The sequence below is a fragment of the Crocodylus siamensis genome, chromosome 8, assembly GCF_052110815.1.
Source record: "Crocodylus siamensis isolate JL-2025a chromosome 8, ASM5211081v1, whole genome shotgun sequence".
In the NCBI taxonomy this organism is placed as follows: domain Eukaryota; kingdom Metazoa; phylum Chordata; order Crocodylia; family Crocodylidae; genus Crocodylus; species Crocodylus siamensis.
Genome location: NC_143402.1, coordinates 54,021,703 through 54,163,005, shown reverse-complemented (window position 1 = coordinate 54,163,005; position 141,303 = coordinate 54,021,703). Strand labels below are relative to the sequence as shown.

The 141,303-nt window shown below is 51.2% G+C and overlaps 3 protein-coding genes across 7 annotated transcripts; 2 read left to right on the top strand and 1 right to left on the bottom strand.

The window, feature by feature from the left end:
* The first annotated feature begins 39,289 nt into the window (after positions 1-39,289).
* LOC149858597 (uncharacterized) lies at positions 39,290-60,413 on the top strand. The gene is made up of 12 exons (XM_090061559.1): positions 39,290-39,347; positions 49,000-49,095; positions 49,749-49,810; positions 50,882-50,972; positions 51,325-51,442; positions 52,770-52,951; positions 54,144-54,225; positions 54,327-54,472; positions 55,444-58,959; positions 59,386-59,514; positions 59,919-60,046; positions 60,282-60,413. The coding sequence occupies exons 1-12, from the start codon at positions 39,290-39,292 to the stop codon at positions 60,411-60,413; spliced, it is 4,740 nt and encodes a 1,579-aa protein (XP_089917685.1).
* Positions 60,414-71,594: 11,181 nt separating this feature from the next.
* On the top strand, positions 71,595-102,189 carry LOC149858596 (NACHT, LRR and PYD domains-containing protein 12-like). 3 transcript variants are annotated; one of them, XM_090060035.1, is made up of 9 exons: positions 71,595-71,727; positions 77,362-77,626; positions 80,178-81,933; positions 85,666-85,740; positions 92,258-92,428; positions 98,050-98,223; positions 99,640-99,810; positions 100,491-100,661; positions 101,984-102,189. In XM_090060035.1, the coding sequence occupies exons 2-9, from the start codon at positions 77,548-77,550 to the stop codon at positions 102,075-102,077; spliced, it is 2,691 nt and encodes an 896-aa protein (XP_089916161.1). In that variant the 5' UTR covers positions 71,595-71,727; positions 77,362-77,547; the 3' UTR covers positions 102,078-102,189. The 3 variants fall into 3 exon arrangements, with proteins under 3 accessions (XP_089916161.1, XP_089916162.1, XP_089916163.1); XM_090060036.1 differs by lacking the exon at positions 71,595-71,727 and adding an exon at positions 71,791-71,983; XM_090060037.1 differs by lacking the exon at positions 71,595-71,727 and adding an exon at positions 74,299-74,480.
* A 26,445-nt stretch (positions 102,190-128,634) lies between these two features.
* LOC149858595 (ras-related protein Rab-35-like) lies at positions 128,635-132,856 on the bottom strand. 3 transcript variants are annotated; one of them, XM_090061138.1, is made up of 6 exons: positions 132,551-132,856; positions 131,610-131,660; positions 131,209-131,332; positions 130,956-131,073; positions 130,720-130,844; positions 128,635-130,521 (listed from the first exon to the last, which is right to left on the bottom strand). In XM_090061138.1, the coding sequence occupies exons 1-6, from the start codon at positions 132,603-132,605 to the stop codon at positions 130,491-130,493; spliced, it is 504 nt and encodes a 167-aa protein (XP_089917264.1). In that variant the 5' UTR covers positions 132,606-132,856; the 3' UTR covers positions 128,635-130,490. The 3 variants fall into 3 exon arrangements, with proteins under 3 accessions (XP_089917264.1, XP_089917263.1, XP_089917262.1); XM_090061137.1 differs by having other exon boundaries at positions 130,949-131,007; XM_090061136.1 differs by having other exon boundaries at positions 130,949-131,073; positions 132,551-132,853.
* Between the last annotated feature and the right edge of the window lie 8,447 nt (positions 132,857-141,303).

Sequence of the window (141,303 nt, the reverse complement as noted above, 5' to 3'; positions counted from 1 at the left end):
TGCAATTCCTTCACTTGCACGCCACTGGAGGGAAGCTTCATGTGCTGGAGCTGGCTGCCTTCCAAGCTCCCTGCCATGCAGGTCCCAGAACTCCATCAGAAGTGCTGATGAGGCCACATCTAGAGTACTGTGTTCAGTTTTGGGGCCCCCACTACAGCAAGTATGTGGACAAATTGGAGAGAGTCCAGCAGAAAGCAACAAAAATGCTGAGAGGGCTGGGGGACATGACTTATGAGGGAGGAAAGACCGGGGAAACTGGGCTTAATTAGTCTAGAGAAGAGGAGACAGAGAGGGGACTTAATAGCAGTCATCAACTACCTGAAGGTGGGTTTGAAAGAGGATGGAGCTAGACTGTTTTCAGTGGTGACAGGTTAGATATTAGGAAGAATTTTCTCAAGAGGACAGTAGTAAAGCACTGGAACAGGTTACCCAGAAAGGTGGTGGAAGCTCCATCCTTGGAGTTTTAAAGACTTGGCTAGACAAAACTTTGGCTGAGATGATATAGTTGGGAAAGGTTCTGCTCTGAGCAGGGGGTTGGACTAGATTCTGTCTCAACTCTGGAAGAGGGGAGGCTTAGAGCTGGTGAGGGGGCAGCAATAACCAAGATGCCTTTCAGCATATGAGAGGGGAGATGGGTCCAATGGATGAGAGTGTGCATAGCAGGGTGGGGGGGAAGGAGTTGGAAAGCACAGACACTCAGGTTTTCTTCAAGCTCTCAGAGGCATGTAGGGTCTGGCAGGTTAGAGTAGAGGGTCTTAGAGCCAGACTACCTGGGTACCTCCAAAGCTTTTGGAGGGGAATGGAGTCTAGGGGCTCAGAGCCATGATGACCAAAGGCAGTCACCTCACTACAGCCAGGGCCCTGCCAGAGCTGGAAGGGACTGAGATCTGTTCTCTCTCCCTTCTACAACACTACTCCCTTCGACCAGCACCTTGACCCCCTGGTTCCCAGGGCTCCAGCACCTCACCAGTATCAGCTGCACTGCAGCTAGCATGTACCCAGCTCAGATGTGGGAGAAGGGGGAAGTACGTGGTGAGTGTTAGTTGGGGTGGGGGGTGAAATGCAAAGGAGAAAGAGTCAGATAAGTCTCCTAATGGGTTCTTAGATGGGCATCAGAGGGACACACCAGCCCACCAACTGTCGACGCTGACTTGGTGTAGAGTCACTTGGATGGACTGGATGTGTTTAAGTCCGCAGGCCCGGATGAGCTTCATCTGAAAGTACTGAAGGAATTGGCCGGTGTCACAGCAGAACCACTGGCATGGCTGTTTCAGCACTTGTGGCGCTCGGGTCAGGTCCTGGAGGGCTGGAAATGGGCCAGTGTGGTCCCTATTTTCAAGAAGGGGGAGGAAAGAGGATCCAAGTAATTATAGACCAGTTAGTCTTACCTCCATCCTTGGAAAGATCTTTGAAAAGATTATGAAGGATCATGTTTGTGGGAGTCCAGTGGGAAAAATAATGCAGCAGGGAAACCAGCATGGATTTGTAGCAGGTAGATCATGCCTGACCAACCTGGTTTCATTTTATGACAAGGTCACAAAATGCTTAGATGCAGGAGTAGAGGTGGATGTCATTTTCTTGGACTTCAGCAAGTCCTTCAAGATAGTATCTCATCCTATTCTCATAAATAATTTAAGAGGCTGTGACATAGATGTTTACACAGTCTGGTGGGTGGCGAATTGACTTAGTGGTCACACCCAGACAGTGGTAGTAGACAGGTCAGTATCAATGTAGATAAATGCAGGGTGCTGCACCTGGGAGAAGGAATCCACAGCATACATACAGGCTGGGGAGCTCCCCCCTTGTGAGCACAGAGGCAGAACGGGATCTTGGAGTCACTATTGACTCCAAGATGAACATGAGCCGCCAATGCCAGACCACAGCCAGCAAAGCCAACCGCACCTTATTGTGCATCCAAAGATGCATCTCAAGCCGGTCCAGAGAGGTGATACTCCCCCTCTACACGACATTGGTCCGGCCTCAATTGGAGTACTGTGTCCAGTTCTGGGCACCGCACTTCAAAAGGGATGTGGCCTGCCTTGAGAGGGTTCAGAGGAGAGCCACCCACCTGGCTGGAGGGCAACAGGGCAGGGCCTATGCGGAGAGGCTGAGGGACCTGAACCTGTTCAGCCTCAGCAAGCAGAGGTTGAGAGGGATTTGGTGGCTGCCTACAAATTCGTTAGGGGAGATCAGCAAATAGGAAGGGTCCTATTCCCCCCAGCAGCACCTGGGGTGACAAGGAACAATGGAGAATAGTTCAGGTTAGAGATTAGGAGGCACTATGTCACTGTCAGGGTAGCTAGGATCTGGAACCAACTTCCTAGGGAAGTGGTCCTCGCTCCTAACTTGGGTAAATTCAAAAAGAGGTTGGATGAACACCTGTCTGGGGTCATGTGATCCCCGCATGTGCTCCAACCAGTGGTGGGGAGTTAGACTAGATGATCTATTCAGGTCCCTTCTGACCCCTAACTACTATGAAACCATGAAACTTTCCAATACGTTGAGATCCTCCTGAATTGTGCCCGTGTTCCAGCATGTTCACAAACCTTCCCCATTTTGTGTCTTCTGCCAACTTGCTTAAGAAACTTTCTATGCCAGCATCCAAGTTGTTAATAAACATGTTGAACAGCATGAGGCCAAGGACAGACCCCTGTGGGACTCTACTCCAAACCTCCTGCCATTCTGACATGTTCCAGTTAATAATTACCCATTGCTTGTGGCTATTGAGCCAGCTATCCATCCCCCTTCTGGCAGTTTTACTCAGCCCACATTCCTCTAGTTTGTTTAGGAGAAAGTGATGCTGGACCTGGTCAAAAGGCTTGCCAATACATTAGATCTACAGCATTCCTTTCATCCACTCAAGTAGTTACTTTGTCAAAGAAGGAGATCAGATTTGTCTGAAATTACTTATTTTTCATAAATCCATGCTGGCTGCCTGTGATCGGCCTTTTCTCCTCCAGAGGCTTGCAGATGGCCTTCCTTCAGACAGTGTTTCCCAACCAGTGTGCTGTGGCACAATGGTGTGCCGTCAGAAATGAACAGTTGTGCAGCAGAATTTTGCCACAACAATGAGCTACAATGAGCTCATAAGTATGAGGATGGGGAATACTACCTTAACAGGTGTGCCATGGAAAAATTTTATTAATGTAAGTGTGCCTTGGGCTGGGAAAGGTTAGGAAGCACTGCCTTAGGATATGCTCCAGTAACTTCCCAGGTACTGAGGTGAGGGTAACCAGTCTGTAGTTCCCTGAGTTCTCCTCCTTGCCTTTTTTAAAGAAGGGCACTACATTGGCCTTTTTGCAGTCCTTGGTACTCAGCCTGTCTCCCATGACTTCATGTAGATCATTGACAAGGGGTCCAAGATTTTCACTGCCAGTTTCTTCAGGACCCTGGGATGAAGCTCACCCAGCCTGGCTGACTTGAATTCATCCAGAACCATCAAAATGTCTCTGACCATCTCTTTTGTTATCTCCTCCCTCAGCTTGCCCCATTACTTATCCAGATACTCTCTAGTAGGTGTCTGGAAGCTTAGTTTTTTGTGAAGACTGAGGCAAAGTAGCTATTGAATAGCTCCACCTTCTTTGCATCTTTGGTTAAGAGTTCCCCCAGCCGGTTAACAGAGAATCTGCAGCTTCCCCGGTTCTTCTTTTCCAGCCAATATACTTATAGACCCTGTTCTTGTTGTCTTCGATCTCCTTTACCAGGTACAGCTCATTCTTTATCTTTGCCTTCCTGATTCTGTCCCCGCAGATTCTTGCTGTTTCCTGGTACACATCCTTGGTGACCTGTCCATTCTTCTGTATGCTTGTTTCTGTATGTTTCCCTTTTGCATTTGAGGCATTTTAGAAGCTCCTTGTGCAGCCACATTGGTCTTTTGCCATTCTTCTTGTGCTTCCATTGTGGCGGGACAGTTTCTTCCTGGGCTTCCAATGCTGTGCCCCTTAGAAGCTCTCAGCCCGCCTGAGCACCTTTATCCTGCAATCCAGGGGTTGGCAACCCTTGGCATGTGTGCCAAAGCATGGCACATAAAGATACTTTGCTTGGCACAACAGCCCTTTTCAGAAAGGTTGTTTCAGACTTGAGGTTTTACTGAAGTGAAACTATGTGGTTAACAAAGGGATAACGGTCTCAGGTCTATAGAGCAAAAGAAAGAAAGTATCACTTAATCACTTGTTAAATTGTGGAGAGGAAATCTTACCCTTTTCACCTAAATAATTCTAATATAATAAAGGGCTTAATCTCTCTGCATGTCTGCCTGTCTGTCTGTAACGCTTTTGCTCAAGTGAGCATGCGTGGCCAAGATAGAGTTACCATACTTCTGGGTTTTCCCGGACATGTCCTCGCTCTTTTTAAGCCATCTTGTCTCCGTCTGGACAGGTTTTCATAAATCTACCCAAATATTCGGGATTTCCCTTTGCTCGGCTCGTGGGAGCAGGGGGAGGGTGATTGGAGGCAGCAGGAGCACACACGGACCTGCCTGGAGGCGGCAGACCCGTGTGGTGCTCCTGCTGGTTCCGTCTCCCACCCCCAGAGCACAGCAAAACCCCAGACATTTGGTCAGGGCAGGGGGAGCAGGGAATGCAGCTGGAACTGGGCAGGGGAGAGGGGAGGGATGCCTGCCCCTCCAGCAAGGGAAGAGAGCAGTGGGGTGCTCCATGGCTGGGTGACAGCATGGGCCTGTACTTGGAGGGGCTGAGCAGCCACAAGACACTGGCTGGGTGGGGGGTGGGGAGGAGGTGGAGGGGGAAGGGGCCCTGGCCAGGCTGTGCGCAGGGCACTGTAGCCCTATCTCAGGGTGGGGGGTACCACAAACCTCCCCTCCTCTTCCTTCCAGCCCATGCTGGGGCTGGACATGCTCCGCTGTTGCCTGCGTGAATCAGAGCCACCGTGCTCTGGGCAGGACAGAGACAGCTGGGGACACTCCAGCAGGACTGGGGGGCAGGGGGCTGCAGGTTGGGAGTGAGGGGCACTGGGGTGTGAGCAGGGGACTGTGCCTTGGGAACGCAGGGGGCACTGGCAGAGCTGGGGTCAGTGGGTCGGGAGCGAGGGGCAACAGAATGGGCAGGGGCAGGGCCACCCTTCAGGGCCGGCCATGTAAACCCTCCTTTGAAATCCGTCATTCATGACCGGCAATTGGCTAGTATTGTATAAATGTCATGGAACTCCATTTAATGTGTGCTATGTTTTATTAACAAATGGGGGCGGGGGGTGGTGCAGGGGTTCACCACAGGCTGAAATGTTTTCAAATAGGATTCCAGCAAAAAAAGCTTGAGAGTCCTGCACTACACAATCTGTGCATCTCCTGCATAAAAAACTCTGAATGTCTGTTACATACAATATTGTTGAAGCATCTTGCAGTGCTTGCACATGAACTTCAGGAAATTTTACACTTAGGAGGTCTACATGTAATTAACTATGCACTGGTGACACATAGGGGTTACACGTGCACCCCCTGAGATTAGCAGTGCACCCCCTGACAGAAGTGCTATTGACGCTGCCAGTGGCGCCTCTGGACAGTCGCTGCTCACCACCTCATACCCCCTCCACCGCCACTGCCACTGACAGTGGCATCTACGAGTCATCATCCCCCCACCCCAGGTGCTGACACCACTGCAGCTACCCGTGGGAGCTCCCTGCTCACTGCCCACCGCCACCACAGCCCCACTGCTGCTTGCGAGCAGTTGCTGTGCCCCCACCCCCAGCCTCCAGGGGCACGCATCATTCATGTAACTATGGATAGTAAAAAAACCAATTCAGGTATTTGAAAGCTTCACCTGGTGTGTATGGTTTTGTCCAGAAAGGGGATCATGTTGTTTGTAGCCTGTGCAGTGAAAGTGTGGTATCTTGTACTTTCAGTGTCCAGTGCTATTTCGTAGCCAAGCAAAAAGCCAAATTTTCTGGAATCGATGAACCACACAAATGTGAGTACATTAGAAAAGACATTGATTCTGTTTTGAAAAAACAGATGGCCAGCTTTTCTAAGTTTGTAATTAGAAATGCTTTCTTAAACTGTGCTGCGATACTTTTTCACAATTTTGTAAACAAGGAGGACATCATTGCTTGTATTGAAGAAATGCCATTGTCAGCCAGGACTGTTCAAAGGCAAATAGATGAAAGGGCAACTGGTATTAGACAACAAATGACTCAAGACCACCAACCCTGTGCTATGATGAGCCTTGCACTGGATGAAAGCACAGACATAAATGATATCCCCTGTCTTGCTATAACTGTTCACTACTTTATCTCTGGGGAAGTTCAGGAGGACATGGGTTTTTTTAGTGCTATGCAAAGGCCACCAACATCCTTAATGCTGTCAAAGCCTTTTTGCACAACAACAGATCAACCTGCACAGTGCATTTTCTGTTACCACTGATGGTGCACCTACTATGACAGGTAAAACAGCTGGATCTGTAAAACTTCTGGAAACTGAGATTGGACGTTCTCTTATGAATTTCCATTGTATTATTAATCAGGAAAGCCTGTATGCTAGCTAAGATCTTGTCTTTTGATTTAAATGAAGTCATGACAACTGTTGTGCAAATTGTCAACTTTTTGACTCCCTGCTTCTCTTTGACATACAGGAGATTCTGTGAATTTTGAATGATATGGATTCTGCATACAGAGATTTAGTAATACATAGTGTGCCGCTGGTTGAGTCAAGGTAATGTGCTCAAGCTATTTGTTGCTTGTCTTGAACCCTTCAAGATCTTTCTTGGAGAAGAAAGTGGTCAAACATATACAGATGTTACTGATGACAAATGGCTAACAAAACTGATGTTTTGATAGGTATCACATCATACTTAATCTGAATACTAAGTTACAAGGGACACAGAAAATCATACTTCAGCTGTATGAAGAATGAAGAGGTTTCTGTGCTAAGTTGTCTCTTTTCAGACAAGATATCAAAACTTCTACCTTTTGTTATTTCCCCACTCTGAAAACCCATTCTGAGCATCAATTGAACACTGGGCATATATGCAAATATATGAGACAGCTGAAAGATGAGTTCACAAAATGATTCCAAGACTGTCATGACAAAGGACCCATGTTTTCATTCCTTGTGAACCCTGATAATACTATGGAAAGTGACATAGAAGTGCAGTAGTTTCAATGGAGGAATATTGAAGGATTTGAACTGGAACTGATTGACTTGCAAAACTTAGGCATCTGGGTATCAAAGTTCAAATTACTGTGAGGTGAGCTTGAAAATGAAAATGACTGACAACTCAAGATCATGACACGTTGGTATTCCCTTCCTGACAAGTATGCCTGCATGAAAAAAGTAGCTTTTGTCTTGCTGTCTGCTTTCGGGTCTACCTAACTGTGAACACAGGTCTTCACAAATGAAAACCATGGTCATTCCTGTGAGAAGCCATCTAACTACTGACAATTTTGATTTGTGTTTGTGTCTGATGACAACCAAACTCAGCAGTTAGAAGCAGTGCCAAGATAGCCACTGAGAGGACACAAGTAAGGATTTTTTATTTATTTTAAAATACTTGTTTATTTAGGTACTGTACAAAGTTTGCAGTTCAGTATTCATCAGTGTTTATTGTTTGTATTTATAGAGCACAATTCACATCAAAGTGACATCCTAATGTACTTAACAAAGTTAAAAGAAAATAGAACAGCAAACAAAAAAAAGCGCGCAATTAAAACAATACATTTTAGCTAAAACAATTCAGTGGTAAAATGCAAGACACATAATACAGAAATACATTATATAAATCCATTCAAAACCTTGTTTAAAATATTTTTAATTTAGCTATAAAAGTTATAAGGGAGGTAGCATGTCTGATATTGTAGGAAAGAGGGTTCGAGTTTGGGGGCATAGACTCTAGAAGTTCAACCTTCATTCAGAGTTATGGATGTTAATCATTTTGGTTCATGTAGCTTTATCACTGTGAATATATAGCATCTGTGTTGATTAGCATCTTTAGTTCAGACATTGCACCTGCACTTCTCTTTGTTTTGCAGTACATGAAGTTTTATTACTTGTCACCAGATGTTTTTTATATTTTTGAAAATGTGGGTATTTACTGTAAAAAAACAACATGTATGATTTTTAACTTGAATCATATGCAGTGCATCCAGTCAAGTACCCCCTCCCCCCAACACACACACACACACACACACACACACTTCTGTTTTGTTTGCCTGGCATGCCAACATCTTACAAGCAGACCTTGCAGTTTTCTTGGCACTGTGCCCAAGAACATTGCCCACCGCTGATCTGCAGCATTCCAGCCGCCTGGACAAGCCCACGGTTTCTAAGACACAACCCAAGATGCCATGAGTACCCTTGGCCTCAGGTCCTTCACTAGGCCCTCTGCCCATTGCAATGATTCTGCCTAGGTGGAAAAAGACGCCATTCAAAGGAAAACAGTCAATGCCTCTCTACCCCGGTTGTAATCCCTAGGGCAGGACATGCTACCAGACATCCGTCTGCCTCAATCATGCCAACACAGCCTCTAACCTAACTGCCCCCCCACCCCAGGACATGTACACACACCCCAGCAGTGAAACTGTGCCATGTTAGTGACATTGGTTTAGTGCATTCACCTTTTGTTGTTCCTGCCCCTGTTCATCATTATGGAGCTGTGAGAGCCAGCCCCACACACCTGACTAAAAGTATGCATGCAGCCTAGCTAGTGTACTGCACCTTGCCCATGATGCCCCCATATTTTTAGAGGGTAGCTATGTCATTGCACACACAATGGGAAGTGCCATTAGAGAGCCTGCTCATAAAAGCAATAGCATGCCAGGCATTATTCCACATGATGCCCCCAGAAATCTAACTACTGCATGGCCTGGTGTGCACGGTGAGGTTCCAGCTGCACCCGTGGTTAAAACAGCCCTCTGAATAGGGCCCAAAGACAGCTCTACAACTTGTTTCTAGGGTTGCTGACAGTATGAGAGGGGAGGCTAGTTTAAGTGCCTTCATCGATGTTCACAGGCTTCTGACTTCTGGCTAACCAAGTGCTAATGCAGACCTTTAAAGCTCTGTACCAATGACAGCTGAGCTTCAGATTTCACCACTCAAATAATTAGAGGGAGGGCAACCAACAGCAAGTAAGAAGAATGAAGACTAATGGACAATGAGTCCAGACTTGTCTAGGTTCTGCTCCCAACATCAGCAGCCCCAGTGCGAAATCCATGGTTTAATAGTTTCATAGTTTCTAGGGTCGGAAGGGACCTGAGCAGATCATCTAGTCCGACCCCCTGCCATGGCAGGAAAGAGTACTGGGGTCAAACGACCCCAGCAAGATGTGCATCTAACCTCCTCTTAAACACCCCCAGGGTAGGAGCCAGCACCACTTCTCTTGGAAGTTGGTTCCAGATCCTAGCCGCCCTGATGGTGAAGTAGCGCCTCCTGATATCTAACCTAAACCTACCCTCTGCCAGCTTGTGACCGTTATTCCTGGTCACTCCTGGCAGTGCTCGGGGGAACAGGGACTCCCCCAGTGCCTGCTGATCCCCCCTGACTAGTTTATAACAGGCCACAAGATCCCCCCTCAGCCTTCTCTTTTGGAGGCTGAACAGGTTCAGGTCCCGCAGCCTGTCCTCATAGGGCCTGCCCTGTTGTCCCCTGATCATACGAGTGGCCTCCTCTGGACCCTCTCCATGCTGTCCACATCCCTCTTGAAGTGTGGCGCCCAGAACTGGATGCAGTACTCCAGCTGCGGCCTGACCAGTGCTGCATAGAGGGGGAGGATCACCTCTTTGGACCTGCTCGAGATGCATCTGTGGATGCAGGCCAAGGTGCGGTTGGCCTTCCTGACTGCCTCTCCACACTGCCGGCCCATGTTCATCTTGGAGTCAATGATGACCCCCAGATCCTTTTCCGCCTCCGTGCTGACAAGAGGGGAGTTCCCCAACCTGTAGGTATGGTGCCGGTTGTTCCTCCTGAGGTGCATCACCTTGCACTTGTCTGTGTTGAAACCCATCCTATTCTCATCTGCCCACCCTTGTAACCTGTCTAGGTCTGATTGTAGCCTGTTGCTTCCTTCTAGTGTGCCCACATCCCCCCACATCTTGGTGTCATCAGCAAATTTGAACAGGGTGCTTTTTACCCCCTTATCCAAATCGCTGATGAAGATGTTGAACAGTGCGGGCCCGAGGACCGAGCCCTGGGGGACCCCACTGCCCACGTCCTTCCAGGTTGAGAAAGACCCATCCACTACCACCCTCTGGGTGCGGCCCTCCAGCCAGTTGGCGACCCATTTGACTGTGTGGGTGTCTACGCCACAGCCCTCCAGTTTTTTAATGAGAACAGGGAGAGAGACAGTGTCGAAAGCCTTCCGGAAGTCCAGGAAGATTATATCCACTGCTACCCCTGCGTCTAATGATCTGGTGATCTGATTGTAAAAGGCCACCAGGTTGGTCTGACAGGACCTGCCACTGATGAACTCGTGCTGGTTGCCCCTAAGCTGGTTGCCCCTAAGCATGCAGTCCCCTGCTGGCCCCTCCTGGATGTGTGCCAGCATAATTTTCTCAAACAGCTTGCCTAGGATCGAGGTGAGACTAACCGGCCTATAGTTTCCTGGGTCCTCCTTCCTCCCTTTTTTGAAGATGGGGACCACGTTGGCCCTCTTCCAGTCCTCCGGTACCTCTCCAGAGCACCACAAGTGCTCGTAAAGCCGTGCCAGGGGACTTGCAATGACCTCGGCCAGTTCCTTTAGAACTCTAGGGTGGAGATCATCCGGACCGGCTGACTTGAATACGTCCAACCCCTCCAGAAGCTCCCTAACTAAATCCTCGCTAACCAACCCGTGGCCCAGGTGTGCCTCCCCCGGGGCCCGAGGGGGGCCCAGCAGGGAGGTGGCTGTTCTGGTCCCTACTTAGGAAGACGGACGCAAAGAAATCGTTAAACTTGTTAGCTTTGCCGTCTGGTGTGACGACCAAGTTTCCCATCGCGTCTTGCAAGGGCCCCACATTACCCGGGACCTTCTTTTTACCTCCTACGTATTTAAAAAAGGACTTCTTATTGTCCTTAATCTGGGAAGATAGTCCCAGTTCCATCTCTGCCTTGGCCTTCCTAACTACCCCCCTGCATCCCCGAGCAACTACAGAATAGTCCTCCCTGGTGATGACCCCTTCTTTCCATTGGGTGTAAGCCTCCTTTTTAGCAAGAAGACATTCCCGGAGGCTTTTGGTGAGCCACGGAGGCTTGTGTGCTCTCCTGCTCCCTTTGATCCTTGTCGGGATTACCTTCCTTTGGGCTTGGAGGATCGTCTCCTTAAGGAGCGACCACTTTCCTTGGACACCTGGCTCCCCTCCCTTCCGGGACCTCAGCGCTTCTCCAACTATCTTCCTTAGCTCGTTGAAGTCTGCCCTCCTAAAAGCTAGGGCCGCTGCCTTACTGCATGCCTTTGCCACCTTGCGCTGGATGGTGAATTCCAGCAGGCGATAATCGCTGTCGCCCAGGTGGTCGAGCACCCGCAGCCCTCTCACCAGGTCATCACCCGTGGCCAGCACTAGGTCCAACAAGGCATCCCCCCTGGTGGGGCTGTGCACCTCCTGGGTTAGATGGAGGTCCTGCACTCTGGCCAAGAACCTACGTGAGCGTTCAGACCTGGCTGCATGCTCTTCCCAGCAGATGTCCGGGAAATTCAGGTCCCCCATGACTACCACATCCTTAGACTTCACTACCTCCATGAGCTGACGCAAGAATTCCTGGTCAAGCTCCCACCTCTCTTTCCTATCCTGTCCCTCCTGTACAGCCTATAGCCCTTGACATTCACTGACCAATCATGCGTTGCATCCTCACCTGGTCTGGAGGTGACGAGGGGAGGGGTTCTGCTGTTTCTGAGCATCATCTTGTGCTTGAATTCCACATGCATGACGGGTACCAGGCTAATAATCCAGGATGCCTTTATACATGCTCGGGGTGGGGGGTGGTGCTTTAATTACAGCAGCTCCAAGAGCTTCCCTAATTAAAGAGTCTGCAGCATCTTGTGCATCCAGTGTCCCACACTTTTAAATAGTGGTGGGCAAGCTTTTACTAAAGCTTGATCAACGAGCTTTAGTTAAAGCACCTCCACAGCTATTTTTTGAAGTGTAGGGACACTGAATACACAAGACACGGCTGTAGCACAAGAATTATCATGCCCCAGCAGACTCAACTAGTGTCTCCTCCGATGTGCTGTAACTACAGCATGTCGGAGTAGCATCCCCACATATCTACAGACACCCCCAGAGCCTGAAGGCAGGGGCAAGGCTGATTACTTGGTCCACCCTTGCTTGTTCACCTCACCTCCAGCCCAGCTCTCCAGCCTCATAGATTCATAGATGTTAGGGTCGGAAGGGACCTATTAGATCATCGAGTCCAACCCCTGCCCTGGGCAGGAAAGAGTGCTGGGGTCAGATGACCCCAGCCAGGTGTTTGTCCAATTTCCTCTTAAATACCTCCAAGGAAGGGAACAGCACCACCTCCCTTGGAAGTGTATTCCATATTTTGGCAACCCTCACTGTAAAGAATTTTTTCCTGATGTCTAGTCTGAATTTGCTCTCCTTCATTTTGTGGCCATTCCCTCTAGTTATCCCAATGGGTGCCCTGGTAAACATTGTATCCCCTATTTCCTGCTGTCCCCCCCATGATGAGTTCATTGACGGCCACAAGATCACCTCTCAGCCTTCTCTTGCAGAGGCTGAAGAGATTCAGATCCCTTAATCCATCCTCATAGGGTGGACTTTTAACTAGCCAAGTGGTCCTCCTCTGAACCCTTTCCAGATTATCTACATCCCTCTTCAAGTGCAGCACCCTAAACTGGATGCGGTACTGTGGCCTGACCAATGCTGCATAGAGGGGAAGTATCGCCTCCCTAGACCTGTTTGTGATGCACCAACTTATGCAAGAAAGAGTACGGTTAGCCTTACTTATTACCTCATCACACTGGTGACTCAGGTTCATTTTGGAGTCAACTATGACTCCGAGATCCTTTTCCGTAGTTGTGCTACTTAAAATGGTCCTTTCCAGGCTATAGGAGTATTGATGATTCTTCCTCCCCAGATACAACACATGACACTTGTCCTTGTTAAACTGCATCCTATGCTGTTCGGCCCATTTCCCCAGCCTGTCCAAATCATCCTGGATTTGCTCCCTGTCCTCTAGTTTGTTTACCTCACCCCATAGTTTGGTGTCATCGTCCAAGTCACTAATGAAGATATTGAATAGTACCAGTCCCAGGACAGAGCCTTGGGGGACTCCACTGCCCATATTTCTCCAGGTGGAAACCGACCCGTCCACTACCACTCTTTGGGTGTGTCCCATAAGCCAATTTTCCATCCTGGACTGTGTAATCATCTACATTGCAGCTGTTTAGTTTATTTATAAGAATGGGGTGCAACACTGTGTCAAAGGCCTTTTTAAAATCTAAGTAAATAACATCTAACTCTATTCCTTCATCCAAGCATTTTGTGACCTGGTCACAAAAAGAAACTAGGTAAGTCAGGCAGGATCTGCCTGCTGTGAACCCATGCTAGTTGCCCCTTTGCATTATTTTACTTACTGGTCCCCCACAAATGTGATCCTTAACAATTTTCTCAAAGGTCTTGCCAAGGACAGAGGTAAGGCTTACTAGCCTATAGTTACCTGGTTCCTCTTTCCTCCCCTTCTTGAAAATAGAGACCACATTGGCCCTTTTTCAGTCCTCTGGGACCTGACCCGATCACTGTGAGCACTCAAACAGTCACGCCAGTGGTTCCACTATGACTCCAGCCAATTCCCTAAGTACCCTTGGATGAAGACAATCAGGGCCTGTTGACTTAAATACATCCAACCCCTCCAAGTGCCCCGTAAGTAGGTCAGCACTAATAGTTGGTGGGTTGATATCTGTCTCATGCTTACCTAAAGTCCCATTGGGATGCATGCTTGTATGTGTGTCCAGGAACACAGATGCAAAGAAACCATTTAGGAGCTCTGCTTTGGGCATCCTATCTGTTACCAGATGCCCTAGTCCATCTTGAAGGGGCCCTATGTTACCCTGTGCTTTCTTGTTGCTTCCTATGCATTTAAAGAATGATTTTTTGTTATCCGTAACTTTTGCTGCCAGCCTAGCTGCATTTCCACTGCAGGGAAGAGTTTGGCCTTTGTGGGTGGTTTCGGTTTCTGCTTCTATACTGAGCCAACCAAGAAGACCTAGGCAAATCCAGGGGTGGGTTTGGCAATGATCACAATCCAAGAACTGGACTTGGAGGACTAGATCGTATCACACAGGGCCCCAACCAACCATTCCACAGTAATAACCATCCTGCTAGACTAGAAACCTCATTTTGGAAGATTCCATGTCCAGTTGGCAAAGCATGTAGTCCCTCCCTGCTGCAGACCTTTATGAGGACTGTGCAGGCCCATTCTTGAAGCAGAATGTCTTTGGTACAGTTCGCTACACATATCCCAATGCATATGTCACCATGAAGTGGAGATGTGCTCTGGAAACCCTACTTGCAAGGGACCAGGCGTCTGTTCTCTCCTGACAGCAGATCAATATGTGCTCAATTTAATAGGAAAAATATATTAATCTGAGCACAGGCTTAGCTAACCCTCCAGATTATGGGGGAGCCAGAAGAAAGCAGATAGGCCTGTGGCATACACAGGGAATGATTAATACAATTTTCCTGAACATAATGCAAGTGGGATTCTGGACACCAAAGATATCATAGCTATGAAACCCCCATGCTACTGCATGGGTTTTTAAATACTTCATTCTTCCACTGGGCAGGCCAGGCTCCACAGACTGGTCATCTCCAGTGAAATCACTTCCCAGGATGTGAGTGGTCAGCCCCTGACTATAGTGAGGCCCCAGTGAGTGGAGGCTGGTAACACTGAATTACAGCCACATGCATACCTTGTTCAGATGCACTTCACAAATTCCTCCTCACTATGGCCAACTAAACTAAGAGGTTCATGTTTTCCCATTTCACAGCTGGGGAAGTGAGGTGTAGAACAGAGATGCTGCCTGCCCATGGTTATGTGGCAATTTGACAGCATCAGCAGAAACCCAGAGTTTCTGTTGGTCATGCTCTATCCCCAGAGTCGCGCTGCCATTCTGAAAGGGATAATCACCCGGTATATGCCATTGCTCCCATGAACCATGGCTTTCTCCTTTCTTTTCAACCTGGGTCTACAGAATGTGGAGGATGTTTACTAACGGATTATGAGCTCAAGCACCACATCTCAGACTGTCAAAAGCACCCTCTTAAGGCAATTTGCTGCCCCCATTCCCACCCTTACCTGACTGGTGATGTCAGAAGGCATCGGAGAAGGCAGCTTAGAGTACATGGCACTCTGGGAGATGAAGCTGGAGTGATCGGAGGTGATGCTAGACAAGCAGGTGTTGGCACTTACCAACTGTGCCAGACTGCGGAAGCAACAGATGGAACTTGGTGAGCATGTTTGAGACCTGCTGGGCCAAAAGGTGCCATCTTTTTTACTGTTAACACAGCTGAGGGGTGGCAGTGCAGGAAGATAGTTGGGAGAGGGAATGATCCAGAGACCTATGCAGGACTGATTTTAAATGCCCACTTCCGACCCAATACCAGTATTATACAACTGAACCCGAACTCACAACCTGCATTAACAACAACTTCTTACCCACAAACTGACCTGACCTGTTTTAGGCAAACCATGACCCAACCTGAATTCAGTTCAAGTTAAACGCTGCTGATAGATGTGAAAAAAAATTCTGCTCTATAGCTTCTCATAGGGGCATTTATCCTGTACTCTCCAGTGGTGTTGGTGGGTCAGGTACACACTCCACAAAGAGAAGCAGGAACCAGAAGGGATACAGGGAGGGTCAATTAACTTTTTAACCATATTAGTTGATCCCAGTGCATTTCAGAAAACCCTCTCTGAAGGGTCTTACGATTTCTACAGTGTGTATCTATTGGAGTGACCTACAATGCATCTCCTTTGGGATGTGCATGAAAGGCATTGATTATTGATGGAAGATTAAGCCCCATGCCATAAAGATGGATCTGTTGTTAATCCTCAGCACAATGCTCTAATGATTAATTAGCATCTGCTCCCATATATTCTTGGGCACATTTAGAAATGGGCCTTTTTCTTCCTGTGTCTGGAGATCTACAAGAAGGCCAGTTCTTCTATGCTGCTGAGGTCCCAGCTGAGAATTCAAACACTTTAAGGTTTATAGTCATTCAGCACTTGTAGACTGCTCAGCTCAAAACATCATGATCCTCATTTACCAGAGGAGTTAACTGAGGCACAGAGAAATTCAGTGATTTGCCTAAGGTTACTCAGGCTGGTGCTAGGAATAGCAGCTGCATCTCCACAACCTGTGCCCTGCATGCTGTGCGCAGCCCTTCTAGACAAGTGGCAACGAATGTCTCTTCAGCTACAACCTTGAGAACTAGAATACATAGCCTTTTGCTAAAAGCAGGGTCCCCTTTGCCCAGATCCTCAGCGTGCTCACTCAGAACCAGCCCTGCTATGTCCTGGCTAGAGTCTGGCTTGTCCATTGTGCCAAGCTCCCTAGCAGCCACACTGTATGTACCTGCATGTGCTTGACCTGCAAGAGCCAGTGCTGTTGGGGGAAGATGGTGGAGTTCGGTAGGAGCTGCCCTCAGAGCCTTTCAGATCTTTGATTACCTGCAGGACGAAGAAGCCAGGGCTAGGTTAAGTGCTGGTTTACTAAGTGTATCTGTTCCCCTCTGGTGAGATCTGCCATGAGTGCGAGTCCAAGTCACCAGCTGATGGAAACTGAGCCAAGTTCTCTTAAGTCAATGGTCAGCAAAGCTATGCTGATTTACACTAGCAAGGGATCTGGCCCTATAAATGTAACTTTGACCATTACAACATCCCTTGAGTAAAGAGGATACCAAGGCCCCCGTGGGAAAGAGCAGGGACATTCATGCCTCTGCAGATTCCCAGCCATGCTACTAACCTCCTGGGTGGAGGAGACTGAGCCCTGGCTACGCACACGCTATGGCTGCATACAGCAACCTTCTCCACCGGAAGGCTCCACACCAGATGGGGAGCTCAAGTTAACCCAGCTGGTACTCTCCTCCCTGAGTTATGGCCAGGGAGCCTTCCAGAAGGAGTTCAACCAATCAAAAATATCTGCAACCCAGAAACCACATGGGGAGAATGTGTTGCATATTGCAGCAACTTCAATGTTAAAATAAAACCAAGCCAGTGCCAGTCACTGCACCAAATGCTGCATGCTGAGAAACGTCACTGAATTTTAAATATATCATGGAAAAGACTTGTGTCACCCACCATGAAAATGCTTCCAGCTGGGAAGGAAGGGGAATGATAACTCCAGCCATTTTAATGACATTACCAAGACAAGAACATTCCCATCCTAGATCACAGTCCCAGGGGAATTTCAGATGACAGAGAGTAATCTATACTGGAATATGGTCACATCACAGGGGTGAGAGCCCCAGGCCTTGTGAAAACAGCCCCAACATCTTTTAATGGCCACAGCAATTACATCTCAAGAATCAGCAGGCTTTGTAAAGGTGCGTAAAACTCACTGCCCCCATTCCATAGACAGGAGAACTGACTGAAGCATCAAACAGGGCAGCAACTCACCCAGCTCACAGCAGACCAGGGGCAGAGCTGGAGGTAGGACACAGCCAGAATCTCAGCATAACCCTTGGGTGAAAGACAGTGACTTTCCTACTAATTCTAATATATTGTTGGCAGTACCAGCCCCCTGCCAGCTGTGGCCACTCTACCCCGGCTCAACATCACGTGATCCCAGGTGCATGTGCAAACTGCACACCCAGGAACAATAATTATTCAGTCAGATTAATTGCACATGTGGACAGGTCCTGTGACAGGGCTTAGGAGGTCTTGGTTTAATCCTGACACTGTCACAGTTTCCTTGGCCAAGTTATTTAATCCCCCTCTCTTTCCTGTTGGTGACTTGAGAATGCTCATCTCTCCTTCACCTGTTCAGACCGTAAGGTGTATTGGGCAGGGATGAGTTTGTGCTGAGCCCAGCCAAGCACTGATCTTGTCCAGAGCCTCCAAGGGCTACTGTGACCCCAGTGACAATACTCACTGCTGCAGATGCTGTGGTCTCCTTTGTGAGCTCTTGTACATCAGGAGCCATCACGCCAGGTGGTGAAGCAGGGTCTTCCAAATCTCTCCACAGGGCCTGGAAAGTTGAGCATGGTGTTAGCTGCCCAGGTCTGGAATCCCTGTGCCCTCCAGACACCCTGGCTGTTTCAAGAGAGGGGAGGAAAGTGCCAGGAAATAAGCAATTTCCTGAACAAGCACAATGCTGGGGCCAAGAAAGGGACCATCACTGTCTGAAGGCAAGAGCTTAGCAACTGGGGAGAGTCAGAGCTTCCTTTAGCCTCTCAGCTCCATAACAGTCTGTGCTGCTTGATAAATATTCTGTGGGACTATTTTCTTATTCATCTTATAGAAAACCAGGGATTAGAGGACCCTACTCACCAGCTCCTTCTGCTAACCTATGTGCAGTGCTAGGGCTTGCTGCTAGCTGACCTACAGGCAGGAGTCAGAGATTGAGAGCACCAGGCTGGCATACAGGAGACATGGCCATTCCCAGCTCTGCAGCAGACTCCCTGTGCGAAACAGAGCTTGCACAGTCACTGCATCTCCTTGTGCTGCTCTTCTCCACCTGCAGCAGTGGAGACCTGGACACTTCCCTTCTACCTAGTGTGACCGTCCTGTCACCTCTCTGGAACAGCAGATGTCTCTCACAAGGGCTTTGTGCAGCACCAAGCATATCAGGGCCCTGCTCTCCATCATGGCCTTGAGGTGCCTGTGTCGTGTTAGTGAAAGCACTGAAATAGCCATGGGTCTCTTGCAAACAAGCTCTGAGAGCACCCTCATCTGGGCTGTATTTGTGCCCAGAAGCAGCACAACCAGCAGTTGCCATATTTGTTTTCTCTCTCTCTTTTTCTCTCTCATGTCCCAAGAAAAAATCACATGTTTTTAAAAGATCCTGGTTTCATTTATGTTCTTCCTGCTTTGCCAAGAGGCCTCATCTGCACACCCAGCATAACAACCCAGCTCCCAATATTATTCCAATACACGAAGAGCCCCAACTGGTCAGAGGCTTGATGGAAGTCTTGAGGCTTGAGAGAAGCACCATGGACTGTGTATTTCCAGTGGTACATGTGGTGCTAATGAAGAAGCTTACTTACCCTTTTCATTTTCTCCACAAAGGCGGAGAGGTGGAACTCAATCTCGGAAATCTGGAAAAGAAGAGGAGGTCAAAAGAAAGGTATCTTCATCCTACAGTTTCCAGGCAAAACCAAGGTGTGTTCAGAAGTAGTCTGTGTTGCCTTTTCCTGTTCCAGTCTTCAGTCAGAGGTACCTTCCCCCCAGAGACACCTGAGAGCTGAGTGAGCTCCACATGAAAGGCTGTGGAATATCCAACCCCAAAGAAGTAAGCGCAGTAGCAGATGGCAAAGATCCTGGAGATGTAACCCTCTGAGCATCCCACATGTCTGTTGCTGTTGCAGTAACAATGAAATGCTCACACTGGGTAAGACGGTTTCCCACAATCGAAGCCAGTTTAGAATTTTATTCCCTTCCCCTAGTGAACTGTAAGACGGAAGCAGCCATTTACCAGTGGAGGGCTGTAATTCTCCAGCAAGTGGAGGATCTCTCGAGCTCTCACACTCTGGCATCCCTGGAAGCTGGGTGCAGTTTTCTTGACTTTCACTGTTGCCTGAAAAATCAAACACGGCCTGACTTTTACTAATTGGCACTCCTGGGAGTCCCCAGGCAGCCCAATCATGTGCCACCACCTGGCTGTTTCAAGAGAGGAAACAGGAAAGGACATAAAACGGTGTACTGGAACCGGTCCTTGTTCTTCTCTTTAAGGCTTGGCTTTGAAAAAGTATTTATGGCTATGGCCAAGTCTACCTGGTAATTGCTTTAAAGTAGGTGCTGGGGCAGGGGAAGGGAACCAGTGTGAGGGAGCATTCATCATGTCTTGTTCTAAGAAGCATATTTGCATCCCTGCCCTATAGTGCAGGTGTAGCTGGAAATGGCCCAGCCCTAGCACACGTCCCCATCAGCTGGAAGCTGCACCTATGCAGCAGCCAGGCAGAAGAAACTGGTGGTGGCACAGGCAAAGCCCTCTGGCTCCATAAGCTGGATCAAGTGACTCCCAGGCTGCACCTAGCCCACAGGCAGGATGTTGCTGCTCCCTGCAATAGGTTAGTGGTGATTCTGTGAGGGGTGTTGGGCTCCAGGGCTCCAAGGCTCTCTTACCCGCAGAGGAAAGGATGGCTTTTGGGTAGGAAAACCCATAGCTGTGCCTCCAAGGCCTGGGTACCAGACTCTTTTAAGGGGTCTTCTGTCAGGGAAGGTGTCAAAAATGGTCTGCAATGAGACACATGGACAGAGCTTTAGCAAAAGTACACAAAGCAATAGGGAAGTTGCAACCCAGGTGTCAGGGCTGAGTGAGTATCCTTGTTCTACTCAGGAAATGAGAGGCCCAAGCACCATAAACTTGCATGTGGCTTGGTCTTGCTCCCCAGCTGCCATTCTTCCCACAGCAAGGCACTATTCCATGTTATTACTCATGCTGGAGGTTTGAACCTGAAGCCTTGTGTGTAGCTACCAAGAGAAATACAGATGGTAAAGAGCTGTGCTACCCTACATCTCTGCTCTGAGCACACAGGCCATGCCCACAGCCAACAGCCATGAGCCCAGGCCCTAGAGGCCAGTGTGGGATGCCCACTCTCAGCTGATCCCAAACCCCCAAATCTCCCTTGTACAAGTGGTAATAGTGTGGGGTGGCAAGGCAGCTGTGGGAGTGGAGGCCTCTTGAGGAAGAGGAGATGGCCTGTTAGAGGATGGGGATGTTGGGGCCTTTGGCAGCTGGAAGGAGTTCAAGGCTGTCAAAACAAAGAGGGAGGTGGCAAATGAGGCTGATGGGAAGAGGCTGTGGGGGGCAGGTTTCCGTGCTCATCAGCATGTGTGCACAGGAGGCTGAGGGACAAGTCTTCCTTACTTTCCCCAAAGCTGGCATCTGGACAAAGCAGAAGCTTGGGGACTTAGTCCCAGGGCTGAAAGGTTGGGTTGAGTTGAGGCTAATGCTGCACCTGGTTGTCAGAGATACTGAGCACCTGCAAGTCGCAGCTGGAGCCCTTTTACACCTGCAGTGACTGGCCTGTTGCCTGCTGTTTTGTCCTCTCTTACCTGGCAGGGCGGAGGCTGCAGCTTCCCTGGGCGTGCCCAGGGGAGCCCAAAAGCAGGTGGCGACTTGGGAAGCTGACGATTTTCACATCTGGAGACTTTATCTGTCATCTGCAATACAATGCAGGGACCAGGCAATAGTCATAGGCAGAGTTAGCAGTCCCAGTGCCCTGGACAGGGATGCTGTCAAGTGCAGGAAGGGGTCCTGTGTTAAGGAGTACCAGAGTGGCGGGAGGGAGGAAGAGTTTGCTGTGTGTTGAAGAGCAGGCTCAGGGCTGTCAAATATCAGAGAATGGGGCTGGAAATGTAGGTTTTGGGGGTGAAGTGGTGAAGCTCTGTCGGAGGCTTCTGACATCCCCTCTAAGTCAACACCTGGGGATGGTGCCCAGCTCACCCTACTGTAGTTACACAACTGGTAATAGTGAGTGGGGCCCCACCTGAAGATCCAATGAAAGCCCAGGGTAAGCCTGTACTCACATAGGAGAATGGGCTGGGGGCAAGCTGAGTGGTCCGTGGGGGCTTCTGATGCACAGCACGGCGGTTTTTGGAGCAGAGACAGGGAGACCGACAGGTGCGTGATGCACCTCCTGGAAGGAAAGAGATGGGTGCATTAGGAAGTCATTTCCTCATCAAAGTCCTGCTTCTTACTGAGGATGGATTTGTATACATTGCCTTTCTCATGCGCTTGCTTACACATTCAAAAGCTGACCCAAAGCAACACTGAGTCACTGCAACAGAGGGCAGGAAATACTTGATTAGGGCTGCTAATCAACTCCCTCCAGCAGTGGTTTGCAATGGTTTTAGACATGTAGCACCCCTCATTGGACTCAGGGTACCAGCTAGGAAAATGCTAATTCTTAGCTTTCACTTGTTTTTTGGCTGTGGAGGAATATAGAGCCACTCTCATGTTGCAAAGAACTCAGACAGCCTGGGTTTATCATGTCAGTTATGATTGCACATCTCACAGTGCTAATAGTGCATGCAGCACCTTTGAAAGCATCTCAAGGCACCCCAAGGTGCCATGGGATCCTGGCTGAGCATGGCTGCCTTAAAGTGACCTGCTGTACAACAGCTTAGTTTCTGCCACAGGCCATCTACAAAAGCAGTATCAAGGCAACATGAAGACAGGACTGGCCTGGGAAACTGCTCCCAGGGCTGGAGGGGTGAGTAGGGAGGGATGGGCTAGTGTGGAGGAAGTCCAAAGTGCACACACCATAGTCTTGCTTCACTGATACATGCCTGCCAACACCACTAGGGCTCCTGTAGCACAAAACACAAAGCACAGCCATGTTCTGCCCCTCATGCCTCAGCTCCACCCCTACAGCACCTGGCTTTCTGGCCCTGAAACCAGCCATGGATTTCCTTGAGCTTTCTTTTAGGGTTGGTGATGCTCCTGAAGTTCTCTAATCTCAAACCTCCACAGCAATAGATGTACTGCAGCGAGGAGGGGGATACCCATGCGTGCCATGCTGGAGAGGGAAAACACCTGGAACCAGCCCCAAGGTTGTCAGGAGAATTCAACTTTCTGAGCACTGGAGCCGGACAAACAGTTAGGGAGAGAAGTCTTTGACCCCCTATGTCTCAGCAGCTTCAGAATTGCCCTGGCTCCCAGCTCACCCAGCCCAGCCACGGGCAGTGCTCAAGTCTGGCTGTGGTGAAAGGCAAAGCCCCTGGGGCTGAGGGTTAAGCAGAGGCCAGTGACTAGCTGGTGTGCTGAGTTGGAGGACCCATCCGTGCTCAGAGTATAGGCCCTGCATGAGATTATCAGCAGTGTGTGTGTCTATCCCATTGCCCATTCCACTGTCACTGTAAAGCCTTCCCACTGCCTTTATCCACTGGATTGGGATGAAATACCAAAGTATTGGCATAGGACTAACAGTAACAGATTCCTGAGTAAAATGTAGTACAGGGAAATGTCATCGCACCAGACTACACGCACACTCCTAGTGTCAGTTGATGGTGGGGAGGGGTCTCTGTGCCAGCAGTCAGCTGGGGACAATGTGTGAACACCTGCTAGAGGCTGATGTGGAGTCACCTGCCAGGGAGACTAGTGCATGGTAAAAGGGCAGCTAAGTCATCTGGTTCCCTTGTTTTTGCCCAGCCCCCCTATACCTCTGGAAGAGTTTAATGAGAGTTGACTCTTAACTCTTCTGGCTGTGGTGAGGTTCTGGGAAGTGGGGCATTGAAGCTCCTCTGTGGTAATGTCTGAGGAATCAGGATTGGACAACGCGGACCCAGAGCTGGAATGTGGACTTCAGGTGTCAGGGGGGTGCTGGCAGCAGGGTCTGTACCTGTGACTGAGTCTAGACATGCCAAGAAATCCACAGTACCTCTAGTGAAGCACCACAGGAACCATAGGAAACATTTCAGCACGAGGGCTTTCACGTAGCTGAGCATGGTTAAACCATTTGATATCTAGGGTAGAAACATGTGAAAAGATCAACCACAAGAACCAAGTGTGCCAGTCACATCTTCCCAGAATGCTTCAAAGTAACTTCTCTGCTAGATTTGGAAACTCATCAACAGGGCTAATAGAGACACATTTTAAATGAATGCAGGCAGCAGGTCCTAAGCACTAGAGCCCAGCAACTGGACATTGTCTCAACCTGCATGTTTCTTTGGCCAGTTCCCTCTCAGCCCTGAAGAGGGAAGCTTCACAGCCCTGATCTCAGCGTTGTTCAGTGCAGCACCACCGGGGCGCTGATGTCCAGAGATGTTAGCTCCCCCTTACTGATGTATTTCACAAGCTTTATTGCTGCTGGAACGGTGCTGTGTTTTAGTCCGTTCCACCGCTGCTCTCCGTAGCGCGCGCTCAGCCAACGGGCATTTGATAAGATAAGAGTCTGCGATCACACCCGTTCCACTGAAGCCACAACAGGGGCTGAGCTTGACTTCAGTGGGAGTAAGTCAGCCCTGCTGTCCATGTAAGAACTACAGATGTACCTTTGCCATCATGATCAAACCAGCCAGCCCATTGCTAAGGAGATGCCAAACACTTCACCCAGGCTGGAGCCTTTCATGAATCAGGGATTGTGTTTTCACTTTCAAACACTAAGTCCAGTTTCTGGCATGACTGGAAATCTTTGCCATCCACTGACTTCTACGGAGTGATGCATGAGAGGGGGCCCTTGTCCCAGGTCTACAGGACAGAAACCAGCAGACTGCCTCAGCTGGGGGAGTACTGGGCTGGCCTGGGGAGCCCTGCTGCAGCTCTCCTTCAGGGCTTGTTTTGGTCTCCACAGGTCAGGGTTAGCAGGATGCAGGCCTGCAGGTGCCCCCAGGCTGAATGCCAGGGGGCTTTGGCCTCTGAGATCCAGCCGTGTTACAAGCATGGAGCAAATGGGGACAAGTACCAAAACTCCCCAGATGGAAAGAATTGGAAAGCCAAGCAGGACCTGAGCTGATCCAGGGCCTGACCTGGAAGGGATGGGAGCGGGCGCCCTGGGGTGCCAGGGGCCTTTGGAATGCTGCATCCATGGCAACAGCATCATATGAAGAGCTCCTGCCCCTTCTCCCCTAACAGTCTGCTCTCGTCATTTCCAAAACAGAAATGAGACCTCCTTTCCTACTTCGCTATGACAGCCATCACCAATTGGTAGGGTGCCCCCTCCTTGGCTGACTCTCTGAACTTAGAGGAAGAGAAATGTGCCAAGCCCTGAGTTAGCCTCATGACTGCAGCTCTCTAACGTTCCCCCACTTCAGCACAATCTCTTTCTCACTTGCCATGACATCCCACCTCTTGCTACTTCTTTGGTGTCCTTTCTCAGACCCACCCACACTCACCGAACCTCCCCCATCCCTCTTCTTGGCCATCCCTCAGGCTTCCCCCAGTGTTCCCTATACAAGCCCAAGTTCCCCTCTCCCTCTGTAATGCAAGTCTCACCCCTACCACCACCACCACCACCCCCCTAGGAGAATTAAAGGAGAATTTGTGGATCTCGCCCTCTTCCACCATGGCTGAGAAACCCCCAGGCCCCCAGAAGTCCCTCCCACCAGATCTCAGAGACACCCTTTGTGGACTTTCCACACTGAATTGACCCCACCAAGGCCTATGAGCCAAGTGCTCCACACCACTGCCCCAGACACAGCCACAGCCACAGCCACAGCCACAGCCTCCTCTCACCTCCATCACTGCTCCTGAACAGAGTCTGGAATGGTCTGTGTGTGTACACGCATGTCCATGGAGACCACAGCCCCATTGTGACCTCATGGAAGGGTAGTCCAGTGGATGATGATGTGGGGGGAGCAGTGCTTGCAGTGGAGGGGGCTGAGCACCATCTGGTGGGATTAGATATTCTATGGGAAGCCAGGACAGGGAAGGAAGAGTTGGAGGCAAGTGGGGCCTGGCTGGAGTCTGGGCTGCCTCTTTGGGAGCCCTGCTCTGAGAGGCACAGGGCTTGCAGCTTCTGGCCATGGAAAGCCAGATGCTGGCTGGAGAGCCCTCAAAATCTCATTGAAAATGAGGTGGCAGAGCAAAGTTCACAGTCCTGGCTCTGAGCACTGCACACACTAAAATCACTGCAGAAGGCACAGCAGGGCAGCACCCTGTACACTAAATTGCTCAGAGGCATGAGCTTGCATCAAGCCTGACCAAGGAGGCAGTACCTTAGGCAAACTCCTGCTAAGTTGCCTCAGTGGCACATAAGCAGCTTTATGATGTGTCTCATTCGTGAAACGGCATTCTACTTTGTCCTGTGTTGTAGCCTAGATCCCACTAAGATGTCAGCTCTTTGTGTCCAATGGAGACTAACAAAAAATATTAAAGGTTTAAAAAACATGACTTACAAGGAAAGGATTGAACTACTTAGGTCATTTAGTCTGGAATAGAAAAGACTGGACAGGGATTTGAAGACTTTTCAAATAAAGAGAATTGTAATACATAGCTCTGTGTCTACAGGGGACAGACCAAGAATGAATGTTCTTAAATTGCAGCAAGGGATGTTCTAGTTAAGATATTAGGAAGATTTTTATAACTTGAGAGAGGTCAAGTACTGCAACAGATAACCTGGAGAGGCTGTGGAGTCTCTGTCACTACAATTTCTTAACTGCAAGTTAGGCAAACCTTACTCTGGGGTGGTTAAAACAGGGATGGTCCTGTAGGTTGTTGGACTAGCTGACCTCCGGTGGTTCCGTCCAGACCCATTTTCCTACAGTTCTGCATTTTGCCCTGCACAAATAAGTCTGTCCTACAGCGGGTACCTGGAAGCAATTCAACATGACCATGGGGGTCCAATGCCATTTAAATTCCTGTGCAAGTCAGGATCACTGCAGATGCAGATAAATACTGAGCAAAATCCCAAGACTGTAGATGACCAAACACCAAGACTAGGGACTGGTTTTGGAGCTCATGGTGATGATAGTGCCACCCATGCCTATCTAACGGCTTGATGTTTAGGGCATGCTAATACATGAGAGATGGGCTCAAAGCCTTCAGGTGAAGACGTTCTGAGACTCAGGTCTCCCGTGCCCTGGACAAGCATCTAGGGTATTTGAAGAGAAGGGGCTTTGTCTGCGCAGTTGTCTGTGGAGAGGTCTCCCGGCTCAGTCATGAGTCCCGCTACGATGGCTATGTCTCGTGGTCAGCATGAAGGAGAATTCCACCACCCATCCCAGTTCCCCACTGAGCTGAATGGAGAGCTGGGTATCTCCTGGTCAATGGAAGGTCCAGCTCTGGAAATGTTTAAGTGTTTCCTAATAAAGTACATAGCAGAGCTGTGTGATTTTGCAGGGGGAACTAAAATGTGCCTCTGGAAGGCCTTAACTCCCCAGTGAGACTATAGGAGAACTGCCCATCTATGCAGGAGAAGTAGAAGGCCCCTGACTGGCACCTGGCTGGCAGGGTGGCAGAACTGTTCGTTTTTTCAGTTAGTTCCTCTCTCATCTTGTAAACAATCTCTAGCTCATTGTGTCACAGGGACTTGCTAACACTTGTGTCTCTTTCGCAGAGTGGCCAAAGGATGCCTGCATGAGCATGATGCAAGCAAGAGCCATGGAAATGGGACTGTGGGGTGCATTGTCTATAAGCACCACTGCACTGACCTCGGGGGAAACAGTAGGCAAAGGCTAAGGACAAGGTGAGCTAGCTCCTTTCATCAGTCCCATGGGACGCCCATGCCTGCTATGGGACAGGGAGATCCGGGTGATGGGGATCCCCTACCCTCCATAAATGCTGACCTCGTGAAGGAACATCTTGAGAAGCTGGATACCTTCAAGTCAGCCGGCCCTGCCAATCTGCGCCCCAGGGTACTCAAGGAGCTGGCGAGCGTCATAGCCCAGCCCCTGGCACAGATCTTTGAAAACTCCTGGCGCTCTGGTGTAGTGCCCGAAGACTGGAAGAAGGCCAATGTGGTGCCGATCTTCAAGAAAGGGAGGAGAGTGGATCCAGCTAACTACAGGCCCATTAGCCTGACTTCTATCCTGGGGAAGATCTTAGAAAAGTTTATTAAGGAGGCCATCCTTGAGGGACTGGCCCAGGCTAACATCCTAAGGGATAGCCAGCACGGGTTTGTTGCGGGTAGGTCTTGTTTGACCAATCTCATTTCCTTCTATGACCAGGTGACCTATCACCTGGACAAGGGAGAAGAGATTGATGTCATATATCTTGACTTCAAAAAAGCTTTTGATCTGGTATCCCATGATCACCTCTTGGCCAAACTGCCCAGTTGTGGCCTTGGCTCCACCACGATCCGCTGGCTGGGAAATTGGCTCCATGGTCGGACCCAGAGGGTTGTGATTGATGGCAGTCAATCATCATGGTGCCCAGTGACCAGTGGGGTCCCTCAAGACTCTGTCCTTGGACCCATACTGTTCAACATCTTCATTAATGATGTGGACATTGAAGTCAGGAGTGGACTGGCCAAGTTCGCCAATGACACCAAACTTTGGGGCAAAGCATCCACGCCAGAAGATACGCGGGTGATCCAGGCTGACCTGGACAAGCTCAGCAAATGGGCAGACGAGAACCTCATGGTGTTTAACACCGAAAAATGCAAGGTTCTCCACCTTGGGAGGAAAAACCTGCAGCACCCTTATAGGCTCAGCAGTGCTACGTTGGATAGCACTACAGAAGAAAGAGACTTGGGGGTCAACATTGACCACAAGATGAACATGAGCCTGCAATGCGATTCTGTGGCTAGTAAAGCGACCAAAACGCTGGCTTGCATCCATAGATGCTTCTCGAGCAAATCCTGGGACGTCATTCTCCCCTTGTACTCGGCCTTGGTGAGGCTGCAGCTGGAGTACTGCGTCCAGTTTTGGGCTCCACAATTCAAAAAGGATGTGGAGAAGCTTGAGAGAGTCCAGAGGAGAGCCATGCGCATGATCAGAGGTCAGGAAAACAGATCTTACAATGATAGGCTGAGAGACATGGGACTCTTTAGCCTGGAAAAGCGCAGGCTCAGGGGTGATCTGATGGCCACTTATAAGTTTATCAGGGGTGACCATCAGGATCTGGGGGAACGTTTGTTCACCAGAGCACCCCAAGGGATGACGGGGTCGAATGGTCACAAACTCCTGCAAGACCGTTTCAGGCTGGACATAAGGAAGAATTTCTTTACTGTCCGAGCCCCCAAGGTCTGGAACAGTCTGCCAGCGGAGGTGGTTCAAGCACCTACATTGAACACCTTCAAGAGTAAATTGGATGCTTATCTTGCTGGGATCCTATGACCCCAGCTGACTTTCTGCCCTTTGGGCAGGGGGCTGGACTCGATGATCTCCCGAGGTCCCTTCCAGCCCTGATCTCTATGAAATCTATGAAATCAGGCAACACAGATGAATTTGGGAAGAGAAGGTACAAGCCTCATAAGCTTGGAGTCAGCTGAGACTGCCCCAGTTCATTATTGGCATATTCCACCCCATACAACCTTTCACAAATAGTGACCACCCTTTTCATAGCTGAATAAGCATATGACTCAGGGCAACCCCAGTGCACTGGGAGCTGTAGGGCCTGTTGTCCTAGCCATTGCTCCAGCCTGGTCAGTCTGTGGTGGTTCGATCCCAATGAACTTTGGAAGAGAAAGATGGTCCCAGTTCTGCAAGGTGACGTTAGTATCTCTTTAAATGCATGGAGGTGAGTAGACAACCCATGCAAGTCAGTGGGAGCCTTCATGAGTATTTCTGCTGAACTGGAGCCCAGCTTGTCACTAGCTGGAGAAATGGAGAGGTTCTCAGTGGTATTTCTATAAGTCCTTAGTTTCCTACTGAACTTATGGTCTTTCACCAAATGCCTTGGAAGGGACTGTAGGCCCAACCTTACTGCTGATCTAACATTTGTGTCCCTCTGTGTGCTTTGCTACTTCTGCACACAACTGTCTTAAGCCAGTTTTTCTTTAGCTAATTTAAACATGCATCAGAAATGTTCAGTTATTTTCCTTCTGTTGTAAGCACCCTGCTGGCACTATGCCTTCTGCCTGCCCGCTTCCCCCCTCTCTTCCCCACCCACTCTTTGGTTTCAGTATTAGGTGCACTTGTATTGTATTTGGGTTTCTGGGTTTTGCCTTTCACATATTACAATGGAAAATGGAATCTTCTCCAGTAATGATCAGTGGCTGGTGGTTGCCCTATCCTGCAGAAGGCGATAATCTTATTGACCAAAAAGCTGTTGTTCCTCTAACCACTGTGCTTGTTATGGGCCAAGGACCACTGACTGGATTTACTCTGTGCTAAGTGCTAAACTAATTGCTTCTGGTTCTAGTTACCAGTAATACCAACTTGCCAAGTCTGCTCAGACACACCTAAATCATCCTGTAACATATGTCATAATCCCAGCTTGATCCATCACATAGATTCTTAAAATTAAATCAATCTATATTCACAGCATCATAATACTATGGGGTGATAAGTTAGTACGTTCATGTACTTGAGGGTTACATTCCTTTTAAAATGTTGGTTATGTTAGAAATGCGCAGCTTGCATCTTGCTCCTGATAAGAAAGAAATACTGCCCAAGGCTCCTCTCCCCCATCCTCCTTAAACTTTCTCCTACTGATTACAGAGACTAGAATTTAGTTGCATGGCCTTGGGGTATAAACTTTGAACTCTTGTAGCACTGAGCATGCTTAATGAGCTGTTGCATATTTACCTCTCCGCCCCATATACTTAAATAGCTAATTATACTATACATGCGATGTATGTGATGATGTAGTTACATGTATGTTTGTATGAAACGGAAGTAAGCTGCAAGAATTCCTGTGTCTGCACATGTGCCCAGAAGAGAGAAGATAAATTCCTCTTGCAAACGCATTTAGTTGGCCAGAGAGGTGATCTGAGCTTCAAAGCTCCACTCTCTGACCTTTGTTTGCAAACAAATACATCCTTTTGTGCCGACTGATGGCTGTGTGTCTGTGATCTCTGCGTCGCCTCCAGGGAAACAAACCGCCTTTGTGCAACAGTTACACAACTGTTCATTAAGTGTGTTCAATAGCACAGTTCCTGCATAGAACACAAGGTGACGATGAAACAGGAGGAGGCAAATCCAACTCACAGGCTATATCTGGCCTGTCATTTGATTGTATCCAGCCCATGGCTGCACTCATAGCACTCCACATGGGGCCACCCACCTCACATGGCAGGGCAGCAGGGAGCTGGGAGCAGGCAGCTTTCTGTGCCCCTCGCTGTGCCCTGCCCTGCTGTGGTTGTGCTGGCCAAGGCAGGCCACCTCTGTGCAGCAGACAAGCCCCTTCACTGATCCTTGGCACAGACTACCCAGAGGAGCTCTCCCTTGGGACCACCAGCATCAACACAGTATCCTGAAGAACTCTGAAGTCAGCCAGACTTGACTTCTAGAGGGGGTGAGTCCCTGGCTCCGTGGACTCTGAAGCCTGCCCTTTCATCCCTCACCTCCCTATGGCCATCTCAGAGACCTACCTTCTGGACTAGCTCCTCCTCAAGGAGACAGGGTCCACCCAAAATCCCACAGAAAGCATGCAACTCTTTTTAAAACAGTATGTATTGGTCAACAGCAGTACAGCAGGTGGAGCGCTCAGGCCATGATGCCAGGCCAGCAACCAAGCTAATCCCCAGTCAGGAAAGCAGCTGTGGCTGTTGTCTCTCTAGACTCTCAGTCTCTTCTCATCCTGCATTTCTCTCCATTTGTTTCTGGGCACCACCTTTTCAGACAGTTTCTTTGCACTGGTCTTCTTTGAAGTCCCCCCAGGCATCAGAAGTAGCAGGGAGTCTCCAAGTGCCTGGGCCTGAACTCAATAGGGCTCTGCTGTGTTTTCTGGCAAAGTGGTTCATGGTGTTCCTGATGCCCCGTTCCTCAGTAGCAGACACCCTTAGCGCAGAGACTCCCAAGTCTGCTTCAATAGAAATTTTGGCACCTGTGCATGCTCAAATCCCATCCAAGGCAGCCACCTGTCCACTGAACCATGCTCATAGTCTCCTCCCAGCCTACTGCACCTGGGAAAATGCAAACATGCAGCCCTGAGTGGTGCTTGTGTCTCCCCCAGCAGCCTAGTGCTTACAGAACTCACCCAGGAAATGGGAGGCCTGGGCTTCAGGCCCATCTCACCCTGGAAAGACTGACTATTTTCCAGGTTAGAGCTATACCCCTCAGACCCCACAAGCTGGGGCTATGCCTGTCCTGATCCCTCCAGCTGGCACTAGGCAGGACAGGGAGCACCCTCCAGTCCTGCTGGAGCTGGGCAGCCGGGGGGAGAGGGTCAGGAGCCAGGAAGACAGCAAGAAGCAGGAGTGACTCAGTGGCCCACTGAGCAGGGTGCTGCCCTGGGAAGGGGAAGACTTAGTTCTGGCCCCTTCTCCCAGTGCTGTTGACTCATTTTATTCAAAGAGAAGGTGATGCAAAAGGCATAAATAGTCCAGGGAGCAAGAGGGAGGCAGCATGACTGTGAAGCCAAGGGGTTTGGGCATGCAGCTGTGGGGAGGAGGCCAGGACTCTGCAGTAAATAGTCATTGTATATCATGGACACCTGGCATCAAGAGCAGGGCCTGGCCCTTGGGACTGGCAGACCTGGCAGCCATGGAGGTGTGATAGGACTAGATCTCCTGAAACAACTGGTGAACAAAGTGTGAGGTATTGCAGAAGTCTATTAGGATCTGGGTCTTGTGCTTAAAGCCTGGCACTTTCCACAGCCAAGGAAAAGGATACGCAGGATTGATGGAGGGGAAATATTTGGGAAGAAATGTGTTAACAACCATCTGGGGAGGATTACAAAGGTCAGCAAGCTGCGGTATATGGCAGAGAAAGCAGCCAGCTGTGTTTAAAAGCTCCTTGCAGCTCAGAGGCAAGGTAAAGGCAGCACCTAACCTAGAGTACAAAGCCATGGGCTCAGGGGTGTTGGTCGGAGACATGTTGGTCTAAGGACATTGGCAGACAAGGTTCTTTGGATAAATGTAGTATCTGACAGCACAGTTTGGAGAGGAGGTGAGCAGCCCTCAGTTGTGAAAGACCAGGTTAGGGACTACTTAGAAATGAGTTTTCAAAGATCCGTGCCAGGGGCTGGGCTATGACGCTTGCCAGCTCCTTGAGTACCCTGGGGTGCAGATTGTCAGGGCCACAGCTGCCAAGCAGGTCAGCATCAGGTTCAGATCCTTCTTCCACTGCACTCACTGCAGGTACAGATGAGGTACCCTGTCAGTCCCAACTGTAGGCAGGCCCCTCACCCCCTTGGCCCTGGAGGTGGCCAGGGGACCTCACACCACAGGTTTATCCAGCTGTGCTAACACTGACAGGTGGCCTGCCCCAGGGACCCCCTCACTCTGGTCAGGAGCAATACGGCTGTCTGTTCCCTCTGGCAGAGAGAAGTAATAAGCTGTGTTACTCTGAAGTCAAGCAGAAGGCAGGGGAGATTTGCACCTTAGAGTTTACATAGATAGATAGATAGATAGATCTTCCCTGGAGATCTTCAAGAGGAGACTGGATAGGAACCTGGCTGGAGTCTTATGACCCCTGCCAGCCCCAGTGCTCCTTCCTCCCCATGGCAGGGAGTCAGACTAGATGATCTGTCTAGGTCCCTTCCGACTCAGTGATTCTGTGATTCTATGATAGATGGATAGATAGATAGTAGGTCTGAGTGAAACAGAAGTGTTCCGTTTTGACCAGCATTTCTATGTTTCGACAGAACAGTGTTTTGTTTCGACTTTTGTTTCAAGTTGACATGGCTGTTCCGTTTCATTCCATTGAAACGCTTTGCCTTCTCGACCCTGTTTCGACGTTTCGCCCATGGGCTATAATGGGGAAGGTCAAAACAGGCTATAACTTTGTCATTTCTGGCCAGATTTGGGTGAAACTTGTCAGAATGGTAGCCCCTTCTGAGGGCATGATGTCTGCCAAGTTTCAAGAAGATAAGTGCAGGAGGGTTGGAGAAACTGCACCCCAAATTCTTGAAAGCAAAACTCATGTCGTATGTATGTGTTAAGCTACACTGGGGTCAAAACTGCAGGGGTGGTGGACCTTGCTGAGGCCACAGACTGCCAAGTTTCAAGGTGATAAGTGCAGGGGTTTCTGGGAAACTGCACCTCAAGCTGCTGACAAGCAAAACTCATGACATAGGTGACACTGTGTGTTAAGGTGCAGCAGGGGTGAAAACTGCTGGCCTGCAAGGGCCTGCTGTGGCCACAAAGGCTGCCAGCTGTCAAGGAGATAGGTGCAGGGGGAGTCTGGGTTCTGGGGCCCTGCACCTCTGGCCACAGGCAGGCCTAACTTGTGACATGGGTGCTTGTGCAACTGTGTGTGTTCAGATGCGCCCTTCCTGGTGCTGGGGCCTCTGTACAATATGGCAGCGTGCCCCCATGAGGTCTCCTCTTCCCCTACAACCTTGGTCCGGTCCACCACTGTAAACAACGGCAGGTCAAAATAACTTAGCTAGCTCAACACGAATAACATCAGCAGCATCAAAGGTACCCACACAGAACTGTTACAGAGCCTGTCGTTTTATAAAGGAATTGACAGCAAGAAGTAAAGATGTTGTGTTGGATATATGTTACTCATGGTGTGTGATGGCTTATCTTGTGTTTTTATGTGTGGCAGAATGGGGCCTAGGGGTGCCGTGAACTCCCCTAGTGCCCCCTACCATGTCAAGTTGGTGTCAACGCACCCTCACCAATCTCGCCCGCCACGTCTTTGATGTCTTAAATGTTTAGGGGAGGCTGCCTTTTCCATCTACTTTGACATGGTGCCCTGATGTATCTTGGCCAATGCTCTGCCTAGTTGCCCCAGCGCACTCCAGCCTCAGGGGCTACGCATGGGCCCTACAGTCACCGGGGCCCTCACGGGCTCTCCGCCTTGTGTCTGTTGCCCATGCCCTCACGGACACTCCCTGGCCTGTCTCAACTGTCTGCCTGTGCCCTCACAGGCACCCCCTAGCTTCCCTCGTGGCTCTCGCCCGCACTGGGACCTTGCCTCGCGATCCCTGCCCGCACTGGGGCCTTGCCTCGCGATCCCACAATCGAGGCTCAGGTGGCCATAGCTGTGCCTGGCCCCCCCCCCCGACCCCCTTCTCGGGTCTTGCGCCCCACTGGGGCTTCACCTGCACCCACACTGGGGCTTTTCCCTCACAATACTACCCACACTGGGGCCGGGGTCAGCACACCCCAAAACGTGGGGCCCGCTCTGGCGCTGGGTCTCCACGCTAGTGTGGAGCCCCTATGAGGCCTCCTCCAACCCCTATAGCCTCACCTGGTCCTCTGGTCTTATACAACAACAAAACAGAAAACTCCCACTCCTGGGCTACAACATAAAATCCCAAGCCAACTGGCTATCCACCATTCATCTCCCTGCCAGGGTTTCCTCCACCCTGTATCATCCCACAGAACATTCACAGGCCATCAGGCTTCGCTACTCAGCTTGCTCCAACCAAGCTCCACCTTCCTCTACTGCCAGAGGGGAACTGAGCTCTAGCCTCAGCCTGGCTTGTTTATATAGGCCAGGTCCTGCCCCCTTCCAGTCAGCTGACCAAACTGGTTGTCTCAGCAACCCACACCTGTGCTGCCCTGGTGACTGGCAGCTGAGCCTCCCCCTCCTCACCACTAGGGGTCTCTCATGGGTCACTTCCATTTTAGGCACAGGGCGCTTAAGTGCCCTGCAACATTATGTTTATATGTTTATTATAAAAAAAATAAAATGGTTAGAAAAATATATCTTAGGAAGCTTTTGAGTTGAAAAACCCTTTGTCAGGCTGAGGAAGCACCTGCAGTTGGCGTGCCTCCTGGTCCTGGATGGAAGGAATAGTAAAGAAGCCAGAGGCTGGCCTGGCACGCAATGCAGGCAAGAAAGCCAGTTAGTGAAAACAGAAATGGAGGCATCAGGGGGTGAGGGACAAGCTGGGGAGTGGGGCAGGGTGGGGGGAAGGAGGATGTGGAAGCACAGGTAAAAGTGCAGAGGTACCTGAGGAGTCAGATCTATCAAAGCCAACAATATCCAACTGCTTGTGGGGGTGGGGGCACTTTCCTCACCAAAAAAACACTGCCTCCAGTCTCTCAGGCCTGATCCTGAGAGGGAACAAATTATAAAACACTTTTCACAGCAGGGCCTATGAACTTCACTTCAACAGCCTCCTAGGTACAGAAACTCATGGACTGAATATAGACTAGACAGTGGAATTCTGACACACTGCAACCTGCTGGACATCTCACTCCCTTCAGTTTTCACCCCACTGGGGCTTAACACATACATGTGACATGAGTTTTGCTTTCAGGACTTTGAGGTGCAGTTTCCCAGAAGCCCCTGCACCTATCATCTTGAAACTTGGCAGACTTCATACCCTCAGCAGAGGCTACCACCCCGGCAAGTTGCATCTGAATCAGCCAAAAAACAACAACGTTATAGATTTTTCATTGATTCCTCATTATACCTTATGGCCGAATTTCCGAATCGGCTCCAAATCTTTTCCTAATCTATTCAGCCGAATCAAATGGGAAAAGTGATTTGAATCTCTGAATCAAATCAGCCGAATCCAAATCAAATAGTTACCTATTTGCACAGGCCTATCGGGCAGGCTCCACAGGAAAAATGGATTGGGCCCCTCACTGCTTCTACCTTTAAGCAGGCTTCTGTGCCTGGCAGGATGCCTTGGGACTGCCTGGGAATGGGCTGGCTTGTCCCTGGAGCAGCACAGGAAGGTGGCAGAAGCATAGCTGGGTTTGCTGGCAGCTGGAGAAGGCAGCGGGAGGATGCATGGGGCAATGGAAGCCGGGCAGGCTGCTAGCTGGCCAGGTGCTGCCCTAGCTTGGAGGCACCCGATCCAACACTTCCCTGAGCCTTCCCAGGCTTCCAGCACCCGGTGCACCATTCCTGGCACCTTCTCTGGCTGCCAGCACACCCAGCCACCCTCCTTCTACCTCCCCGCGGTGCCCTGGGGCAAGCTGGGTGTGCTGTCAGCCAGAGAAGGTGGCAGGGACAGTGCACAGGGTGCTGAAAGGTCAGGTGGGCTTGGGGAAGCCTGGGATCAGGCACCTCCGAGCTGAGGCAGCACTTAGCCAGCTAACAGCCCAGCTGGGCAGCCCCATGCACCGTCCCCACCACCATCTCTGGCTGCCAGCAAACCCAGCCTCCCTCCTGCTGCCTTCCTGCACTGCTCCAAGGGCAAGCCAAGCCATTCCCGGGCAGCCCTAGGCATTCAGCTGGCTGCAAGAGCCCTCTGAAGACAGAAATGGTGAGGGGCCCGATCCTTTTTCTTCCCTGTGGAGCCTGCCCACCTCTTCTGCAGCTGGGGGGTGAGTCATTCAAGTGGCCCCTGACCTGCAGGGGGGCCCAGTCTGTCCCTCCATGGTGGCAGTGCCGCCCAGGGCTGCCTGGGTGGGCTGGTAGTGGGCTTGGTGCTGCTCCAACTTGGGATTGGGAAAGAGTTGGATTGGGCCAGGTGCTGCCTCCAAGCTGGGGCAGTACCTGGCTCACTAACAGTGTGCCTGGGCAAGCCCAGAGGGTACCACTGCAGAGGGAAGGATCAGACCCTCCCACAACTCGACCCATTGGCAGCTTGCCCCCTGCCCTCCCCCCAGCTGTGGGCATGCTCCAGCTCCAGCAAAAATAAAAGAATAAGGCCCCTTGCTGTAACATGACAGAAAAAATGGAACCCAGTTTCAATTTAGGGGGCATAGAATAAAACCCTGAGCACTAAACCCCCATCACACCATGTGTACAAGTGCTCTCACAGCAGTGCGCTCCTGGGAGCATAGGGGAGCCAGCGCAGGGGCTGCCTGGGGATGGGAAAGGGTGGGGGAAGGCAGCAGCAGTGGCAGTCCCTAGAAGAACAGCTGGAGGCACCACTGCTGGAGAAGATGGGGCAGGGCAGGGTGTGGGATAGGGGAGCAGAGCATTAACATTGTCACACGGGGGATCTTGTAGCACACTTCTGTTGCTCTCATGACACATCAGTGCACCCTGGCATGTACCCCCTTTGGCAATCCCTGTGCTGAGCTGGCTGAAGAGGAGAAGCAGTGGTGATGGTGACTCCTGGCAGTGAGGAGCAGTGGCAGTTCCTGGCAGTGGTGAGAAGCTGCAGTGGTCACAACCTACAAGGCGGGGTTGACCCCTGGTGCGTTTCTCTACCCAGCACTGTCAATTTGGCTGGCGTAGCTGGTAGAGTCCCTGGACAGCAGCCCCAGATGAGTCTCCCTTGCCAGCAGCTGTGCTAGGTAGCAGAGCTCCCCTGGGGTTGCATCTAAACCATCCCTGGTTGCAGCACTTGTCTCCTTCTCTAAGGAGGTAACTGCCATTCCAAGAGGGCATGGAAGAGGATGGTACCAGCAGCTACCCTAGCCTCACTAGCCACTAAGATACCACAATGAGGAAGTGAGCAAGGACAGAAAACCTTGACTGTGATAAGCTGTTAATAGTTTGTGGGGGTAAACTACTGCAACACATGTAACCGCAGGACTGGGAAAATAATCCTTCCTGGCCCCATGTGATAACCAGCAAAGCTCAGAAGCATGGGAAAAGCCATAATAGAGCATAGATATATATCTACACACCCCCTCCCCACACCCCACCATACACACACACACCCACCACCCACATGCTCCAACACACAATATACAAGCGTAAGACTTTATTTTTGAGCTATTACAAAATCACCTCTATATACACTATGCAAACACAAATACATCAGGACTAATTCTATTTTTAAAATATTTTTAAATATGTTATAATAGATGTTTGACTTTTAGTAGGCAATTTGTTTTGTTCTGGTTCCAAGATGGCAACCTCCCCTCCCACAAGGAGTACTTCTGGGGGCAAGGGGAGGGACACCCTGTGGCAAAGGCCAGGGGTTAGGGGCAGGACTTCTGATATTGAAATGGCGACTGGGGGCAGGGCTACGCTTGCCACCCTTGACAGGTCACCAGAACTCATTAAGTGGTCCTCCAGCTGAAATAATTGCCCACCCCTGCATTAAAGGCACAGGCCAAGACAGGAGCCTGTTATATTATCCACAGTGTGTGCACCCCACAGCACTATATGTGAGTGTGTGTCCAGAGCATCTCTGTGCCCTACAGCAGTGCTTCTCAAACCATCTGATGTGATGGACCAGCAATTTTTTTCCAGCAGGCCAGGGACCGGTGCCCAGTTCAGCCAGTGGCAGCATCTGTGTGTAACAGCGCTACACAAATGTGTGACCAGCTGTTTCTTTCTCTTTCCTCACCTCGCACAACGCGACGTCACCTGGAGCGTTGGAACATACAAACTGCGGCGCAACGTATGAACTCTTTCTTTCCTGGCAACTCGCTGCAGACTGGTGACCGGTGGCTTGGTCTGTGAACCACCACTTTGAGAAGCACTGCCCTACAGTACGTACACCCAGTTTGTGCCCCACAGCACTGTGTGTATCCAACACCTGTGCACCCACCACAACGTGTCTGTGCATCCTACAACACTGCATGGTGTCTGTACAGGACTCTGGGTTTATTCATGCTGGTCACCCTGGTACCTGTACTAGCTGATATGCAGTGAGCTTGTATCCGCAGAAAGGCCCCCAGCCCTGCAGCACACACCTGTGGCAGTCTCTTAGCTGCCCTGTGGGCTCTGTGGCTAATTACCTTAATCAGGAGACTGGGATCAGGTGCAGCTCCAGCCTGCCCCTTTATCAGGGCTGGGAGGGGGTGGGGGCTGTGAACAGACTGGCTTTTGTTGTTTGTGGTTGTGTTGTCAGGGTGGCTGCTAGGGCTCTGTATTGTTCCCTGTGCCATGGGTCTGCCTTGTGGTATCTGGCCTGTGATCTTAGGCCTCATCTGGCTTGCAAAAGGTAAGGCTGTGCTCTCTTCCCCTTCAATGTGGGGGAGGAGGGGAGTGTTTTTTCCTGTAGTAATGTCTCCTTTCTGTATGGTCTGAAAACATGAGGTGCTCCAGAGAGGGCTCAGTTAAGTAGCTCCTGAGCTGCCAAACCCTAACTAAGGGGGTGGGGGTGCTAGGGAAACTGTCCCAACTCTGGTAAAATATGTGTTTGGAGTCTCCTGGCTTCTGAGCAAAGAGGGCTCAGGCTGCAGGCTGTGGCTAGGGCAAAGCAGGGTCTGGCCTTGAGCTGCTCTTGAAGCCACCTTAAGCTTGTGACAACTCCATCCTGGGGGTGCAAGAAGAGCCCTACTGAGCAGAGGGGACAAGGGTGCCCTACTTGGTGCTCCTGCTGAATCCTCCTTGCCTAGAGTTTGAACTGTGCCTCAGTTTACCCAGTGGCAGCTATGTCTCTTTCTCTATTGTTAGGGTGAGAATAAAAAAACTGCTTAATACTGGAGGCTGATGGAGTTGGCAGGCTTGTTACTTTCTCTACTTCCTGTCTCTTTCTCTCTGCCCTTAAAAGGCAAGAGGGTACAGTGGGGTGTGTCTACCTAGTCTCTATCCTGTCTGGCTGCAGTGGGTGCTGGAGTTGGCCTCACAGCTAGTGGCCATCATAGAGGACAATCTGGCTGTCCTCTATTGATATGAAACTGGATGCCTTTATGTTCTCTGTCTTTTCATAGTTTGTAGGATCAGAAGGGACCTGAGCAGATCGAGTCCAACCCCCTGCCATGGCAGAAAAGAGTATTGGGGTCAAACGACTCAGCAAGGTGTTCATCTAGCCTCCTTTTTAAAAGACCCCCAGGGTAGGAGCCAACACCACCTCTTGGAAGTTGGTTCCAGATCCTAGCCGCCCTGACTGAAGTAGCGCCTCCTGATGTCTAACCTAAACCTACCCTCTGCCAGCTTGTGACCGTTATTTCTAGTCACTCCTGGCGGTGCTCGGGGGAACAGGGACTCCCCCAGTGCCTGCTGGTCCCCTCTGACTAGTTTGTAACAGGCCACTAGATCCCCCTCAGCCTTCTCTTGTGGAGGCTGAACAGGTTCAGGTCCCATAGCCTCTCCTCATAGGGTCTGCCCCACTGCCCCTTGACCATGCGAGTGGCTTCCTCTGGACCCTGTCCAAGTTGTCCACATCCCTCCTGAAGTGCAGCGCCCAGAACTGGATGCAGGACTCCAGCTGCGGCCTGACCAGTGCTGCATAGAGGGGGAGGATCACCTCCTTGGACCTGCTCAAGATGCATCTGCGGATGCATGACAAGGTGCGGTTGGCCTCCTTGACTGCATCCTCACACTGCTGGTCCATGTTCATCTTGGAGTCAATGATGACCCCCAGATCCTTTTCCGTCTCCATGCTGACAAGAAGGGAGTTCCCCAGCCTGTAGGTATGGTGCTGGTTCTTCCTCCCCAGGTGCAGCACCCTGCACTTGTGTTGAATCCCATCCTGTTCTCATCTGCCCACCCCTGTAGCCTGTCTAGGTCCAATTGCAGCCTATTCCTTCTAGTGTGCCCACATCCCCCCACATCTTAGTGTCATCTGCGAATTTGAACAGGGTGCTATTTACCCCCTCGTCCAAGTCGCTGATGAACATGTTGACAGTGCGGACCTGAGGACTGAGCCCTGGGGGACCCCACTGCCCACGTCTCTCCAAGTTGAAAATGACCCATCTACCACCACTCTCTGGGTGCAGCCCTCCAGCCAGTTAGCAACCCATCTGACTGCTGACACCACAGTCCCCTAGTTTTTTTAATGAGAACGGGGTGAGAGACAGTGTTGAAGGCCTTTTGAAAGTCCAGAAAGACTATATCCACTGCTACCCTTGCATCCAGGGATGTGGTAACCTGGTCATAGACAGCCACCAGGTTGGTCTGACAGGACCTGCCTCTAACGAACCCGTGTTGGTTGCCCCTAAGCATAACTGCCCCCGCTGGCCCCTCATTGACATGTGCCAGGATAATTCTCTCAAAAAGCTTCCCCAGGATCGAGGTAAGTCTAACCGGCCTATAGTTCCCCGGGTCCTCCTTCCTCCCTTTTTTGAAGATGAGAACCACATAGACCCTCTTCCAGTCCTCTGGCACCACACCAGAGCACCATGAGTGCTCGTACAGCCGTGCCAGGGGTCCCGCAATGACCTCAGGTAATTCCCTCAGCACTCTGGGGTGGAGATCGTCCAGACCAGCTGGGGGTTTGTTTGTTTTTTTTTTTTTAAATGCATCCAGTCCCCGCAGAAGTTCCCTGACTAGGTTCTCATTGCCCCTTGGCCTAGTTGCACCTCCCCTGGGGCCAGAGGGGGGTGGCTATTCCAGTCTCTGCTTAGCAAAATGGAGGCAAAGAAATTGTTAAATTTATTGGCTTTGTCATCTGGTGTGATGACCATATTTCCTAGCGTGTCTTGCAGGGGCCCCACGTTACCTGGTATCTTCTTTTTGCCCCCTATTTAAAAAAGGACTACTTGTCTTTTGATCTGGGAAGCTAGTCCCAGTTCCATCTCTGCCTTGGCCTCCCTGACTGCCCCCCTGCAGCCCTGAGCAACTGCAGTATAATCCTCCCTGGTGATGACCCCTCCCTGCCATTGGGTGTGCACCTCCCTTTTGTCCAGGAGACACTCCCGGATGCTTTTGGTGAGCCATGGGGGCTTTTATGCCCTCCTCCCCCCTTTGATTCATGTTGGGATTACCTCCCTTTGGGTTTGGAGGATTGTCTCCTTAAGGAGTGACCACTCTCCTTGGACACCTGGCTCCCCTCCCCTCCGGGACCTCAGTGCTTCCCTGACTCTTCTCCTTGGCTCATTGAAGTCCGCCCTCCTGAAGTCCAGGGCTGCTGCCTTGCTACAGGCCTTTGCCACCTTGCGCTGGATGGTGAATCCCAGCAGGCGATGATCACTGTCGCCCAGATGGTTGAGCACTCGCAGCCCCCTCACCAGGTCGTCTCCCATGGCCAGCACCAGGTCCAACAAGGCGTCTCCCCTGGTGGGGCTGTGCACCTCCTGGATTAGATGGAGGTCCTGCATTTTGGCTAGGAACCTATGTAAGAGGTCAGACCTGGCTGCACGCTCTTCCCAGCAGATGTCTAGAAAGTTCAGGTCACCCATGATGACCACATCCTTTGACCTAACTGCCTCTGTGACCTGACTTGGGAATTCCTGGTCGAGCTCTTCCCCTTGGTCGGGTGGTCTGTAGTAGACCCCCACTGTTGCATCTCTTTCCCCTTGACTGCCTTGTCTTCTAACCCAGAGCATTTCAGAGTGCCCCTCCTCTGATTCTTTGCTAATTGATGAGGATGTGTATTCCTCCTTAATGTAGACCACCACTCCCCACCTTTCTTCCCTGTCCTATCCCTTCTGTACAGCCTATAGCCCTTGATATTCACTGCCCAGTCATGTGTTGGGTCCCATCACGTTTCAGTGAGCCCCACTATGTCTGGGTTGGTGTCAGCTAGCAGGAGGATAAGTTCCTCTTGCTTGTTTCCCATACTACGAGTGTCTGTGTAGAGGCATTTCAGGCCTCCTGAGGATGTGTGGACTGGCCCCCTAATCTCAGCATTGCCCTGGCCCTGTCACTTACCTGTGTATATGTTACACTCATTGGTCTAAGTTGGGCTGTACTTGTAGGTATTGCTTGGTTTGACAGTCCAAGGCTTCCTCTGCCCTTGTCTTTTCCCCTTCCCCCGACGAGCCTAGTTTATAGCCTGCCAGAGGAGATCTGCCAACCTAGAAGAAAACTCATGCTTACCTTTAGGGGAAAAGTGGAGTCCATCCCATCCGAGCATGTCTCTTATCATGATGTGCGGGTCGTTGTCAAGGAAGCCAAAGCCTGCCTTGAGACACCATTCCCAAATGACTCTTCAAGGGGGTGGGGAGGGAATGGAGGACATAAAGGTGCCAGGTTTCAAATCAATAGAGGACAGAGTAGCAGAAAACTGGAATGTCCTCTGTGATGGCCACCCTACCCACAGTCCTCCTCCTGTCTATCCTGGCAGGCCCTATTCTCTTGCCTTAGTGCTGGTCTTGCCAGGGTTTCTTGAAAGAAGCCACTGGGGCCTGCATCTCAAGCCACAGAAAGCGAAGCTGAGGGATGCTTGCCTGGCCTCGAGATGTGGTAGCTGCCCCTTGAGGCTGCCTACCAACTACTTGAGATGTTGGGGTAGGTTGGGGAATGGGAGCCCTCCTCCTTTATTGGGGCCTGGGTCACTGTATGGCCTGGTCAGGCTGTCTGGGATGGTGGGGGTGCAGCCTGGTGATCTGCCTCTAGGGCTGGGCAGGTCTTGTCAGTGGGTCTCAATGGTGGGTTCAGTAGCTGTTCCCCTGTGGCCAGGGGTACAGGACTCCTGGTGTAGAACATGTGGGGATGGCCTGAGGATTGACCAATATCCAGGGTTCATGTCTAAGCAGGTCTGAGATTTGTCTGCATTGGAGGCGTCGAAGGTCTGAATGCACAGCTAGGGAGGCTACTGTACTTGTACATTATAGGCCCACAAATACAATCTATATGCCTTTCTTAAAAGCAGGAATGGAGGGAAAGACTCTTCCAGAGCCATGGCAGGCTGTCACAGAGTAAGTCCTCCTGGAAAGTGTACCCAAGGAGCATGGATGGCATCCTAGGAGAAAATCTGGGTGAGGTAGCAAGAACTCTCTGGTGTTGCAGAACAAGTATAGGCCCCAGAGGCTTGAGAAAGCAGTAGCAAGGCTTGCTACTGCTAACTTGCTGTTTACCCAAGTTCCTGTGAAAACTAGTTTCCTCACCACAAGCTTAGTGATACTACATAATGCAGGCAGCAGCTTGCTCACCTTCAGCTACCTTGGTGGATTTTCAGCCAAAAGCTACTTCATCGCCAGTAGCTGCACAGTGGTTAAGGTTAGACTCTGCCTGTGCTGCTTGATGCCTGCCACTTCTCCCTGAGGCTTCTTAGCACAGTGTCTCCATGCTTCTATTCCGGCAAAAGAAAACCAGCTTGCTTGCTGAAAATACTCCCTCCAATCTTGGAGGTATGTTTGTTGTGTGGGGAGTTTTTTTTTTTTTTTTTTTTTGTGGAGGGTGTGCATGTGGTATATGAGTAAGTAAGGTAATTTGTCAAGGGTTTTGTGGAAGAAATCAAACTTTGCGTTGTGTTTTGAATCAGAACTGACAGAGCCAGCTTTTCTTTATTTAGGGCTATACTGTGATCACAGAGAGGATTTCATGCAGCAAGGGGTATCGCCCACTTGTCTGTTTCAAAGGATTTCTTGAACTCTAAGTTTACAAGCATATTTTATATTTAAGACAGAAAGAGGGGGGAAAAAAATGGAAGTAAATCTCATACAGGCAGTTTACATAAAGAAAACATCTGTGCACAGGGTAATGTATCAAGACAAAACAAGGCATGCAGGATTCCTTATCTCGGAAGAAGCAACTGAAATAAGCAGTATCAGCACTTCTGGCCTCTGTCTGTTTTCTTAGTCGAGTAGTTAGGAGCCCGATTTAAACTTATTACCACAGTTTAAACCTTCCATGCTATCATGATTCGGGACCCCCTGGGCTCTGGAAATGCCTAGCTGTGGCCTGCTGAAGGGATGTAGCATCACTCAGTCTGGCAGAGCTGACCCCAGTCTGACTTGTCTGGGTAATGAGTATGTGCCACATGGACTCTGAGTCCCTGGCTAGAATGCTGTTTTCTCAATTTGTTAAAATAGCTGGTTTGGTGGATGGAGGGGATGCAGCACACACTGTATTTGTACTTCAGCAAGGCTTTGGACAGCCCCACATGAAACTGGTGATGTTGGCTAGATGTCTTCAGAAACAGAGAACTGCCTCCATAACTGCAAACAAAGAACCATTATAAATGGATTTATGTTGGACTGGAAGGAGCTTGTAAATGAAATTGCAGTAGTATTGAATCCACAACAGCAATTCAATGAGTGTTTTGTTAATGATTTGGATTTTAGCACAGAGCTTCCTGTACAAGTTGCTAGATGATGCAAGACTGGGAAAGACTGCAGAAGCACTGGAGGCTGGGAGTAGAATGAAGATGGATCTTGATGAACTAGAAAGCTGGGTTGGGGTCGGCAGGATGAAGCTCAGTGCAGACATATGAAGTGCTGCACTTTAGGAGGGAAAATCAAAAGTCCAAATACAGCTGGGGAGATAACTGGCTGAGTGGCAGCACTGCTGGGAAGAACCTTGGGATTGCAGTGGATCAGGGGGCATCATGCTGTAAGCGTTGGCCTGTTGTGCTCTAAAAGGAGGTGGGACAACTGGAGTTCTGGGATGCATCAATGAGGAGCATTATATGCAAGACACAAGGGATGATGGTGCCTCCACTTAGTCCTGGTTAATCTCATCTAGAGTTTTTTGTGCTGTTCTGGGCTCTGCATTTTAAGCAGAACATGGAGAAGCTAGAGGTGGGTGACAAATGATGAAGGCCTCAAGGCAGCTGCAGAAGGACAGGTTGAGAGAACTGGGTATGTCGAGCTTGGAGAAACGCTGGATAGTGGTCTCCTAATTGCTGAAGGGCTCCCATAAAGAAGAGGGAGAACACCCATTTTTCCATGGCTGGACAGCAAGGTGCTTGAAGTTTTGCAGTAAAGTAGGTTTGGACTGGAAATGCTTCTTTATACTTAGAGCTGTAAAGCAGTAGACCGGCTGCCCAGGGGAGTGGTGGAATTGCCATTACTGGAGGCTTTTAAGAGGTAACTGGATATACCTTGGACAAGGATGATCTAGGATTGGTGTCTTGCATCCATGCAAGGGTTAGATCTAATGCCCACTGAGGTCCCCTCCAGCCCTGGGATTCTGGTTGACAGCAGCTGCTACAGACTGGGAAGGCCTGGCCTGCTGTGACCAGGCATATGGAGAAGACTTCTCGGGGCAGATGGGTGGGGAGGTTGGTATTTCCTAGTACTGGCCCTGCTGTGAGCAAGCAGATTGCCCGGCACCTATTCAGGGCTGTTTTCACTTGCACAGGGTGCAGGCCTGACCTGCTCCTTCCCTGAGCTGAGCTGCAGGTGGGTACAGTGCAAGTCATAGCTGATAATGCTGCTTGACACTTATTCTTCACCCTGAATGAAGGCAACTCTGTGTCTGACCCCTGGGGCAAGGCGTTCTGAACTCAGAAAGACTGGGGAAGGGCCATCAGGCCCCGCTGTCAACATAGACCGTAGTTCTTGGATACAACACATCCTTTTTCCCTGAAGTCATGGGTTGGAAGGGATCTCAGGAGGTCACATCTAGTCCAACCCCCTGCTCGGAGCAGGACCCCACCCCAACTACATCATCCCAGGCAAAGTTTTGTCTACCCAGGTCTTAAACCTCCAATGATAGAGCTTCCACCACCGCTCTGGGTAACCTGTTCCAGTGTTTTACTACCCTCCTAGTGAGAGAATTCTTCCTAATATCTAACCTAAACTTCCCTTGCTGCAACAAAGAGCGATGGTCTCAAGTTCTGTCATCTGCCACCCCTGGGAACAGTGCAGTTCCATCCTCTCTTGCACCCCACTTCACTTCAGGTAGTTGAAGGCTGCTATTAAGTCCCCTCTCTCTTCTCTTCTCCGAACTAAATAAGCCCAGTTACCTCGGTCTCTCCTCAGAAGTTGTGTGTCCCAGCCTCCAAACCACTTTTGTTCCCCTCTACTGGACTCTCTCTCTCTCTCTCCAATTTGTCCATGTCCTTTCTATAGTGGGGGGGGTCCAAAACTGAACGGACAAACTAGGAAGCTCTCTTTACTTTTTTTCTCCTCTGCCTTGGATAAAAGTACACTACCTTGATACTTGCTCCACAGTGCAGCAGCCATTGCACTTGTACTTGGGCAGCTGAAGGAGTCTGGCTTAATAGCTCCTTACTCTTTACTCCAAAAGCATTAATGATTACCTCCCTTGTCCCTTATGTTCCACTAACACTTTTATGAGGGCAGTATTGCTGTGCTAGCTGTTTCTGGTCTGGCCTCTTTACTCCACAGCCCTGAAGACATTTTAAAGCTCTCTTCAAAAATCCTACATCTACCTTCAGCAGAATGTAGGGATTTGGAGGGGGAGTGAGATGAAGACCAAGCTGAAAAAAATCCTTTATTCATTCCGCTCTTCAGAAAATGTGGTGTTCCTTGTATGCAGAGGTGTTGCGTGTGAGAGAATACTGCATGTGCCTGCAGAGCACGCTGCAGTGGAGATGCAGGAAGGACTTTCTCCTCATCTTTGTGCTGGGAAAGATGCACTCTTCCTAGCATACTGGTGTTCAGGGGGCTTCTGCAGAACAAAACTAGATGCAGGTGGGGGACAGGATAATATTAGCTCTTTCCTCCAGCAGCTTCTCTAGAGCATTTTTGGGGGGGCACTGGAACAGGTTACCCAGAGGTTGTGGACTCTGGAGGTTTAAGACCTGGGTTGACAAAGCCTTGGCTGGGATGATCTAGTTGAGGCTGGCCCTGCTTTGAGCAGGGGGTTGAACTAGATGACCACCTGAGGTCCCTTCCAATCCATGACTTCAGGGAAAAGATGCATTGTTGTATCCCAAGAAGCATGATTTAAGGCAATGGGGCCTGATTTGCATTCCCCCCCAGCTTTCTGAGCTGGGAACTCCTTGCTCCAGGGGTCAGAGACAGCAATGGCTTCATCTGGGGTGAGGAATAAGTGTGAAGAAGTATTATCAGCTATGATCTGCAGTGTCTGTCCCCTACATAGAGTAGTAAAAACACTAACTCCTCATGGCCTGCTTGACAGTGAGCTGTTGTGGACCCTGCTGTTACCATGTTTGACCAGTTCCAGAGGTTTTCCAGGACTCTGCAAGGGGAGCTGCTCTCCTCTGCAGCCTGCCCCTTCCAGCATGGGAATTCTCAGTGCTCAAGCCTGCCCACACCCTGCAGCCCCAGCCCATTCTCGCTCTGCAAGCAGCTGTCCTCTCCTGCCACGACAGCTGTCTGGATCTGGCCAGCATTTCAGTTTTCCCCCAAGAGCCGGAGCTTGGGAGTGTGAGCCAGACTGGGGAGGGTGCTCCTTGCTGGGTTTGTCTCCCTCTGCAAAGCAGGGTTTATGCCCAGGAAGGGCCTAGGGTATGTCCCACTGGCTAGCTTGGGCAGCCCTGTCTGGTCTGTGGTGCCACTGCTAGGTCTCAAACCCAAATGCCCACTTTGGGCTTAGTCACCATCACTTGGGGAATGCCACAGAGCATCTCAAGCCCTGCCCCCCCTCCCCCATGTACCCACAGGCAGTTCTGGATTTATCCCATCTGATGTGCTGAACATGGGGGAGCGGGGGGTGCAGGGAACTGTGACCCTGTGTTGTGTGTGTTTATATATTCTTTTGGTGGGGTGCTTGATAGATCTGATTTTCTTGCAGGAGAGGTTCTTGGCACTTCAGCCTTTTTGAGGGGTGTCTCCTTTGACACCCACCTCCCATGATCTGCCTCCCAACAGCACAGGGGCTTGGCTATGGGAGGTGGCTACAATGAGATGGACCTCAGCTTAGCCACCAGGGCTGCAGGGTGTTCCAGTGACCAGAGTACCATATTTATCCACATGCACCTTTCTTCTAACAACTAACCATCAGAAATGAGGGCTTCATTCTGCCTTGTCAAAACAAGCCTATTTATTTGCACCCATGCCTTATGGGGGTGCAAATAGATAGGTATCCCTCTTTCTTCTGTCCCCGTGCCCCAGGAGGACAGGGAGACACTTTCTACAACCCTCTGGGAAATGCTGCTGGTGTGACAAGGAGCCATGGTGGTGGTGATGACATCCTCAACATTAACAAAGGTGGGCAACCCCTTGTTTGCAAGTCTGCAAGTGTTAGGAGCTAGGCTGAGCCATACCCTGCTCTGCTTTGTGGCTGATACTGCTGTCGGTGGCAGGGCCACTTACCTGGCTGCCATGGAACCTGGTACTCCTGTGGCTAGGCTCCCAGCCTTGGCTAGCACCCTAGCAGTAGTGGCCCATTCCCCAGCAGCAGTTGCAGGGTCAGGTTGTGGTGGGGGTGGGCCCACTACAGAGCCAGATGTGCCTAGAAGGTGCCTGCTGTGGTGGCTGACACTGGTCCCTGGGCCTCATGCCATGGGATCACTTGAGGAACATGAAGCTTGGCTGCAGCTGTGAGGTGGCTTGAGCTCATCCTGCCAATGCTAGACTGACACTTCTCTTCCATCTGAAGGGGACTGGATAAGATCCTCTTTCCCTCAGTCCTGAAGGCTTGTTGGGGATGAGTAGTGGCCCCAAGACCTGTCAGGGAGGGATGGGAGTAGTGCCCAGGCATGGGCAACAGGCAGTGGCTGATGGGCTGCTCTGAGCTGCTCGGAGGCCTGTTGGGTGGCTTCTGGGTGCCCAGTGTACAGCCCCTTCTGTCTCTTGCCTGGGAAGGGAAGTGGGTGAGGTGCCCAGGTTACCCTGAATGACATTGGCTCTTGTGTTCCCAGACCTCATCCCCCAAGAGGCTCCAGAGAGCAGCTTTCTGATGGAGGGTGACATTGTCAAGACGGTGAGTGCCAGGGTAGGAACAAACCGGCCATGCCCCACACTCGGAGAGCCCAGGGCTTGTACCAGTGAGGCACTTCTATAGGACACCTGCCTGTATCCAGTGCTGTGCCACAAAGGGCCTGGAGGAGGGCAGGGGCAGGGGCTCAGGCCCTCCTGATTCTACTGGCTCAAGGCAGTCCTGGCCACCCCTGTCTGAGGGCTGTGCCATGGGCAGGCACAAAGCAGACTGACGGGCTACTCCCGGCATTCTGGCTTCCACACTGACCATCACAACAGCTAGGGCTATTGTGCCTGTCCAGCTGATGCAGAGTGTGGGACTGCAAAAGTGCAATCTGCCATGTTAAAGTTGTGGATGCAATTGTGTTCTTCGCTGAGTCCCAGAACACAAGAGCCAGGGGACACCCACTGAACTTAGCAGGAGAGACTTAAAAAAGCACTTTGTCACGTTGGGTTCTTAAGCATGCAGTTAACTTGTGGAATTCATTCCCACAGGAGGCTTGTAAAGGCAGGTTATAGCCAGATTCAAAAAAGAAACTAAATTCATAGGCAATAGAACTATTGACAGAAGAGATGGAAATTTTTCCTCTGGCATATCTAAATGGATTGGGGGGGGGGGGGGGAGGTGTTCTGATCCCTCTAGATGGACTCTCTCAATGCTCTCCCTCCAAAGCATCCACTTCTGCATCCATTGGTGACAGGATGCTGGGCCATCTAGACAGTTGGTATGTCTCAGCATGGCATTGGTTTGTTTGGGTTTTTTTGTTTTCTGTTGCCAGCAGCAATCAGCAATGTAAATTTTTGCAGCAAAGGTAGGCACTGTAGTAGGGGATTGCACTTCTTTAAATGGTTTCCTGTGGAAGTGGAAAAGGCCTGGGAGGGCAGGGGCGGTATTCTGGCCTTGGGCTAAATGCAGTCTCTTTGTCGGCTGGATCTTGCCCTTGGGTCATAGGTGGCTGAGCGCTCCTAGAAGACCTCTTCTGTGAGGGTCTGGCACTAGCAGACACCTTTCGAGCAGGGAAATCCGACAGGATTCCAATAGCAACCACCTGACATGCTTGCTGTCTCTTTTCAGAGCCATTCCAGGGCACTGTCAGTGGTGAGCCCGAGGTGGGTAAAGAGGAAAGGAGTCGTCCGGATTCCCTACATCCTGTCCCACGTGTATGGTAGGTGCTGACTCTGGGTCAGTGGCCTTCTTTCTTGGGTGCCCAGACCCATGTATGAGTGAGCAGAGATGTCTGAAGACCGCCCCCCTGGCTCAAAGCCTCAGGTTCAGAGGGACTCCTGGTTCCCTGGAGAAGGGTAGAGAGGATGCCACACTGAACTGGCAAGAAGATGGCTTTGTCACTTGATGGGCTGTGAAGCAATGTGGTGATAGGGCAGGAGGTGACTTAAATGCCAGCCAGCCACTCCCTGGGGGATAAGGTCAGTGGCACCTCATGGGCCAAGGTCCTGGAATCTGTGTCGGGAAGAGGCTGTGAAGTGACTGGTGCTGAGGGATCCCACTTCTTGCCGCAGATGCAGCCAGCATGGCAGTCATCCAGGAGGCCTTTGCAGACTTTGCCCATTTCACCTGTGTCAAGTTTGTGCCACGGTCATACCAGAAGGACTTCATCTCTATCATGCCTGTGGCTGGGTGAGTCCTGGGCAGGGGCAGCCAGTGCATCCCTACCCTCCAGGGCTGGAGGTGGAAGCAAGGTCCCCCAGTTGGCTTCCCACTGATTTGGATGTGTTCTCATCCTTGTAAGCTCCCAGGGCTCAAAGCTGCTACCTAAGCAGGCCCTGTTATAGCTTCCCCCATGCTGACTTTCCCCTTGGGGGAAACCTCTGTGCTTTCATAGTTAGTAGGGTTGGAAGGGACCTGAGCAGATCATCAAGCCTGACCCCCTGCCATGGGCAGGAAAGAGTACTGGGGTCAAATGACCGCAGCAAGGTGATTTTTGTCAATCCTTGTCTTAAAGACCCCCCAGGGTAGGAGCCAGCACCACTTTGCTTGGAAGTCGGTTCTAGATCCTACCCACCCTGACAGTGCAGTAGCACCTCCTGATGTCTAGTCCGAATTTATCCTCTGCTAGCTTGTGACTGTGTTATTTCTTGTCACTTCTGATAGTGCTCAGGAGAACAGGGACTCCCTCAGTTCTTTACTTCATAGTGCAGAACTGAGCCTGCCAGACTCCCATCCCAGGCAGCAGAGATCAAACCATACTGCCCAAACACCCCCTTCCATAGCTGCAAGGGCTGGAACCAGTGCAGGCCTCCTGCTGAGCAGTGCTGGGCTCTGCACCAGTGACTGAAGGAGCACAGGATGCTCCTAGCCCAGTTTTGACACCTTTCCTTCCCCCCCCCCCCCCCCCCCCCCCCCCCCCCTTACTTGTGGTCTCTGACTGATGTGGCCAAGTTCTAGATGCAGGTCCAGAGTAAAGTCATGCAGTACCCACCTCTGAATAAGCTATGTCCAGCACCAGTCTTGACCTCAGCTGCCCTATGAGGTCCCATCTGTTCCCTGACAGATGTACCTTTTGGGCCATGATGGGGGTCACAATCCAGCAGCATCTTGGAGGAGCATGAGGTTGGCTTCTGGCACTCAGTACGCCTAACAACTTCTACTGATGGTGAAAGGGGAGATGGCAACATGTTCTGCATTGGAGATGCTTGGCACCTGCCCTAGTAGCTTTGAAGGGGGTAGTTGCCACCAATTTTAAGCTGGGCATGTTCTGGCCATTGGTCCAACATCTGGCCATTGGTCCAACATCTGACCAGAGATGGGGCTTGGTACCTATGGCACAGTCCCTGTTGGAATGCAACTTAGGGTAGAGCCAAGCGCTACCTCAACTTGGCTGAAGATAAATGTGTTCCTGTAGTGACCTCCTAGGCCATCCCTGACGTGAAGATGGCTGCCCAGCCTGAAGCTGTGCCCCCTCTTCCCCCTCCTCCAAATGAGTGCTGCCTCCTGGCTTGTCCAGGTGTTTCTCCAGTGTGGGCCGTGCTGGTGGGATGCAGGTGGTTTCACTGGACCCTGCTTGCCTCCAGAGAGGGAAGGGAGTAGCACTACATGAGCTCATGCATGTGGTGGGTTTCTGGCACGAGCACTCCCGAGCTGACCGGGACAAGTACATCAAGATCTCCTGGAACGACATCTTGACTGGTGAGTCCTTGCCGCTTGCTCTGCTGTTCTGGGCTGGCTCTACGGAGATCACAAACTGCGGGAGGGGTGGGGGGAGTGTGTTGGGTGTTTTTTTTTTTTTGTTTTTTTGTTTTTTTTTTCTGAAGTCCCTGTTCTGCTGACCAACTTCCCTAATGGGGTTAGGTGTTACTGGTCACCTTGGGCTCCCTCAGTTTGGATGGTCTGTGTGCATAGTGTCGGGATACAGCCTGATGCTGTGACTCCTTTCTCAAGGAAACAGCAGACTTGGTTTCTCAGTACCAAGCTTGCCCAGGGTTGTTGTCCATACAACAAACTTGGATACTAGCATCCATGGCCAACTGGTGCATGGTACTAACTGGGTCAATTTTCAGGCATGGAAACTAACCCCAAAGCCTGGTACAAAGTACTGAGGGTTCCCAGACCTGTCTTTATACACTGATCAAAAACAACTTCATGTTTGCAGCAGACATGTCCTAGTTCTCCTCAATTACTAAAACACTGAGGCAATGTCTTCCACATCCTACTTGTTGCCAGTTAATGCAATCTTCCCATCAGGTAGGGACACCTGTGGCCAGGTTACTCTGACCTCTGTTTTCATGTCTTGTGCTAATCTTGCCAACTAACTGTAGCTGGCTTTGGAATCTCCTCTAAAACTGAGCTACTTTCCCAGCACTTCTGTGCAAGCCATATGTATACATGCAGCTACATATGGCTTGCACAGAAATGCTGGGAAAGTAGCTCAGTTTTTACAGGAGATTCCAAAGCCAGCTACAGTTAGTGCAAACAGAACTAGGCACCAGTGAATACAGAACTAGGTATAAACACATCTTCCCAACTATTAGTGAGGCCTCTTAAAGTGCATGGGTCAGTGGCTGTATTTTGATACTGTTTTTTTTCTAGCAAGGCCTACAGCTTCTGTCTCAAGCCTTTTTGGAAGCGGCACAACCCAACCCACCCCCACCACTTCCAAGTCAGTGGGCTGCTCAGTGCCAAAACCCCATTCAAAGCAAAAAGGCAGGTCTCCCACTGCTATCCCACTTGTCTGGCCATAGCTTCATGACATCCTGACATGTTCTTTTAGTACTGAAGGGTAGGACCTGCTTCTTCCAGCTACTGCACTAAATGTGTTGCCCCAACAAAGGGCAAGTGACATCAGAGGCAGGAGTGAGCAGTTCTTCCTCTTGACTTGCAGGATTTGAAGTCAATTTCATGAAGTCATGGACTACCAACATGCTGGTGGGCTATGACTACTCCTCCATCCTGCACTATGGCAGGTGAGTGCAGCCCTTGGCTAGGAACTGTCACAGACTGGTGACCTGGTGCTTGCGGTTCTCTGCTGCACATGCCAGCCAGTCTCTTGTTGACTATCTTCTAGGTATGCCTTCAGCAGGACGGGCTGGCCCACCATCACACCGCTTGCTGATCCCCACATGGCACTGGGCCAGAGGCACTATCTGAGCCATTCGGACATAGCCAGGGTTAATAGGCTGTACAAGTGTCATCAGATGGGGGTGGAACTGGGTAAGAAGAACGTGAATGCCTCCTGCCTGGTGCTTGTCCTGCTCTTTGATTTGATACTAGAGACCTGGAGATCAGCCTGCTTCTAGGAAGGGAGAAGGGTCTGCCCATGGGAACCACTAACCCTGGGGCAAGGGAGGTAGACCCTCAAAACAGTGACTTGTGGAAGGGCAGTGCATGCTGGAACTTGAAATCTGAATGCAGGTAACTGTCTCTCTCTTTTTTTCTTGCATACCACATGCCCCCCAAATAACACACACTCCTCCTTTTCCTACAACGTACACTCAGGCTCTCTTTGCAGTCATAGCTGACTGTCTTCTGGGATGCCACATTCCCTGGACACTCTTCAGGACTACTTATTTCTATAGTACAGTCTGAATGAGGCAGCAGGACCTTTTTGGTGGTGTAGGATGGCAACAAAGCTAGGCCCCAAACCCTTGCGAAGGCAGTCACAAGACTGTTACTACTTGGCATGAAGAAGAAAAGAAAGAAGGGGGTGGCGGGATTACTTATTCTAGATTCTTTCTTCCACACCATAAGCATCATCAAGATATTACAGACTGTAGGAGGTAACTCCCTTACCCTGAGCCAGTTCAATCTTGCACCCTCTGTAGTGCTTGGCTAGTAGCTACTGTGGCTGTGAGGGGGTTATGCTTGTTGGAACTAGAGAGGAGCAGCAGCCACTTTGAGCACAGTGCTTCTGTTGCAGCAAAGAGAAATCGGCTTCCACACTTAAGCACTTCTAACTCTCTGGAGGGCTAGTTTGATTTGACTTGGGGGTGAAGAGGTGGGGAACGGGGCATGCAAGTAAATATGGTAATCCCACAGAAAGAAGGGATACCAGTCCTCTGGAGTAAGCTGGTTGGCTTTTAAATTTAAATACTGAAGATGGTCTATAGGATTGTCTCATCTGAGACCATAGGCAGCTAGGGTGGGAGGGTGTGTCTGCTCCACAACACCCTTTCTCTCTTTAGAGACCTCCACTGCCCATGCCCTGTTGGAGACTACAGCAGTGTCCCGTCAAGGTGACTTGGACTCCTGCCTAACAGAAGGTGAAAGCAAAATCAAGGCCTCCTCTCCAGGAACACACCGCGTTGGAACAGCTCGGCAAGCAGCCTCCAACTGCCCCAGAACAGGGACAGCAGTGCCCTCAGCCCGGACCACGTTGGAAGGTGAAGAGCCTGGTGTTTCTCAGTCTCCTGCAGGTAGCTTTCCATTGACCACCTTACCCAGTGAAGGACATGTGAAATCTGTGGAGCCAATAGGGCAGGTGACCACAGAGATGGGAGTTTCAGATGCCAGCACAGATCAGAGACTGGAGAGAGAGTCTCTCTCTGAAACACCATTGCTCTCAGGAACAGAAGCCCTTGAGCAGCTGGGTCCTACTGAGTCCTCCTCACTGGAGGGCAAAACGCATCCTGAAGTTATGAGCCACTATGTGGAGGTGTCTGGCAAACTTGATACCACTAGAAGCCATACCAAAACTCCTCCTGGGGAGCTGGGACTCCTGGAACTGACTTCTCCTGGACTAGCTACTGCTGAGATCGGAGGGGCCTGGCTGCGTACGATGGGAAGAAGAGATGTCTCCCCATTCCTGGGGTCAATGGTCCATCTGCTGTCCAATCTGCCCTCCTTGCCCATCCCAGCATGGACGTCATCCCCAAAGCCAGGGTATGATCTGGAGCCACCTACTGAGCTGGCTGCAGCAGAATCCACAGCCCCTCTTGGAGAAGGGGAGGGTGAAAAGTGGACCACCAGCCTAGCCAGTAATAAGCCTACAACTGCCCTGGCAAAGTCTGCCCTGTACCAAAAGAACAACTCTTGGATGGCTTCCACTTGGGAGACCTTAGAGGTCCCAGCTCAGCACCCATGGACTAGTCACCCTCATGAGATGAGAACAACCCCAAAGGGTCATGGCCAAGATACAGCTGCCAGTGGTAGGTTAGAGATGGCCATGCCTGTGAGCTCACAGGCCACTGCACTAGTCTTCTCTGAGTCCTGGGCTGCCAATCCAACTGCAGTGGGAGTTGAGGGTGCCATTGCTCTGCAGGAGAAGGGCCCGAGTTTGCTTTCGGGAAGTCCCAACTACCTCCAAGTAGGTGTTTCAAAGACTCGTGCAGAGCTGGGACTGGTGGAAACCACTAAGAGTAGCATGCACCACCACACCTCTCCTATTCAACCAAGTGTGTTCTCTCCAGGGACCAATGTGGAAGCCTCTGTGCCTTTCCCAGATTCTGCCACCTCCCCGGTGGCACGGCTACCCCAGGCATCTGACTCAACTGAGATGAGGGTGCAAGACTCTGTAAGTAACCCTGGCAATAAAACAGGGCTAACTCTATCTGTGCCCCTTCCCATTGGAAGATGGTCCCCTACCTACACCTTGCTCTCCCCAGGGGGTTCCAAGAGCCCAAAAACAGCCCTGCATGTGGGGACTGCAGAAAGTGCAAGCTCTGCTGTTCAGTTGGCTGTATCCTCTGCCAGCAGATGGCATGAGCTGAAGGAGAAGAAAGCTGGATTTCTCCGTTGGAAGAAAAGAGAACGAATGTACACTCTCACTTCCCTCCTGGCACCTTCTACAGCAACTCCAGCAAGAGAACCGCCAGCCTGGAGAGCTCCAGTGGTCCAGGCTGCCCATCCTGGTGAGCTGGGAACAGAAGCGAGTCTACCCGAGCAGAAGAGGCTTCAGAATATCTCCAGACCAGCCAGTGCTACAGAGCAAACAACTTCTGTCAAAGTCCTACTGTCTCTGGAGTCCTCTGCTAATGTGCTGGAGTGGGGAATGGAGGCAAATGAAGGCATTACCAGGATGAGAAGTGGACAAGCTACCCCTTCAGAGCCTGTCCCAAAGACTGAGCTGGGGCCTGTTATAAGAACCTTTGTGCCAAGGGTGCTTGAGAAATGGACTCTGGTCTGTGAGGAACAGGCAAGTAGTCAAGTCCCAACCACCAACACACAAGCTCCTGTAACCACTGTCAAGAAGCCTTTTGTGGACACAAGACCCTGCTATGGTGGGCCCCCTGCCAAGCAAACCTTGCCACTGTTTTTGGCTCCACTGCCCCAAGCTCCTGGCCTACAGGAACCAAGAACAAAAACCACAGAGAGTCCAAGCCCACGTGCCTGGAGCAGACCTGGGGGAGGTTATGGACATGGCCCTGTAGCAATGGGGGCTGTAGGCCTGCATGGAGATGCTATGGAGAAGGCTTCCCCAGAGACTCTGGCAGGGTATGCAGAGGTAGTTGCTGCTGCTGCTGCTGCCACCACCACTCTCAGACAGGTGGATGTTGGGGAGACTCCATCCTTCTTGGTGGCATTAACTGAGACTGCTAAAATGGAAACCACTGTGACATCTGTGCTTCCTCTGGAGGCTCTTGTGGCCCAACATCGCCTTGCACCAGTGTTCCTAGCCCTACCCCATGGTTCCTCTATGCTGGCAGAGGGGAGCAGCAGGCCATCTGCTAAAACTGCTAAGACTGTGAATGGTGCAGCTCGCAGGGCCAAGAAGACCTGGAGCACAGCCTTTGCTGGGGCAGAGGCCCAAAGGCCCATAGGGTGGCCTTGGCTGAGCAGAACAAGTATGGCAGAGCCTTGCCCAGCTGTGCCAAAAGAACAGACTCAGAACAGCCCAAAAGACGTCCTTACCCCTCAAAGTGACCCTAGGAAGAAGGGCTGTTTCCATGCACCCACTCCACAGGCCTGGCCTCCTCAAGGGGTTTGGCACTCCCAGTCTACAGCAGCCTCCACAGCATCGAGAGGGTTTCCATTTTGGCTGATGACATCCGCCCGTGAGAGCTGGTCTGCAGGCTCTTCAGTGGTGGGACTTGGACCCCTTGTTCCCAGAAGCCCAGGGCATGGTAGTCTAGTGTCTCACGGGGGGCCGAGACGTGGCCTGCCTTCTACAGAGCAGCACCAGACTCCCTTGGAGACACGGTCCCTCACGGCCACCCCCAGCCTGGCAAACAAATGGCTGACCCTGCAAGCCCTGACGGATACCAGGAGAGCTACTCCCAGCCCCCCAGGGAGTGCTCCACCCACCCTGGGCACTGAGGGGGCACATGCTCCAATGCTGCAGGAGCAGAGCAGTGCTGGGGCTCCTGGGGGATCAGTAGTCCTGCACTCTGGAGCCAGGAAGCCTCTACTGACCCCATGGGGCAGGCTGACCACCTTGGCACCTGCCGGCCATTCAGATACCACTGCTCTCTCCACAGCACCTGCTCCACTCTGGCCTTCTACAGCTGCACCTGCAGGAGGCATGTCCCTTGCTGCTTCCCTGCCTTGGCATCGGCCTGGCCCTGCCAATGCCATGCCCAGCATCCCACAAGGGGGGGCAACCCCAGGACTGCCCCCATGGCAGGGCTGCAACTTTGAGCAGGGCCTGTGTGGCTGGTGGCAAAGTGTGGACGATGACCTGGACTGGGTTCTCGCCAGGCAGAGCCCATCAGCTGGGACCAGTGACCATGGTGGCTCTGACCCATCATGCAGTCCCTCTTGGGGTAAGTCCTGCCTCCATGAGAGCCCCTAGCTGTGCCCTGCTTGGCTGTGGAAACCATGTGCCCAAAAATCTTCTGGCCCAGAGAGCCAACACCTCATGACCAAAGTCTGCCAGGGTCTCTACCCTGCAGGTGGCTATCCACCCCCTGCAGGCAGGGACACCAGGCTTACAGCTCCATCCTGGGATAAGCTTGCTGGCAGCCAGGGGCTCCTACTTTGGAGGCTGTGCAGATTGGGGCATAGTGGGGAAGGGACTCAGGAGTCCTAATGCCATTCCCTACTGCTGCTCCCTCTTAACACTTGGCTTTCCTGAGGGACCCCAGGCCTGAGCCACAAACACTAAGCATCTTGCAGGCTTCTCTGCATCATAGACCTGGGACACGCATCTCTTTATTGCAACCCTTAGTGCATAGTTGTCTTTCCTACAGGTGGCTTCCTCTCCCTTAAGGCTCCCTCCATCCACTGGGCCCCTGGCAAGATGGCTGCTGTCATCAGCCCCACTTTCCATGGGATTGGATGCATCTTCTTCTGGTACCGCCGCATGGGCTCTGGCATGAGTAAGCTGCAACCACGGGTTGGTCCTGCGATGAGGGCTTGGGTGAGCTAGGTGTCCAGCATGGCTATGGGGCCCATGTCTCGCTCCTCCCTTGGAGGGGAAGCACATGCTGGCCAGGGCTATAGTTGTCAGGGTTTTAATGACCAAGGTGCTTCCCATCCTAGACCTTGCCACCAAACCAGGCCTCTGCCCAGGCCTAGGGTCTGGACCAAAGACCACGGAGCTCCAGGGTGCAGCCAACTCATGTGAGAACTGAGTGTGGGTGGGCCAGTAACAGCCCAGTTAGGAGTACCTGGCTCTCTGAGCTACAGCCTGGTTCTGCTGTGCTGGCAGTCCTGGGTGGCATAGGTGCCCACAGCCATGGTCTCTTCTGTGGCACTCAGCCTATTGTTCCTCCCTTGGTAGGCACAATAAATGTCTATCTCCATTATGAAGGCTCCCCTGCTTGGCACAGGATCTGGTCAGCCAAGGGGCAGCAGGGCACTGGCTGGCATCGCATGACCATGGAGACCTTCAGGATGCAGAGACTGCAGGTGAAACCCTTAGGGCTTGGAAAGATGCTTGATTTGCACCCCCCACTCCGGGTACAAGGACTTGCCTAGAACATGCTTAGAGCTGAAGGGTGGACCCAGAAGTTCTCCTATCCCACTTGTGCCCCCTTGTGGGTAAAGAGGATGTGGGGCTGGCAGCCAGCTGTGAAGGGTGTCCTCTAGATGTGTGTCTGTCTCTTGGTGCCAGAGCCTTGATGCTGGGCTCTATCTCCTACAGGTGGTGCTGGAAGGTGTCCTGGGCCCAGATGCAGGCAGTGAGCTCCACATTGACAATGTTGCCATCTGTGGAGCCCTGTGCTGGGCAAGCTGTGCTAGGCAGCTCCAGCCTTGTACCAGCCCAAACTACTAACAACCTTTTACAATGCAATGTGTGCTGTAGCCTTGTGTATTCATGCTGGATGGGATGAGTGAAGGCTGGGCCCTGTTCCTGTTGGGTTGTAGGGCTTGGAGGCCTGGAAGCCAGGACTTGTGAGTTCCCTGCTGGGTCTAGCCTTGGGCAGAAATGTGGTGGAAGGGCACCAGGGGCTGGGGATGGTTTAGGGCTAATCGGAGCCTGCACTGGTGTGGAAGTGGGGCCTGGCTTAAGGCAGGGGTTGACCCTTATGTACCTGTCCTGCAGGGCAATTGAGTACAGAAGTGGTACTGGAGACCTGGATGCCAGCCAGCCACTAGGAATGGGTGGATTTATCCTGGTCGGAGCAGGGTTGGGGATTGGTTCTGAAGTCCATCCCTGCCCCTGGGGGAGGTGGCAGGGAGGAGGCTGGAAGCCTGGACTCCTGGGTTCACTCAGGCCAGTTCACCCTGACTGGACCCTGTGCCTGAAAGGCATGGAGTGCAACCAGCTTCCATAGCCATTACCACCTGGCTCCTAATGACCCTGGCTATGGGCAGAGCACCATGGCCTCCAGTCCTAGTTGAGAGGGCTCAAGCCCAGAGCAGAGCCATGGAGCACCAGAAATGAGCAGAGGACAAGCTGTGTGATGGTCTCCTCCAGCACTGCTCAGGCCCTCTGCACAAAGGCAAGGAGAGAATCCCTCTAGCTCTCACGTTCCAGAGCCTGCCCCCACCTCGGCTCACTGCGGCCCATGAGGCACAGCTCCAGTAGCCCCTACTCTGTACAGCTGGCTTACCCCATGCAGGCCTGTCCCTCGCAGAGTGAAGCAGGGTCCCATGAAGGAGCAGCCACACTGCTGGGGTGATGTGTGCACCCAAGATGGGAGCGCTGAGCTCTGGGACAGCTGGGGTAGGCACCTCCCCTCAAAGGACTAGGCTCTGACACTTTACAGTTGCTGTGACTTAGTACTAACTTAAGCTTGTAGGAAGGCAGATTCTGCTGGGGAAGGGCGTTTTTTGGGGGGTGGGGGTGTTCTGGCCATGGTGGGAAGTGCCCACTAGCTCTTCTGGTAGGGACCAAGGGACGGGGCAGCAAGGTGCAACTGAGAGTCTGTCTTCATTCTCCCTGCTGACCCACCCCAATGCCATAGGCTGGAAATGGGACCTTATAGCCCAGCATTGGGAACACCCTCCTCCTCCTCCCCCCCCCCCAAAAAAAAATACTAACCAGGGTGCTGTAGCTCTGTGGGGTGCCATGAGATCCTTTCAAAGGTGCCCTATAGTGCTAGTACAGTGAGACGAGCAAACACCTATTCTAGGTTCATCATGTGAACCAAGTGACTTCCAATAGGAATCTATCCAAAAACCCTTCCTCCCCTGTTGGGGTGTATCCATTCTCTGCCACAGGTGAATGTTTCTATGACTTTTTTTTTTTCTTGTAGTCAAGAATGTGAAACAAAGAACTGCCTATTATTCTCCTCCATCTCCTGGCTGAGACTCACTGGTCTGGTGTAGCCAGCCTGTTCTACCACTACCTCTTTCTAGGCAAAAAGTCTGTTCCAAAGGCCCAGAGTCCTTCCAGTCCATGGTCCATGCCCCATCCTTGGTCTCCCAGAAGGGCTGAGATTCTGTGGAGCAGCCTGCCCACCAGGAGGTCTTCTTGCCCTACTTGGGACAAGCCTGAGGTGATGTGTCCATGTCCCTATATAATTCATTATCAGGTATCCAGGTTTTCCATTTCCCCTAGAAAAACAGGAGAAAATGCAAATTTTCTTCTTGACTAAAGAAAAACAATGGTTTCTCATTTTAACAGATAAACAGGTGGATTTTGCACTTCTGCAAAGAGCTCTCTGCTTGCTGGCAGAGTTCCAGCCTGCAATGGGCTGGGGCAAGTGGGAAGAGGGCAGTCAGGCAGGGGGCACTGTGTACACATATACACATGCACAAGGCCACTAGGCATCCTGGAGAGCAGCTCCTGCAGGTAAGTCTGGCAGGGGTGGGATTGAGGCCCCACAGGGAGGGAAGGAGGTGAGCAGGGGGTCAGTGCATGGGGCCTGGGGCTAGAATGCATGGCTGCAGTGGACAGGGCCTCGGGCAGCTTGAACTGGGGGGGTGGGGGGCTGGCTCCTTGCCACTGCATGTACTCCCAGAGGGGCAGGATGGCATATGCTGGCACAACCCCTGCCCTGCCCCTGACCAGTTTATGGGGCAGAGGCAGATGCGGGCTGCCTGCTGCAGGCTTGGACTCCCCAGCCCAGTGGTGGGGACCCAAGGTGGCAGGACAGAGCAGGCCCAGGTGGGGAAGCTTTTTCCTGCTGCAAGCCCTGTGCTCACTCAGCAGCAATGAGGGTGGCAGTGTAGAGTGAGGAGCACCATCAGGGTCCAGAGGGCTGTGGGCAGGGAGTGAGGGGCCAAGAAGAATTACCTGTGTGCTTCCCTTCCCTACCTGATGCTGTCAGGCTCTTTGGTTCTGGGGCTTCCCCCTAAGTATTGGGTATTTGGTTGGCACACCCCAGTCACAACCCTCAGCCTGGGCTGCAATGCTTCTGAAGGGAATAAACTTGGAGGTTCCTGACTGGAGGGCCTTGCCCCTCTGCTCAAGGTCATAGTCCTAGAAAATGAGTGGTGGAAGGGACCTCAGGAGGTCACCTAGTCCAAACCCCTGTGCCAAGCAGGACCATTCCCAACTATGTTACCCCAGTCAGGACTTTGTCTACCTGGATCTTAAAACTCTAAGGATGGAAATTTTCATGACCTGTCTGGGTAATGTATTCCAACTACCCTCCATGAGAGAACTCTTTTCTTAAGACCTAGCCTAAACTTCCCTTGCTCCATGTTCTGTCATCTGCCACCACTGAGACTCGTCTAGCTCCATCCTCTTTGAAACCACCTTCAGATAGTTGGAGATTTAATAGCAGCCTTCAACTTAAATGTCCCCTGCTGCAGTGTGAGGCTTTGTTCCTAGTCCTGTCCCCTACGGCCACAGAGAAAAACCCATGTCTTTTTTTCTCTATAATTGCCCTTATTATCTAATCTGGTTATTTTGAAGGCTATTATCAATTTCCCTCTTTAGTCTCCTTCTCCAGGCTCTTTCAGTCTGTCCTTGTAGATCCTGCTTCATCACTTTTTTTGTTGCTCTGTGTTGGGCTATAATCTGTTCTCATCCTTCTTGAAATGTGGGACCTTGCCCGTGGTGAATGAAAACCAATAGTTTACTCTAATCTTTTTCCCATTTGTAGATCCCATTCATAAATTTGTAGGTGTGGACCCCTTTGAAATGTAAGTGTGGGTATTCACATACTTCTGATTGACCATAGTTATCTTCTGGAAACCCCTTTAGACATGGTCTGTGGCTCCCTGCTCCCCAGAACTCCACAGACCACAGGCTGAAAACCTCTGGCTTAAAAGAATCACTTTCCTTGGTTTGCAAGTAACATTCCTGTTAACACCATGTAGGTTGCTGTTGGCTCTTTAGCAACAGGAGCGTGTTTCTGGCTTGTATCTGGCTTCTGGTGCACTTCTAACCGCCAAGTCCTCTTCCTCCTGCCAAAAGATCTCTGCACTGCTGAAGACAGTTCTGGACAGTTCCAGCTTTGCACTTATCCATAATCCAGCTTTGAGTCACAAGCCCAGATCTCCACACACAAAGAATGGGGGGGGGCATTTCTGCCCTTGTACTCAGGTGCCTGCAAGACTGGCTTCTAGTTACAGGGTTAGCTTGCCTGTCTTCAGCATGTGGGTCAGTTACCCAGAGAACTGGGAATGGCCTTTCAAGTAGCTGTTTATTGCCAGGCAATCCATGCTCAGAGGCAGGTGTTTGCTGGCCCCTGCCTTAAGTTCTGGTGCCATCATGTGGCCACTTTACTGCCTGCCTTGCAATAATTCTGCCTCCCAGTGAAACCATCATGTTGTAGCCTGGAGAAAAGTGCACTTGAGCCTGTGGCCTGTCTCTCTTCTCTCCCAGCTGCAGGAGCTGGGGCAGCAGAGGGTATTCCTCCATCTTGTGAGCCTTGCTGTTCAGGCTCTAGGGCAGGAGTTGGCAACCCCTGGCACATGTGGCAAGCATGGCACATGAGGCACTTTTCCTTGGCATGTGTTGGGGCTGGGCTGGGGAGGCAGCAGCTGTTTGCAGCCTCCCAGCTCTGGGTAGCTGCTGCCAGCCATGGTGCCTGGGTTGCTTGAGGGGAAGCTACAAGCCCTGCTGGGAGCAGCCTGGGCACCATGGCTGGCAGCAGCTACCCCAGAACCTGGGTCAGCTGCTGGCTCCCAGCCCCAGCCCCAATGGGTGCAGTACCGGCACCTGCTGCCTGCCCAGCCTGGCTGCAGCTGACCCAGGTTCTGGGTAGCTGCTGATAGCAATGGAGCCTGGGCTGTTCCCAGCAGTTGGCTAGGAGGATGGAAGCCCTGCTGCAAGCAGCCTGGGCTACCAGCAGGTACCCAGAACCTGCTGTCTCCCCAGCCCCGGGCTCCGGGGAGGCAGCAGATACCAGTGATGCTTCCCACTGCTGCTTCTGCAGAGCAGCGCATGGAACCCAGCACGGCAGGGCACCATGTGGGGTGCAGAAAGCTGCCTGTTGCTCCAAGCTCCCTGCTGCTCTGGCCACACTTCCCTGCAGGTGGGGGCAGCCGCAAGGGGCACAACACTGCATTGCTGCCTGTATTGCCCTTGTGTACATGGGAAGTGTGACCTGGGCAGCATGGAGTCTGCAAAAGCAGGCAGCTTCTCTGTGCACTGCCACTCTAGGTCACGCACTACTCCTGGCCCTGCTGCGCTCCTCTGGGCAGTGTGGAGCCAGCCCAGGTTCTCAGTAGCTGCTGATGGCCATGGAGCCTGGTCTGGGGTGGCATGAGCAGGGCTGGGGGGCAGGGGCTTTGGGTGGGGGGGCAAGGGGCACAAGTGGGGCATCCTGCCATGTACCCCCTGCCCTTGTTTTTCTGGCATGCTGGTACTACAGCACCTTCCAAAGTAGGCATTGTGGGGGGCAGGGTTTTCAGCACTCTAGCCAAAAAATATTGCCTACCCCTGCTCTAGGGCCATGTCTTCACCAGTACTTTTTGGTGCACTCTTGAGTGCTCTTAGGCCTGACCACCCCCGAGTCTCCCCTGCTCTCCCTGTCCTGGTGGAGTTTCTTCTTTAGTTTCTAGGGTCAGAAGGGACCTGAGTAGATCATCTAGTCCAACCCCCTGCCACGGAAGGAAAGATTACTGGAGTCAGACAACCCCAGCAAGGTGTTCATCCAACCTCCTCTTAAAGACCCCCAGGGTAGGAGCCTGCACCACTTCTCTTGGAAGTTGGTTCCAGACCCTAGCCGCCCTGACCATGAAGTAGCACCTTGTGATGCCTAGCCTAAATCTACCCTCTGCCAGCTTGTGACTCTTATTCCTGGTCACTCCTGGCGGTGCTCGGAGGAACAGTGACTTCCCCAGTGCCTGCTGGGGTTTTTTTGTTTTTTTGTTTTGTTTTTTTTTTGTTGTTTTGGTTTTTTTTTGTTTGTTTTTTGTTTTTCTTCCCCCCACCAACTAGTTCATAACAGGCCACTAGATCCCCCCCCCTCAGTCTTCTCTTGTGGAGGCTGAACAGGTTCAGGTCCCATAGCCTCTCCTCGTAGGGTCTGCCCTGCTGCCCCCTGATCATGCAAGTAGCCCTCCTCTGGACCCTCTCCATGTTGTCCACACCCCTCCTGAAATGCGGCGCCCAGAACTGGACGCAGTACTCCAACTGCGGCCTGACCAGTGCCGCATAGAGGGGGAGGATCACCTCCTTGGACCTGCTTGAGATGCATCTGTGGGTGCATGACAAGGTACGGATGGCCTTCCTGACTGCCTCCCCACACTGCCGGTCTATGTTCATCTTGGAGTCAATGATGCCAGTACAGAGGCAGGAAAGGATCTTGGAGTCAAGAAGGGAGTCCCCCAGCCTGTAGGTATGGTGCCGGTTGTTCCTCCCCAGGTGCAGCACCTTGCACTTGTCAGTGTTGAATCCCATCCTATTCTCATCTGCCCACCCCTGTAACCTGTCTAGGTCCAATTTGGAGCCTATTCCTCCCTTCTAGCATGCCCACATCACCCCACATCTTAGTGTCATCAGCAAATTTGAACAGGGTGCTTTTTACCCCCTCGTCCAAGTCGCTGATGAAGATGTTGAACAGTGTGGGCCCGAGGACCAAGCCCTGTGGAACCCCACTGCCCACATCCTTCCAGGTTAAAAATGACCTGTCCACCACCAACCACTCTCTCTGGGTGCAGCCCTCCAGCTAGTTGGTGACCCAATTGACTGTGGGTGTCGACACCAGTCCCCCAGTTTCCTAATGAGAACGGGGTGAGAGACGGTGTTGAAGTCTTCCTGAACTTTCAGAAGACCTATGTCCACTGCAACCCCTGCATCTGATTTGGTGATGTGATCATAGAAGGCCACCAGGTTGGTCTGACAGGACCTGCCACTAATGAACCCGTGTTGGTGTATTGGCCTGTACCCAAATCCTGAGGACAAGTCCTGCCTTAGATGAATATTCTTCTGGCTGCAGTATGGGTCTGTTTGTCAAAATCTGAGAGAAGGGGCCACAGGGTGCATGTTGGTCTCCAGGTGCCTGGAGATGGGGAAGAGCAGAGCAAACCATGCCAGAGCTGGCACTTCAGGGCTAGCCTCAGGAAACCCATCCCTAGCTGTCCCTTCCCCATGCTCTGACCTGTGGACATAAATGGACAAAAGGTGCTCCATGGTACATGAGGCAAGTGCTATGCCATCCAGCCCAGCCTCATCCCAGCTTGGCCTCAAAAGCAAAGGTCAGTTGAGTGCCCCTCTGTACCTTCCCACTCTCGGCTTCTTCCTCGCCCTCTTCAGTTTCTCACACCCCTGCACCAGTAGGGTGCTTTGATTTTTTTTTTTTTTATTGTGGTCCTGTATTGGACCAGGCTTTACAGCGCCCAGCTGGGATCTGTGCTGTATGCATGCAGAATGCCTCTGCCAGCTGTGACTGGTCCAGGGCCTGGGGATGGGCAACCAACAAGCACCTAAGACTTGTATGTGCTGGCCTAAGCCAGACCGTGCACAGGAAGGCATAGACACACTCCTCTGCAAACATGGCTATGGGAGAAGAAGAAGATAGGCACTTGGGTCTTAATATTGAGAATACAGGCCTTCTTGTAGTCCAAATACACTTGGCTCTGCCTGGGCATCTGGCTTGGAGCCAGGGGCATCCCTCGGAAGGCATGCGGCCTGATCTGGCCATCTACCCCCCAGCTCAGATGCCATCAGCCAGGCTGAAGTACATGCTTCCCTTCCTGGCAGCTGACTCCCTGGGGATCCCCATGGGCCATACCCCGCTCCCATCTCCACCTCCCACCTGAAGCTGTCATGGCCTAGCATACAACAATGCATCTCAGTGCGAGGCATCAGGCTGTCCCCACCCTGAGCCCATTTAGTCAGCGGATGGGATGAGGTGGGGGTGGGCTGTAGCAAAGTCCAGTTTCACATCTACTGCAAGGAGAAGGAGACATCTCAGTCAGAGCACAGATGCACACAGTGCTCAGACCAGTTTAAGGCAGATGAGTGCAAATATACAACAGTGGTTCTCGACCTCTCTCTCTTTAGCGGACCACCTGAAAATTGCTGAGGGTCTTGGTAGACCACTGAAAACTTTTTTTGTTCTACAAATGAAAGCATACAACCTGTATTTTACTATCAGTAGTCTTACCTTTCTAATGCATTGGCTGTGCCTGTCTTTGAGCCAAGTTCTGGGAAGTTGGGTGTAATGTTTGTCAGCTTTAGCCGTGGTTCATGTTTATGTGGACCATGCTTTGAGAACCTCTGGTATAGAGCATTTGGGCCTAATTAAAGCTGTCTGGTAAAGTTCAAAAGTGTCCCTAGAAAATCCAGTGCTGTTGTGCCCTGGTTCAGTGTTATGCATAGACACCAGTGTGGTGTGTGTTTGTTTATTTAATACACATGTCCTGTGGGTGGGGGAGGAACCTTTTAATTTAAAGCGGCTCCCAGAGCTGCTCTAACTAAAGCGCCCAGAATGTCACATGCATTAGTGCCCCTGTGCTGAAAAATGGCAGCAGAGATGCTTTACCAAAGCTTGTTCAATAAGCTTTAGTTTTAAAATGTCCCCACCACCATTTTTTTCAGCATGGGGATGCTGATACACATGACACTGGAGTTTGGAGCGCAGTAATTACTGTGCTCCAGCAGACTCAAATTAATCAAGTGTGCTCCAATGCACTGTAATTGCAGCACATTGGAGCTGCCTCCTTGCAAGTGTATAGGAGCTGCAAATGTTCCATGACCTGGATTTGGTCAGGGGGTTACTCAGAGGCCAGATGCTCTAGGGGAAATCTTCTTGCCTCTGTGGGAAGAGGTCAGGGTCTGAGTCCTCCCAGCATGGGGTGGGAAGAGGTCAGGGTCTGAGCCCTCCCAGCATGGGGTGAGCCAGGCATAACAGGAACTGAAGCTACAGCAGATAGACATGGGGGACTAGAAGTAGTCCAGGCAGATGGGACAGGTCACCTCTTCCTTCAGACTGCAGGCTAGAGGCCACAGCTGCTCCTCCAGCTCGAAAGGGGATTAGCCAGTGGGATCAGAGAGATCTGCTAAGTAGACTGGGTGCCCTGCTTTGAGGGAAGTGTTGACTGCTGGGGCTGGAGGGAGCCATGGCAAGGCTGACATGGGGTCCATTAGTTAGTGGGGAGGAAGGTACAAGGACAGCATCCACTGTTATTCTGGGGTGTGGTCCATGCAAGCAAATGAGAGACCTTGTTTTTGGATAGGCCCAAGAAGGAAAAAAGATCTTGCCCATACTCTAAGGTAAGTCCCTGGGGATGGGGTCTCCAGGTCTGGGGCTGTGTGCTGGGGCCTGGGCTGGAGTGCCAGACTGGGGCTGTGGACTGACCCCATGTGCTGGTTTGATTCAGTGTGCAGGGCCATGTCAGCCAGCCAGGAGTAGGGAAGTCCTCCAGTGGGTTGTGAGACTTGGCAGTGGGGATCCATCTCTTTTGCATATAATGTGCACCCACATTCCCTCCAGCTGCTCTTTGGGGAGAAATCTATTTGTTTTATGTGAGGGGGGGGAAATATGGTGTATCCCTGCACCAATGCCCCAATCCTAAATCTAGGGTTGGGCAACACCAGACTTTTTTGCCTAGTCTTCTAGTGCTCCTGGCCTCTGCCCCTGCTCTACCCTGCCTTGTCAGGAGTCGGAGTAGGGAGAGACCAGCAGCCAGAATTACCTGGATTGCACCCACTCACCCCCAGTATGTGGCTCTGCCAGCTGGGCCATCCCCAGGGTGGGGCCCCATTCCATGCCATGGGCTGTAAATTAGCTCCCCCCCCCCCCGAACAACACCCCCACCTTTCTGTCCTAGCTGTTGCACCTGGGTGAGGTGGGACCTGGAAGAAGGTGAGCCCAGATCTGGTGCAGCAGCCTGGGCTGCTTGCCAGGTGCTTCCCTGCATGGGACAGCGCCTCTCCCCTCCCCACCCCACCCCACAGCTCCTATCCTGCCCTGAGTTGCAGGCTTGTTACAACTGACCCAGCTGCTCGGTGGAGACCCCTCCCCAGACCCCTGGAGTCCTGCGCAACCCTTGGAACATGCTGGGAGCTCTTCTCCCAGCTCTGACTCATTCTTGCATACTAGGGCTGGAGGAAAAGGTTGCCAGAAGGACTGATTTCCTCCCCCTCGGCCCTGCTCCCTTTGAAGGACCTTGTCCAGCCAGTGTATGGGGAAGGTGGGGTGGAGGATAGGGCCTCAATGGGGCCCAGCTGGCCATCAGCAGTACTGTGGTACTGGAGGGGTGAGCAGGTCAACTGCCCTGGGTGGTAAAACACCAGGGCACCAACAGGTGCTGCCGAGCTGGGGTGAGGCATGGGACAGAGGTGTGAGCAGCTCAGTGGGTGGGGTGGCTCCCACTGCTGCATGTGCCCTCAGGCAAGTATGGGGGGGCAGGTGCCCCCCCCAGCCCTGTGTGCAGGGCAAGGGTGGGCTACTGCTGCAGGCTCATTCTGTGCACCAAGTGTCCTTGCTACAGCACTACCCCCCCCACCTGGGAGCTTGTACTAGTGGGTAAAATCTCTGCTGTAAGTCTGGCTAGAGACCCACTAGCTCCCAGAAGAAATGCCGTCCTTGGGCTTGTTACCAAGTAGTTCAGACTTTAAACGGCTGGGGTTGTCACTTCACCCTGAGGAAGGATGGTTGTCCTTGGCTGGGTGAGGAGCAGTGGCAACCATCCCCAGTGTGGCTACTTGTTTGAGCAGGAGCTTGAGCTGAGGGGATACAAATGCACATGAAACCCCCTAAATAAGGGCTGGGTTCAAATTGCTGCCAACTGGTGCCTGGCAGGGGGCCACAGCGGTGACTTAACCAGGATGCTATAGAAGAACTGCCCAAGTTCTTGCAGCAGAAAAATTGCTCTCATTTTGCCACTTGTCAAACAAGTGAAAGCAAAGAGCTGGGATTTTCTGAAGGGGATCTGAGGAGTGGAAATGGAGCCTGACAAGGTCAGGAGCCACTGAGCTAGTCAACCACTCCTTCTGCATAGGCTGTGGACAGGGTCAGTGACTGACAGACCACACTGACCAGTGCAGGCTAAAGACCTAGCAAAAGCCTGAGTTATGAATGTACACCAGGTAAAGCACATGTCAATCAATAATTAAACAGCTTGCATTCAAGTCACAAGCAGCACTCTGGAAAAGCAGAATATGAATCTATTTATCAAGCCACTAATATTGGATGAGGCCAAGAAGGAGTAACTGCTTTTTGGAAGAGTGTGTAGCAGCACCTCAAGGTAGCAACTGATGTTTGCCTTTTGACAACTGAGTTATATGTTGTCAACTATAATCCTACTGCAGTAATAACGTGTCTTTGTTACTAGTTGTCAGCCTTGGCCACTTTCGATGGACTCATGCTAAGTTGCAGAAGGGGGCTAGAGCAGGCCACACAGCCTGTAGACATTAAAACTTTGCAGATGTTAAAACTGGTGTATCTGGCGAAATAAACAGGGTGGGGTGTGACAGGTTGCGTTCCCAGAGAGCGAGAGCGAGAGATCACCCTCACGCTCACTCCCAGACGCAGCCCCCGGCCCGCCGGCGCCTGCAGGAAGCGCGAGGCGGCGGGGCTGTGCTCCGCCGGCCCGGCCAGGCCCGGCCCGCGGCTGCCGCCGGCGCGGCGCTTCCCCGCAGGCCTGGCGGGGCCCCAGCTCTACTATTGGCCAGCTGCTGCCGGCACCTCCCTCCCTCCCCCGCCTTCCCTCCCGTGGGTGCAGGCCCGCGACGGGACGCGCAGCCGCTGGCCTCGCTCCCTGCCCCGCGCCCGGGCGGGCGCCTGCCTGCGCCACCGGTGAGTCCCTGCTCCTTTCCGTGCTGCCGCGGACAGCTGGGAATCTCGCCGCCTCCTGCCTTCTGGGGCGGCCTGAACCCTGCTCCCACCTGCGCGCTGGCTCTTCTCCTCTGGCCCAGGGCCAAAGGGGAAGTGGCAGGACGCGGAGCAGGGAGGAGGGGGCCTGCCTCCCTTGCTTCCCCAAGAGGGAAGACGCGGCCCCGCACGGCTCGGAGATGGGAGAGGCCCTGCAGGGTGGGCGCGAGCAGGCCAGGAAGTAAGTGGGCAGAGGGCTCATGTCGCAAAAGCCAGGAAATGGAATATAGGCAGCAGGGGAGAGCAGGGCGTCCATGTGGAAAGTGAAAGCCTGTGAGCTTTGGCCCAGGCTTGGCCTGCTGGCGGTGGGGCCTCTTCCCCGCTGCACGCTGAGCTCCACACAGCCCATCCCGCCCTGTCTCACCCGCAGAGGTGGTGCCGGAGGGTTTGCACAGCACAGGCAGGCTGGGGGAAAGGGAAGGAGGCAGGTGAGGTGCTGCAGAGCTTCCCCTGTCTGCACACTGTGGCAGTCCCGGGGTCCCTCCAAGACCTGGGCTGCTGCTGAGCCTTGTGCTCCTTGTTGTGTTTGCAGATGTCCTGGCCTGCACTGCTGAGAGCGAAGGGGAAAGGGGAGAAGCCAGGAGGAAGCGGTGTGGCTGTGCTGGGTGGCTTTCAGGGAGACGCCGTCCGTATTCATTCGTACACCCGGTCCCTGTGCCCAGCCTTAAGAGGATCTAGATCCTGATCTGGGGCTGAAGGCATGAGGCAAGAGGTGGCTGCTCTGTCCCTGGGAGAAGGGGACAGCTTAGGAGATGGAGGTGCAGAGGAGGCTGTGGGGACAGCGTGTATGGAGAAGACAGCCAGGGAAGGGATGAAGCTGCATCCCGGGCTGGGGATTAGACCTGGGGTGTGCCAGTGGTCCTGCTGGGCTGCATGCCCTGACATTCCTGGGTAGAGGGTCTTACCTCCTGCTCAGGGTAAGAAAATAATTTCACCCCCTGGTCAAATCAGTACTGACTGGGGGGTTGTTTTCCTCTAGCAGGGGGCATGGCCTCTGCCTTGGATCTCTCAAGTGCATTTTAACACCCCTTGCAGCAGTGGGACACTGGCAGCCGTCATCCCCCTGCTTTACCTGGGAAGGCTCAAATGTTCCTGCTCTTCTGAGGCCATATGCCTTGCTCCACAACCAGCCTACTAATGAAAGAGAATTAAAGCAGCTGGTATACGTTTCTGGACATGACACAGAAAGGGAAATTCTGGCTGCCTACTCGGAGGGTATGATGTGTGGTCACGCTAGCTGTCCCCAGGTTGCGGAGCGGAGTAGAGGCTGTTTCATTTTTTTCCAGCCTTCTGGGCTTTGCTGGCCGCCACATGGGGCTGGGGAGAATTTTTTTCTTCTGTTGCTATGGTTGTCAGGTTTTGGTGGTTTTATTTTTGGCCTTCCCCAGCAATGCTGGGTGTTAGCTGCAGCTGGGGGTTGGGACTCAGCTGTGCCAGTGCTCCTGCTGGGACTAAAACTTGGAGGTTCTTGTTTGGAGGGTCTTGTCCCTCTGCTCAGGATCAGACCAATGGCACAAAGGAATTTTTCCCCATGCTCAGATTGGTGCAGACACCTTGAGCAGGGGTTTGGACTAGATGTGACCTCCAGAGGGCCCTACCAGCCTCTGATTCTTTGTTAGGGCACCACACACTTGCCAGTTAGTGTACTTCTTGAACCTGCTACCATATTTATTGCAGATAGCCCGCCCCTGAATACAGCATGCATGCTGTTCTTGAAAAGATGATCTTACTTCAGCTAAGTATCTGAGTAGCAGCAGCTAGGGATTGGAGGCTGTCAGCCCTATATACCAGGTAGGGCCCATGGACTGACCGCGTGTGCTGGCTTGACACGGCATGGCAGGCGTGAGGTTGTGGCTTAAGCTTAATCTGGTGTGGTAGGTCTAGGGCTGTGTGGCTGGTTCAGGTGTGGACCAGCATCGTGTGCTGGCCTGATGAGGCCTGTAGAACTGTGCCGTCTCAGGAGGGAGGTGCTCCTCATGGGTATGGAAATTTGTTGGTGGGGAAGTTGGTGGCAACAGTGATTGCCATGGCTCCCAGATTTCTAGCAATAAAGCTGCCACCATTCCCCCCCACTAAATTTCTGGACCTATGGGGATCTCTATTTCTCACGTATAATATACACCCTGATTTCCACCAGCTGGTTTTTGGGGAAAATGCAAGTTAGGGCACAATTGGTAATGCTGCCTAGATAGTCTCCTCTCATCCAGGAGTTACAAGGCCGTGCTGGTACCACTTTCCCTTGAAGTTAATGATGTTATCAATCCCTAACAGAAGGATGTATCTTGTCCCAGCAAAGTGCAGATTCTCCAGCATGGCTGGGGCCTGGCCTACTTGTGTTTTTCACACTTAGCTTGTGCTGATTTTGAAATATTTGAACAATTTTCTATGCAGGATGTTTTTGAAAGAGTCATGTTTCAGAATGCTGGTGAGGACAGCAGGGCTCAGCTACAACAGGTCCATGTCACTGAGAGAGATTTCAAACTGGAATGTTGGGTGGTCTTTAGATCAGCCGTTCCCAAACTGGTATGCAGATCTCCAGTGGTTGCAGACACCCTTTGAGCGGTAGCGGAAAGCTGGGGACAGGGCGTGCACATACACGTGCGCACACACACACCCAGCTCAGCTTGCTGCAGGGGCTAGGAACGCTGCCCGGGCACGTGTGCATCAGTGCCCAGCAGGTAAGTATGTTGTGGGGGAGAAGGGGCAGGGGCTAGAGTGAGGCCTGGGGTGAATGGGGTGGGGGATGGTGGGAGCCCCAGGAAGGCTCATTCAGGGGTGTGGGGGGGCTCCCATGCCTGTGCGCACCCCAGGGTAGGCACAGGGGGCACCTCCCCTCCGGGCTTGTGGGTGGGACCGGGCCATCATTGCCATGTGGCTGTGCATGATGCCACGTGCCTTGCATGCACTGGCTGCCCCACCACGGGAGGCAGGTGGCATTGCGTACAGCTCCTGAAGCACAGAGCCCAGCGGCAGTGCCTCCGGCACATGTGTAAATCCCCACACCCCGGAAAGGTGCAGGTTGCCCTGGGAAGGGCTGTGGCAGGCAGGCACAGGTGCGCAGCAGCACCCAAGGTGGGGCCTGGCTGGGCCCGCACAGCTCCACGAGGGGATGCTGTGTGGCTGAGGCAGGATGCTGGGCTCAGGGGGGCTTTGGGCTCCAGACTTGGCCCCCCTTTGCACTGGGCCCAAGCCTTGGCCTTGCCCATGCACAGCTCTCCTCAAGGCCCAGGGCCGGGGCAGGCACTGCACAGGGCTGCTGTGCTGCAGGCTCCCGTCTGGCTCGGTCCTAGGGTGGCTGTTCCCCAAGCCCAGGGAGTTTCCACTGTGCCTGGCATGCACAGATGCCATTCCAGGAGTCCCCCAGGGCCCAGCCTGGCATCTTTTCCTGGCCAGGTTGGCATCCCCTGTGGACAGGGCAATGGCACCCCATCCCTGCAGAGCTGCTGAGCACCCTGCTTCCTCTCCCTGTCTTCCCTCCTCTCTCTCTCTCTCTCTCCTTTCTCTCCTGTCTCGCTTTCCTCTCTGAAAAGAGAGGATCCTCTTCCAGACCATCTTCTACCCATTTCACGGTATAATCCTACCTAATCCTTTGAGGCAGCTGTGCTGTTTGGTTATATGAAGAAAAGTGATTTTAAAACAATACTAAGGAGAGAATATTAATTCAAGCTGTGTCTGATGCCAGGGGTGAGGCTGGTCAGTCATCTCTTCCTCTTACTCTATGCGATGACCACCCTTTAAACCAGTGATTCTCAGGCAGGGTGCTATGACATCCTTTTAAGGGTGCTACACAGTATCAGCACTCTTAGAGGTGCAAACCCCTACACAGGATTCACAAAAGAAACCCAAAGGTTTCAAATAGGAATACTGTACAGTGTCCAAACCATTCTGACCTGTTGTGGTCTTGCTGAGTTCTTTGCAACAGAAGAATTGCTCAGTTGTTTTCCTGTGGTCAAGAAACATGTAAAAGCCAAGAGTTGGCATTTTCTGTGGGGGACATTGAGTGTAACAAGGGAGGTCTTGGGTCTGATGAAGTTGAGAACCACTGGTGTAGACCAAAGACATGTAGCAAAGAAAGATGTGAAAAAAGTCCTTCAATACAACACCAGATTGTATTATATTCACATAAAAATGTCTCTGGAAACACCGAACAGAAACCAGGACTATTCCAAGTTGGTGGTTGTCCAAAGGGTCCAAGGTTCCCTGCTAATTAGTACATTGATGTTAAACATGATACATCTTTAATGGAAGGTCCTTATCAATGGCCAAAGCAGTGCTATGTTGAGTAGGGGTGTCATGCTCACCTCCTGCCCCAGGCAGAATCTGGACTGCAGGGCTCCTTGGGGACCTAATCCAGGCTAAGGCATGAGATGGCTCCTGGTGCATGCTGTGTGGTGCCCTGTGGTGGGACTGGAGCTGCTAACATGTTTTTTGTGACATGGTGTTAGTTCTGGTCTGACATGGGGTATAGGACACACAGTGATGGTGGCAGAGTGGCCAGAGGACACCCTGGACAGTGGCAGCCCTCGTTCACCCTTCTGCTACTAATCTGTTCGTGGTTCTGTAGCAAGCCGCCTCCCCCAGCCATGCCCCCCCAACTTTCAGTGCCTTGTTAGTAGCCTGCCAGGCCAGATACAGCTGCTTCATGAGCCAGATTCAGCCCACAGGCCATATATTTGACACCCCTGCTATTGAGCACCTCAGCCAGCATGAGGCAAGTACATAATGCAGGGGAGGCCCAGTGCAGATTTCCCCCTGGCTTAGTCCCCCAGTCCTTTTAAGAGCTGCCCAAACAACCTCTGCCCATTCCCCAGCCAGCAGCCAGCCACTTTAGTCCCAGCACAGCCAAGTCTGTACCTACAAGCACACCCCTCCCCCAGCCAATGCAGGAGCCCCACCACCCCCAGCCCTCCTGTACCCCACAGCCCCAGCTACCCAAGACCACAAGGGGCCCTGCCCCTATGCAGATATGCCAGGATGCCCTCAACTTCCTCAGGCACAGCCACTATGTTCTGTACAGCTCTGTGCCATACCCCACCAGTGCTTTTTACCTCTAAAGTCCCCATCATCTGAGGATTGCTGTCTGCATGTATACAAGTATGCAGTTTGACTCATTACCTAATTGCATAAATTGCAACAGCCAGCTATGCCCAAATGCATTGGGAATATGTACATGGGAGCTGGGATTTGCTTTATACCGCCACAGGGTACCCTAAACATTGTCAGTGTTTGAAGGTGGGTGAGCCAAGCCACAGCACGTGCCATAAGTGGAAAGGGACACTGCTGTGTATGGCACATGGCAGATTGGGTGGGAGTAGGGAGAAAAACATTAGATAAGGCAGGGAAGAGTATCATGTGGGGCAGACAGCAGAAGGCAGAGCAGCAGACGGGGCTGGGGGCACAGGGCAGGGAGTGGAGTGCAGAGCAACTGATGGTGCAGGGGGTACAGCAGACAGAGCAAGGGAAGGGGATACAAGTGGCACTCAGAGTGGAGACAAGGACTTAGCTTGTAGCACACTGCCACAAAGGTTGGCCCCACTACTCTAATGTATTTTCCCCCAGGGTCAGACAAAATCCTGCAGTTTCCAAGGAACCTCCCAGAGAGAGCACAGGATATCCAGAGGTTGAGATACCAACAACCCAGGTTTGTGTGATGACAAATATTCAAGCATCTGGAGGGAGTGGAAGCAAGCCAATACATTGGATCCCATGAAATTCCTGGGACAACACTTCAACTAGGACCGAGCGATGGAAGCTGCTATGAAGCTCTTCAACATGTTCAGCAGCCATGAGGGTACTGAAAAAATCAAGGACGAAAAGGACAGAGGTAAACAATGAAGAGATGGTATCCCTGAGTCACTTCTCTGAGGAGACAGCTCATCCCAGAAGCCTCTGCTGCATGGCTCATTCCTTGTTCTCCCAGGGATTTCATTTGGCCAACTCCCCGTAGGAAATTTGAAGCATCTAGCTTGGAGAGTCTCATCCAGGGTCTCAGCACGCAAGGGTGCTGCAAGATCCTTTTAAGGGTGGTGCAGCACTTGGCCCTGTGTGAGGAGGATTCCCCTTCTCCCATACACTGCCCCGTGCACATCCCGGTGTCCTATAGACAGGTGATGCCCATGGCTGCTCAGCTGAGAGCTTCTGCCTCCCCCCAGCTGCCCCCACATCCTGAGCAGGGCACTGTGCAGCAGACTGGTGAGCATGGAGTCATGCTTTTCAGCCTGGCTTATTCCTCTGCCCCAGTTTCTCCCATGTTCCCAGGAAAAAGCAGAAGGAACTGTGGAGGCGAGTGGCTCCAGTCATCAGCGTATGAGAGCCCAAAAGAGCACTGTGGTAGCAGGGCCATGCTTACCCCTCAGATACAGACCCAGATTCATCCACTCTCCATATATTCTCCAAGTGATCACAATTGCCTATAATTAGAGGTGCACCAATATATCAGTCCATATCAGATCAGTACTGATAAAAGAAAAATTGACACTATCAGCCATCAGCGTTTTTTGCCTGGTGTAGCCGATAACGTCACCAATAAATGCCGTGCGCATGTGCAGAGCTGCGGCACGCACATGGCAGAGAATACAGTGGGGCAGCTTGGAGAGTAGCGTTCAGTCAGTAAGCCTGTGGTGGGGAAGGGGCATGGAGGGGACAGATTGAGGCTCCCCATGGTAAAGGAGGGAGTGGGGCTGGGACAGGGGTAGAGGCAGGCACTGCCCAGCCAGGGCAGGCTGGGGCATGGGACGGAGCCATGGGCAGCTCGTCCAGGAGGCGCGGAGGAGTTGGGAAGGGTGGCTCCCTGCCACTGTGTGCACCACAAGGGAGGCATGGGGGGCATATGCTCCCTAGATTTGTGTGTGGGGCAAAGGCGGGCTGCCTGCCACAGGCTTGGGGTCAGGAGCTGCGCTGTCCTCTTCCCAGCACAGGGACTGAACTAGAGCTGCACTTGGGGCAGGCGGGGCTGAGGAAGGCAGCAGTGGTACTGGGAGGGAGGGCTATGGTGAATTTGGAGTGGCTGCGGACCTCCCTGTAGTCCTGCCTCCCAACTCCGCTGCTGCCTGCCCTGCCCCAGCCCAGCCCCATCTCTGGGAAGAAGCCAGCACAGCCTCAAGCCCGCAGTGGGCAGCCTGCTCTCGCCCTGCACACAAATCCAGGGGACGCATGCCCCTCATGTCTCCCCTGAGGGTGCACGCAGTGGCGGGGGGCCACTCTCCCCCACATCCCCAGGATGAGCTGCCCCAGCTCCATTCCATTCCCAGGGTTGCATTCATTGCCCCCACTAGGCAGTGTCAGCTCTACCCCTGCCCCAGTCCTTCCCTGACCACGGAGAGCTTGATCTGACCCCTCCCCTCCCCCCCTTGCTTCTTCTCCCCTGCCACAAACTTACTAGCCGGACACTGCTCTCCAAGCTGCTGGGCTACAATCAGATCAGTCTCAACCAATATGGCTCGTTAATAATCGGCCATTGGTATCAGCCAAAACATTTTTTTATCAGTGCACTCCTACCTATAATATTCATAATCTGTTTTGGTCCCAAATGGTTATGTGGTGCTGCTTGGAGGGGTCAACTGGTTGTACACTAAAGGTAGCTGTACTTCAGTTGCTGATAAAGTAGTTCCTCTATTGCAGGGCTGTCAAATACACAGCCTGTGGGCCAGATCCAGCCCACGGAGCTGATCAATGTGGCTGAACTACTGGTGGGCTGGTTAATGTGGGGACAGGGCTACTGGGGGGGGGCGATGCCATAGGATTCAGGCCCTTAGGGCCCTGCTGGACATGGCCATCAGCAGTGTGGAGGTGAGCGAAGACTCCACTAACACAGCCCTGCTTGCCCTGAGGCCACATAGGGCCGTTGCTACTTTTCCCACTAACCCTGCTACTGGCAGAGGTGCTTGCCCATCCACTTCCCAGTGTATCTAGCTCAAGGTGATTTTGACACCCTTGCTGTACTAGATACAAGGGGTCCATTCTTACTGTTATTCACTGGGATGGCTGAGGTATAGTATACCATATTTTCTTGAAAAAACACACCTTTTCACTAAAACAACAGTGGCTGGAAATTGAAGTGTGCATTATATTATATGGTAAGAGAAGGATCTGATGCTTACCAGGTGACACTGACAGTAAAATCTTCAAGGACAGTGAGCAGACTACTCCCTTGCTGCTGGTACTCAGTTACTTATTGCAAGGAAAGATCTAATTTTTTTGATTCTGCCTTTCAAAAGCAAGGTGTGTATTATATTCCAGTGTGTGGGTTTTTTTGCAAGAAAGTATGGTAATGATGAGGTAGGGCTATGTTTGTTAAAATAGTTTTATTGCAACATTAGCAACTTTTCCTTCACCTGGTGGTTCAGTCAGTCTAATGCTTCCTGCCTTTCACTTAGGTTATAGGCAGAAGTATATGGAGCATATCCAGAACAAGTTCAGACTAATGAAAGACTTGAATGCTCGTCTTGGGGAGAACGTGCTTGTAGACCACAGATACACAAAGCTGATCATCGTAGAGGAGTGTTTCCACAAAGATCTGAGGGAACAAGATGTCATGGCCTGGGGAAGTGCCAAGATTGAGAAAGGGCAAAAAAGATCCATATCCATGGTGGATTTCTTCAAAGCGGATGAAGACGGTCAAACACCACAGATCGTTCTGCTGGTGGGACCTGCAGCAATTGGGAAAACAATGACAGCCAAGAAGATCATGCTTGACTGGGCATCTGAGACGCTTTATCAGAAAAAGTTTGAGTACTGTTTCTACATCAGTTGTTGGACTCTTAAGTTGGGCAGTGAACAGGCAAGCGTTGTTGATTTGATGCTAAAGAACTGTCCCAATGATTGTCCTCCAATTGAATATATGTTGACACATCCAGAAAAACTCCTGTTCTTAATTGATGGTGTTGATGAATTGAGATTTTTCTTGGATCAATCAGAAAGTAATCTCTGCTCTGATCCTTGGCAGAAGAAGCCAATAGCAACCACCTTGAGCAGTTTGTTTAGGAAGAAGGTTCTCCGTGAATCCTACCTAATAATCACAACAAGACCAACTGGTCTGGAGAAACTGTGGCAATGTTTGGGGAGGGCACGCTACACTGAAATACTGGGATTTGCTGAACCACAGAGGAAAGAATATTTCCACAAGTATTTTGATGATGCGGAAGAAGCCAACCAAGCTTTTCATTTGGTGAAAGATGAAAAAATGCTCTTTACCATGTGCTTTGTCCCCCTTGTGTGCTGGATTGTCTGCACAGTTATGAAGCAGCAGATGGAAAGGGAGGAAGATATTGCACAAACTGCAAAAACAATGACTGGGACGTACATGCTCTATCTTTTCTGTTTATTAAAGGCTCACCGAAGACATTCAAGCCCAGCAGTCCATGCCACCTTGAAGGGACTTTGCTCTTTGGCTACAGATGAAATTTGCAGACAGAATATCTTGTTTGGGGCTGAAGAAATGAAGAAGCATGGCTTAGAGACATCAGACTCTCTCTTTTTGAATGAGAATATTTTTCAAAAAGGTGCCAACTGTGAATGTCTTTACAGTTTTGTTCACTTGTCTTTTCAAGAGTTCCTTGCAGCATTGTTTTATGTTCTGGAAAAAGAAGAGATTACAACCAAAGAATTTGAAATTAAAAAGAAGCATGTAAAAAAAATGTTAGCGGACTATGGAAAAACTAGAAACTATTTAATGCTAACAGTGAGGTTTCTCTTTGGGCTCTTAAATGAAGAGAGAATGAAGGACCTGGAGAAAAAACTTAGTTACAGATTTTCACCCAAAATTAAGTCTGAATTACTAGAGTGGATTAGGACCAAACCCAGAACACTGTCTTTGTTCTTGGAGTCTTATGGGGTACTGACTTCTGGGCCATATAGGGCACTATTACCCTTAACACAGACCCTTGAGAAAACTTACCAGTTTGAGGAGTTTCACTGTTTGTATGAAATTCAAGAAGAAAGTTTTGTGCGAAGTGCACTGAGTCAGGTCACTTACATCAATGTAACTCACCGGATTCTTACCAAAATAGATCAGGTTGTGCTTTCATTCTGCCTAAGACATGCCCCTAAACTGGAATCACTTGGTCTGAAATCCTGCAAATTCCTATTTGGAGACCTGTATGATTATCCAAGACAACAAAAGCAAGCACCTCTGTGAGTATTACCTTTTTTTACATACAACACACCCAGGAATATAATAAGCCCCTTTGAAAGGCAAATAACGAAAAAAAGTTCTTTCCTTGTAGTAACTGAGTTGTTGCAACTAGAGAGCTGAGCCTGCTCATTGTTTTTCTCCCTCTGAGTTAGCTGTAGATTTTACTTTGCCCATAACTGCAAAAAACTTCATACCATATTCTCACACACAACGCATAATCCAGTTTCTAGGGACCTACCAAACTCACAGCAGAAGTGAACTGCGCAGCAGCTCCTTTAATCTTGTAGGTTCACCTGCATGCCCCCCCGCCAGTTGGTGGAGGGGCCCGGCCACTTGCTCCTGATCAACAGGGTGGCAAAAACCATGGTTTTAAATATGGTGCTGTTTTTGCCTCCCATCTGGTCAGCAACAAGCAGCAGGGCCACTGGGGCCTTTCAGCCAATTGCCTGTTGTTTGCTGCTGGCTGGCTGGGAGGCAAAAATAGTGCCATATTTAAAACCATGGTTTTTACCACCCTGCTGATCAGGATTGAGTGGCAGGACGGCACGCAGGGGAATCTGCGAGATTAAAGGAGCTGCCACGCAGCCCACTTTTGCTTTGAATTTGGTAGGTCCCTACCAATTTCTAGCAGCTGGTTAGAAGGAGTGTGTGTTGTATGCAAGAAAATAATGGTGTCTGGGTTTCTGAAGCACATACATAATTTCATAAGTGAAAAGGCTTATTTTTTGTGATACATCAGTATTCCTCTGGGCTTTATTAACTCTGAAAAGGTCAAAGGACCTCTCAAAAATGGCTGTGTTTAATGATGAAAGCTGCAGAAGGACCTGCATTCTACAAAAACCTATGAATCATGGAAATAAGAAATCACACGGCCTACCTTCTGCATTCTTTCCCTCCTTCTGATGGTTTACAATACTCTTGACAATGCCCTCCCCTATTGCATAAGACTTTCACTTATAACTGGTAGAGGCCAAACCAGTCTGTGCCCAAATTGCATCAACTTTGCCTCCTACCCCAGAATCTTGCAGAGCATTGGTACGAGTTATCCACAGTATTGCCAGCAATACCAAGGAAAGTTCAAATGCTGTGGTTTAGTGGCAATTCCATTAGCTGAAATGACCAAATGATGGTACCAATTTGCCCAGTCAAGCTAAGTTCAGATCTGCTAATCTCCCCTTCTCTGTTTAGATCAGGGATTCTCAAGGGAGATGGCATCCCAGGTCACCAGTTGCTCTGAGGCCATTTAGAAATCTTGCAAGAACACAGTACATATAGGAATGGTGGGGACCTGTTAGCCAGCTCCTGGGTGATCCAGTTCATCTCACCCTGCCAACTTTTCACAGACTGGCTTGAATTCCTGTGGCACAAGAGACTCAGAGAAATCTCTCCCTGATAGCAGGCCCAGATCTACAGGAGCTCACCTCTTCTTCTTCCTCTCCCACACCACCCAGAGGGCTTTATGGGGAAAGGCATTACAAAACGCTGAGCTTTGTGCCAAGAAACACCTCAAATGCACCTGCGTCCAGAATATTAGCTTCTGCTAAAGATGCAGCCTGTCCAGATTACCTCAGTCGCCAACTGCAAAGAAAAGCTGTTTAGAGTAGGATTCAATCTCCTGCTCGTTAATTCCTGACATGTTCTTTGCCTTTTGAACATCCAGTGGATGCCAGGACGAAATCTTCAGAGAACTCCCCGCAATCCGTGGCTTTCCTATTGCCAGTTCATTACGCAGACTTACCATACCCCTGCCCTCATTAGTTTTGGGGCCCTCTACCTGAAGGGCCCCATGCTGCTCCCACCATTTACCAGTTGGTCTTGGTACCTTGCTTCCATCTACTTGCTATGGACTGTGTTTAGTGGGTGGCTATAAGGCTCACCCCACTGCCACTTCCCCTTATCTTCCTGCCCCTGCCTCTGGGAGCTCATGCAGCATGTGGCCTGCACAGTGTGTGGCCCCCAGCTGTTCAAAAGTAGGTCAGTCCCATCCTAGCTGTTCTAGTGCACTTAAGGGCAAGACCTCCTCAGGTATCCTTGCTATCCAAAGGGCGCTGTGCAAAGGAGTTTGTCTAAAATTTCTCCCAGTGAGGTAGTTGGTGCAAGAAAAGCTACCACCCACAGATGTCTTCATGTTCCCTTCTCTTTTGGCACACCAACCCACAAGGCCTTACTTTTTCTCTAGCGTTTTACAAGACCTGCCACCTCTCCTGACTCCTACATAACCTCCTGCCCCAGAGAGATACCAGCTCCCAACCACCTGTACCCTGGGTTTCTTCCCAAGACCCTTCCTAGTTCCAGAGCTTCTTTCAGACCTCTTAAGATATCCAACTTCTGCCTGAGTCAGGACACCTTGAGCCTCTTGATAGTCATCGCTGCCCACACAAACTGGCTTCCTTTGAGGGAACCTGAATTCTTTCCTGATAGCTGTAATAACTAAATGGTCTCCAGGCACTAACAGAATTCAGTTAATCCTTTCACTGCCAGTGTGTGTGGGGATCTGTGTCTTCTAGCACCACGATAGGGTATCCGAATGCAACATCAGTCATGCAGCACCTAACATTGAGGGCAAATCCTCATACTTTTGGACTTTGAGGGTAATTTAAGAGCCAACACTTACGGTTTAAGATGTGCAACAGTTTCTACTTTCTCTCTGGAAATGCTAGAGTGAGTGCTGAGTATTACACAAAGTCCTAAACATTGGAGACATCTGTATGTTTTGAGTTTCAATGCTGTTTCAGTGCTGTTCCAGTGTTTCGGCTATAGGCTATAATGGGAATGACTAAAATGCCTATAATGCCTATAACTTTGTCATTTCTTGCCTGATTCTGATGAAAATTACAGCGGTGGTAGCCCCTTCTGAGGGCATGAAACCTGCCAAGTTTCAAGGAGATAGGTGCAAGGGCTTCTGGGAAACTGCTTTTTGTCACAGAGTAGGGTCCCTAGAAATGGCGACTGGGGGGGCACGGAGAGCTCTGGCAGGCGGCAGCAGCATGGTCAGCACCAGGAACATGGCAGCAGTAAGCGTGGAGCTCCCACAGGCAGCTGCCGCATTGTTGGCAGCAGGGGTGGTGAGTGCCAACCAGCAGACCACCCACAGACATCGCCAGCAGCGGCGGCAAGTGGTGATCGTGGACCGCCTGCAAACACTGCTGGCGGTGTTGGCAGCAAGGTGAGGGGATGGTGTGCGGCGACCACCCGCAGGTGCTGCCAGCGATGTCGGTAGCATCTTTTCGCAGGGGGGGCTGCATGTGCACCCCCTACACATGGCACATGGCCAATGTACAGAAGTCAGTCTGTTCCCCCGTCTTCCCCCTCCCTCTCCTTACTTTCTCTTTCCCTGAAAGCCCTGCTTTGAAACACCTTCAAAACATTTTGACTTGTTTCATTTGATTTCAAACATTTCAACATGTTTCCGGTTCAGTTTCGGATTCGGAGTTTCGAGTGTCAAAACTCTCAAAACACTGCCGAAATGAATGGTGGTCGAAATTTTGCACAGCCCTAGTCTTTGGGCAATGTGTCTTACAGTTGTGTGATAGGGTTGCCTGTAGTTTTAGGAATAAGTTAGACAAGGACTTGTGTGGGATGATGGTGGAGATGATCCTGCTTTGGGATCACTAGGTATAATGTCCAGGGGGCCCTGCCAGCCTAGCTGTGTTATGACCCTATGATAATATAAAACAGAATTAAGCCTTGCCTGTTGAGAATTATCAAAAGTATCTCTCTTCTTTCTCTAGGGATCCACGACTTTCTCCTATCTACCTGCTGTGTCAAGCCCTGAAGGACCCAAGCTGCAACTTAAAGACGCTAAAGTAAGGAACATCTTTCCTTGTCAAACTCCTTTTCTCACAGCTCTTCCTACAACAGACAAGTTGGCATTTACTACGGCGTGCGTAGCAACCATGTAAAAAGCTTTCACCTCTTGAGCCTGAACTGGCATTTTCAGGCAAGGAGACAGTGAAGGTCGGACAGCTTATACTAGTGGGACCCAGCCTTTTTAGTGGGCGTGCCACAAATTAGCCCTGCGCCCTCCCTGAGTGCCACTCCAGTCTGCTTCCCTGCCCAGTCTGCTGCTTTGCTTTCTGCTCCCTGCCTGGTTTGCTCCTCTGCCTTTTGCTGTGCTGTCTGTCCCCTCCCTGATCTGCAGGGATCCGGGTTTTCTGTTTCCCATGGAAAAACAGAGAAAATCATGGATTTCCCCTTTTTATCAGAGAAAATGCGGATTTCTCCTTTTAGCAGAGAAACCTGCAGATACCCTGCTTTTGCAAACAGCTCTGGAGGCTGGTTGAGCTCCAGCCTCCAAGAGCTGTTTGCAAACAGGGTGGGAAACCCCCACCCCTGCCTAGGGGAAGGGCGGGGCCTGAGGCTGTAGGCCAGCCAGGGCTCAGCCTTACTCTTCTCCTGGAGCCTGTGCAGTAAGTGGGGTTTGCAGGGGGCTGGGGACCCCTCTGGCAGGACTGGGGGGATTGCGGGTCATGGCTGGGAGCACTGACAAGGCTGTGGGGAGCCAGGAGCCGGCCCCACCCCTGCCCGAGCAGGCAGGGCAGTGGAGGAGCCGGCTCCATGCTGCTTTTGCTGCAGCTGCCTGCTGTTGGGGGCAGGGAGCTGCAGACTTGGGGCCCTGGCCCCATAGGCCTGGTAGCTGGGGCCCCCTCTGGCAGGGCTGGGGGACAAGGGCTGTGCATGGAGGCAAGAGGCACCAGCAGGGTTGGGGGTGCTGCAGGGGGCTTTTCATTTTAATAATGGATTTTGGGTTTTTATCAGAGAATTTGTGATTTTTGTATTTTTTGTATTTTTTTTTTTTTAATGGGAGAAAACCAGCATCTCTGCTGATCTGCCACATGCCACACCCACAGGCTTCCTATGACACCATTGGCACCCATGGTGCAGGCTGCTCATCCATTGTTTGAGGGCTGAGATCTGTGTGGGGTTGGCTTGCAGCAGAGCTGTCAGTGTTATAGCCCATCAGCCAGATCTGACCCACACAGCTATGTCATCTGGCCTATGCAGCTGCTAGAAATTTGCCAGTGCCTGTAGCAACTGCCATGAGTGCAGGAGCCATGACAGCTGATGCTGTCACCTCTTGCCCCACAGCCACATGCAGCTCCACAAAGCCCCATGACACTCCCATGCTCTGAGTCCAGCCTGCAGCCCCACCCTGCACTGCTCACCTGACCCACAGGGCCAAATGGGTTTGATCTCCCTGGCTTAATTCAGCCTGGCATTTCTTGACACTGAATGCAATTGATTGGAGAATAAAGAGGTGGCTTGAGGCACAAGGAGGACTCCTGGAGGCAAGAGAGAAGAGCTCATAGGTGCCTGTCACCATGGTATCTTACCTACGAGTTTCTCCCTCTTTGTCTTTGTGTCCTACCCACCACTCTCTCGTTTCTGCTTCTTTCTGTCCTCTTCTTGCTGTCCCCTGTCTCTTGTTTCTTTGCTCCTCCCAGTGGTGTGAATGGGAAAAGCCTGAACTTGTATTTTCATCTGAATGGGACCAGGGCCGGCACCCAGGCTGATCCCTCCTGACAGGTTGTGGCCTTGGGAAATACGCTGTTCCAAGACCCCAGCATCTGCGCTGGTCTGCTTGTTGGAATGTTTCTGTGGAACACAGCAGTTCAGCACCATGCAGGATGGATAAACAGACCCTGAGGCTGCCTCTGCAAGAGGATCTTGGCCAGGTTAGCAGCTGTTGTGATAACATGAACACACAAACACGTACATGCATGCACACACACACTCACGCATACATGCGCACACATGCATATGCACTCACGCAATTACATATGCACGCATCACTTGCACACATTCATACACACATACATATCCTTGCAGCAGTGCAGAGGGGATTGCATCCGAGCCAGTGCCATCCTGTGTTCACCACTGCCATGCCCTTTGCCCAGTCCCAGTGCATGCAGTGGCAGAGCAGATGTGGTGGCATGGTGAGACCTCAGTATAATTCCACAGTGCCCCACACACCCTGCTGACCTATGTCAGTCTCTCCAGCTAGAGTTTTGCTCTTGCACCCGTGTTTTCCACTAATTGTTTAACTACCGTATTTCCTCACATACCACACACACTGTTCCCCTGAAAACTAGCCCTCCAAAATTAGGGTGCATATCTTAAGGAAACTGTTTCTTGCACTGAATGGAGGCATGGAGGACCCTGGAATGGCTGCGCAGGGGCTGTGTAGGGTTCTTGGCTCCATAGAGGAAGGGCAGAGTCCATTCATGAGTGCCACTTGCTCTCTCCAGCTCCACAACTAGAAGTTTAACCCTCTCGCAGTTGCTGCCAAATTGGACAGGTGACACTGAGGAATGGGCTCTGCCCTTGCTCTGTGCAGCCTGTGTTCAGCCACAGGAAGCATGTGCGGTGGCAGAGAAGATCCTGGAAAGATCTCGTGTTTTTTCCCTTCACTCTGCTTTCACAAAACAAAATGTGGGTCTTATTTGGGGGCATGTGGTAAGCTAGGAAATATGAGTATTCATTTTCCTGCTCTTTCCCCCATTACATCTTTCCTTCCACCCTTCCCTCCAAAATGCCCTTCTCCAGAGCCTCTCCTGACACCCAACTCTCGTGTGTACTCTATATCTTGTCAATCCTCTTCCCTCCACTATATCTGGCAGGGTCTCCCCCCCCCCCGCCTTCACTCCCGTTGACCCTGGTGTCTTCTCACCAAGGTTTCTGTGTTCAGGCTTGTGTTTCTCTCCACTTTCCCTGTCTTTCCCTCAGGACTTTTTTCCTGTGCATCATAGCCAGGCTGTCATTAGAAACACCATGTCCCAGGGCTTGGATTCACCATCCAGACCGTGGGATTTCCTGTTCCCACACTGACCTCGGAGTTCCTTTATCTCCCTCGGGCATTCAAGGTTTCCTTCCTTTAGTGAGGGGACCATGGATTCCAGTAGTTCTCATGAGGAAGAAGGCCAAGCAGAAGGCATCAGTGGTGTGTGGGATTTCTGGGATGTGGGTGTGGGGTTTGGCAGGGGTTATAGATGAGTGAGCTTGTGTTTAGTGCCCAAGACTCCCTGTGATGCCACAGGGGGAATAAAATGACAGTAGGTGACAGCCTTGCATCCTTAGGGTGTATATATGCTCATGCTAAGTTCAATATTGTAGTTGTCCATTTCTTGTGAGTAGCCACCTTGGGCAGGCCCCAGCCCAGCACAGTTCAGTTTCATCCCACTAACTGCACATTGTAATTAGTAAGCTTAATGAAATGACACAACAAGCATAACTGAAGAGCCTTTAATCGCTGGTGGCCATCTAATCAGACTGACAGGAGTTTCATGTCCAGATCATGATAGATCAACTATATCTTTAATGCCTCTGTTATACCTGGTTTCTCCTCCAAAGGCATTTGACAGAGTAGATTGTTGCCTACAAAATGTGTCTGAACCTTTAGTTTTAAGGGCATTTGTACACACAATTGTGCTGCAGCTCCACTTCTATAAGCACCCGGCGCTGTGGCACATACATTTGTAAAAACGACAAAATACATGTCAAAACACATCAACTAAGTTTTGAACTAAAATACATCAAAGGCGTTTTAGTTCAAAATCACATCACTGCCATTTCCTGCACGCTGCCGTGCATTTTGCCGCTTATAGCACTGTGCACAGCACAACGTGGTGCACATCAGCTTGCATGCAGAGTAAACTCGATTAATCGAGTCTGCTCCAATGCACTGGATTTCCAGCATGTCTGAGCAGACAAAGTATGTGTATAAATGCCCTAAGAGTCTGCCCTGACCTCCCTCCTTGGTTTCAGACTAGCACAGATTTGCCACCTGTCTTCAGATTGAGTAACCATAGAAGCTAATTGGATACCAATGATCACATAAGAAAACCAATCCCCCATCACCTCACATAAGCCCAGGGGAGTACCCTATTTAATTTCTTTGGTAGGCATACCAATTAGCTGTCCCCTTAGTGCTGAATCTCCTTTCAGACCTCCCTGTCTCCCTGGAAGATGTGTCACTTGACTTATCTTCTAATTGAGACCTGCCACGACCTGGACATTGTAGTCTTATATTTTTGGCTGTCCAGCTGAGCCTGGTTCTATCTTCCAGGAAGGAAGAGGGAAGGTGGGAGACTCGGTTAGAAGCTAAAAAGGAGGAAGGAGGCCTGCTAAAAGCTGAGGCCTCATTGAGCCAAGTTTCTGCTGAAGCCGTAGAAAAACCATGCCAGGGGCCTAGGCTCTAGTCTATCCAACACTACTCCAGTGGCTGCTAGCTCTGATTGGTCAAAAGCAGAGTAGGTGAAACTAAAGGGGCTGCCTTCCACCCAGGCCATATTGTGGTTGATTAGTGGGAGAGCAGGGGTATTGCTTAGGGAGGAAGTCTGACTAAAGAGACCAGGCCTATTCTATTTAGAAAAGAGATGCTTGACAGGGGACATGACAAGCATTTGAAAAATAGTCAGTTACAAAGAGAAAGTCAATAGGGATTTATTTACTGTCTCTCACCATACAAGAACTAGGGGTCAGAACATGAAACTAGTAGGCAGTAAGTTTAAAACTAACATAAGATAGAAGTTAGAATCAGTAAAGCTAACTGCATCCTTCTTGCATAAGTAGGTGCATCACAAACAACTCTAGGGAGGTGATACTTCCCCTCTATGCAGCATTGGTTAGGCTGCAGCTGGAGTACTGTGTCCAGTTTTGGGTGCCGCACTTTGGGAGGGATGTGGATGGCCTGGAGCGGGTTCAGAGGACGACCACTTGTCTGATTAAAGGCCTACAGAAAAAAACCTATGTGGACCGATTGGGAGACATGAACCTCTTCAGCCTCCACAAGAGGAGACTGAGAGGTGATCTTGTGCCCACCTACAAATTCATTGGGGGGAGGGGGGACAGCAAGAAATAGGGGATACAGTATTTACCAGGGTGCCTGTTAGGGTAACTAGAAATTGTGACCACAAACTGGGAGAGAGCAAATTTGGATTGGACATCAGGAAACATTCTTTACGGTGAGGGTTGCCAAAATACAAAATAAGCTTCCAAGGGAGGTGATACTGTCCCCTTCCTTGGAGATGTTTAAAAGGAGATTAGACAGACACCTGGCTGGGGTCATCTGACCCCAGCACTCATTCCTGCCCAGGGCAGAAGGTCGAACTTGATATAATAGGTCCCTTCCAGCCCTAACATCTATGAAACAAGGGAGTTCTTTTCCCCCAGTTTGTCATTAAAGAGTGGAACTCATTGCCACCAGACACAGTGGAAGCTGAGAGTTTAGCCAGATTCACAAAGGGACTAGACACGTGCTTGGAGGAAAGGTGTACCAGTAGCTATTGAGCATGGGAGTGAGGGACATGGCCTCTGAATCAGAACTTCCTAGACCTTAGATACTGGAAGCTGCAAGTGAGTGCGAAATTGGAATAAACCCTGGGTGGACCCAGTTCACTCTCCTTTCAGCATCCGCTGGCTGCCCCTGTATGACACAGGCCTATTTGTTATGCCATTGGGCATGGGCCTAGGCCCACCAAGTAAAACTATAAGCCTTCCTTAAGAGGGAGTCCACTGAAGATATAACAAGTGGTTTCTTGGGACAACCAAAAAAAAACAGGTATGGGAGTGGAGGTCAGAGGTTCAACATGAGTGCACCAAGGGGGGACACCGATTAGAGCACATCAGACGGTGTTCACTGGCCCTCAAATGAGTCCAGGGATCCAGTGGACACTGCCCAATGATACTCTGCCTGGAGATGGGATCAGACCAGGAACAGGAAAGTAGCCTCCTGGCCAGAGACTCCTTCCTGGTGACAGAGATTACCAGCTTAGCCAGGGCCAGGAAGAGCTTGACCAGGAGGTCCAGGGACTTGCTAGAGCCATGGATGGGAAGTGTGTAAATAAAAAGGTGCAGGGAAAAGTGCAGCCAGGACCTCAGCAGGAGGTGCTGGAGGTGGTGGTGAAGGGGCTGCAGCCAGGTACACTCCAAATAGGTGTGCACCAGGGTCTCCCTCTGCTCCCAGAAAGGACAGGTGTCAGGAGCATCTGTAAACCGTGCCAGATACAGGAGGTTGGGCAAGATGGACCTATGCTCTGACCCAGTAAATGGTCGTTCTTGTGTTTCTGTGACCTCACCCCTTTTTCATTATTCAGTGACAGAGCTGGGACCCAAAAGGTCTGGGCCATTCTCAGTGCTGATTGTTCAAAGGTGAAGGCCAAATGTTGAGGTCTCATCTTGCACTGTTTTCCCATTGGCCAAGGGGTGAATCTAGGGTCAGGGTGTGGTGGGACTGTTGGGCTGATTGGTCAAGGGGAGGGGCTGGTGGATGGGGCCCGCTGTCAGAGTGGCTATGATGAGTCCCATTTTGCACCTGTCTGGCAGGTTGTGGTGGTGCAGCCTCACAGGCACTGCATATAAGGACCTGGCAGATGTGCTCTGCAGCCCTCGCCTAGCAGAGCTGGAGCTGGGCGGTGACAGCAGTCTGGAAGACACCAGTGTGCAGCAGCTGTGTAAGGGGCTGAAGCATCCTAGTTGCAGGCTGCGGAGACTGCGGTAAGGAGGGCAGGGGCTTCTTCTGGGGACATGCTTTCTGGAAAGCACCCATCTCAGAAAATAAACACATGGGCCTGGTTCAGGGCACTGAGCAAAGGGGAGCTTAGTGAATGGAGTCCCACTATGTTGAGCATTCCACCTCCCGTGCCTCAGCCTCATCACCTGTAAAATGGGTACAATGCAGGGCTTATTTTGAAGCATCTTGTCCTGGCCCAACTGCATAACTAGGAGAGAGTTTAAAAAATGTGTATGCCAGATAGGGAGGTGCCAGACACACTATCTGCTTGGTCCAATAAAGGTTATTTCTAGACAAATTGTGCTTCTCTCTTGTTCCCTGGGCTGTCATGTCTACAATACAACTACAAATGGCAGCATGGCATTTACACCTTGGGCCAAGTACTTTGCCATCCATGGAAATAAGCACTAGAATTTGCTACTAGGGACCTGAAGGCAGAAACCAATAACCATTGCCCCTCACTTCACTACCCTTGCTCCCTTCAGCACCACTGCTTGAGCTTCACACATGACCAGTCAGCATTGAGAAAATCAGGGCCCAAAAAATCTGGGCCAGTCTGTCACTGACCGGTGAGGAAGCCGGGGCAGGGTCAGACTTGCCCCCTCAATACCACTCCCACTCTTTCACTCTCCAACAACAATTTGGCCTGGGCAGAAAGCAGCCCCTTCAGCCACATCAGCTGCTGTTGACCAGCCAGGTCAACTTAGCACTGATTACCCTGCTCCAGAGTCTATCCTGACTCAAGGCAGCTGGGCCTAGCCCCCAGGAACCCTTACAGCATCTAGGGATCGCTAAGTGGCAGGGCCCTGACCACACTCCCACATACAGCTCTGCACCTAGGCAATTGTATTAAGTGAGCTCTGTGACATTCAGAGATGCTTCTCTGACATGGGAATCCTCCCGTGTCACTTCTAGTGCTGAGTAAACAGTCCATGTCAGAGCTGAGGGGCTAGATTGTTCCTCTCACTGGACCCAGGCCTGCTTTCCTCTGAGATGCTTTTTAGGCCTTTGCCTCATTTTTGGAAGTGGAGAGCATTGGGTTTTCACAGACTCAATTGAGTTGGAATTGAGCTCCTGAGGGCAGGACAGCAGCTGTTAAGTGGTGCTCTTGCAATGTTTTACTTGAGTTTGTGTCCCTTACTTCAAGAAAAACTTGGACAGATTGGAAAGAGTCCAGTGGAGAGTGACAAAGATGATGAGGGGCCTAGAAAGCAAGACTTACAAGGGAAGGTGTAAAAAACTGGGATTATTTAGTCGGGCAAAGAGAAGCCTGCAAATGGGATCTGATAACAGTCTTCAGATACCTGAAGGGTGATTATAGAGAGGATGGAGATTTTCTCTGTGGCCACAAGGGGTATGACTAGGAGCAATGGTTTCAAACTAGCAGAAAACATTTAGATTAGAGATTAGGAGGAACTTTCTGACTATGAAGGTAGTTGAGCATTGGAACAGGCTGCTCAGAGAGGTGGCAGAATCTCTATCCATGGAAATATTCAAGAGTAGATTAGACAGACACTTAACTAGGAGGGTGTAGTCTTGGCTGATGCAGCCAAGAGCAGGGGGCTGGACTAGATCTGAGGGCCTAGGGCCCAAAGGGTCCTGCCAGGTCCATTTTCCTATGATCTTATGAACACAACAAATGTTGCAAGGTTACCAGACATTGACCAACCAATCTTGTTTTATAAGCAACAGTCATGGCACTAACAGACCTCATAGGCCACCTCCACTGAGCTTTAGGATGTGCCCTATGCATTTATCTTCTAAATATTGAAGGCTTCTCATGTGCAAAGTAAAGCTTCCTCTGAAAGGTCCTCCAGCATAATAGCACTGATCCTGCTCTAGAGACTCATGCAGCTACTAATGAGATGCCAGAACAACTCCATACATAACCTCCTCATCTGTGAGAAGGATACAGAGCTTGGCTTAGCCCCTTGCAGGAGGAGGCATATGATGATATCTCAGCTCTTGAGGAATCCAGGTCAACAAAAAAAGCAGATAACACTAACAAGAGATCTTTAAACCTCCAAACACTGAGCGGCTGCTCCTGCAGTGCCATCATTCACCCACCTATCTGCTGTTGACTTCAACACCTACCATAAAGAAAGGAACAGACAGCAGTTTGATCAGTGTATGTTGTTGGAGTTAACAGCTGCGTACAACCCAGACCTGGTCCTAGAAAACTATACATTTTTTATCTGCATTCTTCTTACTAGCACTTTAAATACATCCCCTGAGGTAGAAATGGTGCACGCACTGTGCTCACGAGAGGCAGAAGAACTTCAGAAGCACCACAGAAGTGGAGGCTCGACCAAAACAAAGCTCTGAATACGCCTCACTTGTGATGTGGTGGAATCTCTTTGTGTCACCCACTCCACTCGGTCACGGAGTGAGCCTTTCTTTCCTAGCTCAGAGCCACTGGGCCTGTGATGATTCAGCATCTGTAGGTAATAGAAAATGCTGTTGCTGCTCATCCTTTCTCTAGTCCCAAGACCCCAGCCAACAAGACCACTTTGGAAACCTCCAGCAGTGTCCAGGAACCCCTTCATTGTCTTTCCCATACAAGATAGAAGAGGTAACTGAGGTTCTCGAGGCCACTAGAATCAAGAAGGCTGCTGACAAAGGTGTCATCTGCTCAGAGCTTTTGATGAATCTAGGAGTGAAGGGGCCCTGATCCCTGTCAGTGTCATACACTAGATAGGCAAGATCCCTCCAAAGCTGGCATAAGGCCGTTGTCCTCGTCATCTTCAAACCTGAGGTAGTCACTAGCTCTCAACCTCCTGCCAATAGTGAGGAAGCTGATGGAGAGGGCACCATAAGCTTGGCTCAGCTCACCCCCCATTGAGAGCACCCTGCCCAAAGAACAAGTTGGCTTCAGATCTATTTACTACATGTTCAGACCTATTTACCACTTGAGGTCTTAAGGGACCTCAGATAGTACTCACACTTTGAGCAGATTAGAAAATCATGGGCCATTGGTGATGGATGCTGTGCCCATCAGGCCTTTCAATATAACTGAGCAATAGCTCAGACACAGGATGAAGAAAGTCTCTGCGAGCTGATGGCAAGGATTTCTGTGGGTGATCTTTTATTGGACTAAGTGCATGGTTGAGATCAATTCAGACAAGCTCTCAGATATCACAGTACCCTTCCTTGCATCTCAGTGGGGATGACATTGCTCTCTGACCACAAGATCCTGGAGGACTACTTCCACTACTGGGAACCGTGACCCTCTCAAGGGCAGTTTTCCATTAGGACCACATGGGCAACCCAAGTCACGGATCCAGAGAATCCATCAGAGAGCCAGAAGACACCCAGCCCAAGGGTATCACAGCCTAGGTGCAAGTTTGAGCCTTGTTGCCCAGATACTTTGTCTTCCATGTCAGAGGTGTGACAGGTTCAGGTCCCAGGGGTGTCCGTGACACCCCCTGGTGGCTGTGCAGTTCCTGCCCCCTCTCCAACTCTAGGGGCCCTCACCTTCTTTACCTACCTGCCATGCCTTTGATGTTATTATTTTAGTAGGAAGGAGGCTGCCTGAGGGACCTAGTGTGAACCTGACATTGTTCCTATGACAGGTTTCAACCTTCTCAGCTTCTGCCCTTTTGTTCTCACTGGGGCTGTCGAGGTCTAGTCCACTGACTGAACTGAGCTTCAGGGTTCCCAGCCTTTTGTCTGGCTTTCCAAGGCCTTTGTCTGTGCCCACTCTCGGGCTGCTGAGCCTACCTGGGCTCTGTTTTTCTCTGTATCTCCCTGTATCTGGGCCCCAGGCCCTGTCTCTGCCCTGCTCTGGACTTCAAGCCCTCTGGCCCCTAAGTCCAAGTATTGCACTTCTTGGGCTCCCTGGCCTGAGTGCTCAGACCTACCTGTTCCAAGGCCTGCCTCACACCTCTTGGGTGCCATGGGATCACCCCTCTGGGCATGCTAGGTGTGCCCCCACAGGTGTTCTAGGATTGCTGCGCCCCACTAAGTACCCTGGGACTGCTGCACCCTGCTAGGTGCTCTGGGACCTCCAAACAACCCTTCACAGTCCCGGCAAACCACCAGGGCCTCCTGGGTCCCATCCTTCTTAGACTCCATGGCCCCCTCGTTAGACTCAAGACCCCCCAAGAAAATGCTAGCTTTAGCATTCACTCATTTCTTGACTATGGAAAAATACTAGACTGATGCTTCTGTTGCAAAGAACTCAGCCAGCCCCCAACAGTACAGAAGGATTTGAACACTATTAACTCCTATTGGAAATCTCTGGGCTTATCTTGTGAATCACATGTAGATGTTTGAACACCTAAAAGTGCTGCTATCATGTGACACCCTTAAATGATCTCACAGCACCCTAGGGTGCTACATCACCCCCGTTGAGAATCACTGCTGTAAAGGGGTAAAGAACCTTTGCGCTGCTATTGGACTGCAGGATTGCCTGGTAACAACTACTATGGACTCCCCTTTGCAGAGTCCAGACCTCTGTCCCACCCATCCTGCTCCTGAATGCAGCTCCCAGCCCCATCCAGTCCACCTGGCTGCATGCCCTGCCCGTGCAGGTCCAGGTGGTCTCCATGGAGACATCGGGATCGCAGGGTGATGAAAGTGTGGGGCTGGGGCATGGGGGACAGCTGCGATCCGCTCTCCACACGACCCTGCCCATGGAACCGGTATCCATTGCAGGTGCATGATCATGGCTCTGCCCTAGGCCCCATGCTGTCACTATCCTGCAATCCCAGCCCCTGCCCTTCCCACCCATCACAGGCAATACGTAGGGAGTGCATAGGGATCCCTTGAGAGCACTGGTGCACACCCCCTGACAACTAGCGTTCCTCGCTTAGGCAGTGGGCAGGGATGGCAGATGGGAGTGCTGGTGTCCCCTCTGAGAGTGCTGGCCAGGGAGTGGGGATACCAGGAGAGGCACCACTGGCACTTCTGGAACACCCGCCCCCCCGGTCGCTGACTGGCCGCTGGGGGGGCAAGTGCCACCCCCTGACTCTGGAGGCACCAGTCGCCCATGCCACCCATCCTATTCCGAGATGCTGCTTCTCACCTGCCCATGGCCCCATCCTAGCCACCTAGCCCAGTGTGAAGCACTTAGAGCCACTTAGGGTATTTTGGTGAGCTTGAGGGGGAGCTGACTCAGCCCATGACAGTTCACCAAAATTCCCTAAGTAGTCCTCGGGCCCAAATAATTGCCCACTGCTGAAGTCTGCAGACTCCAGTGCAGTGACTTGCCACATCCCCGCTGCCTTCCTCAAGCAGCCTGGGCTCTGTGGCAGGTGGTGGGGGTCTGCCTGGAGCCCTGGCTGTTCATGGCAGGTGGCAGGGAGGCTACAGGTGGCTGCACCAGGGTCCACAGAGCCTAGCTATAGGTACTAATCACACTCCCCCTGCTCCCTACCTTGTCCCCCTGGCCCGCCTGCCCTGTCACCTTCCAGTTCCTGCTGGGGCACCACATGGCTTCTTCCCTTCTTTCCCTTCCCTGTTGGCCTGCGCCCCACCCCCCTGCTCAACAGTAAGCTATAACCAGTTATCACTGGGCTTGTTGTTTAAATGATTAATTGTTTAACTGTTCATGTCCCTAACTGTGACGAGTCCTGTTCATGGTCTGCATGCCTCTCTCTGGCAGGCTGTGGAGCTGCCGCCTCACAGGTGCCTGCTGTGGTGATCTGACATCTGTTCTCATAAGCAACACGCACCTGACAGAGCTGGACTTGTGTGGCAACGTGGGGCTGGGAGACCATGGCGTGCAGAAGCTGTGTGATGGTCTGAGACACCCCAGATGCATGTTACAGAGACTGCGGTAAAGCTATGAGGAATGACCTGATGAGGGTGGGTCATGATGGCATTGCTGGCTGCCTGAGGATAGAGGCTTCTCCCCACCCTTAACCCTAGCCTGATGTATGCCAACTGGGCATAGCTCTTGGGCACCTGAGGCGCAACACTTGTGAAAGATCCCCAATGCCAACACCTATCTAGGGTCACCTACAGAGCCTGGTGCTGTGAGATTTGGGGCTTTCTCCATTGTCTGAGATTTGGAAAGATCTGGGGCAGAATCTCATGGTCTTCTATAGCAGTGTTTCTCAACCTGTGGGTCATGACCCAAAAGTTGGTCACAAGAATATGTGAAAGGGTTGCGAATAAACTTTAAAAATGGATTCTTCTTTAAAGCAGAAAAACATGGGAAAACGTGGCTTTTCCCTTGCAGGATGGCAGAGTTCCAACCTGCAAGGGGCTACTTGCCCCCCCCACTCGCCCCACACACACCCCCAGCAGGCATCGGGGTTGGGAGTGAGGGGCATCAGCAGGGCCAGGGGACTGTTTTCTACTTAAACTATTTACTGGGTCAGGTCTGGCCATCGATGTTTACAAATGGGTCCTTGTACAAAAAGGTTGAGAACTACTTCTCTATAGTCTCCATTTTAGAGGAGTTTTTGGGTTCTTAGGTTCACAGCTGCTCATGCATTTTGCCCAGTCACACTTCGGTGCAAACAGTATCACTGACTCTGGTAATAATAAGAGGCTCTGGCTTGGAGCGATATGGACAAAGGAGTTGTATCAAGTCTCAGAGTGTCCCCCGGGGAGCAATGGGGTGTGGGGGAGGGGCAGGAAGCACTAAGACAAGGGTCAGCAACCCCCACCACGCGTGCCAAGCATGGTATCCAAAGCCATTGTGCTCGGCACACCACCGCCAGCCCAAGCTCTAAGCAGCTGCTGCCAGCCACGGAGCCCAGGCTGCTCCCGGTAGGCAGCTGGGAGGCTGCAAGACCTGCTGCAAGCAGACCGGGCTCCGTGGGCCAGCTGCAGCCAGGAGGCTGCAAACAGCTGCTTTGGGCTCCGGCATTTCGGCACCTTCCAAGGTAGACATTGTGGGGTTTTTGGCACTCTGGCCAAAAAATGTTGCCTACCCCTGCACTAAGATGACAGCAGAGGGGCTGAAGGAACCACAAGGCGCTGTTCCCATGTGGAGCAATTTGGCTGGTTTGTAGCATTTCTGTGCTCTTTCTGGGATTCTTCAGCCTGTTACAGCCCCATCCAGGCTCTGCCCTGCTCCCTCCACCTCACCCAAATGTGGCTGTGTCTGTGGGAAATAACATGAGGCTGGGACTGCCCCCAGTGACCTCCCAGCCCTGGCAACTGGCCTCCCCTGCCTCTTTCTGGGCAGGCCCGGAGGAAACCAGCCATGGTTTCCCTTTCTGTGTGTCTCTTTCTCCTGCAGATTGAGGTACTGCAATCTCACTGCTTCGAGCTGTTTGGAGCTTGCCCAGGTTCTTAGCACCAGCCAGGGCCTGCAGGAGCTGGATCTGGGACGTAACAAGCTGGGAGTAGATGGCATGAATCTGCTGTGTAAGGGCCTGATGCATGCAAGCTGCAGGCTGAAGACTCTAATGTAAGTACCAGCTGGTTCACCTTTTGACAATGCATTCACACTGTCCTGTTGTGGCTTAATTCCCCAAACAGTGTCCTAGCCAAGCCTGGCTTGGTAAGCACCTGCCCCAGCAGTCCAGGAAAACACATGACCTTCCCAGGGGTGGAGAAGAAGTGGTCTGCTATGGAAATCTGCCTCTACCAGGAGTTTGATTGTAAAGAGACTCTTTATGCATGGAGTCATGCCCCTGGTTTTGACCAAGCAGCACATGCAGTCATACTTGGCTGTCCCCAGGTGGTAGAGCAGAGTGAAGGGTTTTCCAGGCATCTGTGCTTTGCCGGTATCCACATGGGACCAAGAAGGATTTTTTTATCCCCATTCTGTTGCTGCAGGTGCTAGGATTTCTTTGTTTTCACCTTCCTCAGAAGCGTTGGGTGTTAGCTGCAGCCTAGGGTGGGGATTGGGATTGGGCTGTGCCAATCCTCCTGTTTAGGATTTAAACCCAGACTTTCCTGGCTAAAGGGTCTTGCCTCTCTGGTCAGGGTTGCTGCATTTGGGGTCAAGAAGGAATTTTACCCCATGGCCAGATGGGTGCAGACTGCAAGTTTTGCACTACCTCGGGGTTCATCAGGGCTTGCCCAGAGCAAAGAACCTCCTTTGAGTGATCCAAAAATCAGTGCTATCTCCTCTTTCTGCTGCAGGTTGCGGGAGTGTAGCCTCAGGGCTGACAGCTGCCAGGCGATAGCCTTGGCCCTTGGCCATCCCTGTGCCCTGGTGGAACTGGACTTGCAGGACAATCAGCTGGGCATGGCTGGTGTGGAGAAGCTGTGCCAGGGACTGAGACAGCCTGGCTGCCAGCTGCAGACTCTGTGGTGCGTCACCCACGTGTACCTAAGCCTTGCATCTTGGGAGAGCAGTGTAGGCAGCAGTACCTGCCAGCCCATGATGGGCCCTTGTCTGCACTGCACATCCCAGTGCATTTCTGCCTCAGATCCCAGCCCTTCCAAAGCTAGGAATATTCTGAATATTCCCTGAAGCATCACCAAGCCAGGGTGAGCCCACTGCTCTTTGATGTCTGAGAGCTGGCCTTAGTGTTTCTCCTTGTTTCCTGGCCCCACTACTGAGCAGGGAATTTGCCCCATAAAGAGAAGGAGAGCAACCAGAAAGCCTTCCTGCAACAAAGTGGCAAGTCCCAACCACTGGCAGCCCTGCCATGATCTCTCTACCCTGGATCTAAAATGGTGCCCACTCCTCCAGCCAGCTTTGCCATCAGGTTTTTTCTGCTCCATCTCCCAGGGCCAGTCCTGGGAAGGCTTCCCGATTACTGGGGTTTCCGCTGTAGATAATGCTTTCTTCTTCAAATTCTCATGGCCCAACCTAAACTGAACCCTAACCCATCCCCCATCAGCTGAAGCAGTTGTGGGCAGGAATCAGCATCCCCCCCTCCCCTGAGCCAGGGTGAGAGCCACCCCAGGCCTTCCCAGGCAGCAGCATGCAACCCAACCAGGGAAACTGAGGCAAGCCCACCCATTACAGCCTCATCACCAGACAGCCAGGGAGGCTGTGTCCAACCCACTGAAAAGCTGCAGGCTGTAGTGCAGGGGTCAGCAACCTTTAGCTGCCATGGACCAGAGCTCATAACCTGGCTCCCTACTACAAGGTACAAAATGCTGCCTCCTGAGGGCCCAGACTGCCAGCAATTTGCCCTCACTGCTGATCCCTAGCCCCTCTAACAGCAAAGGAGCAGGCACCAGGGAGCAGCAGGGGATACTGTTGAGGGGATTGATAGCTTTTTGCCCAGCTCTCCTTCTAGGCCCCCTGCTCCCTGGTATACCTGGATCAGCTGCAAAGCGGCCCCCACTAATCCTGCTGGTGACTGCAGGGCTGGAACAGAGATATAATGGGACAGGCCAGCGCCTGAGGCCATGCCTCTTCCCCTTCCCCTTCTTTGCTGGGCTCTAGCTCTGTAAGGCGCTGTGCTGTCATGGGGAGATAATGGTGCCTCCATGCCGGGTTCCTTGGCTGCATGAGGCAGCTGCTGCTCCCTGTGAACTCGGAAGCACCTATCAACTCAGTGAGCCTGGAAAGGAAGATGCCCTGTGATGGCAGCCCTCCTCCGACCTCATTGCAGGACTTCTGGGTCCATCCACAGCGAGGGCTCATGCTTCGTTTTCTCTTCTTGTTTTCTTTACAGGCTGAGCCCACACACTGTGACCGAAGAAATGTGGCCAGACCTAGGCACCATCAAGGAGGCCAAGCCAGGGCTGGTCATCAAGTCACACGAGTGAGGCCTGGCTGTCCTGTCCCAGAGACTCAGAGGAAGATGTGGGGCCTTCCATCCAAACTGTCCTGCCCTGTTGGGGTCTGAATGCCTTGTCATAAAAGAACTGCTGTAGTATATTTCTGTAGTCCAAAAATGAGTGAAAACCAAAAGCTGACATTTTCTGAGGGGGGGCCTTCTGTCTAACAAGGGGTCCTTGGGGTTAGTGAGGTGGGTCTTGGGGCTAACAATGTGGGGTGGGGGATGGAGTCTAATAAGGCTGAGAACCACTGCCCTAACTTGTTCTGGAACCATCTCGCACTCTCCTTCCTCAATAACCTTTCTGTCTATGGTACCCTAAGCAGCAGCTCCATCCCTTTTTACCCACTAGCCTGCTTTGAGCAGACAGGCTTTCTTTTCCCCATGTGAGTGCCAACAAGAGGCAGGACAGCCCTCATGCCCAGACTGAGCTCACCTATGAGTCATGTCCTGTCTTGCTCCCACCCCCACTGCCAGGGCATCTGTATAAGCATGCAGGTGTGTTGGCTAGCGGCACTCCCATGGCTGGCTGCCAGGTCCAGCCACCCTGAAAACATCTGTTGGCCCATAGGATGCCCATTCAGGTTTGGAAATGCCAAGAAGACCATCCCACTGTCACCTTCACCTATCCTATCTCTGCCTCACCAATGCCATGGCCACCTGCCCCATATGCCCCACTAGCTTTGCGTGCTGTGGGGCTGGGCATCTGGGCAGGGCTCTGAGGTGCAGGCAGTTGGCCGAAGGGATTGGGGCAGGGTGCATATGGCTGAACAAAGCCACGTGTCCTGCACAGGGATGTGGACTTGGACTGCCAAGCCCAACTCTGCCCTCTGTATTTTGCTCCCATGCAGCACCTTTGCTGCGTCTGGCCTGGAGTGTGCAGGAAGTATGCAGCATGGCTCCATTCTGCAGTTTGGCCTGCAGCGACAAGAGCCTGGAGACAGAGGACACCATGCAGGAAACATCTCCAAAGAGCCACAGGGCTCCAGACCTGGAGCAGCCTTGGGTACTTGGTCAGAAACAGAATCTGTGACACACACAGGCCTGTTGGATCTAGGAATTTTATTGAAGCACAGCAGAACTAAGCAACCATGGGGGGCCGAGAAGGGGAGCGCCAGTGCAGCCCTGACCAAGCAATGCGACTTCTCTCCAGACATGGATTCCAAAGCCTGAGCAGAGCTGCCAGGCCAGACCATCCTTGCTCCCTCCATCTTATGGGCCCCTGGCTCTTGCCCCCCTGTTTCTCCCTCTCCCTAACAAACCAACTCCCCTTCTAAATCACATCAGCTCTAGAGCAAACCCAGTTGCTACTCATGAGTTTCTCCCCTCCACCAGAGTCTAAGCCATGACCTCTCTACCTAGCCTTGGCTGCACGCTGCTGTGGGAGTACCTGCCAGAGACAACTTGAGCTTGGATGTTTGGGCACTGGGGAAGGCCCCAAACATGGCCTCAGCTCTCATGTCCTACCCAAACTTGCCAACTTCAGCCAGGCTGGGTGGGAAAACGGTTGGACTGAGAGAGACCTCAGATACCCCTAAGAAGCTGCTTCTTCAGAGGATGGTGTCAATATAGTCCTAGCAGAAGGGTGGCTCCCCTGGAGCTTTGACAACATATCCTTCCAGAGTCTCCCCCCACAATGCCAGGCAAAGAATCAGAGCCTGAGGGTGCAAAGGAGGGGAACTCTGGCATCTGGACCCCTCAACATGCCTGAGGGCCCCTTAGGGAGAGACAGCCATCATGCGGGGGGGCAGCAGGGCTTGCAGGGGTCACGTTTTCAGGGGCCCCCAGGGGATATATTTAGGGGGTGTCACTCCCTGAGAGCATCATCACTGTATGTATCATAGTATCATAGTACTTAGGGTTGGAAGGGACCTAAACACACCATCAGGTCCGACCTGATGGGAGCATGGGACAGAGCAGGGCTGGAGAGCAGCTCCCTGCCTGCTGGCTCCTTGCAGTCTCAACCAAGAGTGCAGCAAGTCAGCTGCATGCTAAGGCAGCCACACAGACTTGTGTGTTTGGGCTGGACAAGCTAACACAGGGCAGGGACACACTCAGAGGGGCTTGAAGAGCCTAGACATACAAGACTTAAACTGATTTAAAGCTGCCTGGAGTGGTTCAAAAGTTTCCATGGAAAATGAAATGCTGTTTTTACCCAGTTCACTGTGAACTAGTTCAGTGTTACGTGTGTGAACACAAAATGTCCTATAACATCAGGCAGGCAGGCCCTGCGGGCATCCCACACTCCATGCTCAAGGCAGGATTAGCCCTGTCTAAACCATCCCGGCCCAGTGTCTGTCCAGCCAACTCTTGAACACTCCCAGTGCTGGCGATTCCACAACTGCTCTAGGTACTTGTTTTAAAGTCTGACCACCCTCATATCAGTGACATTTGGGAGTTTTTCCCTTGTTACACGTGCTGTGCCCTGAGAAGCAGCTGCAGAAGGAACCACAGTAAAGGTTAGAGAGGTCACAGCTGAAGCAGTCCCTGCCTCTGGCATACCATCCGTCAGCAATAGCGCACAACTCACCAACCATTGGTGTGATGTGGGAGTTAGCACATACACTACTCAACAGCCTCTATCCCCTCTTTCTCCTGAAGAAGACCAGTGGCATGTGGGCCCAGACCAGCTGTAACCATCATGGGAAGATGCTTTTGGGAAAGGCTTTCCTCTTCAGCTTTCCTCCTTCCCCTACCAGGTGTGCTGGATCCTGCATTCAGGGGGTTGGGAATCCCAAGGTAATTCCTAGTGTTTGAGGATCCCTAGGGTTGCTATAGTGTACCAGGAACCATGTCATATACCTGTGGATGACATGGGCACTTGGTGCTGCTCATGGCATGCATTAAGTAGTTTATCCAACTGGCCTATCCTTGAGGATACTGGCCAGACCCTTGCCTCCCTGCTTTCCTTGGGGCAGGTCAGGGTGTTCAAGGTTTGTGGCTGGTAACTTTGTATGAAGGTTGTTCATGCTGTTGTCAGACCAGGTTAAACAGATAGTTGGCTGGGATGGTTTAGTTAGGGCTGATCCTGCTTTGAATGTGGGATACCTGGAGAACTGACCAGACCCATGTCACAACGGTTGGTGTTCACACATAACAGTGATCTGGTTCACAGTGAATTGGGTCAAAACAGCATTTGGTCAGGGGTGATCAACAGAAGCATTAGGTGCAAGACACAGGAAGTGATAGTATCTCTCTACTCAGTACTGGTTAGGCCTCATCTAGGGCATTGTGGCAGTTTTGGGCTCTGTGGACCACGTATAGGCCTGAGCAGCAAGAGCTATGGGTGACAGACAGCACTATAATTTGATCAAACATATGCTATCCAAAGCATAGCCAAAACTGCAGGGAAAGTGTAGATGTCAGGCTTGTCCATTTTCAGGGAACCTAAGTCAAAGCTGCAGAAATATGACTGGAGAGTAAGCCAAGGGGCCCATATCCTAAATACTCTGTCTTACAATTGTATCCTAAAACATTAATGACTAAAGTGACCCAAATGTATTAATAGTTATTTTGCTCTTATAAATGTAGTTTTGCTAACATGTCCAAATGATTATAGACAAAAAGACAGCCGTTAGGATGGAAAGAGCAAAGCAGCCTTGACAGGCCACAGGCCAGAGTTAGTAAATAACTGACCACGGCCAGAGGCCAAGCCAGCCATCTATAAATACTGGACATGGGGAAGTGACAAATTGGACCTTCCCCAAAGCCAAGCAGAAAAAAACAATTTAGTGAGAGTCCCCAGGAAAGCAGAAATGCCTGGCCAGCAGGTCTGTTCTTCCTGAATCCAAGGCTGCCTAATCATTGTTTTTATTAGTACCAATACGTTTTTGCTATTGAGTATCCTAACATAAAGCTTTCAAGTTGTGACTGGAATGATCTCATTGATCAAGTAATCACACTCCTAACCACAAGTTAAACTGACAGTAAGAGGCTCCACATTTTAGAAGGTATATGGAGAAGTTAGACAGAGTCTAGAGGCAGGTGACAAGAAGGAAAAAGGGCTTGGAAGAAAAGTCATCTGAGGAGAGCCTGTTTAATCAAGTCTGGGCTACTAGGGAAGTAGGTCTTTTGCTCGACAGGGCAGGAGCATTGCTCATACCTGAGGAAAATGGGACAGAAGTATTGCTGGGAAAACCGCTGTTGTCCTCCAAGAGGTGCCATGGCTGCAGCTGGCTGGGCCCTTGAAATGTTTGGGGTTCTGGCAAGCACAGCTCAGTACAATGCAAACACCCAAATCCTGGAGAGGTGGGAACAAAGCAGGACTAGGAGAATTAAACTCTATCCAAGTGCCTGTTGCAAAAATGCTGCGGTTCGTTTCTCGGGAGGCGAAGAACTCTCAGACACACACTATTAGCAACACAAAAGGTATATTTGCAAATAGGGTCAGAGTGAAGACAAAAGACCACACTCTGCCCATGAGGAAAACTCTCAGCTGGGTTTTATCCCTTCCCTCCTGGGCACGTGTGCAGAAGCAGGAACTCTTACAACTCATTTCCGGTTCATACAAACATATATGAAATGACGTCACGTCATTCGTCGCGTGTGCATTATAATTAACTACTTAAGTATGCGGGGCAGATAGGCATATATGCATTAGCTAATTACGCATGCTTAGAAAGCTCTCCAGGTTACCAAAAGTTCAAACCCCCCCACCTTTCCCAAGGACACAGTTAATTAAATCACAGCCTTTGTAGTTTACAAGAGTAGAGGCAGAGGAGTTTGAAGGTATGTGTGATTTAGTGTTACAAAGAGATAGTAAATTAGCGAGATGTCCTTGGTGGTGTTTCTTCTTATTAGGTACGAGATACAAACTGTGCAGTTTTAACAACACTCTATTTACTATACATTTTTAATAATATTTCTAACAATATCCCCCCTCAAGATGCTTTCTGCTCTTTACTTCATTTAGGCAAATCAAGATAATTACGAGGAATTTTTCTGAGGACCATGACTTTTGCTGCAGTCTGTGCTTTAAGGGGGACTGCTGCAACTTGCAACCCTTCTACTGTGGTGGTTATCAATCTAGTGAAACAAGGAATAAGGCAAGGGATAAAAATCAAACCAGTTAGAGCACACAAAAGCACAAACCCTACTTTTCTCCACCAGGGTCCTCCAAATAATTTAAACCACCAGTCTTTACCCCATGTGTTTTCCCACGTTTGTATTGGTACATGGGCTATTTTTTTGATCTTTTTGGCAAGCTCTAAGACTGCTTTCCTGTTGTCGTCTATTTGGAGGCAACAATTAGAAAGGTTGAGCTTTTCGCAGACTCCACCATCCTCTGCAAGTAAATAGTCTAAGGCCATCCGATTTTGGTATATGGCTGCTCTCATCTGAGAACTCTGCCAGGCCAGTAACTCGAGAGCAGTGGCAGTCTGGTTAGTAATTATTTCCAAGACTGCCTGCAACCGGATGATTCTATTCAGCATATATATAGGTGTCCGATATCCTCAACTCCCATCATTAGCCCATGTAGCTGGTCCATAATACTCAATGATCCTTTGGGGAGGCCATTCATCCTCCTTCCACTTTTGGGAGCCACCCTGTGTCAAACTTACATCAATACTTCTCTTGGCCCTTTTCCAATCATTATACAAAGAGACTCCCAACCCATTTCCAACCTCTGATGGTAGCAAAAAGAAAGCTGGTACAATCACTCCAAGATAGCAAGTTCCTATCCAACCTTGTGGTAGTATCGTATAGGCCCGTCGTTTGTAAATCCAGTAGTATCCTTTTAAGGCCCTATTTTCTCTATTAGTGGCATTTAGAGGGGCCCAACCATAGGGCATCTCGGGAAACCCCAAACCTCCTTCTGGACCCAAAGGACCAGCGGCTGTGAGGCCTCCTTTCATGGAACATTCCCATAGCCTATCCTGATTCTTGTCTGTACAAACTGTCCGATCATTACTTTGATTTGTGGCACTCCAATACTTATTAAACCACGCAACTGTTCCATTAGGATGCTGCCACACTAGTCGATTATACCCTGGGCTGTTAGGATAATAAAGCTGTTCTAATTTTGTAGGGTTCATCCATCTTACTTTTAAAGTTCATATGCAACGGCTACGTCCCAAGTTTTTTCCTGTACCATTATTACTGATGCAATACTCTCCCAATGCCACTTGGGAAAGTTCCCAGCTGTGGTTCTCATCCCATTTTCGACTAGTACTCTTAACATCTGCTTTACTACTCGCTAGCCACTTTGGGGCTAAAGGAAAAGCCCTCCGAGGCCACTGGCCTCCGGCCTCTTGGAGCCCCCCACAGGCCCAGCAGTTGGTAAGATTAAAAGTACCTGCAATTCTTTCCATTAGGTCAACATACAAATTTGTCCCTGGAGAAGCAATTGGGGAAAGCGGGGGTATAGGCCAGCGGCTGAGGCTACTCAATCCTGCTTCTTTCACTATACAGATAACAATAAGGCACATTAAGATTTCTACCATATTTTCCCTTTCATGAGATCAAACACGGCCTAAATGTTTCCCTTTTTACTTTCTTGTCTAATTTTCTGAACTTTGTTTAAGCCATTTCAGGTGCACTTGGAGATCACCAGTAGGTTCACAGCTCTACTTGCTGGCTTCTTGTTCCGAAGACGACTCAGCTTCCGGAGTGAGCTCGTCTTGGGAGTTGATGTCCTCCGACGCTCGTGGATGTCGTTTCACACGGGTATGGTGTATCCAACGGTCATGGCCAGCAATCTTTACAGCGGTGTGGGTTGTTAGAAGTACCTGGAAAGGGCCACTCCACCTCTCAGTCAAAGGTTCCTTTTTCCACCGCTGCACCAAGACCCAGTCTCCCGGGGAGAAGTCATGTACCGGTACGTCTAAAGGCAGACGCTGAAAGGAGGCTGCATACCTGTGAAGAGAAGACAAGACAGACTGCAAAGCAATAACATACATATGAAGCTCACTATTACCTAATTTAAAAGTTACATTTTCTCGCATTTCAGGGGGTAAGACTCGAGGCGGTTTGCCAAACATAATTTCATATGGGGTCAATTTGAGGCCCCATAGGGGAGTGTTTCGAATGCAAGTAAGAGCTAGCGGCAATGCTTGAGGCCACTTAAGGCGTGTTTCAATACAGATTTTGGTGAGCAGAGTCTTTAAGGTCCTATTCATGCGTTCCACTTGTCCTGAACTCTGCGGTCTCCATGGTGTGTGTAGTTTCCAAGTGATTTTGAGAGTTTGTGCGACTTTTTGAACCATTTTTCCCACAAAGTGTTGTCCTTGATCCGACTCGATGGATTCAGGCAGGGAATACCGGGGAATGATCTCCTGCAACAAATGCTTTACTACTGTAGCTGCAGTGGTCCCCGATGTGAGGACTCCACACTAAATGGATTTTTTTTTTTTTTTTTTTTTTTGAACTGGGAGATGGACTCGGAGCTTGCTCCATCCACTCCATGCATCGGCCTGGTATTGCTGCCTCTAGTAGCTTGATAATCTGGGGGCCATTAGTAATTTTATTCCCAGAGGCCGTAATGAAACCCCTTTCTTTCCACAATAGTCCGTGCACATGGACTGTAGAAAAAGCATAGCGAGAGTCAGTGTATACATTAACCTGCTGGTCTGTCCCCAACTGTAATGCTCGGGTGAGCGCAGTGAGTTCCACGGCCTGTGCTGACCATGAGCTTGGCAATGACTCCCTCCATACTACCTTATCCAAGGTTACCACTGCACATCCTGTTCGTCTTTTTCCATCGATGACAGAGCTGGAGCCGTCTACGAAGTATTCAACATCTGGGTTTTCAATTGGGTCCTTAGCAAGATCAGGCCGCACCTGTGTGGTTTGATTCAGGACCTCAAGGCAGTCATGCGTCGGTTTCCCTGGCTCCAGCAGCAAGGTTGCAGGGTTTAAGGCTGTAGTATGTTTGAAAGTAAGTCCTGGGTTAGAGAGCAAAAATATCTCATACCGTGATTGTCTGGAGGGGTTGAGAAACTTTCCTCCCTCAGTCCCTAGAATCTGGGGAACTCCATGGGGAGTGTGTATTTCCATATCCACACCCATGACTATCTTCTGGGCTTCTTCAACAACCACTGCTGTGGCTGCCACAGCCCGAAGACAGGCTGGCCACCTGAGTGCAACCGGATCTAAAACCTTTGAATAATATCCCACGGGTCTCCAGGCCGGGCCTGATGGCTGTGTCAGCACCCCGATGCAACTCCTCGATTCTCATGAACATACAGTCGATATGGCTTTTTACTATTTGGGATGGCCAGGGCAGGGGGCTGGATTAATGCTGCCTTAAGCAGATCAAAGGCATGCTGCATTTCTTTATTCCATTTCCATTTAGTGAGACTCTCCTTAGTCAGTGAGTCATACAGTGGTCTAGCCTTCCCACCATAATCTGGTATCCATAGTCGACAGAACCCAGTTAGCCCTAGGAATGCTCGTAGCTCCTTGGGTGACTTAGGTGAGGTTAGACCTTGGATTGCCTGTATGCGATCTGCACTCAGGGCTCTGACTCCTTTTGAGAGCTTATATCCCAAAAATGTGACTTGAGGCTGACATATTTGGGCTTTCTCTCTAGAGACTTTATATCCTTTTTTCCCCAGAGTGTTTAGCAGTGACCTGGTGGCTTCCTCGCAAAGCTGCAAATTTGGGCTTGCAACTAGCAGGTCATCCACATACTAGAGGAGAGTCACTGCGGGGTGTGATCCCTTCCACTCCTCCAAGTCCTTCTGAAGGGCAAGTCCAAAAATATGGGGGGCTGCTACGAATCCTTGTGGGAGAACTGTCCACATGAGTTGGGCTTTATGGAAAGTATCTGGATCCTCCCATTCAAAAGCAAACAATTTTTGACTTTCTCGGTGAAGGGGAATGGAGAAGAAAGCATCTTTCAAATCTAGCACTGAAAATATTTCAGCTTCCCCCGGTACTTGTGTCAAAATCGTGTGTGGGTTCGGGACTACAGGATGGTCTGAAAGGACTTTCTTATTTACTGCTCGTAGGTCTTGGACCAGTCTGTATGAGACCCCATCTGCCTTCAGCACTCCAAGAATGGGGGTGTTATAGGGTGAGGACCCTTCCACTAGCCATCCGCACCTCTTGTATTTCTCTATTAACGGCTTGAGTCCAGCTCTGGCCGCTTGGCTGAGTGGGTACTGCTTTACCCGAACGGGCCCCTCCCCATCCTTGAGTATGATCCTTACCGGGGAGACCGACTTAGCTCGCGCAGGGGTTCCATCAGCCCATACCGAAGGGTCTACTCCAGTCATGTGACCTTCCGAACTTACTGCAGGATGCCGGTCCTCCAGGAGAGCCATCTGATAATTCGAGCTCTGCTTGACAGGTAGCTGGACCACCATCTGATCGTCTCTGAAAAAGATCTCAGCTTGCAATTTTGTGAGTAAGTCCCGCCCAAGGAGTGCAACCGGGCAACTTGGTGAATATACAAAGGAGTGCTCGAGCAAATGGTCCCCCACTTTGGTGAGGAGTGGTTTACAAACAGGGAGTCGGGTTTGCGTTCCCTCAATTCCTTTCACAAGGACATGCTGTTCACTAGTTCCTGCACAGGGGGTTTTTCTGGAATCATTGAAAATGTAGCCCCAGTATCTACCAAGGCTTCAAAGTTTTTGCCACCAACCCTAATGGTTACCATGGGATCTTCTCGGGCTCCAACCGGAAGGGTAGTGGTCTTAGATCCTCGTCCCCTTCATTCTGTGTCCTCACCCTTTTCTTCTGCCCGCATGAGGTGACCTCTCGGTTCCCCCTCTCTCTTCTCCTTCAGCTTTGGGCATTCCCTCTTCTAGTGTCCTTTCTCTTTGCAATAAGCACAAACATCTGCTCCCACTCTTTCTCTTTTTCCCTTCTGTATCCCAGCCTTTCCAGGGTTACCTCCAGTTATAGCAGCTGCCAGCGCTGCCATCTGTCGCTGAGCCTTTTTATCTTCCTTGCACTCCTGTGCCTGCTCACGATTCCCATATACCTTATATGCAATTTCCACCAACTATGAAATCGGTTTCCCAGCACCTCCCTCAGTTTTCTATAGCTTCTTACGAATATCAGCAGTGGATTGACCAATAAACATAAGATTTACCATGCGTTGATTATCTGGGGCTTCTGGATCTAAGTCCGAAAACCTGTGAAACGCCTCATACAGCCTCCCGAGGAAAGCTGAGGGATCCTCCTCTCTTCCCTGTCTCACTTCATACAACTTAGACAGATTAGTAACCCGAGGCACTGCCTTTCCCATTGCTTCCACTATAATCCCCAGATACCGTGCACTCAGCTCTGGCTGCTGTAATACGTTCTGCTGTTCCCAACACTAATCTCCTCTCCTCCGGGGTCAGGAGGGTCTGTAGCATCATCTGGACATCAGCCCAAGTGGGTCGATGAGTTTGTCCAATAGATCAAAACAGGTCCCTCATCTTTTCAGGGTCTTCACGAAAAGAGAGGCTCTGATTCTTCCAGTTAAATAAATCTGAAGTCCTCACTACCTGACAGGGCAACCGGAGAGCGGGTCCGATACTCAGCCAATTCAGAATCCCGCCCCCCTCATTAGACTCAGGGAGTACAGGCGGTCTTCCTCGAGTCTTTCCTTTAACAACCATCACATGAGACTTTACTAAGCATTTTTTTAATCCAAGGTGGTTGATTTTGAGCCACCCACAACCAACAATCAATATAAGGAAATTGATTCCAATACCCGTTCTGCATAACAATTTCATGGATAGCTATCACTTCTTTTACTACAAAGGATCCTTTCAGGGTCCAGTGGACCCCAAATGTTGGCCACTCAAGTTGACAAAACTTAATTAAATCACCTTTTTTCATTTTTACTCCGTAATCTGCCGGCTTTGCAAACTTATTGAATTGACATTACATAAATTTTAAGGGCGTATCCAAGACTTCTACACGGGAGCGACCTGTACCCATTTTCCCACAAATGTGCACCCAAGGCACACCAAATACCAAAAAATCCTTAACAACAGATGATTTATCATGAGAGCTGAGCCAAAAGTTCCTCAGCTGACATACACATCCTTTGTTTTTGGATCCATACCAAATTGGGCAAAGGGAATTCATATACTCACTCAGATACCCCAGAGATCTCGATCAAAATACCGGAGTGTGTCTGACATCTCCAGAAACTGAAAATTTGCACAGGAGCCTTTAACTTCCCGAATATCCTGACTCACGCCTCAGACTCCAGGGGCGAGCCCAAAAAGTCGGCTCGGTGCGCACTCCCCATGGTGCCGGAGGCGCTTCGCCGCTGGATTTCGGGGTAGTCCACGAGAAGGTCCCATCTGGGGTGCCAGGATTTCTGTTGCAAAAATGCTGCGGTTCGTTTCTCGGGAGGCGAAGAACTCTCAGACACACAATATTAGCAACACAAAAGGTATATTTGCAAATAGGGTCAGAGTGAAGACAAAAGACCACACTCTGCCCGTGAGGAAAACTCTCAGCTGGGTTTTATCCCTTCCCTCCTGGGCACGTGTGCAGAAGCAGGAACTCTTACAACTCATTTCCGGTTCATACAAACATATATGAAATGACGTCACGTCATTCGTCGCATGTGCATTATAATTAACTACTTAAGTATGCGGGGCGGATAGGCATATATGCATTAGCTAATTACGCATGCTTAGAAAGCTCTCCAGGTTACCAAAAGTTCAAACCCCCCCCTTTCCCGAGTTTGAAGGTATGTGTGATTTAGTGTTACAAAGAGATAGTAAATTAACGAGATGTCCTTGGTGGTGTTTCTTCTTATTAGGTACGAGATACAAACTGTGCAGTTTTAACAACACTCTATTTACTATACATTTTTAATAATATTTCTAACATGCCTGTTCTCCCAGCAGCTCCATGCCAGTGAAAATTGTGGAGGAATAGCACCACGTCGTGGTGAGAGGGCTGCAGATGCCCCAGCTGGACCAGACATTCTCCCACTGACAAAAGAGAAAATTCTCACCAGGGAAGCAATATCCAAAGTACTGGCCCCTCCTCAATGGCTCATAGTTCTCTGCCACCTTCTCCAAAAACTTTCTGAAGGCACCATTCAATTCCCAGCTCTGCCACAGACCTCTCTCCAAGCAGCAGTTCTCTCATCCTATCACTGCCAAGAGGGATGCTTCCTTTGCCCTGTGGAATGCAACCATAAATTTAACAGTACAGGAGTTATTCCCCACAATGTGTATGTGAGCGGGCACATTGGCTCGAATTAGGCTCACCACTATTTGACTTGTATCAATAAACCCTGATAAACGTCCATTTCAGCTCACATTCTCAGATGGAAGGGAAATATTTCCATTGGAAATAACCAAAATGTACAGAAAGGGGACTAACAGAGAACCCTTACCCCTGTTACTGGACAGCAGAGAGAGGGACAGAGGGTGGAGGGGTTAAAGAGGGAAACAATGAGCCACCTAATTATTAGCCAATTTAATGCTCATTCCTGCCTAACAACTCATTAATTAAGTATCCTAGTATCATAGCACTTAGGGTCCTAAACAGATCATCAGGTCCAATCCCCTGACCCAGGCAGGAATGGGTGCCAGGGTTATATCACCCCAGCCAAATATCTGTCCAGCCTCCTCTTGAAGACCCCCAAGGTAGGAGAGAGCACCACCTCCCTTGGGAGCCCGTTCCAGAGCCTAGCAGCCCTAACCGTAAAGTAATGTCTCCTGATGTCCAGCTTGAACTTTCTGTCTAACCATTTTGGCCATTATTCCTAGTAACCCCGGGTGGTGCCTGAGGGAACAAAGCCTCCCCCAATTCCTGCTGGTTCCCCTGGTGAGTTTGTAAACTGCCACCAGACCCCCTCTCAGCCTTCTCTTGTGGAGGCTAAACAGGTTCAGGCCCTTTAGCCCCTTTAGCCCCTCCTTGTAGGGCCTGCCCTCCTGCCCCCTGACCATGCAAGTGGCCTCCTCTGGACCCTCTCAATGCTAGCCACATTGCTCTTGAAGTGTGGTGCCCAGAACTGGATGCAGTACTCCAACTGCGGCCTGACCAATGCCGCATAGAGGGGAGGATCACCTCCCTGGACCTGCTTGTGATGCATGACAAGGTGCAGTTAGCCTTACTGACTGCTTCCTCGCATTGGTGGCTCATGTTCATCCTGGAGTCAACAATGACTCCAAGATCCCTTTCTGCCACTGTTTCTCCCTAAATGCAGCACCCTGCACTTGTCTGTGTTGAACTCCATCCTGTTCTCATCCTCCCACCTGTGTAACCCGTCTAGATCTAGCTGGATTCTGTCCCTCCCCTCAAGCAGGCCCATCTCGCCCCACAACTTGGTGTCCCCAGTGAATTTGGACAGCGTGCTTTCCACACCCACATACAGATTGCTGATAAAGATGTTGAACAGTACAGGCCCCAGGACCTAGTCTTGGAGGACTCCACTACCCACATCCCTCCAGGTTGAAAACAACCCATCCACCACCACTGTCTGGGTGTGACCATTGACCCAATTTGCCACCCATCTGACTGTGTAGGCATCAATGCCACCTAGGTTTTTTTAAGAGAATGTGGTGAGAAATAGTATCAAAGGCCTTCTTAAAGTCCAGAAAGATGACATCCACCTTAACGCCCTTGTCCAGGGACTTTGTGACCTGATCATAAAAAGAAACCAGGTTAGTCAGGCACCTGCCCTCAATGAACCCATGTTGGTTGCCTCTGAGCATTACCTCCCTTGCTGGGCCCTTGCAGATGTCCTCCTTGATAATTTTCTCAAAGGTCTTCCCAAGGACCAAGGTGAGACTAACTGGTTTATAGTTACCTGGGTCCTCCTTTCTCCACTTCTTGTAAATGGGGACCACATTGGCCCTTTTCCAATCCTCTGGTACTTGGCCAGTGCCCACAAACTCTCATACAGCTGTGCCAGGGGCCCCGCTATGACCCTAGGTGTGGCAGTAGCAGCCCTGGGTCCATCCGCATTTCTAGTGGGGGAAATGTCCTGGTCCCTGTTCAAAAATTTGGAGGCAAGGCATGCATTAAAGAGGTCAGCTTTTTCATTTCCTGCAGTCACCAGATTGCCAAGCCTGTGATGTAGGGGCCCTGGTTAAGTGATTAACTGCTCTTTCACAGGTGCAGGAAGCAAGCTGGAGAAAGATAACAAGCTGCTTAAACAAACCCCTACCCAAAGTGGGAGGTGTGAGAAGAAGAGTAGAGTAGTCGAGGCTCCAGCCCTGTAGCAACAGGGTCCTGCCCAGGCCAGGCTGGCTAAGCACAAAGGAGCTGAGGGTGCCCACTGCCTCTCCTCTTGTTCCCCTAATTTTGTGCAATCCTGAACATTTAAAGTAATTAAAGTAATAAAAATTTAAATAAATGCTTAAAAATAAACATAATCTGGACTTATAGTGGAGATGATATCTTTTACTAGACCAACAAGATTGTTGCAAAAACATTTCTTTAATTGCAAGCTTTCAGGCACAAACAGTCTTCATCAGACATTGGAGAAAAGATTATAAAGGTTCTCCTAGGTAGAAATCAAAGTTCATATTTCATAGGATTTCACAGAGGAGTCAATAGATGCCTATTAACTCCTGGATACCTAAAAATAAACATTAATTTTAGCCATTAAAATTATTAAAAAATAAAAACTGAATTTTGCCAAGCCTAGCTTTGATGCATCAGAGAAAGAGGAACAGCCTCAGTACCCCCTCAGACACTCATTCTTCCTCCTCATCTGTGGGAATCAAATGGGTTTTCCCTTTGTCTTGGAAACCCCCTGCAAGGGCTGGTCTGCCACTGACCTCACAGCCTGCCTCATGCATTCCCCAGCAGTTGTTCTCATAATCATAAGCACCAGCCAGGGGTTTTGTGCTGCTAGGGTGAAGAAGAGCTGATGTCTTGTTAACCCCGTGTGCTCCTGCTGAAATTCACTGGAGTCTCAGGGTTTAAGCTGGGGAGTTGTGCTGAGGGTGTCTTTGATGCAACTGGTACAGAGTGTTTCAGTTCATTGATACCTGTCTTTGACAATTAGATCATTGATATCCTGTTTTGCTATTAACGTCATTCGTATGTTGGCTGTTTTGTAAATAATAAATTGTGTAAATAATTAGACCGTGTGTACTTGTGTGTGGGGAAACCACAAGAAAGCACTCCACGGAGAGGTGGCAGCACCATTAGGGGCTGGGAGGTTGACCGAGGCTATTTGAAACCGCAGAACCCTGAATCCAAATGTGGCTGCAGGTAGCACTGTGGCAAGGGTTACATAACTTTTAAATGTCCAGATCCACATGAGAATAATTACAACATAAATACACCTAACTATTAAAATAATTCCAGCTTCATGCCCATTAAATGGCTACAATCCGGTTGACAATACTATATAATCCCATAGGATCTCCAGTGAAGTCAGTTGACTATAAGTGGGTGGGAGAGAAAAATCAGTGGGCAGCACATTTTGAAAAGCTGTGAATTTTTGCACCGTACTGAAAGTTCCACTCCTAAGGTAAAATACGACATCAGGTGTTTTTCTGCACCCTCTTCAGTGCAGTGAAGAGATCAGGAGTTAAACTTGGGAGACCCCATGGTGTTTATTAGCTGTTCCCTTTAGAGGGTGTGCAGTACCACTGGCACTTTTGGTTTTGGGGGTGCACGGCTGATCTCAGGGGGCCCACATGCACCCCCTATGCATTGCCAATGCCTGTAGCCTTAATGCAGGAGTAGGCAATTATTTCAGCTGGAGAGCCACTTAGTGAGTTTTGGCAAGCTGTTGAGGGCTGTAACGGTGACCCTGCTCCGTGACAGGTGCTCTACCCCCTGGTCACCATCTTGGGACTGGAAGTGCTGCCTCTAACCCCTGCCCTTTGCAACCAGAAGTCCCTCCCCTTGCCCCCAGAAATACTTCTTTTGGGAGGGGGTTGCTATCTTAGAAAACAGAAAGAAACCAAATCATATACTAAAATCAAATACCTGCTATATTTTAATTTTATTACAAAAATTTTTGTGCCATGATTTGTGTTTGCATAGCATATATTTCATAGATTTGATAGACATTAGGGCTGGAAGGGACCTCGGGAGATCATCGAGTCCAGCCCCCTGCCCAAAGGGCAGGAAGTCAGCTGGGGTCATAGGATCCCAGCAAGATAAGCATCCAATTTACTCTTGAAGGTGTTCAATGTAGGTGCTTGAACCACCTCCGCTGGCAGACTGTTCCAGACCTTGGGGGCTCGGACTGTAAAGAAATTCTTCCTTATGTCCAGCCTGAAACGGTCTTGCAGAAGTTTGTGACCGTTCGACCTCGTCATCCTTTGGGGTGCTCTGGTGAACAGACGTTCCCCCAGATCCTGGTGGTCACCCCTAATAAACTTATAGGTGGCCATCAGATCACCCCTGAGCCTTCGCTTTTCCAGGCTAAAGAGTCCCGTGGCTCTCAGCCTGTCATCGTAAGACCTGTTTTCCTGACCTCTGATCATGCGCGTGGCTCTCCTCTGGACTCCCTCAAGCTTCTCCACATCCTTTTTGAATTGTGGAGCCCAAAACTGGACGCAGTACTCCAGCTGCGGCCTCACTAAGGCCGAGTACAAGGGGAGAATACGTCCCGGGATTTGCTCGAGAAGCATCTATGGATGCACGCCAGCATTTTGGTCGCTTTACTAGCCGCAGCATCGCATTGCAGGCTCATGTTCATCTCATATAAAGATGATTGCATAACAACTCAAAAATAAAGTCTCCCTCTTGCAGATCGTGTGTTGTCGGCAATCTGGTGTCCGCCCCAGACTCGGGAGGTACCAGTCGCCCATGACTACAGAGGCATGTACAGGTTGGGAGGGCCTATCAGGCTTGATGGCTGAACAGGGACTAGAGGGGGCCAGGAAGGACCTGGTGTGGATTTACACAAACATCGGCTCGCTCTAGGGCCTGTGGGCGGCGTTTCTTTCTTAATCTCCAATAAGAGCAAGGCAGATGAGTAATCAAGGGGGGTTATTTTAGAGACTGAGCTGAGCAGGGGCCACATGGCCACCAGGGAGCATCATGGCGGCCCCTGGGGCTCAGTCCTGCCATACAGTGTTTCAACAAAAATGGAAGCTGTTTGGCCTGATGGCTAGTGAGAATTGCAAAATCTCTACCGGGGACTAGGAAGCTGACTCACTTAAACTTTTGCATGGGGTATAACAGAAAGAGCAGCTGTTAAAGACATCAAAGGAGGAGTCCGAGAACCTGCGGCAAGAAGCAGCTATCTTGCAGGCATGAGTCAATGCATTGTAAGGGACATCTTTTAAAGGATCCAGTGCAAATTACAAAATTAGAAAAACAGATGGAGAATATATAAGACCAAAAGGAGGAATCAAATAAAGAAACAGCATCATGGAAACAGAAAGCACTGGACGCTCCAAGTATGGTGCAAACAGTTTTAAAAGTGTCTCAAAATAGACTTGGGTCTGATCATAATCAATGCCACCAGTAGATAAGGGAGTTAGAATGTAGATTGGAGCATCACGAGGAATTGTGGCAGCAATGCAAGGAGGATGTATGGCGGGGGGGTTCTAGTGAAAATGAATTGGAGGACTGGAATGACGGCCCAAACCTAATTTTTTCCCCATTATGATTATGAGAACAACTGTTGGGGTGAAACTCCTTGTCCACCATCCTTGTATGCCCCCTTCAGGAGGGATTTGCAAGGGTTAAATGATGCTTGTCAAGGACCTGTGGCTCCCATTGTTGAAAAGGCCACCACCCATACAGGGGAAAAGAATGGAGGCAATTGTCACTGCTGAAAATTTGGGACCCTTAAACTGTGATAATTTATGGGATTGGTAATATTCCCTAAATCAGATGCAAGAGTCAGATAAACTGAAAGAGGGGAATGTGGTAAAAATTGTAAAGGGAGAAAATAGTCCCTTACTGTCTGAAAAGGTTTGTAAGGATGAAGAAACAAATGTAATGGCCATCCTGAGGGATGTTGCAAGAATATTTGTGGGAAGCTATGGGATGCTCTTGACAGTGGCCAGGCATGTGCAGAAACTGGGTGAATATGCAAAAATATGTACAAAAAAGACATACAAAAAACTAGAACTCTTGGTTCCAAAATGATACCTTTTATTAGACCAACTGGAAAATGGCAAGAAAATTGCCCTTTTCTGCAAGCTTTCAGGATCAAAGCCCCTTCGTCAGGCTCTGGGAAAAGTGTAGGTGGCACAAGATGGTAAAAAGTCCCCATAGGATTTTAAATTTCATTGCAGAAAAACAAGGAAGTTTTTTTGCCTCCCTGCCGGCCACCTGACACCTCCAGGGAAGGAATTCTACCTGATCAACACGTGAAAGAGCTACTCAGCACAGCTCACAAAGATGCTCTCATGGACCCAGAGGGACAGACTTCCATCTTCATCCCCCTCTGTGCAAAAATGAAGTTTATTTCCTACCTATGGGGACTTTTTACCATCTTGTCCCATCTACACTTTTCCTAGAGACTTTTCCTAGAAGGGACTTTGATCCCGAAAGCTTGCAGAAAAGGACAATTTTCTTGCCATTTTCCAGTTGGTCTAATAAAAGGTATCATTTTGGAACCAAGAGTTCTAGTTTTTGTACGTGTTTTTGTCTCAGACCAACATGGCTACCAAGTACACCCCCAAAAATATTTACAAATAAGTTGTGGCTAGCCTTCCAGATAGGAGTTGATTTAACCACAGCCTGGCAGAGGCAAGATCTGAGGGATGATAATCTGTTATTCAGACAGCTCCTGTTTGGAGCAGTCGACAGGGAAATGAAAAGCAAACTATCACTGCTGTGTGACTCGTGGTCAGACTGAGAGACAATTAATAATACAGTGTTGTATGTGCAATATAGTAATGAAGCCTATTGGAAAGGGAAAGGAAAAGTCTTAAGTGTCACCTTTAGTAATAATAACAGACTGAAGGGGACAGAGCAGTCTAAGGGAGAAACAAGGGAAGGCTTTTAGGGAACCAACAAGAAGTCAGAACCCTGAAAAGCACAAATCTGGTGTCATCTTAAATATGTAAAAGGAAAAAAGATAGCTGGTCTGCCTACTGCAGTTATTATGGTTAGCCTATCATAATATCAAGGGGTAAGGCCGGCGCCTAATGCTCTGCCTCTAGAGTATTAGGATAGTCTGGTGTCTGATAGTCCCCTTTTTTTTCTAGTACTCACAAAATATGACAGCTGGGGGCATGGGTGACTGGGGCCGCCTTAGTCAGGGGGTCATGTGCCCCCCCCCCCCCCCGCAACCAGGCCCGTCAACCAGAGGGGGGGGGTCCCCCGTGGGTGAACCTGTGGTCAATCTCACAATGGCCAATCGCTGCGCTCATTGCAGCCGCTTCTGGCAGCAAGCGCCGGCTGCAGCCACTCCCAAAAGTGGCTGCCCAAAAGTGGCTGCAGCGAGCGCAGTGATCAGCCAATGCTTGCAGGGCAGGGGACTGGCATTCCTGCCTGCCCCTGTGCCCATCACCTAAGCAGCAAGTGCAGCCATCGGGGGGTGCACTGGCACTCTCAGGGGTTGCACATGTACCCACTTTGCATCACCACTGGCTGGGGGCATCATCTCTAGTGAAAGCGCAGTTTGGAAGTGATACAAAGGGTGAGACACTGAGGCAAACAAGGCTAACAGACACGCATGCTTCATTTTCAATTATGAGTGTAGACGAGGCTCCATTCTCACATTTGAAGCTGGGGTGGGGAGGAATGGCTTATAGGGTTTAATGAAAAGGAATCATTAGTAGCCTTCTCAAGTCAAGCAATTTAGAATAGGGAACCAACAGGCCCAAGGCACATTGGCATGATGAAATTAGGGCAGCAGGGAATATTGGATACAGATAACTCTAAAAAATTATGATTAACCATGGATTTAGGTTTTCCATCAGCAGAAAAATGAAGATTTTTCTCCTTTTTGAAGGAGAAAACCATAGGTTTCCCTTTGCAGGCTAGCAGCCAGGAGGGACTCTGGCTTGGAAATGAGGGGCAATGGCATGGGCAGGGGTAGGGCACTGGCATATCAAGAGAGGTGGAGGGAACTTGGCTTATTTCGTTTGGAGAAGAAAACAGAGGGGATTTAATAGCAGCCTTCAACTACCAGAAGGGAAGTTTGAAAGAGGATGGAGTCAGACTGTTCTCAGTGGTGGGAGATGACAGAATAAGGAGCAACGATCTCAAGTTGAAGCAAGGGAAGTTAGGTTAAATATTAGAAAGAATTTCCTTACTAGGAGAGTAGTGAAACACTGGACCAGGTTACCCAGAGAGGTGGTGGAAACTCCATCTTTGGAGGTCTTCAAATCCCGGCTGACAAAGCTTTGACTGGGATGAACTAGCTGAGGATGGTCCTGTGATGAGCACGGGGTTGAACTAGAGATCTCCTGACTTCCCTTCCAACCCTCACTTTCCATGATCAGGGTTACTCACCACCACAAAGCAGCAGGGGACAGTCACAGCTGGACCCATGTCCTGGTGAGTGAAGGGGGAAGGAGGAGCTCTGATTTTTCCACAACAAAACAAACAATCAAACAAAAAAACTCTGCCCCCCAAAATCACACACCAAAATATCTAGATATTTAGAATCTGTTTTATTATAATGATCGAGGCACTGGTAGGCTTCCAAATTGCCTTAATATTGTAAATATATCAATAAAACATTGTGTTTAAAATTCTCTCTCTCTCTCTCTCTGGCCTTTAATTTTAATCATGGAAAAACATGGATTCAAGGTTTTTTAATCAGAGAATTTGGGGGGTTTAATTGGAAATTTGCAATTTTTAAGTAGAAAGCCAGGATCCCTGGTAATAACCAGAGATCCGGGTTTTCCATTTGCCATGGAAAAATTCAGTAAAACCCAGATTTTCCTCTTTGAAAACCCCAATTTTTTTTCCACTTAAGGAGAAAAACACAGGAAATGGTGGGCTTCCCCTTGCAGGCTGGCGGAGTTCCAGTCTGCAAGGGGCTGGGGGGAGTAAGAGGGCTATCGGCAGGGATCCAGGTTTTCCATTCACCACAGAAAAATGCAGTAAACCCCAGATTTTCTCATTTTAAGGAAAAAAATGCAGGAAACAGTGGGTTTTCCCCTTGCAAGCTGTCAGAGTTCCAGTCTGCAAGGGGCTGGAGGGAGCAGGAGGAGGGCAGTCCGTCAGGGAGTGCCGTGTGCACCAAGTCTGAGAGAAAGGGCCGCAGTCTCCTCTCCAGGTGGAGCTGGTGGCAGCAGGGGCCCATTGCAGGGCCACAGGAAGTGGAAACAGTTTGCTGCTAGTAGCAGAAGATCTGCTCCCATGTCCCTGCATGTGTCAATGCCTCCACGGGAGCATTTATTTGCAAGTACTTTACTTGCAAGTAAACTGGTCCTGGATCAAAAGCACGTGTAGACACACCCACTGTCTGGAAAAGCTAATCAAGGCTATGTATCCAAGCCAAGATTAGTGAAATGCGCCTTAGCACTGATGAACAAAGATGTCAGTGTAGAAAGCCAAGCCATCTTATCTCCAGCCCTATATAGCTTTCCCAGAAGCTCAGGACTGGGACTCTCAGGACTCTTCTGCTTAGGAAGAAGAGCATGAACGCCCATTGCCTGAGACAAAAACAGAGAGGCATTCTCTGTTCAGAGGGAACTTAACCCTCACTGAAGCAGAAAAAGGGCCCTATATTGCTTTGTTTGTGGATGGATCTAGCTCTTATGATAAAGAGTTCCTTTGGCAGTTTTGCTGTCCTTATAAATGAGGGAGGAAGTGAAGCCAGGGAAGCAGCTGTAAGGGAAGCTAGAGACCAAGGACATCAGAGCATCCCCTTGAATCCATTCCTGAGCTTGAAGTGTACCTGTGGGAGCTGGCAGAGGGGGCATGGGTGCACACGCTTAGGCCTTTTACTGCTGAGATCTGCTGCAGCATTTGTGTAGACAAACCCCTGAGTGCTACTTACTGGCACAGGACCTAATCCAGGGGGCTCAACCCTGTCAGGCTCCAGGCACTTCCAAGACTGTCTGGGTTTGGCAGCATCGCAATTCACTACTGCATTTATTGCAGTGTATAAAAAATAATAATAATAATTGATGTCTCTACATTTATAACAAACTAATCTATTGCAGCAGACCTTGATGCAGCCACAGAAAAAGACACAGCCCCAGTAAGGTTGCCAACTCTGACTGAAGAAGCTATTCTGGGAGATTCCCCGCCCCCCACCATGATATAATGTCATTAATTGTACTGTTCAACCCATTCACAATATTAATATCCCAGATTGCTTTCAATAGTCACCAGGAGATTGATGCCGATTCTGGTAGATTCCCAGCCAATCCGGGAGGGTTGGCAACCCTAAGCCCCAGCCCTTGCACTCTATGAGTGCAGAAGGCAGGGGGTGTCTCCCTCACCCGACATGCCCTGGGGTTTACTGATTTGACCTCAGAGCCCGTGGGGGTCTCAAGAGCTGGGGAGATGGTGCAGCAAAGTTAGAGGCAGCTTTGTCATGGCTAAGCTAGAGCTGGGCAGGGGAGGAAATAGGGGCTGCATCAGATCTTCAGGTACTGCCTGGCCCTCCAGGGGGAACGTGGAGGGGTCCTATGCTTCCCAAGACACAGATCACCCAATCCATCCTGCCAGGCAGCCCAGCTGGCCTGAGAGCAACACTTGCCCAGTACTGGGAAAAAGTCATAGGCTGATCCTCAGCTGGGGGAAGTCAGCTCTGGAGCAGCCCTGCTTTACCCCTGCAGGGGCAGCACCTACTGCAGTGTATGCTGGCCACCTCCCAGAGAAGAAATGAGTGAGGCTTGTACCTAGGCCAGTGTTTTAAACATGGGGCATTGTCACATCCACTCTGGGTCACCTCTGCTTGGGCTGGTACAGTTCACCTTGTCATGACCCCTCCTGTGCCCTGCACCAAGCATTTTGCTGCACCTACCATGCAACACCCAGCTACTTCCTCAGCCCTCCCTGGCCTGTGCCCAGGGCTGCTCTGCTCTCAGGACCCCTGCTGCAGCCTCATTTATGCTGGCTGCAGAGTACAGTGAGCAACAGTGATGGGCAGGAGCAGGTGGAGGAGGTGAAGAAATCACCCTCCTTGTCTGCCTTCCTGCTCTGTTTTTGCCCAACCCCCTCTGCCCCAAACTCCAGCTGCTGTTTCTACCTAGGTGACCTGGGGCTGGAGAAATTCCTGAGGGAGGGGGGAGCTCGCTCTTCCATTGTCCTGTGTAACCCTAAACCCTCACCTGAGAGTATGGACATTTTTCAAGCTGGCCAGCCAGTATCAAACATGGTCTGAGGATAGTGCTTTGTAGTTGGGTCCAGGTGATGAGGTCAGAAAGGTTATTTAAAGGGTCCCTCCATCTTAGGGCTGGCGAGACATCTTCTGGTCACTGAATCAAGCCACGGGCCTCCAGAATTCTCTGGATGTGGATGAGAGTAACTTACCTGAAATCTAGCTAGGAACTTAGATTTAAGTGTTTTAGTTGCATATCAAAAGACAACAAGCCCATGCTGTTTTGTTCAAGGTTGGTTTTCTTTCTATATTCAGTTGTTTTGTATTCCTTCCACTCCCTATCCCTCTCTGATCAATAAAGCTATCTTTTATAGCACACCTTGCACTGTGTGCTTTAGAGGTAAGGGACCATCCTCTTTTGACTTGCTTACTTTGCTGGCTAAGGTGGGCCTGGCTTTTTGCACTCCTGTACAGAAGGCAGCTTATGTATGCTCCAGGGTAAAATAAGCACCCCAGAATCCCACAGTGGGTTAAGCACCCTCAAGGTCTACAGGGTCTGTGCACCCTGGGCAGCACAGAGTCCAAAGACCAGGCCTTGGGTTTTCCTCTAAGTGGCACCTGGTCTTGTGCCCCCCCATCACACCACTAAGACTTCACTTCTGACTGGGCTGCAGCAAGGCATCCCCTCCTACAACAGCCACATCCTGCTCCAGCCCCAAACAGTGCCTCCAGGAAGCAGAGGCCTGGGGCGCTTCCACTTCCTAGTGCTGCAGCAGCAGACCACTGACAGTCACTGATCTGACCCTGTGTGCAGGCATTTTGCATGGACCTGGGGGTTACGTTTATAACACTTGGTGTGTGGAGTCCAACACACACCCTCTCCTCCATTGTCTTAGCCTCAGTGCTTGGCATAATCACAGAAGAGCTGCTACTGTTCAGTCTGAGTAGGATCAATGTTACAGAAGACTTTGAAGTAATACACATAATATAAAAACAATTTTGAATACAAGCTACAAAATTCACCTTCTCCATAAAGCAAAGGTTTGAGCAAATAACATATAATTTCTTAACACCTTCTAACTTGAATTTCAGTAAGGCTGATGGGATCCTGAAGTTGTTTGACAGTTTTCACTAACTGATATCCTTTATCTCGTATGACCAATCAGCTTTACTTCTAATTAAAAGATTTCCTCAAAATCTTGATTTCCCCAAAATGAAGCATTGCCAGAGAAGGGAAATTAAGGGAGAAAATATTCAGTAATTTGTTGTCCTATTTTATTCCCAATGAAAAAAGAAAGTTAGGATTTATGAGCTGCAAACACTTCGGTAAAAATAAGAAAATACTGAACAGCTGGTTTGCAGTTCTTCACGTAGTTCTTGTTCTTCGGACTAGGGTTTGCTAGTTGGTGGTGTAGGAATGCAAATATTAGAAGTACCTGATGAAATCAACATGGACACTGAAAGCACTTGCCTTTAGCTAAGAGACTGACAGTCAGATTACCTTTTTTGGAAATTAGCTCAATCTTTTTATAGCTGCCAGCCTACACATATGCCTTGATATATACTTATAATGAAATATTCCTGGAAAATAATTAAAAGCATTGAATATTTTGTTCATAAAAAAAACACTTAATGTAGCACAATTATTTCCAAATTGGACAAGCTGTTTTTAAATGCAGGTTGATTCCATTGAAAACCAAAGAAAACCAAACAAGGAATATACGTAAACATATATGTATTCAAACTGCACCTATTTGATTGCCTGCTCTCTGCATGTCCTTTCATAGCACCCAACAAAGTGAGCCACTGCTTATGAAAGCTTATGCATCTCTGATTCAATTCGTCTATAAGCTTCACCTCTATTTCCACCTTCTGCCCAACTTCAGACCAACCTGTCAAACTACTTCTTTCTGCTCAAGAAAATGTATGGTAAGTATATTTATTCTACCCTGAAAACCCTCATTGCTGACTGCCTTAGAAGAAAATGTACTTCTTTAAGATTTGCCCAGTACTTTAGAAGAATATCGAGTCACAAGTGGAACAGCTTTAAGAGCTTATTCTTCACTACTGGGAAGGCTAAATTAAAATATTTGTTAAGTTTATGGGGAATACCCAATATAGAAATAAGTCTCAGGAAAGCCACACTTATTCAGTTATGGGTCAGTATAACACTGATCCTTTGTCACTTGATAACAGACTCTCTCTTCCCCCACAAAACAAAATCAGTATCTCAGCAATTCCACATACTCCAAGCCCCTAGGATTTTTACACAGCCCAAAGAGCGGACACTTTACAGCTGTTGTTCCCAATTATTCCATAATCCTTAGTGGGGAAAACCTGAGATGGGGAAAAGCTTTCCTGCAAGTTTGGAGAATAACCAAAGACAGAGCTCTTGGAGTTTTGGTTTGGTGTGCAGTGACCTGCCCATGTCATCGTATTAGTGACAATTAGAAGAGGAGCTCTGGCTGCCTGCTGGTATAAAAACAATCAAGCATTTTATTTTCCATCTAACAAAATGCAAAACCGTATTAGTTGGATCAGAAGAGCTGCAGCTGACAAGGCACAAACCTACATAGTTATTTTACTTTTTAAATGCCCAACTGCAAAGATAATTAATCACAACCTTTAGAAAGATCAAAATACTAGAATTCAGGCTTCATGTCTAATAACATCTCTTTTTTTTTTTTTTATTTGTTAGCTTTATTTGCCACCCTTCCCAAGGGTAGTTCAGGATGACTGACAGAATAGAGCCAAATAAGTACATGTGAACAAACCAGAACCAGAACATATCAAATAACTTATGAAAGCTAATACAGCATTAAAATGAAAGATATAGCAAACCCCTCTGAACTGTCTCTCAGCCTGGCCTGGCTTGCTAAGCACCTGCTCAAGTTCAAAGGACTTTTGGTGCTGGGGCTCTGGTGGTCTGATGGGAAAGGGAGTTCCAGAGGTGAGGGGCGACAGCTGAGCACAACCCACACATCCTCGCCAAGCAGGCTTGATGCACTGAGGGTACGTACCCATAGGAGGTTATTCCCAGCTGACCTCAGGAGTCACGATGGTGTGTGAAGGTAAAAGGGTCCCTTAGTGTCTTAGAATGACTGGGTTCAGAAGATTCCCCGCACTTGAACAAAGGACGTACTCACGGTTGTTTTCACCCTTGCAAAGCTTTATTTAAGGATACTTGCAGAGGCAGGCGATAGAACAGAGCAGAGAGGACTCACATTGGCCTTACACGGCAGCTGCCACCCCGCACGGTTCCCGTGGCCCCGGAGTGTCCCGATCCTGGGAACGCGATAGCCTGCGCCGGGGCTCTGCAAGCCGGAACTCCTGCCAGAGCTGAGGAGCCCCAGGATCGGGACACTCGGGGGCCACGGGAACCGTGCGGGGTGGCAGCTGCCGCGTAAGGCCGATGGGAGGTGACCGTCCTCTCTGCTCTGTTCTATCGCCTGCCTCTGCAAGTATCCTTAAATAAAGCTTTGCAAGGGTGAAAACAACCGTGAGTATGTCCTTTGTTCAAGCGCGGGGAATCTTCTGAACCCAGTAGTTCATTCCAAAACACTTAGCCACATGAGGCTTCGAACTATACCTGAAAAGCCCCTGGGAGCCAGTGCAAACCTTGGAGCACTGGAGTGATGTGCTCCTGGCACCCTGCCCATCAGAAAGCAGGCTGGCACGCTCTGCACCAGCTGCAGCCTGCCAATGATCTTCAATGGTAGCCCCATGCACAGTACACTGCATGAGTCCACCCCAAGGTCATGGGGCTGCAGATGATGGAGGCCAGATCCGAATCTAAGACAAAGGGGCACAGTCTCCTCTCCAGACAGAGCTGGTGAAAGGCACTCCTAGGGGCAGCAGAGGGCCCAGGAGCATCCCTGGGCTGCTAACCTGAGGGACCTGGGGAAGCTGAACCTCATGGAAGGCAGATGTCCCAATGCCCCAGGTCACATGACCTGCCCACCCCCATCACCTCTGCCTTATTTGGATTCTGTTTCACCTGGGTAATGGATCTACTGACACCCACTAATCCATCCATTACCCAGCTGCTATGCTTTACTCCTCACAGCTACATTTCAGAATGTCTTTCTCCCAGGGATGAAATGAAAGGGGGGCAGGGATGAGTAGTAGCTGCTGCACTCTAGCCCAGACTCAGCCACATCCCTCCCCTCCCCAGGCTGGGGGAGAAGGATAAGAAAAAGAAAGCAGGAAGCTTTATACTCGACCACCACATTATACCCCAGACTCAGTCGTATCACTCTTGCCTATGGATGGGGCAGAGAGATCCCAGTGGACAAGGACAGGGAGGAGGTAGTACTGGGTTGGGATGTCCCCATCCTGGACCATCCTGGCTGATGGCCCCACCCTCATGCTATTGCCTGCCCTGAAGTGTACTCTTAGCACCTGCCTAGACCCCCACCTGCCTGAGTAGCGCCTGCCCCTGCAAGTACTACCTCAGCTGCAGGCAGCACAGGCTTAAATGCCTCTATTTTGGATTTACCTCCCTCTTCTCAGGACCCTGCTCTAAGCTGCTGCTCAGCAGCCCCTCAGGAATAAGGCATCCCGCTCTAATCATGTCCAGATGGAAGAAAGGGTCCTCCTGGCCCTTGTGGAGTTGTGAGCTTCCCTGCAGCTGTGCTGCCAGAGCAGAGGTTAGAGGAAGAGAGCTGCTCAGCACAGCAGCAAGTGGAAAAAATGCAGCTGGATTTTCACATGGATTGTTTTGCTCCCAACTGGGCATTGGGTGTTTAAGCTGAATGACACATTTCTATCAGTAATAGCTTAGGGGAGCAGATCTCAGACAATCAGAGATCTCAGCGGGCAGAAGGGTGTAAGCAGTGGCCCCAGGCTGTAGCAGAAGAAAGCCCAGGGCCAAACAGGCACTAACCCAAAACAGAGGTCATTGGGCTTAACTGGTGGGAGAGGAGACTGCTTTGCTTCATGGAGAGAAACAGGGTGGGGGAAAATTAAGCAGGAAGTGTTTGCAAGGAAGAAGACCCAGGCATCTGGGCTCCCAGCCACAGCCTGCTCTAACCCACCATCCCTGCCAGAGAACGCAGGTGTCTGGGCACCCCACAGACCTTTTCCACACCAAAATCATCTTTATTACTCCGAGAACAAATGTCTCAGGGGGTCCCTGCAGATGGGAAAGCTGAGGCAGGGAGAGGAGAAAGGCACCCAGATTCCTGCTCTCACCCCCCAGAGAACCCAGGCACTTGGGGCCTCCATCTCAGCAGCACTTCCTGGGGGGTCCCAGCTTCTTCTTGGAGGCCCCAACAGAGACAACCCCAGGGCCCCGGCCCTCCCGAATGGCCTGGGCAGCCATCTTGGCCTTCAGCACTTGCCCAGCCACTGCTGCAAACATCTAGGAAGGAAGGGGAGAAAGGGTAGTAGCTTCCCCCCAGCAGTGCCTAGAACAGGATGCCCCCACATCCCACACTGACCTGCAAGCTTCCCCTCAGCAGCGCCCCAAGGTGGGGACTTCCTAGGCATTGCTGCGAAGACCCCACCAGGCAGCACCCCCGACCCCAGTGCCACACTCCCCCCCTGCGATGCCCCATACCTCCTCCACGTTGATGTTGTCCTTGGCGCTGGTTTCGAAGTGCCGCAGCCCGAGCTGGGCACTGAAGCGTCGGGCATCGGCCGCAGGCACCTGGCGGCGTGAGGGGTCCTCAACCTTGTTACCCACTGGGTGGAGGGGGAGGAGCAAGGGGGAGAGCGTGAGCCAGGGCAATGAGGGCTGGTACCCCAGGGGTTAAGCCCAGAGGGCCCCACCAGGGTCAGGGACTCACCCAGCACCTTGCAGACGCTGTCGCAGTTCTCTGCAATCTCGTGCATCCAGCGCTTGACGCTGACGAAGGAGTCGGGGTTGGTCACGTCGTAGACCACGATCACCCCGTGCGCGTTGCGGTAGTACCTGCGGGGAGGGGGTGGCACCCAGGTGTCCAGGCTCCTCACCCCCCCGCCTTTCCCCCAGCCCCAGCCCACCTGCTGTAACCCTCCAGACCCCAGCCGCCCCACGCAGACCCAGGCGTCCGGCCCGCGCGCTCACGTGGAGGTGATGGTGCGGAACCGCTCCTGCCCCGCCGTGTCCCAGACCTGGAGCCGCAGCCGCAGCCCCCCAAGCACCACGGTCCGGACACGGAAATCCACCCCGATGGTGGTCACAAAGCTGCCTGGGGACGGGGAAAGGCTCATGAAGCCAACCTGAGACCCCCATTCACAACCCCCCTCCCCCACCCACAATGATCTACGCCACCCCCGGCCCACAGGCTCCACCCCCACAATCCTAGTGGCCCTTCCCACTGCCCTAGCGCTACCCAGCATCCCACTTCTCCCAGACCCTGCCCCTTGGCCCCACCCATTGCCCTCAGCTCCATCCACAAGCCCCCCGAGTCCCCACCCATGGCCCCCAGATCTGCCCCCTGGAAGGAAGGGGCCAGGGCCACTCACTGGAGAAGGTGTTGTCGGCGAAGCGGAGAAGGAGGCTGCTCTTGCCCACACCTGGGGGCAAAAGGGGGTGGCAGGGGATGGTGAGCAGAACCGGGGAGACAACCCAGCATCCCAGCTCCACCCTCAGACCCCTCCACACCAAGAGACCCCAGGCGTCCAGGGCAGGGACAGGGCTGGGTTCAAGGGCAGGAAGGACAGAGGGAACAAAATGGGGGGAGGCAGCATGGAGGAGAACAGAAGGGGGGGAACAAAGGAGAGGAGGGAAGGAAACAGGCAGCAAAGGTGGAGAGAGGGAAGGAGACAGAGAGCCAAGGGATGAGGGGGAGCATGGAAATGAGGTGGTGGGGGAAGCAGGAAAAGGAAGAAAGGGGGGAAATGGGCAGCAAGGATGAATGCAGGGAACAAAGGAAGAGAGAAGGGGGAAAGGAGAGGGACGAGCATAAAGAACAAGGGAACAAAACGGGGACAGGGATGGACAAAGGGAACAAGAGGCTGGGACGGAGGAGCGCAGGGAATAAGGGAATGACGCGGGGGCTGAAGGGAGAAGTGGGAGGGAAGGCCGAGGGAACGAGGAACAGGGGAGACGGAAGAGCAGGGGAATGAAACAAGGGAGAAAGGAGAGAGGAAATAGAGAAGTGTGGGAAGGGAGAAAGAGGGAAGACGGGAACGAAGCGGGGGAGAAGGGACGAGGGGCAGGGGAGATCGAGGGGTGCCGGGAGCAAAACAGGTGCGAGGGAAGGACACGGCCGGGACAGATGGAGGGACGGGGCAGAGACAGGAGCCAGGAGCAGAAGGGAAGGGGGTGCTTGAGGGCGACACAACGGGAAGGAGCAAGGCAAGGGAAGAGGCAGAGAAGGACGGAAGGAAGCAGGGGAGGAAGGGGCTGGAGGGACGGCCCGAGGGAGCAGGAGGAAGGGACGGGGCGGGCGGGCGGCCCGTACCCGAGTCCCCGATGAGCAGCAGCTTGAAGAGGTGGTCGTACCCCCGCCCCGCCATGCCCGGACGCCCGGGCCCGCCGGGCTGGGGGGCGGGACTCGGACACCTGGGTGCCCCTGCGATTGGGCGGGGCGGGGCGGGGCAGGGATGCGGGAGGGCGGGCTCGGGCGCCTGGTCCCGTAGGGGCTCCCGGCAGCCAGGAGGCGGCCCCGCGCTCAGGGTGCGGGCCCGATCCGGGGCGGGGTGGCCGGGGTCCCACAGCCGAACCGCGATCAGCTGACCCGGCCCTTCCCGCGGGGCCAGCTGGGCAGGGGGCGGGGCCTCGCCGATAGGCCCCGCCCCGCGCGGCCCCACGGCCCCGCCCCCGGCCAGGCTCGACCCAGGGGCGGGGCTGTTCCCGTGACGCAACAAAGGTTCCATCCCCAAAGCGAATCCCAGGTGATGCCGAAGGGGAAGCCCCGCCCACTCCTTCCCCGGGCCGGGGCGGGGCCTGCGCCGGGGGCGGGGCACGCCCGGAGTCAGCCCCGCCCCGGGGGACGCAGGTGTGCGGCGCTTTCTCAGCTCGCGGGGAGCGCGCGTGTCCCGTCGTCCCCGCAGCTGCTACCGGCGCTGGCGCGGGAAGGCTCCCGGGCGCCTGCGTCCTCGGGGTCGTAGTGGAGGGGACTGGAAGGCCGGACACCGGGGCCCTTCCTCCGGGCGCGAGGCGGTGCCTGCAGGTGCCACCCGCGTGCCTGTGCGTGGGGGAGTTTCGTGCCCTGCACACTCCCGCTTGGGACCCCGCGACCCTGCGGGTCCTGACAGGCCCGGCTGGTCTTTCCTGGTGTCGCCTGGCCAGCACCTGGCCCGCCGTGGCTGCGAGTGCTGGCTGGCACTGCCCGTCCCCGCTGCCCCCGCCTCGGCCCGCAGTCTCTGGCTCAGATGTCTCCCTCCCCCAGTCACCCTCCGGGGCCAGAGCACCCTGGTGCCCCACCCCTGCCGGGCCACGGGCAGTCCCGGGGAGCCCAGTGTCGGGGAAGGGGCGGCGCTCACGTGCCTGGCCTCAGGCTGCTGCACGCAGGCACTGCAGCTCCCTGTCAGAGAGCAGAGCCGGGGACTAGGGCACCCTCGTCTTCGCCCCTGCTTCAACGAAGAGCCTAATGACATGTGCCTCGTTCCCAGACCCACATGAGCTGGTTCATGTTTGTGTGGAGCTCTGGAAGTCAGCACGTTATCTGTAATCTCTGCTGATTCATTTTAGGCTTGTGTAACCCAGCGGTACTCCAAGAGGTACCCCCTCTCCAAATCGAAGGGATCAGAGCAGGCGCACAAGCACTGTGGGAGGCGTAGGGACTCTCCTCCCCCTATAGAGCAGAGCCAGACCACCAATGGGGACATAACCATATACCTTTTAATACTGGGAACATAACAGGCATACATCAGAGGGTATAGTGGACACTACAATGCCCCAAGGGGGCAGGATTCAACAAAGGTTAGACACTTACAATCATTGACAAAAGACAGGGTTAACAAAATATAAAACACAAATAGCAGAGCAAACAATACAGGTCGGTGAAATATAAAAAAGGCACAAAATGCAAAATGTCAAATAACAAGGATAGATAGGGCCTTTGTACCTGGAGGGCAAACACAATGGCCCCTTTCCACTGCAAGAAGATTTGCTTCTTATCTCACTCACCCCAGCTGGGACTTGAACCCAGATCTCCCCTGGGTAGGCAAGACTGCTGCTACACAGCCACCACTGGGGGTGCTGCTACAATCTGCGGGGTCTTGACCTTCCCGGTTCCGGCCTCACATCAAGCTGCCTGGCCTCTGGTTGGAGGAGCTGGAAGCAGGGCTGGGAACCTCTCAGGTCGCTGCTCAGACCCTGGCTTGAGCGGGGGACCCTCTCCTGCTGGCTGCAGCCTCTCGTAGGGGATCCTCACCCACTGGCCACAGGCCACGCTGCTGAGGGTCCCACTGCTGCCTGCAGGTCCAGCTCTTTCAGGCTCTTCTGGGCACTACCCCTGCCCCCCTGGGTCAGCTCTTACTACATCTGTGACTGTCCTTCCTTGCTGTCCCTCGCTGGTCTCTCCTCTGAGTCAGCCCACTGCCCCTTTTATTTCCCTCCAGGTGGCCCAAGGGGCCAATTGGGACATGGGGGAATGAGTCTCTGGGGCCTGATTGGTGCAGAAAGGGAATCCCAAGTCCTCCAATCATCTTTTACCTTTTCAAAACCCCTGGGCTAGGTCACTGCCAGCTGGCAGTCACACTTGCAAAATGGATACTTGGAGCAAACTGCAAGCTCATGAGACCAGACTGAGCTCAGAAAGGAATTAAAAACATGGAGGATCTTGGGGTTGGGGAATAGAAGAGAAATTAAAGGCGGTGGAGAGAGATGCACAGAGGTGCAAAGTGCCAGGTCCCTTGAACGGTATGAGGGAAGGGTGCAGGGGAAGCCGCAGAGCACACACTGCAGCCCCGAAGGCTTGCTCAGCCCCAGAGGGGGTGCAGGAGAAACCTGGGGGCTCCCAGAGGGGCACCTACTGGACATTGATCCCAAAGGCACAGGATGTGGCTGTGAAGTGTTCAAGAAGAGTCTGGACAGCCACTGGTCAGGGATGGTCCAGCCGGTGTTCTGCTATGGGGATTTCCCAGGCTTCTGGGCATGGCTGGTTGCCTCCGCCTCACCTTTCTGCTACACGTATCAGAGGGGTTTTAAGCCTTCCTCAGAGGCATTGGGCATTAGCTACAGCTGTGCCATGCTCCTGCTGGAACCCAAACCAGAGGCTTCTGGCTAGAGGTTTTGCCTTTCTGCTCAGTCAGACCAATCACCATTTTTGGGGTCAGGAAGGAATTTTTGACCCCATGATCAGACTAGTATGGACTGGGGAGGGGGGTGTTATTTTCTTCTGTAGCAGGGGCATGGCTCTCTCCCTGGGATCTCTTGAGCATATATTGACATTTCATAGAAGCAGGACATTGGCTGTCATGGTTCCTCTGCTTTACCTGTGGCAGGTTAGGGTGTTAGGTCTGTGTTGTGTCAGAGTTGATGGTAGTCTTATGAAGGTTTTACATCACAGTGGGCAAAATATGGCCTGCGGATCTGATTCGGCCTGCCAGTTGATTTTATCCAGCCTGTGGCTGAGTAGCATGAGTGGCAGCACTTTGCGGCAGGACCCCCAAACATTGCTGGTGGGTGTTCAGGGTGGCAGCCACACCTTGTAAAGTTTCCAGCACACAGGCAGGTGCCCAGGACAGCCCCTGGTTCCTGCAGAGCCTGGGGCAGTGAACAGAGTTGTGGCCTTCCTCACAAGAGTATCCTTGGCTAGGCAGCAAGTATGAGGGGGCTCCCTGCAAGGGGGGGCAGCAAATGGGGGGGGGCCTGAGCCCCCTGAGCAGTTCCTGCTGCTGCTCACAGGGAGCACCTTCCCCCCTTGCCTCTGTACAAGGGGCAGAGCTCCCCACCAGCCTAACTTCCAAAGGAGGATTGCAGGAGCACAGATCCCCTTGCATTTTGGCAGCAAGGGTGACAGGGCTGCCTGTAACCTGGGGATGTAGGAAGCTGCTGGTGTAGTCCATTACAGCACCAGGGGAGCTTTCTTTTCTTTTCCAATTGTCTGGGACCTCTCCCGATCACCACAAGGTTTCAAACATAATGGCCAATGACTCTGTAATCATGTTGGCCAACTCCCTCAGCACACTTGGATGCATCCCATCTGGTCCCATTTCGCCTTGAGTTTCATTTCCAGAACTGTTCCATTAAGCCTTGAGCTTCGAGATTTCAACAGAACAGCATTTCGTATCGAATTTCATTTTGATTCGAAATAGCTGTTCCGTTTTGCTTCATGGAAACAGTGAGCCTGTTTTGACTCTGTTTCGACATTTTGCTAGATTGGGTGGGGGCAGGGAGTCAGCACTGGATTGGGTGGGGGGCGGGGAGTTAGCCCAGCTGGGTTGGACTCCCCATCCCTGGCGCTGAATCAGGCAGGGGGCGGGAAGTCAGTGCAGCTGAGCTGACTACTCATCCCTGGCACTAGATCGGGCAGAGGCCAGGGAGTCAGCCCAGCTGGCCTGACTTCCATCCCCAGCGCTATGGTTGAAACGTTTTGACTTTCAAAACATTTTGACTAGCCTCGTTTTGTTCCAAGGCTCTTTCAAAGCCCTTTGTTTCATTTCAATTTTGCTGTTTTGACCTCAAAAGGAGTCAAAATAGTGTTGAAACAAAACTGCCAGCAAAATTTCGCACAGCCCTACTGTCCAGGCTCTGCAACGGGCAACAGCAGCAGCAGGCAGGTTCCCCCAACTTTTCCTCTCCCATGGGACCTCCCTGCTAACTTGGGAACAAGTGCTGCCACAGCCCTTGGCAGGGGTAACACATAGGGGGTGCATGCAGGTGCATGTGCAGCCCCTGAGTGTGGCAGTGCACACCCTGCAAAAAGATGCTGCCAACACTGTCAGCTGCATCTCCAGGTGGTCGCTGCTCGCCACCCCACCGCCAGCACTTGTGGTGGCATCTGCAGGCAGTCCATGATCGCTGTTGGCCACTGCCAACACTGGTGGCAGCACCAGCGGATGGTCACTGACCCCTGGTCAGTGCTCGCCACCACGATCAGTGCCAACGGCATCTGCGGGAGCTGCGCGCTTACCACTGCCAGGCTCCCCCTGCTGCCGGTGCAGCCATGCCCCCCCAGCCACTGGGGGCACATACTGTTCATGGCCCCTGGTGTCCCCTGCAGATCTCAGCTGGAGACGCCCTGGAGCCCCTCCCCGTGACATGAACAGAGAGGGTTGCAGGGGAGGGGTTGCAACACCTGCTCCCTGCCTGACAGGGAACACCTGAGGGGAAAAGGGTATCTGTGGGAGACCCAGCTGCTGTCCCCTGCAGAGCCCAGCTGAAGTAGGACAGGAGCATCTCTGAGCTCCCCCTTCAGTTCCCTGATCAACCAGGGGAAAGGGTGATGGAAGGGAAGGGGACTTGATTCTGCAGATGGAGGGGAAGGGAGGGGGTGCTGAGAGCCATAGACAAGATGGGAGAGGATTGTTATCAGGTTTGAGGAATTAAAAAAAAAAAAAGATCCTACTGCTGCTCTATGGTGCATTCTGCTTTCAAGAGGGTGGCCTGGGGCAGCTGGAAGTTAGGGTACAGTCACCTCTGCAGTGCCAGTCTGCTTCTACACCCCCTTCACAAAGTCCTGGATCCTCACATGCCTGGTCCCAGTAGAGGAGGGGTGTGCGTGCATGTCTGCACACACGTCTGTCGAGGGTGCAGTCAGATCCTAGTAGGGTAGGGGTTGGTGTGTTGGGGACGTACCTCAGGTCCTAATGCTGGGGGTCAAGTTAAAGCAGGAACTAGATCCCCCCCTTTTCAGGCCCAGAAAGGGGTGGACAAAAGGCAAAGGCTAAGGTAAGTCAACCAGCAGTGCTAGTTAAGATGCCCAACTTGGTTTTCCTGGTGCATTAAGTAATATAATCATCAGAGATCCTGGTTTTCCCTGATAAAAAATTGCAAATTCTCTCATAAAAAATGTCAAATTCTCTGATTAAAACTGTGATTAAAATGAAAGCCCCCCCACCCACCCCCAGCCCTGCTGGTGCACCTCACCCACAGCCCCTACCCCCCCAGCCGTGCCAGAGGGGCCCCCAGCTGCCAGGGCTATGGGGCCAGGGACCTGGGTCCACCCCCTGCAGGATACAGATCTGCCCCCGAGCAGGAAGCAGCTGCTGCTACAGCGGAGAGGAGCCAAGCATCCTTCCTACTCCCCCCAGCCACTGCCTGCTTGCTGTGGGCTCCGGTGGGGGAGGGCTGGTTCTCCGCTGCTGGACACACTCTGGGGGGGAGGTAGGGGGGGCACATGCCCCCCAGACATAGGCAATGGAGAGGGGACAATGGGGCTTAGTCCCCCCCAAAACGTGGGGCAGCGGTAGGGCTGCAGGCTTCCGGCAGCTGCACCAGGGCAGGGAGGGGCATGCACGCAGTGCTGAGGGAGGGAGTGGGGCTGTGGCTGGGGGACAGGCAGGCACTGCACAGCTGGGGTGGAATGCAGGACTGAGCCACAAGTGACTCCAGGGGGCACAGCTTCTGCTGCTACATGCACTACAGGAGGCATGGGGCGTGTACCCCCAGATCCGGGCAGGGCAGGCTGCCACTGCAGGCTGAGGCTGGGGCTGCGCTGGGGTGGGTTGCTGGGTCGGGCTGCACTTGGGGCAGGCGGCAGCAGCACTGGAAGGGGAGCTACGGGGGGGCTGCAGGCACCGCAAAATTTGCTGTAGTCCTCCCCCCCGCCGTGTTCCCAGCGCCACTGCTGCCCATCCCAAGTGCAGCACAGCTCAACCCTTGTCCCCATCCAGGAAGAGCCTGGTGCAGCCCACGCCCCAGCCTGCAGTGGCAGCCCGCCCTGCCCTGCAGAGATCTGGCAGCACATGTCCCCCATGCCCTCACAGGGCATGTACAGTGGCAGGAGCCACCACCTTCTCCCTGCACCCCCTGGATAAGCTGCTCATGCCTCGGTCCTGTGCCCCACCCCAGCTGTGCAACGCCTGCCCCCCTCCCAGCCTGTGCCACTCACGCCTTGGGGCTGGGAACAGAAGGCAAAGTGATTGGCTGTCGGGGGTCATGTGGGCCCTGGCAAGCTGCTCCCAGGGGTGTGGGTGTGTGTGTGTAGGCAAGCTGCTGGGGGGGGGAGGGGGGGTGCGTGTGCATGTGTGATAAGGCAGCAACTCTGGGTCTGTCCCAGTGGTAATGGTGGGCCAGGACCTTGTCTGTGGGTCACAACGTAAGGACTGTGTGAACATGTCTTAGTGGGGGGATGCCCTCATCAGCCCCTGCTCCTGCTTGCAGGAAGCTCCCTTACACTTGCCTCTATGCAAGTAGTGATGGTAGGGATGGGCAGGGGCACTGACCCCCTTTAGCCTCTGGCTCTGCCCTCCTGCCCCCCCCCCAGGGGGGGACTCACAGGAGGCCTGTCCCCCCCTCCCTCAAACCGGTTTGGCTCTTGGGCTGCCTGGGAGCTGGGCTCACAGGCCTGTCATGGCTGTTGGCTCACTGACAGGCTCCCCAGGAGTTGTGCAGCAACCTGCTATGGCCCCGGCTGAAGAGCGCCTATACTGTGTGGCAGCCTGGGGTTCTGGGCATGTGGCTGCCCAGTGCTGTGTTACCTGAAGTGCTGCAAACTTGTAGCATGACAATAATGTCTGAAGCAGCCTGGGACACATGGGAGGAGCTGGAGCCCCTCTTCAAGCAGTTTCATAGATTTCATAGACATTAGGGCTGGAAGGGACCTCGGGAGATCATCGAGTCCAGCCCCCTGCCCAAAGGGCAGGAAGTCAGCTGGGGTCATAGGATCCCAGCAAGATAAGCATCCAATTTAGTCTTGAAGGTGTTCAATGTAGGTGCTTGAACCACCTCCGCTGGCAGACTGTTCCAGACCTTGGGGGCTCGGACAGCAAAGAAATTCTTCCTTATGTCCAGCCTGAAACGGTCTTGCAGGAGTTTGTGACCGTTCGACCTCGTCATCCCTTGGGGCACTCTGGTGAACAAACGTTCCCCCAGATCCTGGTGGTCAGCCCTGATAAACTTATAGGTGGCCATCAGATCACCCCTGAGCCTGCGCTTTTCCAGGCTAAAGAGTCCCGTGGCTCCCAGCCTGTCATCGTAAGATCTGTTTTCCTGACCTCTGATCATGCGCGTGGCTCTCCTCTGGACTCCCTCAAGCTTCTCCACATCCTTTTTGAATTGTGGAGCCCAGAACTGGACACAGTACTCCAGCTGCGGCCTCATCAAGGCCGAGTACAAGGGGAGAATGACGTCCCGGGATTTGCTCGAGAAGCATCTATGGATGCACGCCAGCATTTTGGTCGCTTTACTAGCTGCAGCATCGCATTGCAGGCTCATGTTCATCTTGTGGTCAATGATGACCCCCAAGTCTCTTTCTTCTGTAGTGCTAACCAACGTAGCACTGCCGAGCCTATAAGGGTGCTGCAGGTTTTTCCTCCCAAGGTGGAGAACCTTGCATTTTTCGGTGTTAAACACCATGAGGTTCTCGTCTGCTCATTTGCTGAGCTTGTCCAGGTCAGCCTGGATCACCCGCCTATCTTCTGGCGTGGATGTTTTGCCCCAAAGTTTGGTGTCATCGGCGAACTTGGCCAGTCCACTCCTGACTCCAATGTCCACATCGTTAATGAAGATGTTGAACAGTATGGGTCCCAGGACAGAGCCTTGAGGGACCCCACTGGTCACAGGGCACCACGATGAGTGACTGCCATCAATCACAACCCTCTGGGTCCAACCACAAAGCTAGCGGATCGTGGTGGAGCCAAGGCCACAAGTGGGCAGTTTGGCCAAGAGGTGATCATGGGATACCAGATCAAAAGCTTTTTTGAAGTCAAGATATATGACATCAATCTCTTCTCCCTTGTCCAGGTGATAGGTCACCTGGTCATAGAAGGAAATGAGATTGGTCAAACAAGACCTACCCGCAACAAACCCGTGCTGGCTATCCCTTAGGATGTTAGCCTGGGCCAGTCCATCAAGGATGGCCTCCTTAATAAACTTTTCTAAGATCTTCCCCAGGATAGAAGTCAGGCTAATGGGCCTGTAGTTAGCCAGATCCACTCTCCTCCCTTTCTTGAAGATCGGCACCACATTGGCCTTCTTCCAGTCTTCGGGCACTACACCAGAGCGCCAGGAGTTTTCAAAGATCTGTGCCAGGGGCTGGGCTATGACGCTCGCCAGTTCCCATCTCACTTCAGGACCCCAAGGGGGAAATACCCAGCCATGGAG

Bases quoted from the DNA above. Each gene is read 5' to 3' on its own strand.
- LOC149858597 (XM_090061559.1), top strand. From the start codon at position 39,290: ATGGGTCTGCCTTGTGGTATCTGGCCTGTGATCTTAGGCCTCATCTGG. The intron at 51,443-52,769 runs GTGAGTCCTGGG...TGGCTTGTCCAG, and splicing joins TCTATCATGCCTGTGGCTGG to GTGTTTCTCCAGTGTGGGCC. The intron at 58,960-59,385 runs GTAAGTCCTGCC...TCTTTCCTACAG, and splicing joins ATCATGCAGTCCCTCTTGGG to GTGGCTTCCTCTCCCTTAAG.
- LOC149858596 (XM_090060035.1), top strand. From the start codon at position 77,548: ATGGAAGCTGCTATGAAGCTCTTCAACATGTTCAGCAGCCATGAGGGT. The intron at 92,429-98,049 runs GTAAGGAGGGCA...TCTCTCTGGCAG, and splicing joins TGCAGGCTGCGGAGACTGCG to GCTGTGGAGCTGCCGCCTCA. The intron at 99,811-100,490 runs GTAAGTACCAGC...TTTCTGCTGCAG, and splicing joins TGCAGGCTGAAGACTCTAAT to GTTGCGGGAGTGTAGCCTCA.
- LOC149858595 (XM_090061136.1), bottom strand. From the start codon at position 132,605: ATGGCGGGGCGGGGGTACGACCACCTCTTCAAGCTGCTGCTCATCGGG. The intron at 131,333-131,609 runs GTGAGTGGCCCT...CCCCGTCCCCAG, and splicing joins CGCCGACAACACCTTCTCCA to GCAGCTTTGTGACCACCATC. The intron at 130,522-130,719 runs GTATGGGGCATC...CTTCCTTCCTAG, and splicing joins ACAACATCAACGTGGAGGAG to ATGTTTGCAGCAGTGGCTGG.